We start from the raw sequence: 143,209 nt of genomic DNA, 5'->3' as shown, positions 1-143,209 counted from the left end.
CGGTCCCAATGACGCCTGGTCTTAATTATAAAATATAGCCGTTGTTGTTTTAGAACAATAAATAAACAAATGTCTGTGTGACCATTCGTAATCACATTATGAAGGAGAATATTAGAAATAAAACAATATATTAACTTTGTGCGTATTTAAAATGTTTCAAGAATAACGAGATCATGTTTATGGCGGCTTCGGGAAATTGACATATGTTAAGGATTATTTCACTTCCTCATTCTATCCTACTTTAAATATAAGTACGCTTCATAATCACATTGGCTCTCCTAACACGTTGATAATGCTCAGGTTTTTTGGTGTACATAGTCTTGAGCGTTTTACCGAAGCTGTGCATCCGTTTGTAAATTCCTAAAAATATAAGTGTTCAATTTGTTTATGAATAACAGAGAGGCAGATTTCAGACGATGAACGGTTTGAGGAACAGTTTTATTAATAAGGTATTCTCATTACTAGACACGATCTTCTATAAAGTTAAATAAAACTATAATAAAACATTAATAAATCACCAAACAATTTTTGTTAGTTTATTAATAAATAAAACTCAATTATATTCATATTACTTACAAGAATCGAAATCCAACAACTTTTAATTAGTTGTAGCACTCACTAACTCACCGTGTATTAAACTCAGTCAGTCGACCTTAGCCTAACGATTATTAGACTTTACTTTCCCCTGGAGATTTAATGTTTATAAATAAGAATTAACATTTCTAGTTAATCTGTTTAGTTCTGTCTCATTCTCATTTTTTTTACGAACACCAACAAAAATACCGAGCCTGTTTATTTTTACATAAGATCATATTATTTCGTTCACATAAGAAATTTTCTTATATAAGCCAGTTCTTAACAAAGTCTAGATATTATTTATATACGCAATCATGTTAAAATATTTTTCTGTAATCCTTATCAATGTTTTAAAGACAACTTTGTTGAGAAATTTTCTGTAATATTCGTCTAAAGCGTTAACAACATTGTATTATTTCTTAGTACATAGGCTCCAGAGCCAGTTAGTCAGTACTGTCAACTAAACTCTCCTAATAAAGTACTTGGTCTCTGCGCACATCCATATACAATATCATCGTATAATAAACATTAAATACATCATCGAACATTCAAAATTAAAGCTATCATATATTTAACTATTACTAGCAAATGAATCCAAAAAGTAATTGAGACTTGTCTGAAATAATGTAAAAATATAAGTGTATTAACTTAAAAGTAACTTGAAGTGAACGTCAAACCTGTGTTTTAGCTGTAGGGTTGTCAAAGCCCTACGAGTGGCGGTAATTAAGGAATAAGAAGAAACGTTACATTTCATCCCCTCAAAGCACCCATACTTTAAATTACCTTTTCTGATCTATTGCGTGTCACCCCTTGCGTGTACAAAATGTTTCCATAGAACCTAACCTTGGCATGTCGATGTGCGATACATATATTGTAACTTTTATATTTTTGTATTACTGTATTTCATCATTGATTTTTAATGTTCTATATATAATGGACAATATTATGTCAACGATATATTTTACACCATGGCGGGTGATTCCACACTGATTCGCTAATTCCCGTCATTCAAGGGGTAATGTGAGAAAGTATTTCTACCCCCGACCATTCACACGCCGGTGGACCAAAGATCACAGACTAACAAGGCGCGTGCGATACGCGCGTCAGGGACTAATTGATTACGATGATTACCACGGAATTGTTTTAAGTTAACAAAGCTCTTTGTTCTAGGAGTGCATTTGTTCGGTCTTGCATCTGCCGCCTTTTTGTCCTTTGTTATTTAAATGCATAAATAATTAATTTCGACTAATTGCGAACTGTTTGGAATGTTAAAGGATTTTATATTTACACATTGTTTTATAAAACACAATGAAATTATGTTTATAGTTTTAAAGAAAATAATTTGTTAATTAAATAAAAATATTTTATTAGTATATTATCAAAAGTACAAAAAGATCTAATTTTATTTGTAAGAATTGTTTATTGTTGTCACTTACTAGCTATTAGCTATAGTTATGGACTATGAGGAAACATCATAGTAAGTGATTCTGATTTATCAAAACTTCTTATACATTCTTAAGATTTAATCTCGTTCCGACATAAAATCCACCTCGGACCTATTTTTCTGCCCGTTGTAATGAAATTTAGTTCTTTTCATACATTATTCCCTTAGATCTATAAAACCTATTTACAAGTAGAGCGTAATAAATATTTTATAAAAGTCACAACTGAGGCTGATTTCAAATTTCGTAGAGAACAGCGTTCTGTAGGAAATAGGATTTACATCATACTTGAATCTAGCTAGCCATCTGTGCCCAAATCTTGTTTGATACACACGGACGAAGAGAAATGCGAGTACAATAATGACCCGGGACACACGCGTTCACAACAAAACAAGATAAGATTGGATATCCTTAGTAAATCGAAAGATAAACGTTCATAAATATAACTATTACGTTATTCTGTACGCATTCCTTTATTTGCATATAGGATTTTTGGCGAGTGATCCTCAAGCATAGTAAGGGTGTGTCGCTAGTATATAGAGGTCGTTAAAATTCAATTGTTAGTTTCAGCCGTGGTGGGTCCATCGACCCCCTGTAGATGTAATAACTCCATTGAGACTGCATAATTGCAAATCATTTGTGGGTTTTTGTCCTTGAGGGTGGTGGACGGTGGAGCGTGCCATTCTGATATTGAGACCTCCGAGGAAACTATAAGAACTCTCATAACCGTTATTATTAATGAAAATTATATTTGAAGAAAATAACCGACTCATTCTCATACACATTATAAATGGAAAATAGGCACAATAAGATGTGAATATACAAAAAATATTAAAAATAAAACATGATTTCTGTACGTGACGGAATTTTTGTATTTTTTTTTTAATTTCTTATTTATAAATGACACTGTATAAATTCGGTATAATCAAACTCAATTCCGATATGAATGAATCAATCAAAATATTATAATAAATGATCGGAATAAATTCATATGTAGGATGGATGTAATCAAATAATTTGTTCAATCAGAACGCACCCGGCGTGAAATAAAGACACAAGGTCGGTAATTAAGTATTAATGTTCCTTTATTATACGAGAGCTGAACCTATTTTTAATATAAAATATATTTTGTTTTATTTTTAAATATTTCACACATATTTAATATATTTTTTAGATCTGTGACTCATCTTGCCGCATGACTCAAACCGTTTTGTTTTCCTGTACAAGTTTTATGTTGTCGTTCTCATTTTGTCAGCTTCGGTAAATAGTTTTATCATTTTATTAGATCAAGAGTTTAAAACTCGAATATTTTATTGTGAATCGATTTTATTCGTGTTAAATAGAAAAGCTATTATTTAAAAGCTCTATTAAGTATCTCAAACACGCCACATCAATAATAGTATTTTCTCGCCCTCCCAAATTGAATGCGGGCAACACCGAGGGACTTGTCCATGCGTCAGCTGCTTAGCATCATTATAACGAATTATATAACTACGATTGATTGGTTTATAATATACTGTTTGTTATTAGGTTTGTAAGTAACTATTGACCGTTTTTACAAGTGTTATATCAATATTTAGAGTCAAAACGAAAAAGATATATCACCATCATTTATAAATTATTTATTTTTCAATCTAATCTGTTTTTAGATCTGAGTGAGAGTTAAGGAATAATAGGGTTCTGAATGGTACTGGTCTATGGTACAGTGGATTTATTTATTAACAGTACAAATGAACATATAAGTATTCCAACGCAAACATGAACTAGCAACCCCTTAGTTTATTAGGCAAAGTAAGTAAATCCGACGGACGTTATACAGCAATATATATAGCTATATAGACACAATTAAATATCAACTCTATGCTAATATGAATAATGATTGTATTGGCAACAATAAGCATGCGGTCACATGTTTCAGATTTGGCAAAACATTTTGGGGTAGTCCTTATATCAATTGATATGAAGTGTATGACAATAAAATTGTTTATCACAATTAATATACAAACACACGATTTTATACAATATTACAATGCCGTAAAGACGATAATCGTCTGTTTTAGAGTGCTATTTGATGGTATCTTCATCCGACGGAAGCGTAATTGGTCGCGATGCCGGGAGATAAGGCAGACTGGTCGGTAACTGATTAAATGTATGCATATTTGGACTTCAATTCCAGTCGCGTCATCGAGATTTGTGGTTCAGATTGATATTTAACAAAAACGTTAACTACAACGAACTGAAAAACATCCGCTTCTGATTACTGTGGCTCACAAACATCCAAGTCGATATTTTCCCTCAGTAGTATTTCCATCCAGTTGCAGTAGTATTTTTTATTTGCAAACACTTTTATTTATACTTCAAGACTACATTAAAAGGTATCCTTTCGAATATTTGAGCCTTTCCAGCCTCTACTTGTTTATTATTTTGCTAAAAGTTAAGTTTATAAACAAATCAAACTTTCTAAAAATGCATATGTTATATATGTCTTACAATCATAAGAGGACTCGTTTTTTATATATATCTTAATGTAGTTGAATATTTAATAAATAGTAATAAATTTCTACACGGATTTATTATATTTAAATAATATAAGGTATTCAAATTTGGATACAGGAGAGTATTAAATAATACAAAGAAAAAATCTAATCTGAAACTCCTAAATAGGTTATATCCGGGTGGAGCTCAAATCAGAACGCGCAATATTTCACTGTTACATATACATATTTAAAAAAAATATAAGAATGTATGAAAAAGAAAATTTAATCTAAACCTTCCTTTATGTTGAACAAAAATTTCTTTAACGAGGAACACATTGTAAAATAAAATACAACTGCAACACAGCACATGTCAGTGGAAAAAATGTGTCACACAGAACGTACAACGTACCGAAAGCGTCACGTTGTCGAGTCGAAACGCTTGAATGACGAGGAAGTGGGACGCAATGACACCGTAATCACTGTTTTTCGTTGAACATTAAAGTCTTTTGTGGTACAAACAATTTCGCTTACCGCTAATGGCGTCATGGTGACATAGTGTACGGGATAGCTTGTAATTATGGGAATCAGGGTGATACGCCGCTCAGAGCGGGTTTTTGCTCGTTAGGTACTGGGTGGGGCTTGACAAGTGGAAGAGAAGTCTTACTTCCAGAAAAGAAGTAAACTAACTGTATACAGAAGTGTTTGCTGAACAAAAAATAAGATAAACAATGTATAAATTAAAAAAAATAATAATAAATAACAAGAACAGGAGCGCCGATATTAACTGCTCTATATGATTTTACATTATCAAACAGCTATTACCCGTAGAGTCGCTCATACGTGATTTTAACAATAGTCTCTTCTTAAGTGAGCTCTCCCCCGAGCCCGCTATCAGTGCGGCCCCACCATCATGGTCCATTGCGTTCAGGTCCGCTGCGTCATCGCTCCTCAGATTACCGGTAAACGTACCAAAGGGTTCTGTTTATTTACGGTCTTGCTGACCGATTTGCATCCATTGATATGTTGCGCTTACTTGGTTTTAAGCAAATATTATTTTCATACTATCATGCAATATTAGAATTAGGAGTTCTACGAGTTTTATATATGTCACAATTTGGCAAGGACCCAAAACAATAAGCAATAACTAATAAATTTAAAGGTCCCATTTGTTTACCGACTTTACAACTTGTGATTTTTTTTTAATTACATTTTTTATCATATAGAGAGCAATGCTTTTTATTTTTATTATAAATGGATGCTTTGAGTAATGACAATAGAATTAAGAACTGGAATGCCATCGGATCATCTGTTATTCAACAATGGGGTAATTTAATAACACGTCTTTATGAAACAGCAGACGAACGATTTGTATCACAGCATCAACAGTTCCAAACATACTCTGTATAATTTACTGTATTAATTTATTTATATTACATTTTTCATTCATGTTTTTATAAGAAAAATAGATTGTACAAGTTGTGTTTAGTTAATAATATTCCATTTTACTAACAAAGACGTTAGATTATGTTACTTTTTAAGCCACTTCGTTGATTTCACACAAAAAATTTTAATTTAATTAATATGAAAATAAATATTATCAGTACTATAATATGAATGGTATATTTATTTGTATACGCTCGTCTAAAGCACTCCATTGTTACTGTCTCCTTCCTCAAATCTCTTTAACCGTCATTTACACTTTCTCAGGAAAAACATGCTAAATGAAAAATGAAATTTCACCGCCAGTGCTCAGCACAATGCTCATTGTGAGTCAAGACCTTTATTCAAGATTAAAAATCATTTGTATGTTGATATTAGATGCTTTAAAAATTTACATAATTTTAATTAAATTCCGCGATGTTTTCATAATTTTATTCGTTTCACTGGATTAAGTGTGATCATCGCTGAAATCAAAATAAAAGAAACATGCCGATTTCGTTTCAGAAATATATTTTTTATTATACAAATTGGAACAGAGAGATATTCTGAAGGGTATCATTTCGGCGTCATTAGCTAATTCAAAGTGTATATTAAAAGCAGAGTCATGTCCAAAGTTCCTGGGGAGTGTTCGTCTCTCTGACGGATGCGGAAATGTTGACAGACAAGCAAAATGGCTTTCTTAATACCATCCGTTCTTTTGTTGTAACGTCAGTGTTCGAATGAGCACATCAATGTGATACATAGCGTGTCTATTGAGACGATATGTCCTAAGGTAGAGAACTCTTCCACAACCCCAATAAAATTTATATTATTTCCTTTTATTGTTTCGTAACAACGAATTGTTTAAGAAGCGTTGATCTTAATAGAATGATGTACAACATTTTATTGAAACATATTTGACAAATTAAGAATTAAAGAGTCAAGGCCGACGGAAATGAAAGTTGATATATTTTTCATTTAAAAATACTTTATATGTCAAATTTAAAATAACATTAAATCTTTATCGGAGTCGATTTTTTACGTTAAGCAATACTTGAAAGATGTGTTTGCGAGATATTTCCACTATGCAGGGACTTGTACTGAATCGCAATAACTCTCCCCAAGTACTCAGCATGATTTACATAAGTGAGAGCCGTACAGCTTCAAATGCCACGTCTGTACTTGAATGACTGTCTCCGAGCCATTGACCGTGCTGTTATTGAATCGCAGACGCATAAATACATTAGTGTCTTGAGTGACTTGAGACCCGTACTATTAAACACATACACTCAATGACTGTGGATAGCTCATAGGAATCGCGTGCGTTATTTTTGTTAAAGCAAGCGATTTACATAATGGAGATACCTTAATTGATCGCCTTGTTGTCGACTTTTTAATCAGCAGAGGTATGTTCTGATAGATTAATGGACACATGTCATCATCATTCAATAATTAAACAATAGTAATACGAAACATCGAAAACATTGTATGTGCGTATTAAGTTATTGTGCAAAAATATTGCTAAATGATGCTAACGCGGCCCGTAGATCCCTAAATCTGACACAATGCTGATAAATTTCATTGAATTTATGCGTTATCATAAAATGTGACGAGTCTCGCTCAAGGCTGACTTTTAATTATATCCAATATTATCATTTTATCGCTTTCCATTGAAACGGGAACGCTCCCGAGTTAGACATTTTATTATAACGGAAAAACACCGACGATCTCCATCGAACGCTTCCAATTTCCAATAAATCGATACAACTTTATCATTTAACGCACAAATGATTATTGTTTACGTTTCGCCTGTTCCCAATACTTTATTTGATATCGTAAAATAAAATATTATTTAATTGATATTACATATTTCAGTTAAAAAAAACTTATTCATATTTAATATATCATTATACTTTAAGTGTTCTGTAATATACGTGTACAACAGAACTTGTTTATATTATTCACATTATATGTGTGAACCAATGACCTGTACCTTATGATTTATAAAAAAAAAATAATAAGCCCATTACGACAGAACCCTTTAAGTTATATTAAAATTATCTAAAGCCTTCAACCTTATTTTTCATGAAGACGAACCTCAGTAAGAATAATATAAGTAACTTCAGTTCTGTGGTAAACTGCGCAAAATACGCGTGAACTAAACCATTGTAATTGTTATCAGTATTGACTCGCCGCGGCGCTCTGACTGATAGATATTAACGGAGGGTACCGTTCTTATCTCTTTGTGTCGCCGAACATAAATTCGTGTGCGAACCGCCTTCCAGACTGACCGACTTGCTGAAAGGTCGGAAAAAGTCCATCAGTACGCGACCTTCACATTATTATATACTGTTATCGGTTTTCCCTTAAACCGACATTGTCTTCTATATACCTTCAAAATATTATAAGGTAACTTTATATAACAGTATTTATTGTACATCCTTGTACCGTCAGACGTCGCCACCATACGTTACTAACTCGCAGTGAGGGCGTTTCCGATACATAACAATAAATAAAACCAAAGAATGATACCGTTCACACGTCAAGGATGTTCAAATGTCGGAACTGTGGAGCGGACGAACGATGTAAAATATAAAAGTTAAAGAGACACATAATGAGACCTGAGACTTTCGTGAGTTTTATTCATTTAAATGAAACTAATATAGTTTCGGATATACTACGCGGATTTTATTATTTTAAAACTACATAATCCCGACGTTTCGGTTACTTTGCAGCAACCGTGATCACGGGCAGACGAGATGTGAATGTCTGTCAGTCGATCCTTGTTATTTATCATCTACCGCCATCGATTTCTTAATTTTCTGGCGTACCGCTCTGAATGCCGGCAAAATGCGCTCACGGTGTCACGAGGTCCTGCGGCGTGGTCACGGACATGGGGTTTTATATTTTTAAGGAGGGGGTCCCAGGTGTTGGATAGATTCCAACCAGCTTCTCTATTGAAATTTGGATGTTTTTTAATTTCAATAGCCTCGCGGATTAACCTCGGTATGTACCTGTCTTCACGAGCGAGGATTTGTGGTTTATCAAACCGAATGTAGTGGCCTGGTTTGTCCATTGTGTGTTCACACACTGCTGACTTTGACGATCGCCTATTTTTGATATCTGAGATGTGTTCCTTCACCCTTGTACCGATGCTCCTCTTCGTTTGTCCAATGTACGATAAGCCACAATCACAATCGAGTTTGTATACACCCGCTTGTTGCAAAGGAAATCTTGTTCCTGTTGTTCCTGTTGTTGAACAAGGACCGACTGACAGACAATCACATATCGTCTGCCCGTGATCACGGCTGCTGAAAAGTAATCGAAACGTCGGGATTATGTAGTTATAAAATAATAAAATCCGCGTAGTATATCCGAAATATATTAGTTTCATTTAAATTAAAGAGACACATTTAATATTTCAGAATCGACCTAACATTTTTATAAACAATGATACATTTTTGAAATTAATTATTTTCATTTAGTTAATGGCATATCAATATTTCGTACATCCATGTTACAATTAATTGCAAACCGTTGGTTCAGTGCTATTTCTCTGCTGTTCTTACACGTTACTTATTATTTTACTATAACGCGTGTACAAATCTTTACGGAACAAATGAATGGAGGAGGAAATGTAATGCCATTACTCGGGTTTCATTTAGATCTTTTCAGTCGATTTAAGTATAGCCTTCTGTCGTGTTCAGACTTCAAAACGCTATTTGGTGTGCGCACTTCACACAACACACAACACATTTCAACTCGGTTATTGTGTGTCTGCCACTGAGACGTCCTAATTGATGAAGTAAAAACATTGAGCATATTAAATCTGCTGTATTAAAAATGCAAGAATCAATAAATGAGTTGACTTTGAACATAAACATTTTCAGAACCACTGCCACAAACACAATACGAACAGCCTGTCATAATTAATTGAAAACAAATTAGTTAAGAGCAACAAATATCCCGATCACAGGCAGAAAGTAAACATTGCTGTTTCAGTGAAATAGTTGGTGATTAATTTACAAATGCTAATCTCAGGCGGTCAGCAAAAGTTCCCCGAGTCATTAGGGCGCGGGTCGTTAAACTGCTAATTGCGGTTCCTTCGCCCTTGTATCCAATTAGTGTACCTCATTGGTTACTTTCGATTGTTTGTTTGATGCGAGAAAGTGTCAGAATTATGGATTACTGAAAATTATATTATTAATATAATGTAGAATGAATGACTGGATATAAAACAAAAAGCGGTGATTGTCAAAACTTCGGAAAATTAACACTTTTGACATGTATCTAAAAAATATCAAACATTTTGTTATTAAATGAAATTAAATTCTGATGGAAATAAATCAGTAGCAATTTTAATTAAATTTGTAATTGAATTGATTACGCTGTATGATATTAACTACACATGTAACAATCTTTGGAGCCCGTCCTTAACTTCTGTGGGTCCCCTCGATGTCCTGGACACGAGCAGATCTTCGATAATCTTGATAGTGTAAATAAATTAGGGTTGGCTTTGTCTTGTTTACATGGCCGTTTGTTGTTCAGTATTACTTTGATATAATTTTTAAATTTAACCAAAAATTTCATTAATGCAAGCGACGTGATTATTTTTGAAACGCTTCACAAAAGGCGGGTATGACGGCGAGGCGGTTACATTTTTGCTTTGAGGACAACTTCGTCCTTCAACCTTAGCTATGAGGCTGTTTACATAAAGCCACGGATTTACATGTTAATATTTTTTTTTGAATTTTTTCATAAGTTATAATAAGCATTTCACATATAAATTAAATATTTAATTAAAAACGTTACAAAGCTGACAAATTTTTCATTTGAACTTAACTACAAAATAACAGACAGTGTTCTTGTGTTCATTATTCTTTTACTTTGATACATTTAAATAATATGTGAACCTCAGTTTAAGATCGTAGCAAAAAAGTTTTAAAGGAAACTGAATCTTCCTCGTCTATAATTTTATTGTAATTCTTATTTAGAATAAAACTGTTACATGATAAGATGTAAACGTTCTAATCGTATCAGTGAAACCTCCGGACACATACGTCAAGCTGCAACCGAGACGCTCCGCAACTCCGTCCAAGTCGTTAATTACTCCGACAAATATTTACTTTAGAGAGATTCTCCTTGCCATTAGAATGCGGATATATTAATAAGAATATGCGATTTAATATTTAATTTAAGAAAATCATTTCATAAATATCATAATATATAATACATAATACTTGCATCGATCTATGTTGGATGGACCTTAGTGATCGCAATGTATAAATACGTAGCCATGAAGGGATAACCATTGTTTAATTCGATATCACCTTAAAATTTTAGAATAGTTTTCTGATAGTAGTTAGATTTTTAAATGTTAAGTTATAACCGTTTATATAGAAGAAGAATTTTGCCAAAATATAGAAAACGTATTGTGATTCTGGTTTACAGTACATACTTAAAGTAACTTGCTCAAGCTATTATATAAATACATGTTTTTGGTTGTAAATGTCAAAGATTATTAATTGTTAATCAAATCAAAATTAGCGATATAACAGTTCGCTACATCCTCTCACCCTGACTTCACCCAACTCGGAAGCCTCTTAAAGGTCCATGGGACCAGGAGTTGGAACATTCCTGACGGCGGGTTGGAGATTAAAACACGATAAGATGAATGTGGCGAACTAGTTCCTCGACTCGTCACTCATAAGACAGCTTAAGACTTTGAATTAATATTATATTGTCAAAACATACGCGAAGCGAACGTGCACACGGAAGCGTCTGTGAGAAACGACTTGCATATATAATTTATCAAGTTTAAAATATTACTCTGCCTGTTCTATTACAATACAATTCGTTTAAGGAATGGAAATCTAAAGAGTCCATATTAAATTATTAAGAGGAAATTTTGCTTTTGCTTAAGAAATAGGGAGGACCACGATAGAGGGCATAATGGAGCCGAATAAAACGCTCTTTACATTAATGGATAACCATTTCCATGATGTAAATATTGCAAGATATTACTTACATCTAATACATTAAGGTAATAGTCGGTATGGCAAAAAATCTGTTGTTTTACTAAAACAACTTATAGTTGCTGGACGAAACTCATATGGTCCGAACTCCGATAGATATATTGCTTAAATTTGTGCCCTGTTTCACGCATGTATAGTTTGGATTAGTTTAAAGGGCACATAAGATTGTTATCCATTACAGATTTGCAATGTCCCTCCAGTGCTATCAATCAAAGGTCTTAATTGAGTAATGGCCGATGTGACGCTCGTATCAGATTGATCGAGCCGCTAAATATGATGTATAGCCAGTGCGTATGACGAGCCCTGTCTGCGCCATGTACCCTGCTAGCGACAAAAACACTACTGATATTTATAATATATAATATGGATATTTTAATAAATCCAATTCTAATAATTTTTTTGTGTAAGTTGCAATAACGTTGGTAGTGGTTGTTGTATATCCGAATATATGTAGTCTAATCTTCCTGAAATTTTTAAAATTACCTTGAAGTTTTGATTGGAACCAAATTTTTAATTCCAAACATATAACACGGGTTAAAAATTGATAGAGTTAGAAAAAAGACTGACATCTGGAAGGAATTCAAAGTTAAAACAGACGATGTCGCGAGCACAAGTTGTCAAGCTATAAAAAGTAGTATTCACCATAAAGTAAGACTTTCTTCACATCATAAGATCTCTTTTTTTCCGTTACTGTCCGCGGAACACAATGGATGTCTTACATCATAATGCAAATACCGTCTTTAGCGACCGTTGAACTGAAAGCTTCATTTTTAATAGCGGGGGAGGACATATCATTACATTTCATTCTAATTGTTTCCTGAGGCTCGGTTGTATCAATTTGCAAGCAAGTCGTCCGAGTGAAACGCTTTTTGTGACCAACATAATAAGTGTTTTCCCTTTTGTGAAGGGCCCTTTTGTATGCTATTGCGTTTTTGTGCCCTATTGCATTCTGAAACTTTTGTAATGTATTGTTGTCAATTTAATCTGAATTACAGATAAAATGCAGACGAAACTCTTTTGTAAACCCACGATATATTTCTTTCATATGCTTCAAATACTTAAAAAAGAATCTACATCTGAAATTGAAGCCTAAAGGCATAATTTAGAGGCATGTCTGGTACATTTTATATAAGTATAGTCTATAATTGTCATTATTGATTTTAGTTCGGAAATAATAAACTACGACGAAGGCTCTACCGAACATGAAAAATAACTTTTATTGTAATTCTTGCTTTATTTTTACGTTAAAGTTCTTTAATTTTTAATTTTGAACGATAATCTCTCGTTTATATTAATTATTTGAGCACTTAACCTATTTTATCTCTCGTTTAGAGTCTGAGAGTGCTCGAGTAATGTCCGTCTTTTTTTTCAAAAATAATTAAATTCCTCAAAAGGGATTCGTACCTGTTAAACTTCTCGAGAGTCGATTAGCCGAAAGATCAAAGCTGCGTCTGATCCACACAGACGACTTGTTCAAATATAAACTGGAATTAAGATTACTTTAAGGCTATTATCTCAAATTAGGTTATACGCTTATTTGAAGTTATTTAATAGAACTTAAATAATAAATGTTTGTTTTCGATAGGTATTTGAAAAATATTAGCTTTTGTTTGTTACTTACAAAACTTAAAAGAGTAGCAGATATTATAATATGGATCTTTGGAAATCATTGTATTGTAATTATATGTGTAAATTAGTTTTACTATATTCCAACTAACACAACGATAGATATTTGATTATTATTTTAAACATTCTATTTAATCCATCAAACTTTAATTTCCTAAATAAAAATCAATGAAGATTAATAAAGTCTTTCAAACTCCAGCAGTACACATATTCCTACGTATACATATAAGTATATACAATCACATTTAAAACATCAAAATACAAGTACAAGCTTTCATAATCCGAGGAAAGAAGTCACGTGACTTCTTGAAGTAGAAGTGCGTCAACTGTACAACTTTAATAATTGGCTACCTTTATCTCATACCCTCCATTTACGTATAAATACTAATATCATATTTGTCATATCACTATTCGCTTAAGTGTGTTTAAATTGTCTTTAACGTCATTTATTCCACGATGTGAATATATTTTTCACTATGTAAGAGATATCGGAAATAATAAAATCAGATTAAAAACATACAATGAAAGTACGTCACATAGTATATATGATGGGATACACTTAATTGTCCCGGTTTTACGTATATCTCTCAGACGTCATTTCCGTTGAATTTTTAAATAAAAATTCAATAAAATTATAATATACTTTCAGAGATCTCATTGATTAAAAAAGCAGATATTAAAAAAAAAAACAACTTGTCAATAAGCCATGACACAATAGCAGCAGACGTGACAGTAGTTTAAATGGAGTTGCAAATAATAAAAATGTTTATTTGAGTTTAAGTGTCAATAAACGTGGTTTTGAATAGTATGGCAACAACTTTATACGGCGGACCGCGGGTATAAAAATTCTTTGAATATTTTACCAAACGTTAATGTTCCACTGCAGATAACTTCATTCATTTTTATAGCTATTTTAAAATACAATAAAAGAATCGTAAAAATCATAATATGAGATTATTAATTTAACGAGTTTTACCAATACTATAAACAATCATAACTTTTGTATTTTGGGATCTATAAAATAGAGATATGAAAGCTATAAAATATTAAAACCAAATCGAAAGAAACATCGGTTCTACAATATTCATCTCAAAAGAGAGTTATTGAATTCATATTGAAATGCATATTTTATGAATTCACAATTAATTACATATTAGTAATAAAGGCCATCCCTTTTTCCACAACGACAATGACAACAGTCGCAATGAACAGCCCCACTACGTGTTGTTATCAAATTGAGGCAATTCCGCCACCTTTATAGACGCAGTCTGATCCAATATTTGCTGGTTCATCGTTATAATGACTTAACTTGGACGCATCCTGTATTCGACTAACTTTGGGCGATTTTCTAAAAGCGCCGCGAACATTTAACAACCCGCCGCGTAAACAGACAAGTTTCCTGATTAACACGCTATGAATTTTTTCACAGCCATTCAAATATTAAAAGCAATCAGTTCCAGGTGATGTTTGCGGATGGGATTCATTGTTAAAACTCGCACACCAATCAACCGTCCACGATTCGGCCATCAAAATGTTCCTTTTCACGTGTTTTGTGTAAAAAATGGCAAGTGAGTGAAAAATGAAAATATAACAAACGTGGCCCTCAAACCTCCCCCCTACCCTCGGCGATACACCGCTCACCCCCCGGCTACATTGTCACACTACCTCCGGGACCAGACGAATGACAGGCGACACAGATTATAAAAACGATTTTATTAATATGGAAAATATTATTCGTTCATTACATTCTCAAATAATTTATTTAACTCGTGTAAAGCCATCAAAATTACTATATTCTTTTTATAAAAATATGTTTTAATTAAAATAATTTATGATTGCTTTCAAATTTCATAATAACTCGTATTGATGAACGGTGTAATAGATTAGTCGATATAATCGTTTTACTAAGAGTTTCACGTGACACGTCTGCTGTGTTTTTATTTAGACTTCGTCGTCTTACAAAGGCCGGATATGGAGAAAATTTTTCAAAAGTTCGGTACTTCCTGCTTGATGATTGTATGCATCCAAGTGAGAAACGATTTTTTTCTGTATCCTGACTTGAAGGAAGTCACTACAACACATGTTTCTAGAATAATATTTATGAATATAAATCTCCAAAACATTATTTTTCTCACAGACTCATCAAAATTATTTAACTTTTCGGTCACTAGTAACAAATTTTTTGCAGATGCTAAGAATAGTCTTACATTAAATAGAGCTTTTTATATTTTACAAAACAATCTCTTTATATTAATGATGAGAGTTTTTTCTCATTCAGCATTAAAATATAAAATCAACCAAACAAAGGTGATGCTGCCACCACAATTAACAATAACTTAAGTTCTTAACGATTGAAACTTGAACCGTGGAAGATTTATGTGTTGTTGTTTGACTTCTTGTGCCAAAAATTTATAGTGCTTGTGTTTAACTGTTGGCTGTTAAAAATAAAGTTGTATTTATAATATAACAAATCTATATCAACAAACCGATTTCATTTATATATAATGTACAAATTAGACAGAACGCTTTAATGTGCCACAACCTTATTCTTTATGCTAGTTTTTAAGAATTGTTTTTTTTTCTATGTTTGAAAATTTATTAGTACCTTCAAAGTCGTCGTTAGTGATGCACCCATGTAACGGGATACTGACTTCGTTATCAATCCCGTCTGACAACTTAATGGATTATAATCTTGGGGGACGCGATCACGTCAAGAAAAAACAGTAGTCGCATTAAACACTGCATTTGTCTAAACTAAAATAATGTTATATTTTATGTAACGAGCACCAGGAATACATGAATCGGAAACATCTTATCAAATAAAAAAGCATATTAATCTGCAAGCCACGGTCGTTGGTTTCTGTTCCGCCCACGCTCTTAGTTGCGGCGCACGCTGTAATAAATCCCGGACCATCCCGTGTCCCGGAATGCAAGGCGCTGTGGCGACGGACCGGCGCCATAGCCATAAATAAGAAAATTTATATAAAACACAAATTTTAAGATTAAAAATCTTTCATACTAATACGTAGTTATTTTAACTTACCCGATTTAATTGGTTATAAATTGTCAATTCATAAATGTAGTTATTGTGAATAAAATTCTAGAATATTTTTTTTATAAAAGGAATTGAACCAATCATTGCTCCGTAAGCACATTCAATGAAACAAAACATGTGCTTCAAAGCAAAACAACTCGAAATACACGTGAGTGCTGTTGATATATCAATGTTTATTATTTTTTATTGTTTTTGTGATTTTTATATATGTAGCAATAGTTGTATGAAATTTCTCTTTCGTCTTCACATTTCTTCTTTTCCACGTCAAAAAAAGACAATCAACATACATTATAATACAGTATATATTTTATTTTATAATGAAAATTAAACAATCCACTAAATAAAATTGATAGTTTTTACTCCGTTGATAAGCGATGACGACCAAGCGAAGTTTTACACAAAAAAAAATCCCCGGAAAAACTATGCAATAAAGTTACGAAGCAACTTTAATTATCTCCTAGGAAATAAATAGGAATTTAATCAATTTAGATGTTAACTTCAAGGACTAAAAAACATATTGGTGTGACTTTAAGAAAGCGAGGTGTAAGGGAAAGTATTTTTTTAATTTTGATTATATATTATAAACTATTTCATCTCGGCTGTGAGTACGGAGTGAGTCACGGTTGCTGTAAAGGAACCTTCACCTCGGGATCATGTACTTGTAAAGTAACAAAAAGCGTAGTCTATCAGAAAATGTCAGTTTCATTAAAATTAATAAACGCAAAATCTTATATTTCGTTACACTATTTTTGGTATAAAGAACGCGACTTTCATTTTAATACAATGTTAGGTAAATAAGAAAGATAATGGGAAATCAGTAACTTATGTCAATCATACGATGTAAACCAATATAAATTTTGATTTCAGTTAGATTTTTAGATTCCGGAGCACATAATAAATACTATTACAGATATATTTCAAGGAACGAGTACAATATTCATTTATGTCTAATTAAACCGCACAGTGAAAAAAGCTTGGACGAATGAGAGAAAAAAATAGCATATCCTACATCTGCAGTGACATTCACTTAACGTTTTGCACGTTAGACTGTAATGCAACATGCGACAGATAGACGAAAAAATTTAAGCCAAATCATAAAAGTTTTATAAAAAAAAACCTTTAAATTTTTACACAAATACTAAAAATAAAATATTTAATAGTAAAAATCTAGTGATTCTAGATACAATAAGCGAGTCAAAATCACAAAAGGGTCGTTTAAATCAATCAGCTGCCAACCTTCGTTATCTTTAGACTGTATGTTTGATACTTTTAGGATAGTTTTAATTAAAAACTAGAATGACGCAATAAAACGAAAAGTTGTAAAACCATTCGGCGTTGGAATTTTATTTTCTTTTATGCATCTAGAATTCTTTCAGACTATTAAAATAAAGAAAGGAAGCAGGCCTTCATTATTCCCATTCTTTAATTCGCGACTTTGCTGTTCCGGAATTGGGTCAGAAACGAATTACATCAACTTTTTTATCTTGTATAAAGTTACAAACTTACATTTTAAGATGTTATCCGTTTTTGAACAAAAGAACCGGCCTAATTCTAGTTCGATGACTTTCACGATTTAATTTTTAAGAAGACATATTTTTTGCTTAACAGCGACTGTTTAATTCTTGACTCCCATTCTACCCTTTGGTAGGTAGAAACAAAGTTTTGGGTGGTGAAGGTACTATATCGATGGAGAGTGAATAGGTAAAATAACAAATACCTAAGTGTCTTTTGAACAGTACTCCCAATAAATATGGAATCGTTATTTCTTTCAACATAACGAATTCCAAATTTATATATTACGCCACAAACAACATCATACCGAGGACGTTGTATAGTTTACTCAAGTATGAAAACATCGGAGGGTAAAAGACGATTATTATGTATGAAGCCGTTGACAGGATGAAATTCAGATGAGTACAAATAAATTTTTATGCTTTGATGTTAAACCTTTGAAAACCAACAAAAAAACAGCATATGTTCATAAGTTATAAGACACACAAAGTTTACCGTACATAAAATATTATGCTCTATTATAACGTTGTTATTATTACAGAGCATTCTTAATTGGAATCTAATACGGTGTAGTTTCTCCCTACCCTGCCGCCTTCCTGCCGTCCCTCTACCGTAATTTAAGCACTAATCTTTTATAATGAAGGCCGCATCCAGGGGAATATAAAGACGTTAAGAATTAATTACAATTATAATACTATATAAAATAAAAAAAAAACTCTGACGTCTTATCCAACTATAAAAATAAAATTTCATTATCTTTTTCTTTAATACATAATTCTAGTTATTATTTAATAACACACTTCATACATTTCTCTCTGAGCGCATCTCTGATGTTCACGCGTACGGAGTCTCGGCCAAAACCTAGTATATATTCTCTGTAACATTTAATGTTTACACGCGTATTTGCTTCTGATGTCTTATGAGTAACTCTGTTTATAATTGTTGCATGCCTTTGATAACTTTAAAAGCTGTCAGATTAATTATTAGACTACATATTTTTATCATACCAATAATTTCAGATCTCCCACTATTTGATTATGTAGACTTTAGGAATACTTTCTATTTATTATAGATATTTTTATTTAATTAAATTTTTATTCTAATTTAATAAATTGATTAAAAAGTTATTTTTTTATTTAAATATCAGGACAAACGAGGCAAGTTGGCAATTAAATTTCAACTATTATTACTCTCTCCATTTAATCAAAAACTCATATTAAAGGGTTACCTGAAAAGAATTTCTCACTTTTTATATTCAATAATGAGTTATTAAAATGTTCATTAATATATACATAGTTAACTTTTCATTAACTGCTTAGTCGAAGATAACAATCGTTTATTCATTGAGCATGGATCCAGTACATTTATCGGTTTGGGATCCGCCGCGGATCCTAACGACCGTTTCACTGACTATTCGACGAACTTGCTTCGATATTAGCATAAAACATCAAAACTCACATTAAAGTGTCCAAATTCCCCCGAACTTCCCTAAAATATTCCCCCTTACCCCTGTCTACTCTCTGCCCATTGAAGCGCTCTACTGTGAGTGAAAGTGTGGCTTAAGTTACAAAAGACATACCAAAGTCCAAAAACTACAATCAGATATATTACATACATATATTAAAAGCAATTTGTTTATATGACCCTCGACATATATTGAAATTGTTTGAATTATCAATTTATAAACAAAAAAAGAAATTTATCTCCGACTAGTTTAAAGGTTTAATTCTAGCAGCCTTTAATGTGCTGTAAGGACTGTAATAAATAATTTCATTATCAATTGATATTGATTGTCATTTGAAATGAAATGAACAAAAGCCTGCCTTCCACGTCTCGGAGACGTCTGGAAGATGATAAAGTTTATATTTTATTCAGCTACATTGAAATACTTCAACAATAAAATAATTATCATTCATAGCTGTGGGTTTTATGTCCTGGAATAAATCGGAGGAAAAAAACACGACTAAACTTTTGTACCGTACTCATACTGTGCTTCACGATAAAATATTTCGTGGCAAAACTTATCCCGCGAATAACGAAAAGTGATCTTCAAACTGTTTTATATTATACATCGTGAATATGATTCTTTGCATATTTTAAAGATTTCAAAGTATGACAGAAATGTTTGAAATTCTACAGCATTATATTGGTGCACGAGCATTTTATTAGACTGCTACCAATCAGTGGCATGAAATTAACATCCAAAGAGGGACAACTCTGTACTGAAAATAAAAACGTCTCGGAAGCACACACACACACACGCACACATCTGTTCGTGATGTCTTTGTCCCATTGTATCGTTGCAGTGAATCGTGAAGCTACCGGATCCGTCTCGCTCCGAGTGCACGGAGATAACTATAATAATACCATTCAATGTATGAGCTGTAAAAGTCATGTCATGTGTTTACGACTTGGGGATATGTCATGTATTGTCTGTGGCTCAATACTATCGATAAATATCCTAATACTATTGATTTTTGCATCAGTAATTTTTGTAAGAATTCTTTTTTAAAACGCTTTATGCTCATGAATATAAGATTTGATTGAAAAATGGTATCTCAATAAAAGATAGAATATTCATTGTTCACAAAAGTATGTAAGTATGCACTTCATGTTATCAACATGGATTGTTTGTTGTTTTTTATTGACACCCAAAAAAAATAAGAGTAAATAATAAACATGCTAATATGTTTTTATTAAATATTTAATATGTTAATATTTTCACAACTTTCTACGAATACGATCGTGTCGATAAAAATTTTGAAATCATTAAAAGAACAACCGAACAAAACAGATTTGAATTAAAATTTAAAACTAAAATATTGTAAGAAGGCCGAAGATAAATGCGTTTCATTTTAGTAAAATAACTGTGTGTCAATCAGTGTTAGCGCGGGAATTTAAAGTGCTGAATCGTGTTGGGCCAACCAGCCACGAAATAATACAACATACATCTGGCGAATTTTGTTATTTGGTCTTCACCAGCCTCCTATCCTTGTATGACTAGCGTTAGGGGGATGAATTCGTTCGTCGATAGAGTAGATATATCAATGAATTTAGTAGTTTACTTTTCTTTATTATTTTTAAGAGAAAAGTACATTTTTAATTTCTAGTTTTTGAGATACTCATCTTGAAATGAATGATACAATAGGTCATACATATATTGTCGCTCCCACTACACATTGTTTACAACAAAGGAGAGTCATAAAGTATTTTTATTATCACTTTTTGTCTTAGCCTCTTTGTGTGATTTTACAACTTTTTTCCCTATCATTATATTCAAATAAGCATTTAATTCTTATTAAGATATAAAATTTTCAACGGAACATAGTATTTCAAAACGAAAAAGTTTTTTGGTTAGCTGTAAGCTTTCAATAAAAATCAATATTAAATGAAGGCTTAACCCTAGCTATTCTAAGTTATTTTAAGTAATGCAACGAGGTGCGAACGTCACTTAGGGGTCTCTGGCATCTTAATAATAGCTGTTCAATATTTATAATGAAAAAGGGAAAGCAGTCTCTGGCGATGTTCATAAACAAAATATATGTTATGGTAAAGGTTTGCTCATACGACACGAAACACACCAACAACTCTTTGTGTCGAGGTATCTGTAAGTATTTAAGAAGACTGAACAAAGTTCACAATAAATATATATCGTATATAATGTTAAATAATATTGTATTTATTATAGGGTTTATTTAATTTTCCTTAAGGTTTTGTTAAGAAATATTCAGTTAAAGGCTGAAATACAGCGCCTAACCTAATCTAATCCAATCTCATGTGATGAATCATTAGCGAACTATTACAGCGCATCGGTGAACCTGCGCTTCAGTCAATTATTAATTTAACACTCGAACAGAGGAGGTTTATTCCGTGGAGGATCGCTTCTGGTTTTCCATCGATTCAGTGAACATCCCGAAAAAACTTGCTGAAACCACTTACTTAGATTAGAAGAGAAAATATGGTTTTGCGTAAACGTAAACTTTTTGGCACCCACTAAGTATTCTGTTAAGAGGTTTTTAAATTTATTCACCCTTCGATTCCAAGTTTCTCTCGAGTTTGAAATTTGAACGATTAAATCGACCGAATGGGAGTTAAGGATTGAATTTGCATAGAGATAGAATAAACTCGCTGTCTGAACCGAGCCTTATTAAATCTGAATGTGCATATGGTCCTCATTGTACCACTGTCCAACTTCAAGACCGATTAATATATATAAGATCTGGTAAAGTTCCTTAAGAGTAGAAGCTTTACTAATGAGTTTTATACTGCTGTAACTCTATTAGTCTGTATGGATCATTTGTTCCAAACTACTATCTTTATCAGTGTTTTATAATAAGTATTAAATTGGGGATGATACTTTTTAAATAGGAATTTTAATAAACAAAAATGTTACAATTACTGCCAATGTATAGCATCATTAAATGAAACACACACACGTTAGTCTTAATTCAAACTATATTGGTAGCTAAATTGGATTAAAAATATTGAAAATTAAAAAATTGCTTACTTAATGTTTACCTATTACTCTTTTTATTTTAATGATTGATTCAAAACAATAACCTGAATCTCCTTACAGCTCACGTCTTCCACCCTAACAGGTGAACTTAATACATTGTTTTGACGGGCTCCCAGATGTAGTGACGAACGTTTCTCGGCTCACAGGTCTGATGAGAGCATGCATCAACCAAAGTACTCCGGACGTGTTAAAAGCCCGATTTGTTATCTCCTGTTTGAAGACGTTTTGTCTCTGAAATGATCTTATCAATCTGATTTCTCTTAACAGCATCGAGTGTGGATCGAGGAGGCGATAGGAACTCAAACGGACCGCCCTTACAGTTATCTTTGATTGTGGTTGTGTTGTAAAGATATGTTTCCCAGTATTATTTTTTTTACAAATTAATTAGAAACTAACTTTATAATGAAATGACTCATCGTATAATATTTTATGGAGATATTTTATAAAATAGATCAGCCAGTGTGAGTAAGTTTATTTTGTTTTAATTGTCATCTGCGGGAAAAAGTACGTGAAGACATACAAGCCGTATAAACCACAGCGTCTTTATAAGACGCGTTTAAGAGCTCGCGAAGTAAGCGCTCTCCAATTAGATGCCGCCCTTAGCGAAGGAAAGTGTTTTGAAATACTGAAGCGTACCCCTACACCTTAGCTGTTAGTTTACGAGTGATTTTGAATTGAAACTCAGAGGTAATTATTTCATTTTTAATCTAAACGCGCCATCAAATAAAGACTTTACAATATTATTATCATGGAAGAGCAATGAATCAAGACAAAAATATTAATCGTAACCAAGAGTTCCTCATTTTCCCACTTTTAGGTTAAAACAAATCTAATTATCATATACTTTCACTTACAGAACATAATTAACGTACCAATAGGAATTATTTAAATGTACGCCTCTCTATCCATACACTGTATGCTTTAATAGAGATTCGTATTACGGTCCTTATGTACTATAAGGTATAGACGTCATTCGCTTGCGCTAATTACAATGCGAACCGGCGTACAACATCTTTCATCTAACATTCTTCGTGGGGAAATCCTGTGCAAAAAGGAACTTCTATTGGAGTTCACTAAATTAAGGAAGTTCACGATTAAGTTTTAAAACTTTAAGAGACTTCAATTAGTTCAGTTTCACACAGATCATAACAAGAATTAATGTAACCGTTTAACAAGAGTTAGTGTTGAATGTCACTCAAAGTAACTCGATAATAACAAAAAAGTGAAGATAAAACTTTATTAAAACGATACTGTTCTTTTATTTAAGTAAAAAACAGACTTCTGATTTAAACTCCTCGTGATGGGACGGTTTCATTGTCTTTTTCAATATTCTTTTTTTAGCAATAACGAAATTCATTAACTACGTCATCATTTAATGAGCTGATTATATCTAGTAATATTTTTGTGTATTAAGTCGACAAGGTCAAGAATATTCTAATATTCTTATGTAGGTAATATTTTCAGATACCAATGAATGGAAAGAGTTACAAAGGACCCGGAGTATATTGAGGCTTACTTAAAGTAACGGACGCTGTCATAATGAAATAATTAATGTGTGTGTGCGTGTCTCGAGTGAGCGTACATCCAGAACACACCCTCATGTTTGTTAAGGGATTTCTTTAATACAACGGAAAGGAACCTTCCCAAACATTGTGGTGGAAGCGATGAGATGTCAGCTTCCATTGAATTAAAAATATTAAATAAACTATGAACATTATACTCGCATATTAATCTATTAAAAATTTACGTTAGATTTTCCAATTATATATATATTATAGATATTATTATAAATTGCTTATAAATATTTCTAGTTTTTCATTGACAGAATAACGTGTTTAAACACACAGTACAATATCACACGATAACACTGTATGACTCGCTACAAGCGCACGTTGGAGACCAGTCCCCAATACAGAGTAATGTGGGAAGGTGTTCTATTCATTATTAAACAATGCAATCGCTGGTTCGTACGTATCGTTAATACTTGAAAACCTAGTATTTAGGTCAGGAGGGATGTTTTTACTTACCATCTAATGTTAATCATTTATAAAATTAAATATTACCTTTAATGGAAGTAAAAAAATCATTAATTTAATACTAAATTATATCATTAATGCTTTAAAAGGATATATTCTTGTTTATATTTGTTACTTCTCTTGAAGTATTATAGACGTAATGACATTATCAAATTCGTTTAAGTCATTAAGGTGATGTTAAAGAAAGAGACGAATCGTTTAAAATATTTATTCAAAAAATCTTTAATTACTACTAAAATCATTTTCGTCCGTTTACCAAAACCACAACGTATATTTAGTTCGTACTATACACAACTAGTTATGTTTTCAAAACATTACCTATAAATCAAGCGCTCTACATTTTTATTGACACTTTATAAAAAACGTCACTCTCATACATATATCGATTTTAAAATAATTAATGTGTAAATTTTAGTTTTGCACCTCTAAAAATACTATACGTTATTCTATTCAACAGTCAGACGATCAAAATATTAACAGAAGTGACAATAGTTTTGGTTCTAAACAAATCAAAGTTACTCTCGATTTGTCCTCTAAAGCTAAGTCAGAGTTTTCTTAATATCGTTGTATTAATATTCAATAAATCAGATTCACACTTTGTATACAAAATGTATGTGATTTATGAAAATTATTATGTTTACCATTTTAGACTTACTCTATTCCAAAACTTTATTCGAATCCTGATCTAAATAATTTTCTTAATAAACTATTTGTATGAAAAACATTGTTTTTATTACCATTCTTTAAAAAGTTGTAAAAATAAATGACTAGAGCCCATTTGTTAGTTGCTTAAATAAAAAAAATAAAAAGTTAATTCCACGAGATATTTTTAACACAACGAGCCTTCTTAATATGTCATAATACGAGTACAATAAAAAATATAATTTTAAAATCAACAAACTAAAATTAATGCTCAGCTACATAGGACTGTGGGTTGACAGAAGTGGTCTTAAGTATAAATAAAAATCAGTCTAATTAGGAAAACAGCGCCTTTCGATAACAGTCGCGCAATCTATCCGAGACATCTCTCTAAACACCCGCGATAAACTTATTAACATATTGACATCGTTGTTTCTGCATAACCAAAGATTCAATATATTCTCGGTCGGAGAGCAAGTGTTAGAGAAATAGTAATAGAAGGACGTTAGCTTTAATTTTTCCGCGAGCAACCTCCAGTCGTTACCTTTAGTCGTCTGACAATCCAACAACTTGCAGAGTATCACCCTGTCAGACTTGGTCAGAACGTTTGTTCGGTAGCAATTATTATCCAAGCTGTAACTGTTCCTACGTAAACTGTTTCTGTAAACGAAATCATATCTGGCCTCTTTTTTCGATAACGATGAATAATTGAACGGATTCTCGAGGATATTAACGCTGTAACCGATCTCTACGCCCGAATAGCTGAACCGTTTATTACAATTCAGATTCGAATTAAAATCGTTTGTTTTCAAATTGAAATTTACCGAATTCGACTGCCTTTGTTTTTGATATACCGTGACGTTTAGATCTAAACAATTTATAGCATCCACCTGTTGTAAAACAAAAAGGCAATGCAGAGATCGGACATTCATATTCCATAATTGGGCAAACGGAAGCTCCTGATATTTGTTTCCTGATTGGATCTTCCATCCCACTCCCACATCCCGAACATTGACACACAGATCAGAGCAATTCTCTTGAAAATAAATAGTTTTCGGATCACAGAGAAGAAGCCCGCCCGTACGTCTCTCGCTTTCGAAACATTCGTACAAGGCGTAAGGAGTGTCATGAAACGCGTGGACGTGCAGGTTGTAGTAGCCGTCAGAACGTTTACCAAGAAAAAGAGCTACTTTTAACAATTTGGCATCTAGAGCATTAAAGCTTCTACCGATTAAAACGAAGTCACTGAGAAATTCGCACACGATGTACACTTTTAAAGGATCGACTTGAGCGAATATAGGGCTTCCCGGGGTTTCCTGCCCTAATGTTAGGACCTTCCTCCATTCTCTACAGTTGATTTCTTCGGGCTTCTGAAGTATTGACAGTATCCAGCTAGAGTTCTTCAAGGCTACGCAATGAGGGAATGTGAGTATCATTGCCTTGCAGAAATGGACATTCTTCGGCCCGCATCGAATTATTGGACTAAGTTGTGTTTCACCTGCGAAGGCACAATATCCTTGAAATTTAAGTATACACTTAACCCTTTATGTATATCGAATCTAAACGGGAGAATAATTTTTAAAACAAGTTATCTTTAGATAGTAGACCGTTTGATTTCATTGATAGTTGAAGATTTTATTTTTATTTAAAAAGGTCTGTTGATATTTTAATAAAATTATATAAAGAATAAAGGGAATTATAATCAAAACAGTTCAGATATTATGACTAATTAATTATCTCTTTTCTTTTATTTTTGTGTCTCAAATTAATAAACTTTATCCAAAATATGTTATAGTTGACCTTCTTGTAGAAGCGGTTTGTTCCACTCTTCGTCTGTGACCTCAATAGAGAATAACTCTTCGCCTTTCTCAACCACACCGTCCGGAATATATAATCTGACCCCACATTTATCCAAATTTAGCCAATCGCCGTCACCGTTTACAATTTTGGATGTAGCAGTCTCTAAATATTGACAATTTAAAAATTTCGAATTAACAGACGCGTTATTTTTGAGCGAAGGTGACATTTCTACACTTTCATTTCCATACGACGAACCCGCTGCAATGAAACAATAATTATAAGACGTCAGAAAAACGCAAAGAAATATATTTATTTGCGAAAAGCTATGGATTATTATTAGGACGAGTGAATAACAAATCGCAACACATTTGTCAACAACAGATAATGGATAAATTTAACACCAGAGTTGCAATGTTCGTATAGGTCTACGAGTTATTTGTCATTCTATGTCCCACTATGTGCTATGAACTCACAGCTCAAGAAACAGCTGGAGTCAGAGCGGTCTGACTCCTTGTCCTTGCAAGCGAATGTCTCCACTCCATGGTTTCTTACCTCGTGATCTAATGGCGCGATGTAGCTGCAAAAATAATTATTGCATACATCATGATTCATCCGCTGCGATAATAGAATAGACCTCCAATATACCTACTACATATAATTGTCAATCTCATTTAAATAATTTCAATTGTTTTCGACCTGGGACACAAATAATGCTCAAAAACATATGGAATCATTCCATCATAATATTTTATCACGTCCATACATATCATAAACAATTGATATTTTAATCCAAACGAGTTTGCAATTTACATAATTGTATTATAACAAAGGTTTACTGCAACGAACTGTATTTATAACGAGATGGTTATCTTGCATATCTGATATTTGGTAATTAATATTTCGACGTAACTTCACACAATGCATATAATGACAATATTTTAATAAATCCCTTTAATTTTTTCTCTTTTTGGTCACGAATATTGTATTGACTATTGTCAAATATTTCCTACCTGTTAGCCAATTGCGGGACTTCATACAAGTGTTCGTTTCTATTATTGATGCTGTTCGTCTGTCTGTTTGTTCGTCTTGAATCCATTGTGTGGAACTCCTCGTGTATCGTCAAGTCCGGTTGATTAGTAAGAGTCCTTTTTATAACGTTACCGAAGTAATTCGTACCTAAATTCATTGTCACGTTAATTATGTAATGTCTTCATCATGTTAAAATTAATTCTTATATCTCACCCGGAGGAGGCTTTACGTAGGGAGAGTTTTCAGCAATTTTCATCTTCATATACTTAATGCCGAGTACAACAACAACAACAAATATTAGAAAAGCTATCGATAAGGCAATCAGGAGCGGCCAGTATGATGCACCTGGAAAAAGCACTATCTTATTTATAATAACAAAAAACTTGAAATAAGTTATATGTTAAAGACTATATTGGAGTGCACAAACCATGTGTATGCGCATTAGCAGTCCGTACGCACAGCGGACAGGGCGCCAGTTGTGCGTCGCGGCCACGACAGGGTCCAGAGACACAACGACGACGTCGGGAACGAAGACAGTCTGTGTCGCAGGATGACCACTCCGACCACTGTGACCAGTGACCTGACAGAGATGATCTCATCACATTAACACTACCACTGGAGGACTTAGTACAAGTCTTAGAGTCTTGAGTTTAGGACTCAGTACCAGATATAAAAAATACTATAAGCAATAGTTCATTTCAAAAGTCTGAATATTATTGTAATACGCTTCTTATTTTATTTGCCGCTTAATTTAGTTGTAAAACTTACCTAACACGACATCAGGTGATTCATCTGCCAACTCATCTAAACTATCCATGTAGACATCTATAACAATACATTTTTTAATCAAATAAACCGGCTATAAAATAGAGTTTGAAGGTAATAACAGTCAATAACTATTTTTAGCAATGTTACCTAGTTCACAATGAGTGCATTCAGGTGTTCGTTGCACCGCGGGTCCAGAGCAAGGCTGTCCGCCGTTGAGGGGGCGAGGGTGAGTGCAGGTTCTCTCCCGACGACGACCTCCGCCAGCACATGAACACTCAGACCAAGTCGACCATGATGACCAGCCGCCGTTCACTGAACAGGACAAGGTGTCCCAAAGATTGACACGAGGAAGGACATTTTTGAAAAAAATAAGGAAGAATGTTTGTCGTAGAAACAGTCAGCTCTATATATGTATATTAATGTACGCTGTGACTATCATATAATTATTTGTCTCTTGATTAATAATCCGATTTAGAAAGAGAATAAAAATATCAGGTTGTTTGTATTATTCGGTTTACTACTTTACTGTTGCTTACAATCAAACCAAATGGATTCGTCTAATAAAAAATTAAAAAACCCTATAGTCTATTAAAGTTGTACAAAAAAAGCACTTAAAAGATATCCTAAAGCATAAAATGTAAATAACAATAGAATTCTTACAGTCATGAAACTTAATATTAAAAAACAATCAACGGAAAGGGAACTCGGAATACAGATGAAGCCAACGCTGAGCGAATGAGTGCAACTTAATAATTCAAAACCAAAGTCTGTAGGTAGTAATGCAATATTCACCAAACACTGTGAGCAGAGCCGGCTCGGATAGCCGTTTGCCGGCGAGGTTCTCGGCGACGCACGTGTAGTTCGCCATATCCTGTCGTCAACATATAGAAAAGACGTAGGAATTATCACATTTATAAGTTGTAACGACTAAAACGAGGTCATCCGACAATTAAATCAGAAACGATTCATTAATATTCCATCAGTACAGTACAAGTTAAAAATTAAAACGTACGGAATTTTATTACCACTGTCATAAACATATGTAGATTAATGAAGATAATAAAAAAGAATGAATATCTAACCAGAAGGGAGGCCTGTTTGATCACAAGATCTCCTTCTTTGTTAATGTGCACGTTGTCATCGACGGCGATAGGTGCTCCGTTCTTCAGCCAGTAGACCTGGGCGAAGGGAGCAGCTGGAGGGGCCTCGCAACGGAATGTTACAGCAGAATACTGCTTCACCAGCTGGGACTGGGGAGATGCTGAGAAGTGCTTCTTTATATCTACGAGTTAAAAGAAATTTAACGTACAACACGTGTAAGACGAAATGAACCAATTCCTAAAAGAAGGAAGAAATTTTTAAGTATAATTAAAATGATATTTTTAAGGCTTTTTGAAAATATAATTATTGGATTATTTTTGTCATATATTTAATATGAAACATGTCTTACAAGTGACCGCGCTGTCTATTGGATTATTTAAGTCCTACATATAATATGAAATCTAATATCTTATACGTAACCGCTCTATCACTTTCATCCCAAAGCGAAAAATAAATTAAAAAATTCGGAATTCTTATTAAAGAAGCGTTTAAATAACGCGCAAACTCTAATTTCCTTCACAGTAATTTTTTCATTAAAAAGTTTCTATTTTTAATAAACAGAAAAAATATTATCTATTTTTTATAACAAAATGAAATTCCAAGCACGAAGTTCCGCAATAAATTTCTTAAAGTTCAACAAACTTCATGTCTTCATTGTGAAAAATTTAATCCTTCTTACAAGATTAAATCGCTTGTTCTTTGTTAATTGCATTACATTTGTATAGTGAGAGCCGCTCTATAATTACATTAGCAATGTATTCAGTTTCACCTTACTTACAAGCGAGTTCTATAGTCGCTGGTTGGCTCCTTATCTGTCCGCGGCTCGTCCAGGCGAAACAGGAACATTGGTACTTCTCTGTGCCAAAGTATTCCTCGACCTGTTCCCTCGTTACTTTATACTCGCCCTCTATAATTCTGACTCCGGTTTGGGGATCCACGAATTCAAAATTGAGAGCTTCGGTTTTAATGCCATTGCATTTGAAATAAACCTAATAATAATATAATATAATGAATATTGTCAATACATCTACCAACGTTATCAGCAGTCTTTTTTGGTCATTAATGAACAAAAAAATAGTTCAATTTTTTTAAATTTAATTGAAATAAGTTCTAAGTAGCACTCTGCTCGTTAACGTTTCAGTAATTTTAATATACATATATTGTTATTATAATTTTGATACTCACTTCTAAGGCATTAGCGGCACGACACTTAAGCGTTGCTGGCTTATTTTTAACGACGTAGGTATTTTCTGGTTCCAAAAGAAAAACTGGCAAATTATCTTTAGCTGTGTGCAACGGTATTTTATCATCTATCGGGAGCACCTCCTGATAGTCGCTTTTAACGGTTACTATATCAGGGGAATCTTTGTAATTGATTTCCTTGTGATCATAATCGTAATCTAAATAAGAGTGATCTTCTTCTTCATCATCATCCTCGTCTACGTCATCAGTGTGGGGGAAAACCGGGGGTAGAAAGTAGTCTTTCGCTTCATTTGGACTCGCTAGGAGGTCTAAAGGTCTGTTCGTGTCGCCATTACTATCTACATCGGGTATTACGACACCTGTCCGAGAGTGTGCATCTAAAAATATTGAAATATTACAGCTAATGATATCAATAACTGAAATGCATTAATATTAAAAATTGTCCCATTTTCTGAAAAGATTTATAAAACCTATTTCCAATGTGTAACTTATATGTTATAACTTACTTTTTCCCGCTTCCTGTTCCTTTATACAAAACGCCAAATTTATTTGCAAGATAAAAAACAAAGTACACATATGCACTTCCATTTATGAACCTATTTATATGCCAATATATCAATAAACCAAATCTCGTAAATGCGTCATTTTTTTCCATAACTGTTCTTGTTTTTACATTTTTTTACTATAAATTAAAACAAAAGTTTATTGCTCACAGGTCTCAACGGCATTTGCATTTAAAACTAGAGTAGCGTCCACGGAGAGCCAATCACTTATATTTTTATGACGACTGTAAAGACGTAAAAGTTAACGACAGACGGGCGAGCGCTGGGGTAGGTGCTGTCGTTAGCGCGAGAGAAATCCGACTGAGAATAGGGGTTGAAGGGTGAATGGAAATGTGTGGATTCCGGCAAAGTTTTGCACGCATGCGTGAAACTTGAGGGAAGTTGCTGTGTAATGAATGTTGATGAATCGTTGTTTAAAAGCTTTTGAGGGTCATTAGAGCGATTGATGTCGTACGTGATTTACCGCATTTGTCTTTTTCATTCAATTGCTACAGAAGAACGAATACGTTATCATTTAGATGAGTGCGTAATATCTGGCGTGCTTCTTTAATGGGTTGACATATATCTTGTAGAATAAAAGGCGGTTTCTAAATAAATTCTTTATTTTTATAACTTTTATTATATTGGTGTATATTTTAATGAGACTTTGTTTCTGGGTCGACAAACGTCCCGGAAAATAATTGTTGGTCATTCACCATTATGAAGTACAAAAACGGGTGGTCAGCGTGGAAATCTATCGGCTTGGAAGGAGACAACTTCATTAATACCGTACCTGAAAATACGTTAAGTACAAGAAAAAGATCATTTATGCTGCACTTAGGTCTCTTTCCATCTGTAAATTGCTTTATATTTTAATAATACATGAGTTAATTTTGATTGAAATTATTGAAATTATAAAAACTCTCAACATAATAATAAAATTAATGGAAAATGCAGGAAATCGGAAATCGTTTATATTGTTTCTATTTCACCATTTCTTTCCTTTCTATAAAAGAAATGTAACGACATCGAATAGGTTTCCTTCTATTACAAATGAATCTGTTTACGTTATTTCAACGGGACCTTTTCAATAAAATATGCATGTTTATAAAAGATGTATAACTATAGTGTACATAACAACGGCAGTCTCACCGGAAGCCGCGGCAGCCTCCGTCCCATACTCGTTCACTTCTATGTAACATTTGTGTTTCGCATTTGAAATGAAAATTTTCTCGTCTCGTACTATCGTCAGCAGGCCCGAGAGGTTCGCGTCGAAAATTGTTTTGAGGCCTAACTGAAAAATATTAGTCAATGTACCAAATATATATTAACCGATAACGTTAGCCCGCGACTCTATTCGAGTGAATTATGGGACTATTCGTCAAAACGTAAATACTTTAGGGGGTCAGATTTTTTGCAAAATTTCATTTAACATTAAATTTCTAACGATTTTGCAGGTTTAACAACATTTACTTTTGATTACGGACGAGAACTTCTTTTACCTTACCGTCATATAACCTCCATAGTAAAAGTGAAATTTACTTAATATATACTAATACATTCAAACCAGCAGTTCCGGATATTATAAAAGTTTCAGCTTGAAATAAAACGAACAAACTTTTCAGATTTACACTATATGTGTAGGCTTGATATTGATTATTCCATTATTAATATAAATTATACTTCATTAAACCCGTTCATCACATTTAAGTTAGAATCCAAAACAGGCTCTTATAACAGATAAAGTTTAATGTAAGTTTGGCTACGAATAGAATAACCCAATTATAATTGACATCTGAAAAGAAATACTTTAAAAACAATATTTATGTTGCAATATTCCGATCAATTAATATTTAATTGTCTAACTAAAACCTAACCACAGGAAAACTGAAGGAAAACTGTCGGAGGAATTAAAGAATATAATTAGGAGCTTCGACATTTTCTATGATATTCTTCACTAGCGTAGCATGCTTCATAGGATTGTTTCCTGTGTCATGCTATGCTATATAAAAATAACTGTAATCCAATATACACATAGCGAGGACCAGAATAAATTACTTCATATTGATAGAAATGACTTAACCCTGTTCAAACTGCTCCTCCCGAAAATGTAGGAACTTTGTTATTAATATAAGAAAAAGCTTTGAAATAATAGTAAATTATATTGACATTAATCTTTTAGTTAAATAATAAAAAAATCAGGATTAACAATGACATTAAATAAAGTCAGTGTTATAGTATTATAGGTAGTATAGAGAAAGTAATTTATTTATAATACGAGTATATATAAAGTATACTACCTTCAGGATATAATTTATTAAACATGCAATTATATTTTTGTACATCCAACTGCAACAAATATATTAGATACCTTTTTATATGCTGTCGCGAGGTCAAGCTCAGAGGTGACACTGAACTTAGGCATGGTGATGTGTACTCGCGTGTGGGTCATCTCATCGAAGACGGCCCTCAGCATCCAGGGCGCGAGTCTCAGGGCGTGCAAGAGAGGAGGCAGACCGGTCCGAGACAAAGGCAACACCAGCACCAGAGATGCGCGACCTCCGGAGTACGGGATACTGATTACCTGATCACCGATTCTTGTTGGTTTAGATACTCCTAAATAGGAGTAGATTCGATAAATCAATATAACTATTTTTCGTATGGTATTGCTGGTATTCTCCTGGTCTTAATGCTGCCATGAGATTAATTACTTCAAATCTAAAAAACGTATGAGATAAGACGTAAACTATTTTGTATCCCTATGGGTATGTAACATGTAAGATAATAATCATGACATTTTAAGTACCTAACACAATGTTTTAGTTCCTATCACAGTCCACCTGCTATCACGAGGTGTGTTATGTTCACTGAAGAAGTTTGTAAAAATAATTATGCAACCAATTGTTCTCATATAGAAACTTCAACTCAAAGAAAATTTGAAAATCAAAATCAACAAAAAAGCAACAATTTTAATCTGAATGTGACATAAAAAATTACGTATATATTGTCTAATTTACAAAAATGTTCATAGTCACTAAAACCAATAAATTTTATAACATAATGAGATCTAAGATTTTTGCGAGTTTTATTAATTTAAATGAAACTAGTATTATTCGGATACCGTGATCACGGGCAGACGAGGTGATCACGGTTGCTGCAAAGTAACCGAAACGTCGGGATTATGTAGTTTTCAAATAATAAAATCCGCGTAGTATATCCGAATAATACTAGTTTCATTTAAATAAATTTTATAACACATTTTTCATGAATGCTCCTGTTTTTTTGCTTTCTTTCTATGTAGGTCTAAACGCCTGGAATACACGCATAGAGCCTTACCGACGTCACCTGAGGGTGTGTTACTTGTAGCTGGGAACCAGTTTGGGAGCCCCAATACACTTCATCCTGATTAATTTTACAGTAAAAGTGGGAAAAAAGACTGCCTCATTAACAGACTGACCCAGATATGTAAAGGAAATACTTCTGGAATATCGCATACCAGTCGCTTGATAAATTAAGCTGACATGCGGACTGGGGTCAGTGAATAACTAACTCTGTATATTTAATCATAATATCAGACGGGAGTATTAATCTGTTAAGCTTTCTTAATCCATCTATACCGTCTTTCTGACTTTGGCTATACTTTTTTACTACTACGTTGTTACCTGAGATCCCAGAGCCTCACTGGATGTATAATTAAATTCTCCATTCAGAGACATCATTTGTATGGTTTTCTGGCTGGTCATTGTGTGAAACGTTCCAATTTTAACACTTTCAAACGGAGTTTCCCATCGACCCTATATTTGAAACAAAAAAAAAAAAAAAAAAAAACAAAATATCTCAAATTATCTAAATAAATAAATCGACAAACACATACATTAAAATACACCGCATTGACGAGTACCAACGAAGAGGACGGTGAGATGTCCGTCGGCTCAAACATGTCTTTAATGATGCCATTGGTTTGTGAGGATACCTTTAGTAAAAGAGATTACGTTAACTGACAGAAATCAAAACAGAACTATATTTCAATATATTTCATATTCACTTCCATATAGAGCCATGGCAATTCTTAAGTTATCGATACACTGCTTATAGGCGAAGAGACCATCACAAATAGTGATTAATAAAAATCATGTTACGGGTAATATATTCGAAATTTTATAATAAAATAAGTAACCAGTGCTTTTAATACATCTCAAGAAAAGTTTGGACTCTTTGGACAAGGCTTTTCTTTTACAATTTAAAATAAAACCTTATTACTGTTATTTTTAAGGAAGCAAAGTAAATGTAATGTAATGACGTATCATCTTAATAAATACCCAGGCGTTTATCTCCTCGGCGACGTACGTTGGGAAATTGAAGTCAATCTTGGCGGCACTATTCTCAAATATGTCTCGTGCTAAATCTACAAACTTGCGGTTAAGACGAGCGTTCTGGGACACGTACAGCCTACTAGCGATATCGAGCCTTACACCGGGAAGGTAACGAAGCTGCAGCAGGAGAGGCTTGAACTGTTTACCGATCTGAGAAGTAATTAATTTTATTCATCAAGCAATGATGGAAAAGCATTATCTCATACTCTCTTCATCTGAATCACTAAACTGTCCACCCTTTTTCAATATAGCGTAGAAAATGTGTACGTAATAAAAGGACAAGAGCAAACCATCTCTCTTTTGCGGACACCAATAGCTGAAAGTAACTCCTTCAAGCTGTCCCCCTGAGCTCCCAACGCCAATTTAGCAAGCGGCAAAATTGCTGAGATTGGCGAGCATAATGTATTAGATTCCGGTTTAGACTCAGCGCTCAACTGAAACAATTAGTTATAAAAATAGTCCCATACAGCTGCCAAATGTTAAACATAAACATGAAAACTATATGTTGTCCGAATTAAATAGTAATTAGTTTTTGTGGTACTGACAAAACTACAACCCACCACAAAGAATAACTTCCTGAGATCTCCTTTTAAATCCAAATGAATGGCTGAATCCGTGTCATTAAACGACGGTTCTTGATTGAAGTCATCAGTGTCGTTACCATCAAACTTAAGATATTTATTTTTTCTGTGTCTTTTCCCAATCGTACACGTCCATATCGAGATCAAAAATGCTATTAAAAAACAAAAGTAGAAGCAAATACTATGTGTTAAATGTCCCTAAAGTTGTATGTTTCCTAACACTTTAATACTGAGCTGAACACCAAAACACCATAAATTAACTTACGACTGGACTTATTTACTTAAATCCATTACAAAAAAGTCGTATTTCATCCCATACACTTTAATTCGCTGGGTCAATGAGAAGAGATTTCTGTCAGCATCGTATTTTATACATATACTAGCGACCCGCCCCGACTTCTCACGGTTGGTATGCTGATACTAAATATACTAGGGAAAAACTGTAAACGTTTTATATAAAAACAAAGCGGCCCGCTCCGGTTTCGCAATGGTAAAACAATTTAAATCTTATACTGAAAGGGGCATATAGATCTGTATTAAATCTAGATTTAGTATAGATCTATTATCTAGATATACCTTAAATGTCTATATGACATTTAAGGTATTTCATTGGATAATGATTAATGCTGTATGGGTTAAAATCGCTTCGAAAACTAGCTATTATTTGTCATAAAAAGTAAATGACAAAAAAATGTTATTGTAGGATATCCATAAAAGATAGACATATACCACCGCGGAGTTTTCTGTAGACCTTTAGACCTATAGACCTTAGAATAATGTACTAAGTATTGTACACAATGTATACAGTACAGAAAAGTACAGAACACATTTTGTACAGTACAGAACACATAGTTTACAATAATTATTTTGATAAATCTCGTAGGGTTCAGTCTGCGTTATTCAATGTAAGCGGAAAAAAAGAATTATCAACGACATCAGAGACGAAACCTCTCAGCATTCCATAAATTCACCGTGCGGGTGCCGCGTCCATCGCGTTGCAGGGAGAGGAGCTTCAACAGCGCCTGGGACTTGCGACCCAGGTGTGGGTTTAAGAGGCCCCTATCTAACGCGCGTTAAACGCTCACCTCCACCGTCCAAGCTCCTCTCTCTACCTAACCAAATTATAAACCTCAAAAATAACAGCATTTCTCCACTATTAAATGGATGTTATTATACATATAAACCTAAATATTCAATCACTATATCTATTAAAAAAAACCGCATCAAAATCCGTTACGTAGTTTTAAATTTTTAAGCATACATAGGGACAGAAAAAGTGACTTTATACTTCACACATATATGTACGTGAGCCCGCGTAGAGTTTAGAGTAATAAGTAATACAGATGTCACCATTCATGCTTCTGTGCTAAGGTTCATCTGCATTATAAAACATGTATATACTTGATCTTCTTAGATTCTAAAAACACATATAAAGTCCTCACCCACTAACAACAATAATTTCATGTTTATTATCAAATTACTCTACTTATTGCAACTTATCGTTACATGTGAGAGTATAAGTTTCACTACGTGGAATACCAACAATTTTTAATTATAACAACCGGTAACAATCATCATAAAACAGCCCACAAGTAGCTATTTAATAATTTCACGGATTAAACGGGAAAATATTAATCTTGAATACCATTAAAGGCGACTCCCGCAATCAATTAACCACATCGGCCATGCCACTCAATACTTTAAGAAATGTCTTTCAAAATTAGCTATTTAAATAATGTATTCTCTCTTGTTTTTGGCATGACTGCTACTTCATATTTATATATGAAATGTTATTATTTCACAATAATTTGTCTTAAATAAATTGCCAAAAAATTCATCATTTTGAGTAAAAGAATTAAAACCCTCAAGGTAACTTAAGTTTTTTGGTCAGCAACACTATTAAATAAAAATAAATAGAAAAAAACGGTTAAGATTTGCCAAAATAAATCAGTGTTACGAATTCCAAGATGAAGGTGTATATACATATGCACGAAGAAAATGTTTCCCACAACTGACTGTTGTTGGACCTTAATAAAATTTATATGGAATCAATTTGACCACAAACCTTATGAACTACTAAAAAATATGTAATACATATTTGTTTATCGGAATAGAACCTCCGCCTCTACTTCATGTCAAATTAAAATAACCTTGAGTAATACTAATGAATTTACTTTTAAAATTTTTCTTAAAGTTGCTAATTTTACATCCGGACATAAAAAACGTGGCTAATTAGAATACATACACAGGCGTAAAATATTTAAAAATACGTCAAATATTTAACGTGGTGCTTACTATTTTTTATTCATATTATAATTGAAATATTGTAAGTACAACTTTCGCTGAAATCACAGTAATAATTAGCTGATATGATCTGCTACCAGAATGTATGTGAATTAAGGTTTTGTATTTTGTAATTATCTTCTAAGTAACAAATTTCATAAGCTATATAAATTACTAAATTACAATTTTATTATTTCATTACCTGCCCCTGTTTGAAGAAGTCAAATATTACTTTTCGTTTTTTATTCAAAATATTTTAGTCCGTTTATTGGTTATTATAATAATATTTTAATGTTGAGTTTCTTGTATCGATTTGCAATATGACAATTCATTTACATAAAAGATTTATTATTTTGTCTTTAGTTCTAATTTCTATCGGTTAATAAAATTGTGTTTTATGTTGTGTTCACATCACTATTCAGCTAGACAGAGACAGTAGAGCTTTTGTTGTCATTTGTCAAGTGTCATTTTATACCGGCATATTATTGTAAATTAAATATTGATCGAAACCTGTCGACGACACTTCTTTTACTAAGCGAAGCATATTAAGTCTATTAATATGATACCAAATGAAATTTTTGCTGAAGACATGATGAGCACTGTAATACGATACGGATTATACATTGGCGCTGCTTTTCAGATTATATGTTTGTTAGCCTGTGTGACGCTCACAGATGAACAAAGCGAATCCCATCCCTATGAAAAGGTACTCATTTTATTGAAATACCTAATACATATTCTCATAACAAATCTTATGATAGAACAGGTGAAAAGACAAATCGCTATAATTTCAAGAAGTGTAACCTGATTTAAGTGTGAAGAAGAAGTGTTCGCTTGTTATGGTTTATTGACATTGTATAGAATTATATCAAATTGTTGTTCTAGGCCTACACAGACAGTGACGAGTGTAGTTCAGAGCAGTCCTCTCCTGGTCATAGAGCTGCAACATCTCGGGCTAGACGACATGACAAGAAGAAGCGTCGTTAGGATGTAGATTTTCATCACTGACAAATTTTAACAGTTTCCGTGATTAAGTATTTTTGTTAATGATGACTGGTTTTCTCTCTTATAGCTGTAACAACTCTCAAATTTGAAGGGTTAGACATTAATTTCCAATTTTATTTATTATATTGAAAATATGTGAATTTTCTCAATATACTCTGATTATTGTCACTTAAATTTCTTGAAAAATATGTTTGTATGATTGATGAACCACTTTGAACTCTAATACTTCAGAAAGTTCTGTATACTCTTATACTCACATTATATTTAATTGTAAGTCCAGTGTATTACTGGGTTTATTCTATGAATTTACTATGCATTTAAGAAGTCATATACTCAGACATATTAGTCGGTGTATAGCGTGCTTTGTTTATTATATTTTAATATATTTTAAGTTCAGTAAATAGTGATATTAATCATGATAGAAATACTGTTGATTTGCAACTATTTTTTTACCGGGATATCATTGTATCTCAAGATAACTGTAGTATGTTCTTGTTGTATACAAACTATCGATTCTTAAACAATTTCTCATCTCTCAGTATAATAGCTGTAAAATAATCGTGATTAGTGTTGTATTGATCTCATAAAAATATAACTCAATAAAAGATCTGATATTTAAAAAGCGCTTTATTTGTTATGAGGACTAGATGTTACGCTCGGTATTACTAAATCCTAAATATTATTAAGCTCCATTAAAACAATGTGAAGGCACCGGTTCCTTCATGTAAGTAGCACCATATATAACGTTTGTAACATCACATATTAATAATGATCATGGCACAGTATTAAATACATTTAAGTACATTAAAATCTTATAAAAGGCAAGACATCGTTTAAAGTGTATAGGAAATGTCATCACTAGATTCTTTGGGTTCTTAAATTTAAGTGTTCATATAAAATTTGAAATTTAATTTCATTTGGTAATAAATATCACTGGACACCTGTTTCATATTAAAACATTTGTACTAAGTCGACATTACTTCGAATACATTTAACTATACATTTCAAGTCTCCATACATTAAATAACTAATATTGCTCGGTAACTTTTAACAGATATAATAATTATCTTAATACAATAGAAATATTTGTAAAGGGTATCAAAAAATTATTAATAAATATTATAAATTAGGCAGATAACGAGTGAGGGCCCCCATGGTACTAAATGCGATGCTTCATGAGCTGCTGGTCAGACTGTTCCCTTTCAGTGCATTTAATAGATCGTTACTGTTTAAGAAATCTTTGAAGGCGTCTAGCTTCTTGAAGCAAATCGTCACGCAGCATGAGTTCGTGTGCTCAGAATCTTTATTACAGCATGTCTTGCTAGTTGCTCCACTTGACTCGGCTTCACCACATGCCTTGCTGGATGTTCCTTGTTTGCCTCCAGTGTGACAGCAGCCCGCTGTGTCAACCGAGCCCTGGTCATGGTTGCAGGAACACTTGATGCTGTCGATGAGAGCGAAGTTGTCACAGTTGTGCACGAAAACCCCCAAATCTTCGAGGTTGGAGTTGTTATGTCGCTTGTGATAGTCTAGGAAGGTGTTGTTCTGGGTGTCCGTAGCTTTCCCACACCCCGCCACACACTTCATCTTGTCCTGATCGCACTCGCACACTACACACGAGCACCTGTCCTCGTGGGGCGCTCCGCCCTCGGCCTTCGCCCCGCACGCCCTGCACTCGCCGCTGTCGGCGCCGCACTCACAACTATCACATGAACATATCCCCACATCCGACGTCAGCTTCTTCAACGGGTTCTCCATTTTTCTACCGAACACGTTTTCCGTTTGCACCACGTACATGTCCGACGGCGGTTCGTTGTCGAACAGCAGCGTGTCTTCCAGAGTTAGGTCCGTATTGAAGAGGACGGAACTCGACGGATTTATTTCAACGGCGTGCTGTATCTTGGGCGAGGGGGTGTTCAGAGACCGATCGTCGTTTTTGAGGAAGTCCGCCATTTTATCAATGTTTGTCACTAGCTCGCTATCGTTGAAGACCTTGTCGCTGACGTCCAGGATGTTGGGCGTGTCGAGGAAATCCTGTGAGATGATATTCGCAGTGGGCAGCGCCTCACTGTTCAGGTCCATGTAACTCTGCATGTGCGTGGGCACGAATGTCGCTAGGGTGAATATGTTTTCAGGAGTTTTGTCTTTAATGCTGACGGGAGCTTCTTGTATGGAAGACGCCAGGGCCGTGACGTCTATCCAAGGCGCTTGGACCTCTATTTCGTTGGCCAGAGCCAGTTGGATCGCCTCAGTTTTCACCTCCATCTTACTGGTCGAGGGTAACGCTATGTCCAAGTCCGTCACTTCCGTCCAGTTGTTTTTCCTTGTTTTATCGAAGGACAGCTCTTCCATGGCAGTCAGACTGTAATCCGTCATGTTCTGGTTAACGTCCGTATGTGACGAGTTGTCGAAGAGCAGTTCGTTGATGTCCAAGTTATTGTTAGCGAGCGCGTTCACACTGGTGATGTCTTCCAAGCTGTCGTCGGTGGAGTTGGACTCGGTGGTGATCCTGCCGAACGACTCCAACAGACTGTCCCAGGTCATCTCCTGGTTCGTTTTCGGATTATCTGATGATACTTTCGATGTTTCGGATTTCATCTGTGGAGTGGAGAGTTCGAATCATTATAAGGAACAGCATTTCTTAATATTTATATTCAAGCTAAATTCTGATGCCAAGGGTTTATTAACTACACCAGAGCTAAGATAACCGTACCTGTAAGGCACAGGTGGCGAGCGACGCTTGTGGCAAGATATGTGACGTGATTTGTGGCGTGACTTGAGGTACAGCTGGTGGCGTAAGTGTAACATGTGTGGCGTGTCTCGGGACGTGTGTGCGAGCGTGTGCCTTGAGGTGATGGGACGCCGTGAACGATTTGCCACAACCGGTGGTCACGCACCTAGATGACACAAGATAGATATCACATTCACAAACTAATTTTTCCTCTATACTAGATAAAGGAAGGAAGAGAAGTCATCAAAAAGTAGCGAATTCTGTGGCCATTGCAATTTGCAGGATCAACAGTCAGTTTAAGCGAAAGTTATACATATTCCCGTCAAACAGTATGGGAAAACCCTTCCGTACTTGTAAGGTCTTTCCTGTGTGTGTGTTCGTATGTGTTTCTTTAGATCACTGAGCGTTGTAAAGAACTTGGTGCAGCCGGTGGCTTTACAGTTAAAAGTGTCTCCACTGTGGAGTCTCTGATGTGCCCTCAGTCTGAAATTATAACACATATAAATATAAGTAAATAAATGTTAAACTTTCTATTGTGAAACCTAATAACTAACACGTAAATATATTTAAACAAGCAAATTATAAAACAAACTTTTCGGATTCGCTATGATAACGATTAACGAGTTATTGAAAAATTCTCAGAAAGATTTCACGTCACTACACTCCAGCATCGAAATTTTGTTTTAATAAGGTTTCCGTTAGAAAAAGCGAATCCGATTTGTTGTTTATTTTGAATAACCTTTACTAGAATACATCTAATAAAATCGTTGCACTACACAATAATAAAATCTGATTAAAGTATGTCTAAATTACATAGCTCCCGTCAATTTTGCGTCTGCCAAACATCTACTCACGCTATTGAAGCACAAGGTTAATTTACACTTAAATAAGAATCATTATAATTTAGAAAATCAAGAGCTTTAAGTACTTGTAAATAAAAATAGGACATTGACACAGTTACATAATATGCAAGATGAACTATTAAAAAGGAATGATTTTGTCAAAAAAAAATTATAAAAATTAAAAAGATTAAATATTTTTGCTATTCTTATCATCATCATGAAATAAATATGATTTTAGAATTGAATTTTCCTATTATATAATAGTGGTCTATTCAAATCCATGTTCTTGGTCGATATAAACATTTATACTAATTTATGTATCATGAAGATGTAACAAATTTCAACGGAATTCAGACTGAAATGCTATCTAATTACCAAAGGAAGCATTGACATTACACTAAATGTTAAGAAGTACTTTATATTTACGATATGAATTAATAAAACATCAGCAATGACAGGTGTTTAGTTGTCACGCTGTCCATCACTAGTGACAGGCAATAAATAACGAATGACGTGTGACGCGCGGGAAAAGATTGAACACCATAAAATAATTTGAATCATTTAAAAAGAACAACTGAGAAATTAAATCACAAGAGCTCTCATTTACAATGAGTTTCAAACTACAGGAAAAAACGAGTATCTCAAATATAGCATTTAATGCCGTAACAATAAGGACGATAGTCTAACATCAGAATAGAAACGGTAGGTAGTGAGAATCTAGAAAAGTATTGAAAACAAACTGGCAAGTTTCCAATTGCGTATAAATCACAAAGTTACTTAAACACGCCGCTCTGTTTAGATTATACTGTTTCAAAGTCATTACACTATAATATTATATAATATAAGCATGAATGAAAAAAATGTTCCGTTTTATATTCGAAATAAAGAAATTAAATTTCGATATATTTTAAAAAATCTACATATATTTTTATTACATATATGTTGAAATGTAAATGCAAACAATGTAGACGCTTCTATTTTCAGGTGATACCTATAACACATTCATGCTTATGTAAGTTTTGTAGGTACATTGGATCTACGAAGCAGAATATTCTAGTGTTTTTTGGAATTAAAGCATCTGAAAACATAATTTGTAGGTAATGTCCACTAATATTTCTATAATTTCAATTTGAAAAATAATCTCTTCTCTGTTGTAAATGTTCTGATTAAATAAGGAACTTTTTGATTTATTCTCAAATTTAATTTAAATGTAAGATGCAACATTATTATACTTAAAGGTAATATCAACATGTTCAGTTATTTTCATCAATAAACTGGAAATTTCTAAAATAGATTTTAAATATGATTCACATTAAGCTAGTTTCACAGATATTTTAAATATCTGCTACAGTTGCAAAATAAAAATTATTCAGTTACATCGGCCCAAAGGCCTAAAGGATATTAAGAGACAAAGAAAAAAATGGGGGTGTTGTGTAGAGGCCGGGAGGTGATTTGCAATTTCATTTAGCTAGAATAAGTTTAAATGGTTTCTCAATAGGTTAGAAAATGGTTGTGCTCAAAAATAATTCATCCTTAAAGTAGTCAGTAGGTTACTTTAGTTATATCATATATGTTCCACATATATACTGACCTATATAGAGTATTAAAGGCTTTATTACAATTGCCGATGTTGCATGCAAACGGTTTGGCCTTGGTGTGGGCTCTGACATGAATCTTAAGGCTGTAGGAGGTCAGGAACGCTTTGTTACACGACTGTATCGAACACACAAACCTGTATTCACCTGAAATAGATGTTAAGGAACTTATAATAATCATATCTTTTATATTACTAAAATAATGATAAGGTTTTACATTGAACTTTAATCAGAACATGTTTACTATACTAATACATAAGTGACTTATTGTGGAAGAATAACTTTGCTTCTTTATAATATAAGTGATCACTGTATCTCATGAATATACCTTTGTGTGTCTTCAAGTGTGTCCGTAGATTGCCAATGGTACTATAGGTTCGTTCGCACCCGTCATACTCGCAGTGATACCTACTGCTGTTGTCATCGTTCTTACGTTTACTTTTATCCATAACGGACTTTGCCAACTCAATGTTTGTCTGAGGTACATCTGGCCGCTTTTCATTGTTATCCCTAAAATAAGGATTTTGTTTATTAATTATAATAAATCACTCTATAGTGCAAATTAACAACATATATATTTTTTTGTAATTTTGATAAATATAGAAAAATAACATTTAACACATATTCTACTTTTATTTATGTTAAAGTCGGGAATATATTTAATACAAACTTAAAATATAATATATTTAACATACGAGAGACAAACAAGCCGCGTGTTGTTGCATTAGTGTTTTTCCACAAAACAATTCCCATGATTACAAGCTGATACTTGGCAGTACTACACATCACAACGGCGTATTACACAAACATCAATAGCATCTAACATGTAAGTAACGCGAATGAAAAGCAGTATGGTTGATAACAAGCGTCGGGTTGCTTAAAAAAGAACACAGGTATCATTTACCTTCCAATCATAACTTAGGAATGTACGCGAGTCATTAGGGTTTTGGGATATTCAAACCACATCGTGATGGTAATGTACCAAAATAGACTGCCCAAAAATGAAATAGTGCGCTAAGGACCGGCTATATAACATTTAGTAAGTTAGAAAGAGACGTGTGTTATATTGACAAACAGCTGATTTGTTGTGAAATTTTGTGAGCGGGAACGATACAAGCTGGATTATTATTTATATTATATGATTTATATCGCATCTTTTACACGTAGTGCTCACTTACGATGCTGTTCCAATTAAATGATTCGTTCTTTTGTCCTTGGGAATTATTTCGCTTTGTAACGTATCTAATAAGGCACCGTTTTCGACACTACGTACACGAACAGTTGCAGACTCACTGTCAAACTTCTCACAATCAACAACACTATTATCAATATTAAAATGTTGGTTAACAAAAGATTCTAAGCTATTCCGTGTACCGATATGTGAGAGGCTGCTGTCACCGAGCCATGCGGCCATGTTGTTTCGTTTCGTTTTTGTACTTTTGTTTTTCCATCGTCGCTCTACATATGTCACTACAATCAGTAACGTCAAAAAATCCGGCTTCGACGCAAGGTTGCCGCGAGGAGTTCATAGATGGCGCTATTATTAAAGTTTTCCGTAGAGGCGAAGTAAGCGGCCGGGCCCGCACTTAGATTCCCGGCCGATTTCCCGTTATAATGAACATTGAACACTTGTCTTAGCGGGCAGTGCGCCGACCGCACGCCCTTACATCAACGCGAATGTACAACATTCGTATTTCAACATTTTTTTTGCAAATGAAGTAAACTGTGCCTCATCAGAGCCTAATTTGTTAATGAAACTGTAGTCATTTTTTTAAATATCAAGATGTGTTGGAAAAATATTTCGTTTTATATATATTTGGTAAGTTGACAAAGTTTTTTCCTTATAATTTAATAAAAATTGCAACTCTTATTGCTTGTGAATTTATAATTTTACTATTTCTAAATTATCTATTTCTATATATATTCTATTTCTTAAAATTTTATAGTATAATTTTCTTCAATATTTTTTTAATTTGTACAAGGCTATGGAAATAGTTTAAGAAAATGCAATTAAAAAAATAACAACAAAAATGTACATTGCGTGGAATTTGCATCACAAAGAAAATATAAAAATTTGTTAAAAAATAATTAAATAAAAAATATAAAAATATTAAAGAATTCTCTAAAATTGTATTTGTTTTATCATGTGTAATATATTTTCATGAAAACTTAGTAAATTAGTATTTTTTGAAGCATGCATTTTATACGTGTAATAATAAAATTAACTAAACAAGATCCACATTAACCCGCTACTTCGGCATGGTCCACTGAGTCATTGGCTATGCATTCGGAGCAACCGTTGAGGGAGATAGTTAAAAAAAAACAAAACTGCGGGAGTTATCGTTGATATTGTACTGTTACTCGGCGATCCTCTCTGCTTAAACGAATTACAATGTCATTAGTCAAAGGTGGCTGACCGTGCTTGTATGACCGTGTACTTGCCAATCACGTTTCCTTTGAACTTTTTATTTTAACGACTAGTTATCTCAGTACTCTAGTACCTAGTAGGTCTACCTACAGAATGATGAGTTAACATTTTCCACTACACCTAAAAAAATATGACAAATAATATTGGGTTCTACATTCTTAACCTCTATATAATAGAGATAATTTAGGGTGTTTAGGAAATGTGATATTACAATTACGTATTTGCCAAAACTGTGTTCAAAACCTGGATTTATTTAAAGAGAGTAAGATTTATATGAATATATAACGTACGATTTCAATAATATTAAAGTTTCATGATGGCTGAAAAGCAAAGTTCAACAGGACTGTCTTAATAGCTTCGAACGCGTGTAAAGTTTTTAGAAACTAAACACTCGATTGTATTCTTGGTCCTTCTATATTTCAAGTACATGTTATTTATTAGATTTTCAGTTATAAATAAATGGACTATTGCATCCATTACGGAGCCATACCTAAAAGAGTTACACAAAAGATGCATCGGTCTTGAGATTAAAAATCACTTACGCGCGAACTTTTTTCACACCTCCCAAATTATAACTTAGCAATTGTAATTTATTGACCTCCGTCGAACAAAAAAGTTTATTTTGTAATCAACAAAACTGTACTAAGTAATTATCTTCATTTGCTTATAAATAAAAAATAAGGTTGGATAAATATTTGAACATTTGTAAAGTTAGATGTCAAAGGGTAAGTCAATTAATGTTCCAAATATGAAGAATTCAAATCATATGACGACCATCTGTAGCGACGTATATAAAATGTTGTAAAACGGGGTCATTCAGGTAGATGAGGATCTTGCGATCCGTTATCTCAACATTCAATATTTGTTTTTATAAATTGATGTAACAAGAAGTCGCTACGTGACATCCATACAATGGACAGTCGATGCTTGAGACACCGTTTTATACTTTCGCTGCTTTTTCTTTAAACTAATTTCACTTTCCTATTAATCGGGTGATAACATCCGCTGGGGATTGTCTATAAGCGTTGTGACGGCTCCTCCGCCTCCTGGGATTCGACACGTCCGGTCCTCGTCATACGGATGATATAACTGAATTAAATATTCAATTGCATGTAATAACATTTCAATGGAAACAACGTGGCCTGTTTCTTAATGGAAAATATGTTCCTGTCTATAAATCCTCGGAGGACGTCTATCTGTGCCGTGTCAGGTGTTAAAGTCGTAAAAATGAATGAAATTTACTATACACTTGACACGGATCGGGTTTCCCGACACTGGTTCATTGACATGACACATACACTTGCCCTAGAAATCAGATACTGGCACTTTCTTCGACAGTTCATTTACGATTCACTACACATCACCATCCTCTCTTTTCCGGTATAAAATATATTACAAATAAAGGTATAAAATTAGAAAGAAAGCACAACTTTTTATAGTTTTCTTTTATTTTTGTGCTAAATTGATATTACAACAGTATATAATACGCGTCTCATAAAAATATGTGTGGATGTAAAGGTTGAACGTTGGTAATGTTAATTGCAGTAACTGACATTTATATCACTGTCACTGAAAAAACCTATTTACAAAGAATATTAAATCCCTTAGTAATAATTATGAAGATTAATGATTAATATCAATGATTATTGTTTAATTTATACATTTTTTTTAATTTCAAAGGTGGACTGGTCATAAAACAAAACGATATCACAATTTTGATCGATGACAATTTTGAAAGCACAGGTATTGTTTATGGTCGATACAAGTGTGCCAGCAGGCCGCGGCACACTTCATACATACCGCTTACTAAAATCACGATCGCCCGCTTTTGCGTGACGTTTTTGTCTATGGTTTGAATATTACAATTCGGGATACCAGCTGTTGTGCCGTTAGGAATTTTGAAAGTATCTAAATATGGTTCTAGAGTACTTAGGTTAGGTAAATGAAAGTTTTTTTAAATATTTTACGTTTCATATAAGTTTTATATTTGTATCATAAGTAATATCGATATTTTTAATTCACTTTAAAAGTATGTCAGCCTTATAAACTTTCTTTCTAGGCAGTTATAGCGGTCTGTGTGGAGGGAGACTGCGGTCCTAGACTTAAGTACGCGTGGGGAGATGCTCTCCAGGGCACAGACTGCCCAGGACCTGATGGATCCCCTTACCCAAGGTAAATACATACATTTTAACTCTATATTAAACAAAATGAAATATTTTGTTACAGATAAAAAATATTACACTTTTTGTGTATATAAGTAAGGTTCATTTTTGTAATTAATATAAAACCAACATTTATAGGCTCATTGATATTAAAATATCCTTTATTTTGTGTTTAAGATATATTTTATACTCAATACAAAAGCGCTGAATTTTCTCTCAGCCTCTATTTCGCTGTAATAGTGACAGCTATGCGTCATAACAACTAACGATATCCAATTAATACGAACTTGTTTGTGAAGTCGCATCTCCTTTCTATTATATTATTTATGAAACTAACTGTACCATAGATTTTCAATTACGATCGAGTACGTCTCGCTATAATTAATACAGACCTAATTAACTAACTTTAACGATAGAAGAGATCTTTATTTTACTGATATACGATTTACTGCGGGGTTGTTTGATGCGAGTGGTTAGTGGTAGGCAACCGGTTCGATAAATTAACGGACGAAGCTAGGACATGGTCTGAGTGAGACCGAGCAAGACACGGTTAGTGCCGCCACCGTTCAACAAATACGAGCTTTTTCTTTTTGTATGGCGTTACACGGAAAGTTGAAAGGTTATCAAGCGTTATAACGCTATTAATTTCTTCTTATTGAAGGCTTGATACGTTCGGTTAACGTATTATATGAAAGTAATGTAAGGGATGGTAAGAAAAACACTCGCAGTAACCGGCTGAATATATATACTGATACTACGGAGGCCCAAGAGTCGTGTGATCGGTAAAAAGATTAACCGTTTTTGTAAAACTTCAAGAAACATACGACATTACTAAAGAATACCATCTACAGATGAATCAAGTGGACAGGAGTCGAGTGATGTGCGCTATAAAGACGTAACGATCAGGACTTGTTGCTTTATTTATCATTTATAAAGGTTGGAGCACCGAGGCTGTAAAAACAGCGACGTCCCTAACACGAGCGTCGTTTCTTTGCAACAAATTCAAAGTTTTTGTGCAGTCGATTCGTCTTATGAGGCTGATGTTTTATGAACCGCGAGTCATGATATTGAAGAAGATATAAAGATATTTACAGAGCTTTATTTTGCCTGACAAATTGACATCTCGAATGAAAACCTTGTTGATGATGTCCAATATTTAATGATTTATAAAAATCTGGTGGAAAATCTTGTCCATCTCAAACCCTCAATACTATCGACGTCCATGAAAGCATTAACTCTCTTCTGCACATATTTTTAGAGTAAAAAATTTAACGTCATTTGCATAACAGAGTAGTAACATGATGTACTCAGTATTCCGGACATCAAAATAGTCGGCGCTGAAAGTAACAAGAATGGCATTTCTAAACCTATACCAAAGATATTAAAACTGGCATACGTCTAGTTAAAATAGAAGGATTCAAACATAGCATTATAGTTAGGAGTTTATACTATGTACCTTAAACAATATCTTTGACATATGAATATGGCGAGCTCCTAGCGAAAATGTCTTAGATAACAAAAGCAAATAGGAGTAGTATCATAAAAATCTGAGAACTGGACTTGAAGAAGATTTATCTTTGTTAATAGAAGAATCACTCGTAGCATTTGAAAGTACTAAAGAACAGATAGAAGAAAATTAAATTATACACGAATATCATTCAACAAATAACCACCCATGCTCAGCGAGACGTGTTCTTTGCTATTGCTCAATTATTATGTAGAGCAATAGTTATTTTTAACATTACAATCTCTAATTACAATCTCTAATAAGCACAATTGACAGCTAACGACTCAGCTTGTGAAGTGATGTCCAGTCACTGCTTTCTTTTGTGTAAATTAATCATAGCATAACTTTTAGATAATCACGTTTTTTTTGAAGTTAGTGTTCTAAATGAAAGCAACAAGTTGGGATTGCTGAATTAAGATGATTTTTTCATTCTGTTACAGCACGGTGGTACTTTTGTTCATACGTTATTTATTATCACACATATTTAACAAAGAAAATTTTAACATATATGTATCTTCCATAACGTCATCGTTTCATAAGTCGCGTCCGTCGCGCGTAAGATATTGTGAATGTTAGTCGCGTGAATATTAAATTACACGTAGCATTAAACGGGAGCCATGTTAATTATAGTCGGGGTTTAAAAACTCATTTCACCGAACTGACACCAAGATCCCAGACTAAACATATATTATAGTGATACACACAACCTGCCACAATGACTAGGATATTATTTAATCTACAATTTCGCTTCCCTACTTACAATACATGAAGTCTCGTATTAGGAAAACTATTTAAAACTTAAAGGAACTTTTAAATAGTTCGTAAATAAAACTTAAAATAAACTATTACATGAATGTTATCATTTGTTAAAAATGTTAGAAACTACCTCATAAGGTAAACCCGTTTTGTAAATCGGAAGAAGGAACTAAAATATATAGATTTCATTAATAATCTTATTATAAAAGAAAAAAAAAATTTATATCTAAATAAATATTTGTGTGAACATGTTTGTAATAAAATTTGTGGAACTTTAGCCCGGAGCCAATATAAAAAAGATAAATTTAAACCGATGGTTAATGTTGTCTATGAATAATGAGCTAAATCTCAGTTTAAGCTAAACTTACAGTTTACTAGGCGCCCGCACCAGTCAACTACCGTTAGAGTGTAAACGGGGATCGAAACAAAAACCTGGCTTGAATAATTAAATTCATTAAGTTTTACCTCGTTGGTATTCATTTTATATAAAACATCTCAAAACACAAATCTTTTTAAGGAAAGGAAATGACTTTCATTTACGAGTGTCTCGTCCCGTTATTAACGTAGGTGTATCATTTTTGTTTAACATAATCGTGAGAAAATTACAATAACCGTTACAATACATCCCCGAGGCGAAGCTCGGCTTACAAATAACTTGAGTCTGTTCGCTTATAACTCACAGTGCTATTTGTAAATAACATTATTCACAGATAGCTCGCTGCTGAGCGTGGGATAATTGGTTACCACGCCATCTATTGGTCATTATGAGGAATCATGTCGGATGCAGTCATTTAAAAATTTTCTTCACTCTTAGTTTTTATTAAAAGGTCAAAGTAAATGTTGAAAATACCATGATTATATTTTTCAGTATAAAATTCCTTTAATAATATATTATTTCTAATAAGTGAAGAATTTTAATATTCTGAAATTTCACATTTTAAGTCTGTTTATTCATTCATCATCATCATCATCAGCCTATCGAAGCCCACTGCTGAGCAAAGGTCTCTTCTCACATGGAGAAGGTTAGAGCATTAATCGCCACGCTTGCTCAAGACGGGTTGGCGATTTCAATCTTATAATTAGAAATTATAAGACCAGGTTTCCTCACGATGTTTTCCTTCACCGTTTGTCAATGGTGTCTAAATACTCTTAGAAAGTACATATGATTCGGAAAAGATGACATTGGTACTTGCCAGGTTTCGAACCCGCGCCCTCACGTATGAAAGGCGGGTCTTTTAACCTCCAGGCCACCACGACTTATTGTTTATTCATATTTAGTTAATATTCGTCACGTTCATTTAATTGAATATAATCAATAACTATTAATATATGAAATTATCAACATGTAAATGGTACCTCTTCTCATTTCCTTGTGTATGTACACTGTACAGGTTCCTTCATATATCAGTTTTTAGAAACAAAAAATATCATTAATGCTTTTTAATCCTTTTTAAAAGGCAATCTATACGAGCACATAATTTTAATTAGTATTATCTAAGAATAGTTCTTGTACCCGACTTTGTTCATGCGAAAATGTGATTAACATAAATTAATACGATACCTGAGGGACAGCGCCATCTATCGTCATCATTTCCGCAATAACAGCATTTAATTGCAGTATTTTTTATGGCCTCTGAATTATTCTGATGTGGAGCTACATTATTTCAACGTGTAATCAGCAATTGTATAGTTTTCGACAAAATTACATATATTTTGACCCAGCTGTTTTGCTTTTCCTGTGTATGCTTTTGTATTGATTATTTATTATAGTGTTAATAACCATATCGTTCCAGACAGCTGGTTAATCGCGCGTTGAAGACCTCGGGGTCTCGTCAAGGTCGCACTGCTCGTACTCTGGACCCCTCGCTCATGAGACGAGCTCTGTTGGACGCACATGAAGGATACTCCCAGGGGATCGTGTCGGGGTCCAATAGAACTGGTGAGAGCTCTCTGCTATACTAAAACATCACTAAAAACTGGTCCTGGGATTCCTCATTACATGATGAAAATAATATTTTTCAGATTACTACGCGTTATTTATTCTTTTACAAACTGCATCCTCCTGACGTTTCGGTTATCTTGCAGCAACCGTGATCACGGGCACACGAGAAGTGAATTCATCTCGATAAACAACGCGTAGTAATCCGAAAACATTACTTTGATTTATATTAAGACTCGCGTAAGTCTTAGAGCTCATCATTAGACGATCATTCAACAAAAGCAAATATCATTTAAGACCTGCCCTTTGTAAGTGATGACAGGTATTTCGTGACGGAGCTATATTGTCCACAGTTTAACAGATTTCTAAATTTTAATAAAATAGATTTATATGTCACTTATATATTATACTTATAGGACTTCGTGTTTTAATTTTGTTTATGGAAGTTCTTGTATACTTTGTGTTTAGAACTAAAAGTCGGCTTGGAAATTACGCCAACATTAATCTCCATGTACACAAGTCTCTTACAGGACAGGTACAGTTGTCTGTTCCACCTTCTATTATAAAAAATATGAGGTACGACTATGAAGCCCCGCGTCTTCATCCGCGACACATGTTATCCTGAGGACTGCTTCATCATATATCCTCCAATAAAAATAATATCACGTGAATTTGATTTTTAAAAGCATCCGTATTAATTTCCATTTGTGCCGAGGCTTTCGTTAATTTTTTTTTTGTGAATGAATACTAAAAGATGGTATTTCGGAGGAAAAGACTGCTCTCTACCTCCTAAAAGACCTTCCGTCACAAACCCCATTCGTCTCTAGGAAAAACATCTACAAACTGACACAATTGTTAAACAAACACAGTTAAGTTTCATGAGTTGCCAGGGACTGGGGAGATAACCAATGTTTGACTTACAGTTAAGCGCAGTCTCTAAGTCTAAGTCTATAAATGTGTGAAGCATCTGTGAATTTTATGATTGTACCCTTTCCGAAGTTTCGATTGCTTTAAAACAACTGACCGCGCGTTGTAAATGGAGGATCTAGTTATAAAGGATGAGTTGTATTGAGCCGTGTTCTGTGTGATGGTGGGTCCCAGCTCGCTCGGCGTCTCCGTCGTGCGGGTCGTCGCGCCTGTGCCGTACTCGCTACAACACCACGGCCCCCATGTACGGCGTGTCGCTGACCTCGGGCCAGCCCGTCACCATCGTGCAGAAGTTCCCCGACCTCCTGCAGCAGGTCGTCTTCGAAGTCTGCGAGTGAGTATCGTAAACTGTTGTGGCTTAGGAACAATTCCCTGTTTGGTTAGTGATAGCTTCTTTTGCTGGTTCAAGTAAATAAAGTTTCCTGCCCTCACGTATATATTAAACTGTGCGTATTTTTATTCATAACTTAACAAAAGCGATTATTTTGAAGTAACGACAGGAGTGCATTCGATTTAGTGTTGGTTTAAGCTATATATGTCATATTTTCTAGAGAAGCTACGTTTTTCGTCCTAGCTTCGTCCTAGCTTCTTCATTTTTTTCAGCACACTTCTTTGGTAAATCCTTAATCAGATCTTGCTAAAAAACATATAATTTTTCTTTGACTTCCCTCACACTAGATATTCGTATATGTATATTGCTGCTGGTTAGCAAACCGCCATTCCAGGTCTCCCCACCCTCCTCGGAGGTCCTGTGTATGTTTAACTCGTCCTCTCAGTACGGCCCTGTTCTATCTAGGTCTTCTTCCTGTTCCCTGGTCCGCGGCACGTGTTCTCAGACCTACGTGCCGTATCTGTTTCTGGTCCTCCCGCTGGGCCCCGTGACTCTCACGGGACAGGACTACGTTCTCGTGGAGTCCGGCTGTGTCTGTCGTCCGGACCCACTTTAACGACCCCAGCCTCGGTGTCGCGACCCACGCCAGTGACGTACGGATGTTACACCACGTGTTTAAGGACTTTTTAGAGTTTATTTTATAGGCCTTTATATTAATTAAGGTTATTTTATTTTAGTGTTTTTTATTATAATTCGTTTGTGATCGCATCGGCCTTCGTAAAATCAAAGAAATCGCCGAAAAATCGAATGACATCGATTGTTCGGCCGTTTCGATTTATAAAATATGGACTGAATTTATTAATTTATTGAATAATTTATTTGATGGATACTTGTGTGCTAGCGCGGCCCTCACCGCGCGGAGTACCGCCAGTGTAATAATAAAACCGTTTAATGAACAGCCGTCATTTTATTTTTCCTTATGATCGAATATTCACTTCTTGATAGGCCTCGGTACGCGTTTATAATAATGGAGACAAAATTGTTGTGTTTTAATTTTTTCTCATTTTTTTAAAATCTAATTGAACTTATATTTGTATCTGCTTCAGATTTTGATGTAAACAATTTAGACAGAATTATGTAGCGACGCGACGGAGACTTATTTCTACCCTCGAATTTTTTGTTAACACTAAAATGTTATAGATTATATAGAATTATATAGACTTGCTTGTTTGAACCACAGATGGAATTCGACTATTTCTTGGACACTTGACCGTAACAAGAAACACAGTGATAACTTTGTTCAACATAAATTATTAGGAAACGACGGTCTTTATTAATGTCCTGTAAACAGCGATGTTTGGTGCACATGAGCAATGTTTCGCGACATATACAACAACGCAGACGAAGCCGCGTTTCTCAGCCAGTTTTAAACACAATAACTCAATAAAAACAAAATAATATATTATAAAAATAATTTTATTATTCCATTACATTTCAGAGGGACTTAGAATTCTAAATCCTATCCTAATAGTTCTCATTTCTAAACTAATCTATATATAATTTAATCTAAGATATCTACAGTTGAGAGTATTAAAGGTTAGGTTAGAAGAAAAAACTGGACAAAACAAAACATAGTTTATAGGGACATCGCGTCGAGTCGAAAGGACTGCGACAGCTTTAAGGAACGGTGTGTCGGTCTGTGATGGCCGAGTTATAAGAGTTCAGATACGGAAATGATACAACAGAAGATAAAAGAACATCAACAACTCTTGTTAAAGATGTTATTCGTAACGGTAGTATTGCTGTTGAGGAGATTGCTGTCTAGCTACTTGGGGTTGGTGTTGGAGTTGGGGCTGGTGTTGGAGCTGGGGCTGGTGTTGGAGTTGGGGCTGGTGTTGTTGGTGCGCGATCGGTTGTTGGGCTGATAGGGTCTGGGGTTTAGGGGTCGGGATCTTCACTACGATGTCGGTGGGTTGGCGAGACACCTGGGAACAGCGAAATAATATTAATAAATTTTCTGTTACGTCTGAGCCGGATGGCATTCAGGTGTATAAAGATATTCTAAATAAAGAGCAATTAAAATAACTTGAAGTGAAATTCCTTATAATTAGTTGCAGATTGTAGTTATATTTTTCAATACTAAGTTCAACTCATGTCACTCTCGGAATACATACTAAATGCCTAATTATTATAAATGTGTAGTAAATCCGATTAATATTTCAATCTCGTTAAGTTACTCACTTCAGCCTTGAATCCCTCCTTGGGATCAGCGGTGTAGGTGACTGTTCTGATGAAGCCGTCGCTGTCTACGACGGAGTAGGAGCCCTTGATGACGTCACCGTCTCTCTGTTCCTTCCGGTTCTGGTAGTTGGTGAACTGGTCGTCGTTTACATCGAAACCGAATTGATAAGAAGGATTGTGCTGGAAGAAGATATGAAGAAATGGGGTTTAGGAACACTGAACAAATCAATGCTTATCATACTGAAGCGAAATCTCATTCACCTAAAGAATATTAAGGCTTAAATAGATGGAATTGAAGATGAATATCAATCAAGCGCAGAATTAAAATATCGTTTCTTATTATCATCATAGCTCGTAACTAGATCGTCTGTGTTATCAATGGTTACTATCTAACTAGGCGCATGAATTCGGTTTAAAGCAGACATTGTATTCGTTGCAAAAGCGGTTCAATTACTCCAGCACGCGAAATTTCCCGGTGAAAGTCTGATACCGAACTAGAGGCTGCGCTGTTTTCCGGAACAACATTGTGAAAGTTGATTTAACTTAAATAGTAGCTAAAGCTGATACCAGTTTAATGTGTCCTGAAATTACGATAACAGATCTATTTATGTAATGGTATTTTGACATTTCACATAAGTCTTTGAAATTCTCTAAATTATTTTAATTTTCCTAATTATGTTTTGAGATCTATATATTTTAAACGGTGACAGTACAGGCACGGGATCTCTCAGTAGAGTCGTGTGTAATTAACAAATACTATAAAATACTATAAAAATTGTTGGATGTTAATAAAAGGTCACCAACCCTATAACATTTTTCGGTTTACTCTTGTCATCACGGTTCATTTAGAATATAATGATAGAGATGTTTTATTGTATCATTCAAACCCAATTATCGGAATGCAGCGTACGTAGTATTTTACTACGTATTATAAAACATCAGGTCTTTCATTCAAATATATGTGTATAATAGTTTTCGCCTACGACTTCGTCCATATGGACTACGAAATGTATGAGTTTAAACATAAAGTCGGTTGAAAAAACATGACAACCAGCCGTCAGCGCCATCTATGGCCTGTGTGCGTGACTCCGTACGCAACACTATATTATAACTGAAATACGGTAGGTGTAGAGGATTCTAGAATATTTTAGAGATTGTCTTGTTCTGATGTCTAAACTAGGTACTACTATAAATACTACTATAAAGTTCAATCAAAATCCGTTCAGTAGTTTTTGCGTTAAATAACAAATCCATACCTCCATGCATCCTCACAAACTCTCAGTTATTATATTAGTAGACTACTGCAGTAGACAGATGACGTGCTAAATTATTACCATGAGAATCAAGTCAAACCATATTTAATAGTTATTACCTAGAGTATAGCCTAATCTTAGAACTGTATTTTTTTTGTACCCAGCCCTATTGTATAATTGCTTGTATTATAAGTATAATTTCTTATATAAATCTTTTTATAATAATATAAACGTCTCATCATATAATCAGGCTTTCCTTCATGACAAACGTAACTTACATCAAAGTCTTCGGGTTGCTGTTGCTGTTGCTGTCTGTACTGTTGAGGTTGAGGTTGAGGTTGAGGTTGAGGTTGGGGTTGGGGTTGAGGTTGAGGTTGTGGTTGTGATTGAGGTTGAGGTTGGTATTGCGGTCTTTGTTGATACTGTTCCTCTTGAACGTTGTAAGCCTGATAAAATGCAAATATCATTTTATATATTACTGATGTTAAAATTTATAAAAATACAATCATTTTTACAATTGTAAGGAATCATCTCGTTATACTCAACCAATAAAGATTAAGAGTTAAAAGAGTGAAAGTTCAGATTTATTAGTTCAAAGATTTCCGTGGGAGTGAATGAATGAATCGTACTTCGTCTGAATTAATGTTTTTTCATCATTCACTCTGCACGTTGTCATTCTTTCATGACCTATTTTTATGTGATTCATTTTCATTCAAGCTTTTGAAATTATTTGTCGTTATAAAAATGTAAGCAATCAAAGAGCCTTTTTTCCCCATATTATTAACATATCAATTTATTTCATTGAACTAATTCTGTTTATAATTGATGATACTCACGAGCCTGGCTGGTGCTGGGATTGGTGCGGCCCTGTGCTGCTGACCCTGGCCCTGGACACCGATGTACTGTCTCAGGAGATGCGGAGGTATACCCTCATCCTGCTGGAGGTAGGTACAATTACATTGACTGATAATGAATTATACTTATCTAATTAAGGTTGCTTTATTTAACTTGCAATAATTGTACAAAGATAGTATGCACATCAAGTTTGCACCGTTATACTACATACGTTGAACAGTTTTTATTAAATAATCTTCTCACATAAACTAAGTTACTGAACGAGAAACGGGAAACGGTTCGTATGTAGTGAGGTACGAACTTGTGCTAAGCAAACGGATTAATACGTCTCAAATATTCAAATGTCAGTTGCTCAACTGACGTTTGACATTAGACGTAAACCATTGTGACTCGCTCTGTTATGAAATGATCACAAACAAATATCTTTATATCGTTAACTGAGCATTGTTGTTCAGACAATAAACGACTTGGATCGACCCGAATCCGCATCAGAGTCGGATCGTTTATTAACAGTGAATTTAAAGTGAAGTAACGTCGGCACGTGAACTTACCGGTTACATAAACACCGGTTTTATTATTTAAACGTTGTTATGCAAATGTACTTATTTTGTATGTTAGTTTCGCGCTGTGCATTTTTGAATAATTTTTCAGTTGATGCAACATGTCTACGAAATATATAGGCTTATTATTGAATAAGCGATAGCTTGATTTAAAATTATTATATAACTGAAAAGGTTCACTGAGAATCATACGGTTTTTTTTATAATATAACATGGGGGCGAATTAAATTAATATATAAAAATTTAATCGTTATAGCTGTAAACCCTGTCAATAACTGTTTTAGAAAATAGGATATAACTAATTAAATTTTATGTAGATTACTAGATGAATTAGCGACGTTAATAAGTTCCTATTATACTCGTATACAGTTATCTAAGGTAGATTTAAAAATGTCTATTTGTTAAAGGCTAAAATAAAGGCTCCTATAAGAATATTAAAGCAATGTTGTCGGCTCTTTGCATCTCAATGGAGTTTCTTCATGTATATTGTATAAGAACAGTGCGTTACACTTTTTATTGAATAAAATTCAATATATAAACGTTTATAAAAAGCTTAACCATTTTTAAATTTTATTCACAGAGAATTACAAAAAAATACGAAATATTTAACCTATATACAACATTAAATGTTGAATATAAAATATATATATGTATAAAACTTTTAAATTCACATTTACACTTTATAGTTACCAACATAAAAATATTATACTAACTTGTTGGTGTATTTGGTACTGCGGCGAGGCGAAGGCACAGCCGACTAATGCCAGAACACACAGACGGAACATTTCACACACTAAATGGAACTTTAATTAACTAAAACAGCACACACGCGGTCAAACTTAGGTTTGTACTGAGTGTGGCTCACTCTCACTTTATATACAGACACCCCTTCTAACGTGAGGGCGGGAGTGAATCGACACGTTCAGCCGGTTTTGGTATTTTGGCTGTAAAATTTGGACATCGAAATTAACTACTGTATGTTAAATAAGTTACGTGTTCTAAATTCAAAAATAAAAGTTAGGCCATTTTTTTATAAGTACGATACAATTAAATAGTAATTGTTTTATTTTATTAATTAAAAATTAAAAAAAAATATTCTTTTTTTTTCATTATTTTATAACAGACATGAATAGAATGAAAAGATGTGCCTAAGTAAAAAAATATATGCTGCTCTGTTGATTCTAAAAAGAAAACAGTGAACATTCCACTTTAGAAGATTTTTGAAACGCAGAGAGCGAGAGCTTTTCGGCAATGATGCATACAGAAGATAAAATGTTACCAATTGAGACAGGATTGTGTAATCTGTATTGTTAATGTCAAAGTTTTATAAAGAGGAATATTTTGGATGTTCTCTTTTTATTCAGCTTTCAAAGAAACATCACAAAGAGAAGTCTTCGTTACCAGTTACCCGAAACTGCGTTATTCCCATCCGGTTTGGATTTGAACCGCTGTGCTAACATGCCCTTTGATTATTCAGAATTATTATTATGAAATAGTTTTTAATTGTAATCACGACTGTTAACGTCAATCAAATTAAAATAATACATATATGTGTGTGTGTGTGTGTGTGTGTGTGTGTGTGTGTGTGTGTGTAATTATATCTGTTAATATGATAAAATGCATTTCCATTATAAATGTAAAAGTCTATGAGTGTGCCATTCACCTGAAACCTTGATTTCTGGATGAATCACAAGAAATGGTGTCTGCTGATGATTGCTGTGAAGTGTGGAAGTGGCTTGAACAGTTCTGAAGACACAGAACCTCTTGTTTTTAAAATAAACCTATTTACCTTTTCCGTCTCAAACCAACAACGACGCTTCATGTGTTGCGTAGTTTAAATGAACCTCATTACACTTAGTCCCAGTTGATAATGTCACACTACATACGAAACGTTTACAGTTCTTTTCAATCACAAAGCTTTTTTCAATCGCACATTACAGTATTAATGTTAGCTGTTGATTGAGAAACGAGAAACGCTTCGTGTGTAGTGAACGACGCGAGCTTGGTTTACGCATCTACAATCTACAATGCATTTTTTTTATGAAAAAGTTATTTTATTTTAATCATCATATGATTTTTTATTTAATTTTTCGTCAAAATTATTAATATGAAATATTAAATTATATTCAATAAAATTATTATATTGGCCTGGCTGTTGGCTTGAAAACTGTTGGAACATAATAATATAACGTCATAGTTAAAAAAACAAGTTTTTATAAGCACTCCGTTGTCAGTGAAGTGTCTTTGTTTTGGTTTACGTAAACTTTTCACTACATTAAAAAACTCGGACTAAGTCCCAAATATACGCTAGTTAACAATGCATGCATTAATTTATATTTTATATTATTATTGTATCAATTTAATGTTTCATTATTGTTTTTTTTTTTTTGAAAACGTAGTTTTATAAATAATATTATTCAATATCTGTCGTTCTAATTATTTCTGTTAGAAATCACTTTCATAAGTTACGAGTTTTTCGTTATTATTATTTTGAATAGGTCGCTTACAATCGAACTTTCTAACAATGAAACGTTTGTTGTGCTACTTATTTTATCAAATACAATCAATTTTGATATATTTAAAATGTAAAATTTGGATCGTCAAATCAGATCTATACTTAAGTATACTCTCCCCAAGACACCACAGTCATGGAGCCTTTCAGATGATTTGACGAAGAACCAGACTGTTACTCTCTCATATTGTAAAATACACAAAATTAAATTATATGCTAAATTTAAGACAGTCTTATTGTCAAAAATATTCGTGTCCATTAGAAACTCTTCAATATAGGTAAGATATATATATTTAAAGTAACGTTTTTAATTATTTAAGATAGGTCTAGATATATACGTAATCAGCTCCAAAAAGAATATTAAAGGTAGGAGAGCATTTATATCATAAGAACTCGTTTTACTGTTTTTCAAACAACGATACGATATTTTTTAAGAATGAATAAAATATTTTGTGTGAGTTATTTCTCTGGTAACATCTCGTCTCATTAGTGTAGACGGACATAAATCATTCTTTAATATAAAGCTTAAATAATCGGTTTAAATCTACTATAAATTACTTCGATTATTATAGTGAGTAATGCCAAGAACCTATGTCGTGACTCGGTACATTGCAGTGAGTGTTATGTTATTAGAGCACATTCGCCTCGCCTCAGTTCTGACATTAAAAGATCTCGACCTACATAACGTTCGTCATATTCGATAATTGTCCTTCGACACAAGTCTCGTGCACTTTGGATGAAGGATTTAGTAAATAGAGACCGCCTTAGACTAATAGAGCACGCGGACTCTGATGAACTGCGAGACTAGCCTCAGAAGTATCGTCGGTGAATTAAATCAAGAGATGCGCCCGTCGGTGGATTAACTCACAGTAGAAATTCTGACCTTTAATTTTCCTGATGGATTGTATGTTAACAGATCTCTGTTTGCTTTTTGTACTCTACGTTGATGTTATTCGGCCTTCGCTTCTTAATAACTAAGTTCTTCTCAATTTTATTTTCCCTTTTTCGTCTTTTTCTTTTCATTAAATATCTCAGTATTTCTTTCTTTAACTCTTATGTCCTCAAAATCCTTCTTCTAGCTTCGAAGACAACACAAACATACAACCTGAGACATTTTAGACAAAGTTATATTGAAAATTTGTTGGAATAATTTTTTGACGTAATACAGCGTTATGTTAAAGTTATTTCATGGCCTTATAATCGTTCCAACCAATACAGTACACCGAGCATCAGATAAAATTCTTCTTGATTTTCTATTATATCTATTAGTTTTTCTATTTAGAACATAAACAGTTATCTCAGAATGATACGTATAGTTTTAAAAGATTTTCATCGAAATCTGCTTATTGTGAAAAGGTAAGCTTGTAATGTAAGTATAAACGAGTGTGGTTACTGTTCCGTGTCACAGTTTACAAATGGTTGTAATGAGGATGTGAATGTGTCTCGTAACTTCATCGTGGTAACTCGAGTCCTGTCTGTGTCGGACCCTGGCCTGCTCTATCGGTTTTCATGTAACCATTACATACGTCTGTCTACAATAATGAGGACTTTACTTGCATGCACATTAAGTTACTTCAAATATATGACTGATGGGTTGCTGGGAGCAACTTATCCTGGATAGTCAACGGTCTACACCTACACAATGTAAGGCGTAAAAGCAGCTGAACAATTGCCATCCCTTCAACCTCATACAAGCAGACTCCTAACACACGTGAAGTAACAAGTTCAGTGGTATGGTTTCTTTTGGAGTCGATTAATGTCACAAAAAGGTTACATTTATTTATTGCAAACCTCGATTCCTTATATAATGTAATATGTGTACAATAAATATAAATTTCAAGTTTTATTCTGGTCAAGTAACAGGTAGGTCTTGTAAAGGACGAAGGCATAATTTTTGTAACCTGTACATTTATATTATCTTTAGCCTAAACATTATGTAATAATTGAATAATCTCTGTAAATCAACATAATCCATTTCAACCCACTAGTCCTTTGTGAATACATCTTTATAGCTTTACGGTTAATTGTCAATTTTAATTACCCATAACTGGCACTGAAACCTGACATTATTGAACAAGACACAGACTGTTAGTCGTTAGTAAGTAAAGTAATGGTCACCTGGAAAGTATCTGTGTTTAGTCTGACGATGTTAACTCGTCATTAGGGTATATACAGTAAGATTTCGCTACGGCAAACTAAATACCAACTGTTTCGACGTATTCAATTATACGTCGTAAGATGCCTTCGTATCGAACCGCACGGCTGTAGTTCGTACACACGTTGAAAGTGAGAGGCCGCTTTTAAATTGGATCAAATATTGATGTCTGTATGCAACCTACTTTCTTTCTTTCGTAACATTTAATATTAAACCGGGTTTGTTAAAAGAACTATCAACTATACTATGACCGACAGAAAAAAGGACACAAGGACAATCATTGTATCAATATGTTTAAATCTTGTTCTAAGGCTAGGTTTCCGTCAATCTATATTTCAGATAACGCTAATTCCTAGCCATAAATCTCCCTGAATATATTTGGTAGTATACTTCACTTAAACGATTTTATTAGCGAGCAACTAATATTTAAACATCGAAATAGGATAAACACGGTAATATAACGTTAATGTCAAAGTATAAGGTCCATGTGCCCATAATATGAACTCAACTGACAAAAATGTATTCAACAAAATGACATGGTTTTAAATAAACAGGGAAAGAGGTTTCATTTTACGAAAAGAAAGATTAAAAATAAAACGTATTTTTTTATTAAAATATTTTATGTTACTGTAGAATAAAAACTATAATAAAATCAAAGAATAACACTAGGTACATTGTGATAGAGTAACGATACACGCTGTGCTATGAGGCGTACTGGTTGCCCACGTGATGTCTGACGCCCCACTTGTAATTAGCGTTCTTGTCAGTTTTGACAAACGTGTGTATCGGACCCGTGACTCCGCTGGTGCCTCTGTGGTCGCGGGCGTGGTCGTGGTCGCGGTCATAGTCGTGGTCGTAGTCGTGATCGTCACGCTCACGTTTCAGTCGGACCCACTCAGACTGTTCCGACTGCCACGGCTTGGGTGGAACTGTCGACGATGACACTCACATCAATCACTCACAGAACATACGCTAAATTAACTTAAAAATAAATTTTTCTCACTTTATGCCAGTCCATACTAAATTTCGTCCGCGACTTCATCGAAATCAATATGTACTTTATATATAACAGAAGTAAAGGGGCGTCTAACCTTCATTAAAATGCAGTATAATTTACACCCTGACTGTATGCATTTATAAAGTTTATAGGATTATTAGAACAATATATACATACGTATATGTCTTTGAGGACGCGCGTATCTTATGACAGGATTCCTCTGCACGGGTTGGAACGGTAGAGACCAGCTTGAGACGCTCAAAAATAGACTGGCAAATAAAATCTGTGAAATGCAACACGGAAAGCTAATATTATAGACATTAATGTGGAACTAATACTTTTCGGATTACTACGCGTATTTTATTATTTTAAAACTACAGACGAGATGCCCGTGATCACGGTTGCTGCAAAGTAACGGAAAAGTCGGGAGTATGTAGTCTTTAAAAATAATAAAATACGCGTGGTAATCCGAGTAATATTAGTTTCATGTATATGAAAAGTCACGAAAGAAAGAATCATATACATATATATCTTTTATTTTGTTTACAGCAATGTATCTTATAAAAAATGAAAGTTTATCACATCTATTGTGATGTGTGTCGTGTAAGTTAAAGTATCTCGGGAGCTCTTATGTCGACGGAGCGGTATTCCGAGACATAAGTTTGACTTTCGTTCGCTCGTGCTCTGTATTACAATACGAACTCGTTGCATTTTAATGCAACCGCTGCCTACAACAATATAATACTGTCTATATGACTGGCAATCATGTTTTTTTATGTAATTATTATTTTATTTCCAGGTTTTAGGAGTGGTACACATTTAGGTAGAACTATATATTTTAAAATTTTACTCGTTAAAGGTGATCTCATAATTAATTTGCGCTTAAGTTGTGAATAAAATAACAGCATATTTACTTTTAATGTTAAACCTTGGATCAAGACTTCACTAAAAAAATATTTAAAATGTCGCGGTAAAATATAGTATTGTAATAGCAAACGAATATTGTCTCGTTTAGGACACTTTCATTTTTATTTGTAATGTGAATTGAAATAAAATAACCGGTACATATTTAATAAAATTCAATACACGCTGGTAGGCCGCGGTCGTATTCGTTTCAGTCCTAGTTAGAACCGGATCAGATTTTGCGACACATTGAAAAATATTCACTTATAATTTATCGAGGGATATGTTACTTACACGGAGGTGAATGCTTCCAATGTAATGCGGCACCGCTTTATATAATATGACGAAATAATTTAAAAGAAAATCCTCTTATTGGATGCGAATTCAGACTTACCAGATAACAATCCATCTCTCCTATTCAAATGATCAATGGCGCTAAGATCTCTGAACTGTCTTTTAAGTACAAAGGAAAACGATAACTTTCTAGGCGATTTAACGCTTTGATGCGCGGCGACTCACCGTACACACTTTTATATAACATAAATTAATAATTATCTTCATCAATAAACGATCAATACAGGTAATTTATAAAACATCCAAAAATACACTTCTACTATAACTTATAGATAAATGAAGTAAATCGTTCGACTATCATTTTATAGTTCAGGTGAATGTTAACTAGGCACTTTAAACGTTTCGTCTATAATTTCTCACGCAGAGGTTTTCGCTTGTGGCACTTTTTGCGTAATAATTTTTTTTAATAATATTTAAGATCTACAATATGTACTTATTATTAATATCTTAGTAGATATTAATAATAATTTATTACACACAAATAAAAACTTTTACATTTACAATGTCAATGCGATAAAATCCTAACATTACTAAACACGTTCAAAAATATTGCGAATTACAACATAATATCTTTATAAAGAATTAATTGTTGTAATTATAATGTAAAGGTTTAATAAAAATCGTGTAACATTAATGGCCCGGTATTAATCTGACGTTGAATGTCATTTCGGTGCATGACAGTTACTGAAGGTCAGATGAGATGGTTGATTATTAAAAATATTTTTAAAACAATACATAAACTAAGAAAATACCTAAATTGTGAAATTTTTTTCCTATGAGCAGAAGTAACTAAATTGTATTAAATTTTAGAAATCTTTATCATTGTAAACTTTAAATGAATTCAATAACAGCATGTTAATTATATTCTTATTACTTTGATGTTTTTTCAAAGTCTTAATATTGAAATGTGACCTCTAAATAAATGAAATTTTAAATGCTTTTTACATTTTATTTCTCTCCACTTTAGATATGAGTTGTGTATGATACTTTATGTCTCCACCATCATAAGCGAGCGAAGATAAAAAAATCATTTTTATGTATTACTTACTTTGGTCAAGTGTATTTATGTAATTTTGATAGTTTTGTACATTTTTCTGATTATAAAGTAGAAAACAAGTAAAAGTTTTTTTTAAATTATTTTCATTCCTAATAAAAAAAATGTATGACCGTAAACTAGATGTTCTCTTATTTATCTGTATGTTAAGAAATCAATTATTATTTTTCTGCAAAAGGTGCAATTTACAAATGATCTGTCGAAAGTAAGTTAAGCGACAAAAGAAGATATAAATGACAAATACTATAAGAAACCATATATGTAAGTTATTTTATGTAAACTATTCGGTATTGGCCTGGTAACACTTATTAATATATAATAATAATATTTATTTTGGTGAACTATAGAAGACCATAATGTTAATGCATTATAAATTATTAGAGTTGCCAAATTAATGTATTATATGAATTTAAAATGCAAATAAATTAGCCTTTGTTATAAATGCTACTAGGTCTGTCTGTTAATTTGTATAACAATTATTAGCGTCAAGTCGTGCTGTCAACATTCGTCCTTGACTTCACTTTCATGTCTGTACTCTGTAGCCTGTGCTTCACAATATACGACCCCGTGCATTATGCTCCGTCGACCTCATTGTGAACAGAAAAGCATATATTAAACAAGCTTGAAATTAAGTTGCCTAAAAGTTTCAAAATATTTGCAATTCAAGTACATAACTTTAAAATATATTGAGTTTGAGATTAACGAATTTTTTTCACAATAACCCAGATCAGATATATTATTTATGTCATACATGTTTCGTTTGTGATTGTCAGTATATATATTTACGTAATTGTTTCAAGTGTAGCATAGCGTAAGAATCCTGTTTGAAAAGACGTCTACACCTGGCGCTTAGTGGAATACTTGGCGGAAGTAAGAACGAAGATGTAAGTAGTCTGATTGTAAATATAAAGAGACACATTAAAAAGTGTACGGACTTTTTTTATAATATGGTCTGTATCATCTATGAGATATGATAATAATATAAAATTGTAAGAAAAAAATACTTTTCAGTTCAGTTAGTTTTCCAAACTTACACATTTAGAAAATCATCAGTTTTAACATGATTTAAATTTATTTCGATTGAGTTTTTTTAATCTATTCAATCGTATCATTTTAAATATTTCTTACTTAACTTCGGTGTGTCACAAAAAAATTTAAGGTAATAATTACAAGTTATTACGTAAATCTAATTATTCACCGGAAGTTTTGATTGGTTCAAGTTGTTTTTTCTAGTCGCAGAAAGACAATTCGATTTTTTTAATCATTATATAAACGACTTTCTAATTTATTTCCCGAAACGCATTTTCAAATTGTTATAGAATGTTTGCTAGGTTTGTTGAAATTGTAATTAAAATTAAAATAAATATTATATATGGCAACATTGTTATAGAATATTTGAATAGCTTTTTAATTTTTGTTCTAATTTTAAAATGAAATAGTAAATATTATATATGGCAACATTGTTGTTATGATTTTTTTGTACTTATTTATCGTAAATTAATTTAACGCAATAAAATTATTTCTTATCTATTCTTATCGAAGTGCACCTGTTTTACAGATTGCTGTGGGGCAATTATTTTTACAGTCTAATAAATTTATGAAATCACTTATAAGAGTTTAAGAATGAAATGCTCTGACGATTGAAATATAATTTTTTATCAATAATTTTTAGGAAAGATATAAAATTGAAATAAAAAATATTATCTAAATTGATTGAGGGATTTGTCGGAAAATACATTTTTATTGAAATTGCGTGAAAAACAGGTTGATTTTCTATTTACAATCATATTTGTTGTAGTAAACTTTTTTCATACTTTCCGGTAGGCATTTAAAAAATTATTAAGATCATTACCGTGATATCTTCAACAAGAGAACTTTCATTCTGTACCAATTATTAGCTGTAAATACGTTCGCGTGAATTTGGGTTCAGAAAGTGCAGTAATACAAACATGTATTCCCATTTAATAGTATTATAGTAAAAGACAACGCTGCTATGAATAAAATGCAACATGTGTCACAAATATATTATGTTGCGTTTTACTTTTTATGTCATAGAAATAATAAGAACTGGTCGTTGAACCAACAAAAAAAATACTATTTGAAATTTTTTTACATAGAATCTAAAAAATATTGATATAACATTTTTAAAAACTAATCATAATAATTTAGAAAAAAAACTCCTTATTTTGGGAACATTGGGGGCTCTAAGAAAGATACCTTTGCCTATAAATATCTGTATGCTAATTTTAAGTTGTGGTCGTCACACTACACACAGTGCGATAACATTTTTTCTTTCTTGAATATTCCAACATTACAGTATTAACGTAGGCTATTAAATGAGATATGTGAAACGCTTCGCATTTAGTGTGACAATGAAAACTTGCATCAAAAACGTGACGTCCACAAACTTTTGGAAACAAAGCTTTACATAATATAAGAAATTAAATATTAAATTCGAGCAGAACACAAACAATGACATAGTAAATACATAAGGTACATAAGGAACGTAGCTCAAATACACTTCTCAGTCAGTTAAAATCTATCACTAGTTCATGAAAACAAAACAATAAGTTGTAAGTCAGTATAAATCGAGCGACAGTAGCGGACCGAACCATCAACAACTGAGTCTCCATGATGGCACAACGTCTCTTCTTTACCACGGTACTGGTTTCATTGTGATGATGAAATTATACTTTTTGTTCTTGACTTTTGGGTTTATTTTTGCGGGAAATAGATTTATTTTCTTCTTTCCTCAAATAAACATTGTGTTAAATTAATGAATGTTTTTGATAACTTCCAGAGATGGCTGTTCTGTCTGTCTGTGTTATACATGTCAGTGAAGCTCGTGAGAACTGTGTCAGTGCCTACAAAGGAGCCTTACGGCATCGAGGCGCAGGCTAAGTTTTTCCAGTAAGAGTTTTTCTCATTTAACTTCCAGCTTGTACCCTCCAATAGATCCATGATGCTTATAGAGACGATGCCCGTCATTATGATCGTAGATACAAGAAGTAAATAAAAACGCAATTATTCTCGCCATTAACTTCGACTAGGACTATTTTTATATTTAAAGTAACCCTTCTTTTTGTTTTTACATGTTTAAGTTATTAATAATTGGTCTCTGTCTTTACCGCTGCGTGAATTTTTCTGTGTAATCAGTATCCGATCGAAGCTTATCAGGTCATTTATTAAACGAAGGTCATACCAATCCAAGTGTTAAGAGCGTGGTGCAACCGAGACTTATTAGAAACAGAAATAAGTTGTTCCCAATTAACTTAAACTAGATTTTATTTTTTTGATACTTTATTTAGACAGTAATATATGGAAATAATCCGCAAAATGGTCTTTGACATATTTTATAAAAACATTCGATTTATGAATGGCTCTGTTTTTGTGTGTTTCTACTAAGATCAAGTCAGTAAGACAGTCGTAGTCACTGCTTTTTATAAATGATTGTATCTTATAACGATTATTGCGGTTAAGTAAAGTGAGCTACAAATTTTATTTCCTTATTAGTCTTATTGTCTCATATTATATTTTTATCAATAATATCTTTTTATCTCCAACATGAATATCGCTTTATAGCTCTACCGCTTATAATATAAATGTTGTTTAACTTTGTCGTAAATTTAGTTTATGTATTAAATAGGATCTCATAGCCTGTTTGCTTTATAGGGATTTTTTCTCGGTACAGTTGAGTCCATACAAGATAGAATTCGGTCACGTTTGCGAGGATCCTCACACGTGGGAGCAAAGATACGAGAAAAAAGATTTTAAGAACCACAGGGACATGGGAAAAGTATCACGTTTTAATATATCGCTTTGTCTAACTTTTTTCTCTCTCCTTTTCTGTCGCGCTTGGCTTGGCTTGCAAGGTATAGACACTTGCCAACATCGGAGGACTTCGACCAAGGACACCGTCAGGGCAGCGAGCGACACTTCGTCGAAAGACACGAGAGGTCCAGACCTTCTAAGGGACTGTACGCTGCTAAAGTACGCTTCGCTTTAATTTTATATTTCATTACTAACTGCATTACTCTCTTGCACTATCGTAACTAACTTATTAAGTTCTGTTTTGTATAAATTTCTTAACAAAGGTTAGATACTTTCTAAACACTTTTACTTTTACATTTTTAATAACATTACTGAACTATAAGAATTTTGTTATGAACATTCAAGGGATATACGTAGCAAGTGTTTCTGTAAGTATCCTTACATTTAAAAAAAACTTGAAAAAAATATTATCACAATGTGGTAAGAAGTAAGAATGGAAATAAAACTGAAAGTAACATATTAAACTAAATTAATTTCGTGTATGAATACAGTAAAATCATTATTGTTATTAATTAGTTACGTGATAGTATCGTGGACGTATAACAGCGATAGTGTTGCAGATTGCAAAATATTCAGTCAAACTGTACACTCCACCAGCCAACTGTCTGGTTTTGTATTGATCTAGTTTCTACGTCACGTTTTGTTCCGGTGAAAGTTCTATTTTATCTCTCTAGTTATATTAAATGCACGATTAGAAAAGGAAAGCTGAGTAAAAAGGTGCAATAGTTGTGCCCATTACTTACCTTTAAATATATACTCTTTTTAATTAAAATTTAAATTAAACCTGTCCCATGATTTAGGTACGGTGGGGTGATAAAAATGGTGGTTATGGGGAACATTATTGGGATCTGAACCACGCTGGTTACACTGACAACCATGGCGACGACTATAATGGAGATGATGGTTCCTATCATGAAGAACCAAGCGATGCTTACAACGGTCCTGATGATACAGGAAGCTATGACTCTGAATCATACTCTGATGATGTTCCGCAATATGAAGAAACAGGGAGAATAAAGAGGGCGCATTCAAAGACATCAGAACAAAGCGAAGATGGTGATGTCTACGAAGAACAGCAGAGACCGAAACAGAGGATACGCTCCAAAAACAGAAACCGCAGAGAAAGATACGAAGAAACACATGAAGATGATCAGATAGAAGAAATAGAACCAACGACGAAATCACCAAAAATGAAGAGCGAAAGAATTATAGAAGAAGAAGGTACGACTGAGGTCCAAAAGAGTAACAAAAAACAAAAAGAACATAGGTATGAACGACCTCAGCAGGAAAAGGAGAAGAATCATTTTGTTCTGGTGGTTAATGAGAAAGAGACAGAAGAAGAACAATCTGATAGAACTCGTCAAACAAAACAACAACAAAGTGAACCAAAGCGATTTGTTAAATATGAAGATGGCGCTGGAGTGAGGCAACATACCAACGCTGAAGCCCTAGCATCAGCTTCAGCACCAAGACTGTTCCTAGAAACACAAACAGGACACATCGTGGACAGAATGACTGGACAGGCATACGTTCTACAACCTGTAGCAAATAAATATAATAAGTAATTTAAGTCTCGGGTACAATCTTAACTGTAGTTGTTATTTATTAAACAAATATTGAACAAGACATGTTTTATTATCCCTCGAATATTACTTAAGACTTATTGTGACGTGTGAATCCCAAATGATTCCCACACTAACAGATGACAGGCTTGTCAGATGATGGCGTGTCTTGTTTTGTCTTTCCCCGCTATCTTCGTTCCGTTGCATGCGGGTCGGTGTAATCTAGACTCAGATCTCTGTTATGTGATGGCTCATTGTTCTAACATACGTAACATGCGGTGAGTATGTGTTCAGATTGAGACCGAATGCACGTCTAGATTTTTAAATACTGATGTTATTTTATACATTTAAGAGATTGTCTACGATTAACTTATTTGACTACATAATCAAAATTTGCTGTTTAGATTTAAATTTTTATAATTACCTTAATTAATGACAAAGGTGACACTTGATAGTATGTAACTTATAACTTTAGTTATCTTTATGTTAAGTCGGAGATGCTCGTGAGAAATAACACTAGGCCCGATGCTTGATTATAAAAAATGCTTCAAAGACAAGTAAATGTTTGTATATCTCGATTTTTGTAGTATTTACTTCTATTACTTCTATAGAAACATTCCTCATATTCGCTGCTTTATATTTCCCTTAATGACCTTATTATGAGAATATAAGGACAATCAAATTACTGTATTCACTTTATTACAATTAAAACTATATTTCAACGCCATTTCCTGACCGAGTTTCTAATATATAATCACATAATTTACGTAATAATTCTACCGTAATTAATGCTTTCATGTCGTAAATACATCCTTAGTTCTCACGTTTCATGACATGGTCGTTCAAAATCGACCGTTATCACGACCTGAAGACGCTCCGGCTCCTTGTCCACCCTACGAACATCACAAACCAGTTTGACCAGTTATGGACGTGGGAATATGTCCACTACTTCAATTTACTTCCTATATAGTTTCTAAACATAAATAACAATCCAATTGTTATGAACGTAAGGTTGAAATTGGAATAATACTATACTCACCCGGCGGAGTGCATTGTCTGTTTTGTATGACTGTTGGCGCATAAAATTCACAGGTCTATTGCATTCATTATAAAGTGTAAAAGGGGTGGAGTGTCCCTTTAAATTGTCATTTGTTAAATTTCAAGGTGACTGGCATACACTTGTTACATCGTAGGACCGCTTATTTCCATTACAATAACCGAGGTTGGGTTCGGTATAAATTATGTCCCAATATTGTAATTTTTTGCACGATTTATAGATTTCATATTGCATATTTATATAAAGATACCTTGGATTTTAATTTAGGTTGTTTTTATAAAATTATTTATCAAAGAATATTAAAATTACATGTTGTTTTAGCTGAAATAATTTTCACACAGTTCATCGTTAAGTACAAACTAATCAAAAAGAGTTATATCAGAAGCTGTATTGCTCATTGAACCCGAGTCACTCAAGGTCACTGGTTTCTTTCCCACACGGAATATACCAAACAGGTTTTTGGACGAACCCTTCCGCAATTTAGGGACGATCGGACGTTATTTGTCTTTTTGTCCACAACGTGTTTGACCGGTTTTTCTGACCTGGTTTCAAAGTATGACAAAAAATTTGGTGATGAGGTTTGACAACGCCGATTCAATAATAAGCATTATGGACCCAGAGCTGTCTTAATATTTTCCAGGATTTCAATTCAATATTGTATTATATCAATTAAAGCAGGTGATTTTAAAATTTTACTTATTAATGATAATTATAATAATCAATAATTAAAATAATACACTTTAAATGACGACAGAAAGCTGGAATGACTAACAACAACATTATTTAAAACAGAAAAAAAAAATCTAGTCGTGTTTATATAAAATCACGATGCAAGTGAAAATATTTTTCGAGTCGTAAGCATTCTCTGTAAATTGTTCAATACATTCGATTGAAATCTCCTTTCCAATCTTGATGTAGCCACTGCAAAATGGTAAGTATAACAAGAAAAATGTAATCTACAAGGTTTTTCACCTGCTCACATACTTGTTATATCAGGAGTTCAAATATGTATATGTATAAGTATATATCAATCTGCTTCCGTAATTCCAAGTAGGGAAAATATAAAAAATTCTATCCTTAAGATGATAGTGTCCGTTTAAGAGTGAGCACAATATTTCTTGAAATTATAAATAAAACCAAAAAAAAACTCAAAGCAACGCGTGCTCTGCCAAGCCTTTTCCACTTTACGCCAACCCCAATGTTGTAATATGACAATTTGTGGATTGAAAAGAATTTTATCTAATTTGAAATTTTTGCAAGTCTATTTTTAAATTAGAATGAAAGGTCCTTTACCTTATATCAAATAAAAATGGCAAGAACTACTTCATCGTACAGGATGAAAGCCGTCTGGTTTTGAAAATATATGTGGGTTTGTTTGTGTAACCTTTAAATTGCATATTATCTAACGATTTATTAACAATAAAATAAAACACTTTAAATTTATAGTACGCAAGAATCTTTCGAGATAAAGGGTTCCACAATCACATGATAATTCTTTATATTCAAACATTATTACTAAACACGGCCAGAGTCCTCGTCTAAAGAACTTTCTAAACCAGTTTGGCCAGTCCCGGACGTGGGAATACCTAATAATGTCCACTACGGTTCGCTTCCTGTATTATAAGCACCGAAAATATAACACTACACTCTTATATATAGAGTTGAAACTTACTAATTGTTTTTAGGTTTGCATTGTTAAAAGACATAATAAAAAATTACTGCATAGAATGAACGGCCCGAAGTCAAGGGTTGAATGTCCCTTTGCAGGGGCTGTGTTTTACAATCATATGCGTTTTTATTATACTCGGAAATATACTGTCCACATTTATTTCAAAGTTTTTGGATCAATATGAGAATGGATAAAAATGAAGTTACAAATTTATAATTTACAATATCTTTTTTAATTTTTTATTTTAATCAAGTATTTTTTGTAGTTTATGATTAAAGAAAAGCTAAAACATGAAGATTTTTTTAAATTCCAATATTTATTATCAAAACACGGAATCAAACGTTAATACTTACGTAAGGCGTGTTTGTCTAAATAGGACTGAAATTTATATAAGCAAAGATATTATGTATCGTATTATACTGAAGGTAATGGGTCACTGGTTTCTTTCCCACGCGGAAGATACCAAACAGGTTTTTGGACGAACCCTTCCGCAATTTAGGGACCATCGGACGTTACTTGTCCTTTTGTCCACAACTTGTCTGACCGGTTGCACCCTGAGAACTCTCCAATATTACTTAACGTTTGCTATACTATTATTCTTGTAACCGTTTTTTGTAATTCTTTTATTTTTGCAAACTTTAGTCTCTTATTTACTAAGTTTCTCTGAAGAATTAAATAAAAGAACTCTACTAAGCTATTATAAATAATTATATTATAATTTTAGAATTAAAAAAGGATCATTTTCGTTCAATTAAAAAAATAAAATTTAATGATACCTTCATTCGTTTCAAATTCAACAGCCAAACTTTTCTTAAATTCCCGTTATGAGTCGTGCAGAAGCAGTAACTAATAAAATTTCTTAAAATCCTATTAATTCGTGTTACTTAAGAAAGTAGTATTTTATTCACTTTTATTACATTACAGGTGACCTCATAGCGTCTCGATATTTATTGAACATAAATAATCGTCATTACATATTTTTTTCTGAGCAACGATGTTCATGTTGTGTACTCAGAGTAAACCATAACAAATAGCGTGTAATGCCCCTATTACCTCAGTCCCCACTGAGAGATATTTTTTAGAGATGCTTCATTGTCACAGCGCACGCGCCACTAAGACGTTCAACAAAAACATTAGGGATGCTGGCTAGGGGAGGGGTTAGACCACTCAACATACACATTTATTGAAAGGATTGCCTTTTAACATTTCATATAAAGAATATTTTAAGACTATTGATACATATGACACTATAAAAACAATATAATATAAAATACCGTCGGAGTTCTTATAGAAAATAATAAAATCCTGTGACAGTAGAGTGGCTTCAAGCCTTCTCCAGAAACAATACAAATTATTCACTAAAAATATCATTGAGACAGTATACGCTCTTTTGTTATCTTTCATCGGTGTCTCACTGTAACATAATACTTCATCAATAAGGTACAACTTGTTGTTTCATGCCTGTTGTCAATTAGCATTTATTTGAAAAAAATAACATGTTCCTCGGTGTTATCATATTGGCCTTTATGGTACAGATACATTAAAATCAAAGTAAAGAGGTTTATAGGTAGTGTGTTGACGTTTCAACTACATTACATACAACTATAAACTGGTTTACAGTTGAGTAACAGCTTGATATTGAACTATCAGCTGGATAAATGAAGATTTCTTGCATATTCTCAAATAAAATGGTCTATGTCAATTTGTAGTATGAAAGCAAAATTTATTAATTTTAAATATTCAATTGTATTTAATTATCTTTATGGTTTTGAAGAAATATTTTCAATAAAGACTCGAATTCCTGTTTCTTAATAATTACTTTTCGACTTGTGCACATAGGTGGTAGGCAAAGTGATTTTGATAATAAGTGGGGAGAGAGAGTTGTCCGTTATTGGACCTACCCTTGAAATTCGGGTTTGGAGTGTCCGAGCGGTAGGTTGGCTTGAAGGTGCTTTTAGCAGACTAGTTCTCGATTTATTGTATCATTGAGAGGAGGAGAGAGCTCGAGAATGGACCGTCCTCCGCGCTCTGTTGGTGGAAACTACCTTCACCACGTGAGATTAGACTAAGAAGATGGTGGGAGTGTGTTTTGTGATATGTAGTAGTATTGAAGTCTGGTGAACAGTGATTTGAATAAATATTTTGCTAAGTTTTTTAATATACCTACATTATTAGCGTTTGCATTTATCGTGGGTTAAGTAATCTAATATGCAGATTAAAATTAATATTCATGATTTGATAATTTCCAACTGTCAAGTCCTTTTACAAATTGCTTAACACCAAGTTAAGATTGAAAACGTGGTTATATTTTTCGAATCCAATTATTTTCTGAAGATTTTCAGGGAAGTGCCTTTGTTCTGAAGTAAAGTTTTACTTTTGATGTGGTTTTATAATACATAACAAGATTTTTTTGCTGAGATTTTGAAGAAAAAACTATTAAAAAGTAAATGTAAATTAAACTATACAGTTACTGAAAATTCAAAAGATTATTATTTTACTAGTGATCGTTATATTAATATTTTCTAGTTGTACATTAAAAACCTTTCGCCTTATGATCCTTTCTTCTGTCGCAAAGTTGTGAAGTTTTTTTTTATTTTTATAAATGTGATGATAAAAATGAAATAAATTGTTAAAATAAAGAAAATTTTGAATATATGTAGCTATTGATAATTCTAAGGAAGAATATTTTTGGCCAATGCTTAAGACGTTCCCGTGGAGACAAACTAATAAAGGCACGTTTTTTTTAATTATTTCTTAGGAGTACCTACGTTGTAATTAAAATAAAATTATATTTGTTTTTTTTTTTATTAATATCACGACTTGTTTAATATACATCAAAGTTGATCTTTATTTTTCGTTTTTAGTGCATTGCCTCCCAAACATTATACCATTAACAAATTAATATTTTTTATAATTTCATTAGAAGCGTTATAAAATATATCTAATAAAAAAACGTTATTCGAAAATTTGTAGGTAATTTAAAAGTCTACAATGATTAAAAAGTTTGCATTGAGTTAATATTAAATTAAATGGAAGGCCGTGTGCATGCATAACTTTATCGTCATGCAAAATAATGGGTGACTGGTTTCTTTCCCACGCGGAAGATTCCAAACAGGTTTTTGGACGAACCCTTCCGCTATTTAGGACCATCGGACGTTACTTGTCCTTCTTTTGTCCACAACTTGTTTGACCGGTTTGTGTAATGTGTTTATTTTTTGTCCACAATATATGCAGTTTCAAAAAGGTTTTTCATTCTTACGTGATGTTATCACTTTCCATTAAATACATTAATATTATAATTTTTTAAATTTTGAGTACCCGTTACTTATGGGAACCTTAACTAAATTGATCGTTTAGATTGATTCTTATTAAATTTAACTATTAAAAGTCTAGTAATTATTTTTTTTTAATATACGGATTAAATTATACCACACTTACGAAATATATTTAAATATTTCTTATCCCATGGTAAATTTTAATAACTCATTTTGCTGGTTTTTTGAAAGTTTTTATTCTCTTCATTCTCTTCATTTTGCTTAAAACAATATTTATTAATACACTTTTAAAAGTGCCATAAACTATTTTACAGTCTTTTTTTGAGTGAAAGAAAAGTCATTGAATGTTTAAAAAAAAAACGATTTACCATCCAAAGCAAGATTTTTATCAATATTTATAAGAAACCGATGATAAATCATATCGAAATAAACATATTGTTAATATAATAAAAACACCTTATAAGAAGCAGGGGTCATCGTTAAGGTGGTGGGGCTATCACACCCCTTTGAATGCAACTGAATACAAAGGATACAAGACTATGCAAAGAAGATCTTATGCAAATCATTTCTATGTGATGTCAGTATTGCACAAGTTGTTAGAGCGGTCACATCAAGAAGTTACTTGAATTTCTTATCAGAAACCTTATTATCAGAAGCAGTTGCTGAAGGGAAATCAAAGAAAAGAGTCAAGTTCTGGTGATGGCTGTTTATTGATCTTCACAAAGGTTCACAACGAATAAGGTAATTTGACTGGTGATTCATATTACAGTTTTGATTATTTAATTTAGATTACATTTCAAATTTTACTACTAACGAACTCACACTATCCTGATAACACAACAGTAACTTAAATATAAAATTTAGTTACAACTGAAATTCAGTGCAGAGGTTAATGTTACCAATCCGTAGGAAGATGACGGTAAAAGAATGATTTGAATCGAATTAATCAATCGAGTGAGCCTAGTTTCGTGGTGTTACTTGATTTTTTTTTGTGTTTTTTATATTTTTTTTTTCAATTTTTTTTGGTGGCGATGAATGTGATGTTACAAGTCCTTTATTCCGGTTCGTTCATCCTAAGGCGGGCGAAGTCCTCAAAAACGATGTTGTCTTCCTCCTCGTTGGCATACAGAGAATTTTCGTAGCGGTGACGCTCAATGGATTGCATCTTCTTCATTGCGTTGAAACGTTGGCGTTCTACGCTTCCTGTAAATCAGTATAACAAATTGTAGATCACTAACACAAAAAATATTTATATTTATCCTGAAGTATTTTACTTACCCTCAGCAGGATGCAGCAGTTTGAATGGCACGTCCGTAACAAGCTCGCCTCCCAGAGTTCCGCAGTTCAGCTTCACTCGTACGGAGTAAGATACCACGATACCAATAGCATCAGCTGGGCACTTGCCCTCCGACACCAGGGTAGAGCTTGCGAGGTTGACGTCATCCTCCTTAAGGTGGCCGTCCAGGGCGACGCCTGTTAAATAAAAGTCGAATAAGTTTATTTCGTTTTGGTTTGATGAAAAATTGTAAATGTTTTTCTCGCAAACCTCGAATATCCTTGTTGCTGCGAGCCAGAGGCACCAAGTAGAAGGTCTTAGACAGGCTAGCTCCGGGTGTTACTGGGCAACCCTCGCGGCTTTCCAGAGATGCAACGTGGCGGCTGAATTGAGAGTTGATCATGGTAATCTCAACATGCTGTACAACCATGCAGCGGATGTTGCGAACAGATTTCCTGGAGTTGTTGGAAACGATGATGTTGGCGGCAACCTTCTCTCCATGATAGTAGATTTCCTTGTCGAGGGTCACTTCCAAACTGATCTTGCCGTTGCTGAAAGTGAAGCCCTTGCTGACAAGGGAGCTAGGTAGGCGTCGTCCGCGAGAAGCTGGGGCATGTTGCAGCTACAAAGTAAAAAATATGAAATGAAGCCTCAACAGTTGAATATCAAATTTTTGGGTGTTCCGTAGAATTTTGAGTACCTTCTTGATAGCAAGGGTAACGGAGCTCCTTTTGTGGCCCTTGTCATCCTCGTTGTCAGCTACGTAGGTTCGCACGCAGTAGTCCACACCCATGGGTTTGCCCTGATCCTCATCAGATGGTTGCAGAGTGACCTAAACAAGGAAATGTATCATTTGGTGTGTAATTATAACTTTGGCATTAGAATTATAAATTTTGATATTATTACCGAGCTGGGCGACATTTCAGGGAAGGTAAATGTGAATGGGAAGGCATTTGGTCCGAGCTTTTTCAAGAGCTTTTCTTGGACAGGTGTCAGTTCCATTTTCGCGTTGACCATTGGTACCACTTGGTCCTGGCCGATGACCAGTTCCTTCGAGAATTTGACTCCCATGACCTCATCTTCTTCGCGACCGAATCGGTAGGTCGTGACCAGCTATGTAGAAATAAATAAAATATTTCAAATTAGCACTCGAAAGACACAAGAAACACTTTTCACTAGACACGTTAATGCCTATACCTGGCTGTAAACTTTTCGTCCTTTCAGGTACTCGGTGTCAACCACTACGACTCCATCGACAGGATCGCAGTAGTCAACGTGATCAATGAAGTCCCGCTTGCCCAGGTAAACCGTAACCTTTCCATTGGGTGTGGTTTTCTTGAAAACCTTCACCGCCACCACGAAAGCTAAGGATAGGAAGTCAAGCATGATGCTCGATTTAAATATTACTTTTCGAAAAAGGTGACTTTATAATATGGAGTATTGTATAGGATTGTGTGAGTTGTGAAGCGCTCACCAGAAATGTCTGGGCTTGGGTAGGTCCCTTTATATATGCGAAAATTATGTGGGGTTTCCTACGTAGAGTGGCCTAATGAGATTTAATTTGTTGCCGTAGGTGTTCAAATTGGATTAAAATCGTGTGACGGTAAAAAAATCGATATCGTAGTGACAACTCTATTATGTTGTTTTCAAACTAAGACCCGACCAAGGATACGTCACAATGACATACATTGTTTTGACAGTTCGAAAGGGTTATTTTGGTTTTTTGCTAGTTGTCGTTTGTATTATATATTAAGTTGTTTAAATAAAGTATTTTACTATGAATAAAACCAATTGGAATCTAAATAGAATTTCGTATCTAGTCTTGACAACTTAATAATGTAATAAGAAAACTAAAATTCTGTTAAGAGGTTTTATGTTCGTATCAAAAACTTATGTATTTCGTGACTATAACTTCATTGTTTTCATGGATTTCGTTTTTTCACACTGAATTAATAGAAAACTACTTTCGATTTGTAGAGTAAAGAATTAGTCCGCTATTAAGATATATCTAGGTTTTTTTACTGGGTGTCCTTGGGAGATTAGAAAAAGAGACACACTTAAGTAGTGTAATTTAATTAGTTGATTAGAAGATTAATGTTACAATAAATTTCGATTATTATAAATATATATATTTATTAATAAAGCTTTTATGTATTTCCAGTTATACATTCAGGATGCCAACCTTCCTGACACCTGGCCGGCATGGCTACAGTGTAAGATTTTCTCGAACGAACCCCGATACCCTGGCAGTAGCCACAAGCCAGTATTATGGTTTAGCTGGTGGTGGAACACTGTTCTTTTTGGAACTAACACAAGATGGAAGCAATCTCGTTGAGTTACAGAAGATTGAATGGAGCGATGGCCTCTTTGATGTGGTAATTATAAAAATTCCCTTGAAACATTTATAAATTATCACAAACAGGGTAATCTACTGAGCTCAGTTATGTAATAGTTAAAACAATATCTTATTTCCATCATCTTTATTATAATTCATTGTCTGCTGTAAGTTTTTGCATAAATTTTGTAATAAAATATGACATTTAACAAATACAAGTAACTGGAGACATAAAAAAACATATTAAAACTGTAATTAATAGACTTATTTCAACCACTCATCACCATAAGGGTCACTGGTGGGTGTGTCTGTAATGCAATAAAGGTGTTCTAGAACAAACCGCACTGGGACATCTCAGTCATAATCCCATAATAGATTTTTTCATAATAACAATCCCCCTGAAATCCCACAAGTGTAGTTATGTGTTCATACAATATTACGACAAACAAGCTTATAGTTTGTTCTACAGTTTCAGTCGTCCGCATTTAATTAAGATTTCCTAGTAGAATGTCTTCCTTCACTCGTAGTTTGTAAGGAGTCCAGTTTAGATTTAGCCGTGCTATATCCTCATGATGCTACCCTATACATAATGTTGGTAACACCAGCTACTTCTCGTGTACTTATAATATTTATTTATTATTGTATATAAAAATATATATTTATAGTATAGTATGTACATAATTAATTTCATTTTCAATCATTCTTTAATCTCTATGTTGTTTAGTAAACAGTTATATAATAAATGTACTGATTAAAATTTCCATAAACGCTTTTTGATATTAGTTTCATAGTTCTTTAAGTGCTCACGGGACTTGGTGAAAAGTAAGAAGCCACTTCGGTATGTTATGTATATATAAGGTCATGTTATATATTTACATAGCCACATATAATTAAAATTAATCTTATGATATTTATATAAAATAAAAATCTTATTCTTTATAAATTTTTATTTTTTAATCACTGATAGTGATGTATCTGCCTTAAGTTATTTTCTTAATTTTCAATGTTACTTATTTTTTCCTTCATAAGACAATTAAAACAGAGTTCCTACGCGTATTTTATAACAAGTTACAGTTTATGTGGCTGTGTGTTTCATGACGTGTGTAGCTAACTATATATAATAGGTTAATAAAAAATCATTTTTGATAATAATAGCGTGTGTCAGTGTGTGTGTGCGTGTGTGTGTGGGTCTGTGTGTGTGTATTTGAATCATGAGTATGAGGTTGGTTCTGTTTAGTCGTGGTCGGGGTGCACGGAGGGCTTCGCTTCGTGCGGGGCGGGCGACGGAGCGGTGCTCGTTTGCCGGGCCGGGTGCTCCGCCCCCCTCAGAGTGTTGAGAGGCCACCGAGGGGAGGTGTGCTCCGTGGATTGGCCCGGGAGACAGCTCTTGAGCGCCAGCTGGGACACTACCGTCAAATTGGTATAGTTATACTTTTACTCGGTGCTCAATGACATTTATATTATTCGCAGACATTAGAATTGCTATGTTCATTATAAAAAAAATATATTATTCATGGATATTTTTTGTTTTGTGCGAAAAAATAAATAAACATATAGCGCTTGTAAAATATTTTCTAAGTGTAATAAGTTGTGTCACGTACATGTTTCATATATATATATTGTAGGAATTTTCGATTATCATAAAAGGTTTTTTAAATCAATTCATCTGCGACTAGTATTAATGAGGGTAGTCTCTTCAAGTGGTTCATGGTGTATGTAAAGACGTTGGAAGTCATACTGCTGTCTGTTTGGCCGATCTCGTAGTGGGACCCCGAGTCCGAGGCGTGTATCAGTACGTTCTCGGGTCACTCTCAGCTGGTGTACTCGGCGTCCTTCTCCCCTCACTCCCCGGGGACCTTCGCTTCCGTGTCCGGGGACGGTCACCTCAAGCTGTGGTCGTGTTCGGAGCAACGCCCTATAGCCGTCATCAAAGCACACGATGCTGAGGTGAGTTTTTATTTTGCACCCTACTTGGTAAAAGGGCGGTAGCTTTCTGCTTAAAAAAGATTCTGTGCATAAACAGCTTTTCCAGGAATATAAATTTTGTCCCACGAATATGTTGAAGTCGTGTCGTATCAGAACACAGTGTGACGTCAGCATCATACAGTTATAGTCAGTATATTTAGAGACCCCTCAATTATGTTAAGAAATATAATTTTAATATTCACAATAAGTTTTCGGCTTGACGTCAGTTATACGTAAGTATTTTTTGTAATTAAGAATAATAAATTATTTTTTTGGCTGATCAGACACCTGTTTGTCGTGGAAGTGATAAAAAAATAGTTTTCATGCTGACGTGTACTCATATAGTGTGTTTTTATAAATTATTTTATAGATTTTTTTAATTTTTTTTATTTGTAGAGAAATATTATAATAAATTGTTTATACTACAAGTTATATCAAAATATATGTCTACCACAATGTCCATGAGGGACCAACTAAACTGTACAGTAGTCACATGTTTGGTTGGGATTACGTAAAATAAATCAATTATTACACTCCATATATATTCTAGTAAATTAGTTCTGGATGTTGAACCGTAAAATTACTTTTGAATCTAAAACAATGCATTTTCCAAGTTTCTCGCCAGAACATGGTCTACGTGGACATGACGAAGACAACAAACTCGTTACACTCCGCTACAATGTTTTTCAATACATTTAACGACGCGACCTTCAGCGCGAACAAATATTTCTCTTATCTTCCCTTCTTAACATATTTCACTTGCGACAAACATTCTGTCTTCTTAATATTTCTATTCATCTTCGTCTTCAGCACAGGGATGACTGTAGTTGAATAAATAAATCGCGTTACTTGAAACAGCTCTGTATTATAAGAGCTAATCCTGTGTCCCCGAGTCTCCTGTTTCCACTTCCTGAATGTATCATATAACCGGAAGTCGCCTGCGCCAGGTGCTGTCGTGTGATTGGAGCGGGGCGGAGAGTCGTCTGGTGGCGAGCGCCGGCTCCGACGGGTTGGTGAAGGGCTGGGACCTCCGGAGCCTCGCCGCTCCCGTCTTCACACTCAGAGGTACTTCACAGCCAGTACACTACACACACTATGTGCATACTTTAAACCTTTGTTGCCAGTTTTATCGTCTGAGACATGGCTCATGGACAACAATGTTTTCTTTGGTCCGTCACAGACTGTTATATCCTAAGGCTTGTGTTACACATTATAAGCCATGTCGTATCAGACGGGACGCTAAGTGTTGTTGTTGTTGGTATATCGTTGGTGTGACCTCGTGCAGGTTGTGAACGCGCCGTTCGTCGCGTGCAGTTTTGTCCGCACGCGCCGGCCGTGCTCGCCGCCGTCTCCTACGACTTCACCACCAGGTAAACTAATATCCACACTCACCTCCCTCACTCACTCACTCAATACATCATACCCTAGTATTGTCTCTTGACATTCATTCGGTGAACACTTTTTTGAGTTTCTGAAGTAGTATTAAACGATGTCTATGGTGCATTCTCGCTACAGTGCGTGTTACGGACTATCAGTCTGATGGACATTTATTAATCAAGAAACTATCAAATGTAAAGTACAGTGCACTATTAAAAGATCAATGTTCAGTTTTGAGTGCGACGAATTCTTCATTGATTTTACATATATTACAAGTCAAAAACCCTTATGGACCGATAAAAATATATATATATATGAATACAGAAACACGTCGCTGCACGCGCTGATACATGTCGGACAGATCAGGTCACGAAATTATCTATGTGATATTTTAAAGCAGTTTCTCCTCTCCAACAACAGACCCTTAACCCAAACCAACAGAATCCAGTAGAAAGGATTCCATCACTCATCAAATAGCGTCTTGTCGAGCTTCATTGTATCTGGTCTTTACTCAGGTGTTTTTCCAGAAGTACTTCTGGAAGTACAGAGACGTTAAAGAATAATAAGATTGCAATTAAAGAGAATATAATTTTATCATCTGGAAACCTCATGCGACGAAAAAACTCATCTGCTCCAGACGTGCTTCTGTGAAAGATTTCTTGTCTTTTATGTCCCAAAATTATAAAACGTCATTATTTTAGGATCTGGGACCTAAAGCTGGGTTGGTCTCCGTTGGAGACTATCCGTCACAGGTCGGAGTTCACGTTCGGTCTAGACTGGAGCGCGCTCCGGCCTCGCTCGTTGGCAGACTGCGGCTGGGACTCCCTGGTGCACGTGTTCGTTCCTAGAACACTCATGTGACGGCCCACGCTATAGACGCCGTCGGTTAGATAACATTTATATATTAACTCAACACCTCTCGATACTAATTCTTATATACATATATATTATTTTTTTTGGGTTATGACCCATAATGAGTTGTAAAAGAAAATAATGTTCAATATTTACAGATATATCTATAATTTCCACAAGTACTCACATATTGATTCCAAGCTCTGGTTGAAGGAATAAAAAAAATAATTTTTATCCACCGGTTCCATCTAAATCATTATTCAGCTCCCCGTCCCAGGGTCTGCACATTCCTTGTCAGGGGCTCCTTGACGTTAGCTGTTCGCGGGGACGGGTGTCGTTGGGCACGCGTTTACTTCACATAGTACTTTAATAATGATCAATCGATTTTACTAATTTGTAAGTTTTATATAGTTATAAACAATATTTTTATTTCGTTACGACGTCTTCTGATTTCCTGTAAATGTGTAATATGTTCAGACTGTTCTTTATTAGTTATTTTAATCATTTGTTCTGAGTCCGTCGTTTCGTTATAGTTCTTATGGCTCTGTATATAAAGTTTGAATTTCTTTGTACATATAATACTTCCTATACTCCAGTATGTATTGTAATGATGGTGCGCTGTACATAGTATGTTAACATTATATATCAAAGGGTCGGATTGTTTTAGTTGTAAGCGGAGCTTCATAGCTTTTATATATTATATGTATATAGGTCACTGGACATGTCCCGTGGAGTAATCTTTTTGTGGGTCAGCTGTGTAGTGATGTCATATATAATGTAAATCACACAATACTCTATCGATGTTATTTTATCCAAGTGTACATTTTTGATCAATCAATAATTCCAATATGTAAAAAGCCAGTATAGAGTGGCCTCAACCGCGCAACGTCTCTCCGTTTTTATTGAATAAAATAATATGATATAATTATGGTTTTTATTTCATTGGACATTTTATAAATTGACGCGTCACAAATATTTAAAAAAAGAACAGCTTCATAGAACTACGAATTTGACGATCAAATTTTTCTAAACAGCGCCATCTATTATGAGCGCCGCGAACTAGTCGTGCAGGTTGTTCTTGAGGCGCCTGATCCTGCCCTCTATGCCGCTCAGTATGTAGTAGACGGCTCTCAGATCTCGCTTGTCGTGCGCGGTGAGGTCCGTGTCGCTGACAGTCGGGGTCAGTACACACGAGCTGGTGAGAGTGGTCATCATGTTGCGTATACTCTTCATTTGTGTCACCGGGATTTTCACTTGGCAATTCTCGTCCATCCTCCCGCTCGGCTTCATTGTGCACGCCTCGGTGTAGTATTCGGGCACCGTCAGAGGATAGATCGAGTCGACAACAGATGGCGCTAGGTGCTTTATGACTAAAAACATATTTTTGTTATTTTTTCGCAGTATCATTTAATATTAAAGCACTTGTGTCAGATTGTATGTACTCACAATTATCTCTAACTCGTCCCAGCTTCATAGCTAGTAGATTGCTGTAATAGCGACACGAGGTCCCTAAGCTAGCTCTCACGTAATCTTCGATGCATTCTAAAATATTTCTTGTGATTTTTTACATCCATTTTCTATTAACGATGACACGGAATGCAATTTTATTGAAAATAAGTTAAAATTGTTACCTGGCGCGTCCTTTGGTAAATCTGTAATTTTAATGTGACACTTTGGGCAAATAAGGAACGAGTCTTCCACGGCCTGAATGGAGCGGTTGTCGGTGTGGGCTGGGGACAATAAATAAAACTAGGCCATTTTAAATTAAAGGTTGGTTAAAACATGTGAACGATTAATAAACACTCCGTGAAGGTAGATTATAAAATAATGAAATAACCGAATGTCAAAGGTTTCATATCTCAACCGGCATAACAACAAAAACTTCTTTGACATTATTTCCTCCATTATCAACAACAAGTGCTTCCAAGTGTCCGCATGCAGTAGGTACTAACGTCCTCACCTATCTGCGTGCACCTCATGCAACAACACTGGGTCGGCAGATGGTCGAGGCATGACGTCATCTGAGATCTCATCTTCATGGCCTCTTCATACTTTACTACAACACACAATCAATGAGAATTGTACTTATGACGCGAGTCCTTTCACTTTATAAAATTTATCCCAAAAAAGACAACCTGTTTTATCAAAGCTGGACGAGTTGCTGCTAGTCTTCGAGCTCCTGGAGTCGCAACCCTCCTTCATCATAAGTCTGGTCGCTTCGTACAGTGACTTGTACTCTATTAACATAAACGAACACATCGAGTAAGTTGTGAGTTTTTCATTCATCAGTTTGTCTACCGTTTAAGAATTACAGATAATTGTCTGCAGTGGTTCGAGGACCATAAATTCATGATGACTCACAGTAAACATGTTGCTTGTTCTTAATATACCTGGGGTGCTTTTATTCCTCTACCTTTATTAGTTCTTAATTTTATTCTAATGACCTTTGGGTGTCAGAGCCTCCCCCGCGACCCCATGGCGACGATAGCAGCACACCTGACAGGGTAACATGGCCTCCACAGCTATAGAATGTTGCGAATGTGATCTCTTCGGACGGACTACTGAAAAAGATTTTAATAAATTTCATAACACTGAAAACAAATATAAATCTGATTACAAAGTCTTGTATTTTCGTGATAAAAACTACTGATTAGAACAATATCATAATTAATAAGGAAATTAAAAAGAATAGATATACATACTCCAGAATTGGTGATCGTAAAGGTTACAAGTTGTGACGCTGTGAGGTAATTTAATAATAAATAAGGAACCTATTAAAGTTGATGAACTAATACTGACTTTCTTTTTGTGTTTGAATCTGGACAGCGACGTCCACGCTGGCGTTATGAACAACACACCTCGGACGATCGTACACGAAGAGACACTCTGACGACAAACCAGCTCCTCAGATATTTATATTTACATGTACATATATCTACATACTGTAATAAATATATGAAAGTTAATGTACTCTAAAATTATAAAGCAATCAATTCCAAGCCGTCTCTCTTCACTCAGTTACTGTTGTCCGAGGTACGGTTTCAGTCTTGTTTTTTAATGTTCAGCGTTACTTCCAGTAACGTCTTCCAAAATGGCTGAAGCCAGTGTTTACAGTTTTCAAATTACAATTACAAAATGACAATGGCTCAGTATTATAATTAATTATAATCAGTCATAAAAATAATTCTAAGGATTATAGTATATTTTAAATAGTACAGATGGCGCCACTAGTAACAATATGTAACGATGTAACAATGTTTTCCTCTGTTACGAAAACGTCGAACCAAAACAGTCCCTTAAACAGAACTCGTTACTCCCGGCTGCCACGCGTCACTACTTGAGATATGACACTACACCACATGCACTACAGAGTCGAGAACTTTGCGAAACTTAAATAGAAATTCAAAATTCACAGACTAACGTCAAATTGCATACGAATAAGTTTGTCGAAAGTTTTCAGCTGACGTGCGTACTACAGATACAAGACGGCCGAGCTTTATTGGCGCACTAATATTTTATAGATCTCAGTAAAGTCGTAAATCTTAAACAAGCCGACCAAGCATCGTCAAATAAATTATATTTCGAGGGGTAATACATCACTGCTTTTATAAGTTTTTGCATCTTTTTTAGTCGGACTTCGGGAACATTTTTCAAAATAATACATGATTGTCTCAGAATCATGATTCATTGTCCGAGGTACAGTTTCAGACTAGATTTTCAATGTTCAGCGTTACTTCCAGTAATGTCTTACAAAATGGCTGAAGCCAGTATTTATAGTTTTCAAATACAGTGTGATACTTTAATATTGCCCTTACAGAGTTACAGTTAGGTCAGTGTTATAAATAATTATAATCAGTCATAAAAATAATTCTAAGGATTATATTATATTATATTATATTATATTTAATACGACACGGATGGCGTCACTTGTGGCATTAACTGGAATACGGTATACAATTTTTAAAGCGTAGTAAGTAAACCCTAGCTGCCTTTTGAATATGTTTCGATGAAGAGGTATCTTAGTAAACTGTAGTGTACCTGGGTTACTCTCACCGCCCGCGACACAGAGTGTTTTCTTCGGCAGGACGTGGCGCGACGTCAGCGCGGTCGCCGACCTCCTCGCGCACAGGCAGTCAGTCGCTGAGAGAAACAACACGTTAATATTAAATTGACATATAACGAGATCACAAGATAATCAAAATCCTACCTATTTTTGTTTTCTAGAGTCGATTTTTATAGTAACCACACAATGACTGTCGTAAACGTTGTCCAATTTTAATAATATACTGAATTTTGAACTCGTTTTCGGTGAGCACTTTATTGGCGATGCCGGAACTAGGAACAGCAAAATTATCATCTATACTTACAAATATAAATTAGAGAGTATGTTTTTAATCCCAGATTATAAGGTTTTCACTAAGCGCATAACAAACTGTATATAATACATACATCAAAGCCGCTTGTATAAAAATTTTTGTATGTCTGTCTGTTGGTTGCGGTTAATCACCGGAACGGCTGAAACGATTTAGATAGGGATTTTACATCATCCGTAACGTTATAAGGAGTAATTTAGGCTATTTTTTACCCACTTAAAAAGAGAAATCCTCTATTGGACTGCATGTCTGTTACGCTATAACTCACTGGAGGAGTTGAGGTTCATTTTTAAATATATTAACAAGAGAAAATAGTTTGATTATTTAACAAGTCAGGACTGGTTAAGGGACTCTTCTTGTAACCGAAAGAAACGTCATATGTCAAACGTCATGTTAAATCGTATCTCAAAGGAGTTTAATATGCGAGCAATAAGCCTCAGTGAACAGCTTTCTATGATGGTATTGTGTGTCTCTTATGAATACCAATGGCTACTCTTTACTAGGCTAAAAATATTCCAACGAGACCAGACACAATTTAGAACTAAATTACTGTTAATTTAAAAATGCGTTTTATTACATCTCTCTTCTTGTAACAAAAATACAATCAGATAGAGCTTCTTCCTAGCGAGGAAATTCGTTTTGAGATCTTTATTTGAGATAATTTGACAATACATACATATATGATTATTTTACGAAAAACATATTCTGAAGCATCTCCAATATTACCTGCATCACGGACGTTGGTTTGCGCTTGAAGTACCGACGCCTTAGTTTCCCTGACTACAACTTCATCTGGAATTGAGAGTTGTATATTGTTTTATTTTCCTCGTATTCCTAACTATGATCGTCCAAACTACCTGAAGTAATCTTGTCCATGGTCAATAGTTTGCAAGGTTTCTTTTCAGTCTCCGCTATCGCCTTCCTCCCTGATCCGGTTGTTGTCACGCTCTTATTTGAAATTTCATATGTCTTGGTTGTAACTAAAGAAAAGTTTTGTATTAAAAACGCTTTATTTTAAACGATTGACAGTTACATACATAGTTCTAAATTGATTTTAAATTTTGTTATAAATAAAAATTACAGCGAAAATTTAGTTTTTCCCGAAGGAATATAGGACCTACGTTTTACATAAGATTATTGGAAAGCACACTGCGATAGACGAGAGTCTATTATTTATATGCATAATGGTACAAATTACAAATGAAGCTCGACTGATTACTACTGAATGTTACCGCAGTTGACATCAGAGTTCAAAAGAACTTTGGACAGCTTGTGTATTTGTTTGGAACACGTTCTGTGAGCGGAGTTGGCGATGTCTGATGCTCGTTGCAGCGACTGCCTCACCGCCACCTCGCTGACCTTCACTATTGTTTCTATGTCTAATATTGAATATCTTTCATTATCAATGTGGAATAAAAACATATACTGTATAAGTATTCTTAAAATTGTAACGTAATGCATGCTATCGTTTAAATGACAAAAATTCTCTGAACCAAAATCACAGCGAAGCTTCACGTCGGAAAGTTAATTACGCTGTTCGTTCTCAAGTAATTTAAAACATCTTCCTGGAAAGCCTGGTAATGGCTTTCTAACGTTAAAAGTGGTTTTGTAAATTTGTACGACAAAATTTTATTTACTATCTACAGGATGTAATTATTTGACATCAAAAGTTACCGGATGTGAACATTATTTTTTTTCTACTTTTATTTCAACTTTATCATAAAATACTCATAAATGCCTCAAACTAATTTGATTCACTAAAAAATCGTCCTTCGTTAATAAATATATCGTAGTAAAACTACATATTTCAGAAGTGTATCTGGGTAAATCTATTCAATGTATAATCTACCTGACGCTTGTATCAGAGAAGATTTTCCCGTATGTTTCTCCACTGATTCCTTAATCCATTTGCTATTGTCGAGGCTGTTTGTGATTTTGCTGGATTTTTTGGTGTTCATTTTCGAATTTGTGTTTACACAAGCCGATCTATTACTTTGTTTGCTTGGCTTCTCTTTAAAAAAAAAACAATTGTTTTATTCTAATCGTATTGATTCCTAATTGTAAGTGAAGTGTCACAGGTCTTAGAGTTATTTTAGTTACATGTCTCGGTTTCATATAAATAGTTCAGAGAGATCACAAATAACAAATCGCTTGAGTGATTTTCAAGTGGTGAATGCAGCCGATTCGGCCGTGAAGGCTTTGTCCAATTAGAGACAGACTAGATCAAAGGACGAAAACAAAGCGTCACAATTACAGAAATAGATATAAGTTACTCACGAGAACCTGGGCCGGTTGCTTTATTAGAGGACACTATTTTATTATCCCTTGATGAGATTTTCGTTTCTTTTAATGCTGAAGATTTTCCTAGAAAAATCGATTTAATTATAACATTTCCGGTCTAAACACCAAACTGTATATTTATTACGCTTTACTACACCAAACAGTGTGTTACATATCTCACCTTCATCCGAGGTGGCTTCGTAAGGATGATAGCGTTGCTCTAAGCCCAATTGTGATGTAAACATAGACGCCGAGATCTTCTTGTTAGATAAGGTTTTGGTTTCTAGAATACAGATTGTAATTATTTCAGCACACAATTCATTACGATGAACGATATCCGTTTGGAAGACTTCGAGGTTAAAATTCAATTAGTAGATACATGTATTTATTTAACTGAAATGATTTTAAGGGAAATTTTATTAATGCGTTTTGAGCGGCAATACACAATATCTCGTGTCGGAATAAATGATATATTAGTCTACTTCCCTGTAATCTTTGCTTCCAAGTCATTTCCGACCACTTCAGGATAATAAAGCGAAATAGAAATTTTATAAAATTTATTGTCCTGACTTTCGTTGTTGTTTATTTCATATCTGACTGTGATAGGGGAAGCTAATGAGCCAAACAGTACATTGTACTTTTCAATTTTATGCTTATTTATATAATCTTTCTAACATATAATATGTTGGATAGCTTATATATAAATATATATATAATATATATATATATATATATATATATATATATATATATATATATATATATATATATATTAAATCATTAGTTTAAAAAGATAACATCATTTCTCTTTCTTATCTGAGCGAGATGCAATTAACCACAAATAAAATTATGTGTTCCTAATTGTACGAATGACTTTATATCATTTGATTGTATAAGTAGATCAATTTTAACTTTTTATTGGTTAATGTGGACCTGAATCATTGTTTATTAGATGTATGTTATAGCTAGTACCTGCGCTACATCTACTGGGCTGTGCTTGTGCGCCGTCGTCGGTGGCCTCAGGAAACAGAGCTCGCACGGATATCAGACGACTGCGTCCTATCTGACACCCGCCTCCGCCCAATGACCCTAAACATTCCATTTAATCCACCATGAGACTGTACTTGCATTATATTTTGCACTACTGTGTAGTCTTTGGTAACTTCAACCATAAAATTTAACGTTCTCGACATCTTAAATTTTGATTTCAATACAATTACGTTCGATTGTACACAAACCGTTTTTAATGTAACTACTGTATTGTGTGCTGTCTTCATTCGTCACACAACAGGAACAGCTGCTAACATCCACGTCTTGAACACTCGGTTTCTTCGGCTCCTCATCAGTATTGGTGATCACGGAGTAACATTGAGGCTGGGTCTCTACAAAATTATTATATAAAGCACCTATAGCAACAATAAAAAAGATTTCGTGGAACAAATTAATAAATAAATACTAAGAAAGCGGATACAGAATTTAGAAGATAGCCATAGAATAAATTAATTAGAGAATAATACAAAGTCCTTCGCAAAGAATAAGGCTTAAATTACGATATAAATCTCACTGACTTCTTTTTGAGAATAAGGCTGGAAACAGAACATTTTGTTTTGTTTATGTTAAAATGTGATTTTTGATTATATTAAAATTGTTAAAAAGAATTAATTCTTGCAAAATATAATCTACTATCAATATTAATATAAAAAAAAAGTGTATTTCCCTTATTTTTTGACCCAAATCATAGGTTTCTCTGTTTGATATCAAATAATTTTATAATTATATGTTAAAATACGAAAGTTAAAATATAAAAAAACGATAAACAATGAATGAAATTATCCGTTAGATAATAAAAAATCAACATTATATCTGGCTTATGACATATTCTAAGACCATTACCATTACACAACCGTTCTCTACATGAACCCTGTCAAGTAAACGCTTTCTTGGCAACTCGGACGATATTATCTTAATACAAAGTAACATTTATGTGGAATAAACCAATTTAGATTAACTTAGACGAATTGTATTTCATTTATTTTCAAGGGGATTAGGAGCTTTATGTAGGCGGATACAATTAATTTTATTTTCTTTTTTTTTTTTAATAATCTGTTATTATTATTGTTCAATACCGAATCCATCGTTTATGAGCATAAAATATAATTAAAAGGTTTTAAAGAGCCCTCGTCTTATTAGACACTTAATTTCTTTTAATATAATAGAGGTGGGGAGTTAATAAATTACCTAATTTTACCGCCCGTAGGTTCTGTAAGGAGCTTTAAATTTCCTCATATATATATATATATAAGGTGGCAAAAGAGCAGACGGTCTACTTGAGGGGAGGCAGTCATTGTCGCCCATGGACATCCGCAACATAAGGGATGCTGCGGACGCGTCGCTGACCTTGATTGTTAAGGAAAGAGGAAAGGCCACCGGCTCTCTCACTCGTCGGACGAAAGGCAGCGATATTGTTGTTAAATGTATGTTAATATAAAGACGCGACGATTAAATATGATCACAGACATATTAAACGATAGCAGACCGTTTAACCATACTCAAGAACCTTTCGTCTTACGTAAACTAAATACGAAGACAACGTGTTTACCTGCACCAAAACTATGTGTCAGCTGATGAGAACCACAGTTGATTGAGTTGTGCTTAACGATGTTACTGGCAGATAAACCTGGAAACAGAACAATCGGTACACTTTGTAATAAAACTGTATAATTATTACATTTTAACAGATTTATGATAAAACATAACATTAATGAAAAATAGCTCACCAATATCTGAATACCGTGTGAGAATCATTTGCGACGTCGCTTTTTCGCTTTTCTTAGCTTGGATATTCTCAGTTTCTGTAAAAGAAATTATTTAATAACTTCCGTATAACTATTTCTGTTATAATATAAGACATATTACCTAAAGAAACATCTTTAGCATCACATCTGTGTAGAGACGGCGCGGTCGAGCGATCTTGATTCACAACTCTTGACGTAGCTGTTGTTATATAAATAATAAACGCATGTTAAATTTAAACAGCCTGTAGCTGAGATACAGCTTATTATATTTAATTGAAGTTTGACTTCAATCATACAATGTCATTAATATAATTTACCTGTGTTCACAGCGTATTGTCTCGACGTACGAGATAAAATGGACGGTGCTTGTATGTCGGCCGACGACACCGATGTTATTTTAGTACCTAAGCATTTATTTCCTGTATAGTCTTATATTCAACAAGTACTGTAGTGTGCTAGAGCCTCCTGTAGTTCACTCACCGGTACAGGTTAACACCTTTCCATCAGCCGTTACCAACGTGGCGTCGAGATTCCTTCGTGGCACTGATGTGTCTGTAAGTATTGGTCTCTTATAATTAGTTGTTTTAATTGTAAAAAATAATAATTTGACGATTCAAATTAAGCTCAGTTCATGATTTTTATTAAGAAACAACATCGGTGTAGAAAATCATTGTACCAGTTTGATTATTTTATAAAATAAAACGTTTCCATTTAACTTAAATCTACTTTGTATTTGGACTTTATTATTTTTGGTGATTTTCTGATTAATTGTTTGGAACATAGAATATTAAAAATTTTATAAATATAAATAATTACTCTTTGGTCAAAGGTTTTTAAATATGTAGGTATCTTCGATTTTTGCTATATTATAATTTATTGGATACTTTTCATTCTGTTCTCTGTAACATACATGTATGAAGAATGTCACATAGCTTTAGCCATTATACAGACCACGGGACCTATTGTGAGACGACTAATAAAAGCGGTTTACGACTGGGTTGTCTATCAATCTAGATTGTACCTATCTTAGTGTACACATGTTACGTATATTTATCAATATCTTGGTACAAATCGTTTGTACATATTGTATTAAATCTTATACAACCAAATGTTGTTTCAGTAGAGTTCGTGTTGTTACCCGTGACCACACTAGACTTGGCGTCTCGGTACAACTCTTGGACCAGTATTCCTGTTGAAACTTTCCACATGGATTCAGCCGGGGACACCTGCGTCTCTGAAATGATACATAGCTCTTGTAGTCAACTAAATAATATAGAAGTCTACTTATTCATATTGCACATGGGAATAAGAAAGGCATTCGAGTAATTAAGTAACTTTACAAGCGTCGAATAAAAGATTTCAAAATATATGTAAGTATCAGATATCTTATAAATATCTTAAACAAATAAATCTCTCATTCCATTAAAGGAATACTGATGTCGTCTCTTCATAACTCAGTAACAAACACATAGGAATTAATAATTTAATATTATTAATGCAATATTCTATTGGAAATCGTATTGACTTTTATTCATTAAATTAATTCATGTTAACAAACAAATATTTGCGTATCTTATGTTACGTTAACTGAAACATTCGATTAATTCGTTAATGTGAATAGTGATAGAATCTGTATAATAAAAATTATTTTAATCCAATTAAAATGCTCTCACTGATCACAATCCTATTACAACTCAATTCCAAATGATTTCACAACAATCTCGACGAGACGTTCTTTGATAATATATTTTATAAATAATTTTAAAATATAGTTAAGTACGTACCATTGTGAGTCAACCTTTGCAGTACGGCGGTCGAGGTCATCACGTTTATAGAGTGTTGGGATGTTTTGTCAGGAATTATGGCGTCGGTGGCTGAGAGCATGCACGTATTAGAATAATTAATATATGAGAGAACGCTGTTGATTCGTAGCTTACATGATTGTTGTTATTTGAAAATGTAAGCATTTACGGAACGAGAAGTACTTGTAGGACAAATCTGATCGAGGCGTCCGTTGCCGGTAGACGAAGCTGTGCTTATGTTATTTCAACGATCACAGCATGTGAATCTAATTTTTAAATAGTTTATAAACATAAAGTTTTTTTAATATTGATGAAAATTAGCGTAGAATATTGTCTTCTTAAACATCGATGTGAGTTACATAGGCAGTTTTTAAAACTAGGACTAGTTTCAGTATTACTTATAGTGTTTAAAACATATATATGTATATACAACAGAGTTTGAAATATATTTAAAACTCTTTTTTTTCTCTACGCTCGGGAAAAATTAGTTGTGATTTGATTGTTTATTGATAATGTATTGAACCTGTATCTACTCCGTTACAGGGAAAACCTTGACTGTAAGCTGAACTGCGTCTCTGGTTCATTGGATTGAATACTATGTTTGTATCTGCAAACAATTGCTTATATTAGGTTATATGAAAAGTAAAATACGGAAACAAAATTGAAATATTCCGTCTACCACTCGCTGATATAATAGCTTTCTACTATTGAAAGAAATTTACGAAAGAGAAATATAATTATATAAAGAAAATTCTCCATAGTTCTGAATAGGCAGAGATCCAATGTTAAAAAAATAAAATATCCATGTTTCTCTTTGATAACTTCCTGATGTAAAAGAATTTTAACTTTCTATAATAAATACTCAGAAATCATAATTTATTAATACTATTTTATATAGACTTAAGATTAATGGGAACAGATTTGATTTCAAGTCGTTCTTTACTGAACAAATAAACGACATGGCACCTCGAGACATTCAGTGACTCGTTACACCTTTACATGTTTCGTCCGCGTCTTATTACCTGCGTTATTGCACGTGATGAACACCTGCGTGTATGCGTCTTGAGACGCCGCTTGTTTCAAACGTGAATTCTGTATCAATTGTTGTGATAATTTATCTGAAACTCAAATAATCTCAGTCATGCATCTACCAAAATGATAGTACGAATATCTACGTAGGTATAGGTATAATTAAAACACTGGCGACGATCTGTTTTTAGTGTGACAACTTCCAAGTCCACAGCTTTCAATCAGTTCCAAGTATTAAGTATTGTATTTTATTTGAATATATTAAATACCTTTTTCAAGTGATTGAGAGCACTGCGTGTTAATACTTCTGATTTCTTTAACGGTCCCACCGAGCGCCTCCCGGAACGAAGATTTTGATGGATACCTCCCGAAAACGACCGCGTTGTTAGCTGTTCATTAAATTAATTAAGAAAACAAGTAAAAATTGTGAATTATACTCTTTTTCCTACTGTCTCTGGCTCACGGCCAAAGTGAACTGTTATAAGGAAACGTGACTGCTTTCTGTTTTTGTAACATATCGATCTATATGAATCAATATCATCAGTTACACTCGTCTCGCCGAGATGAAGAGATCGACTGGTTTCAATAAATATTTTAATTGACATTTAATATCTAGTTAAGGTTTCGATGATTAGAAAAATCTTTCACTTACAAGAATATTGTAGGAAGGGGAAAATAGATGAACCAACATTATCGTGTTTATTCGGTGACAGAAACAACTTCGACGACCCTAGTGAAACATGTGTCGGTTAACAATTATCTAAATATTTAAAAGAAAAACCGTGAATTTACTTTCAAGGAGACATCAATTTAATGTATGAAATGATTTCTGCTTGACGACATTTAAATTATAAGATTAAAATTAGTTAAATTTGCTTTCACAGACGGCCTGTTTGATAATTACCCCCAGTAACTGTCATCCTATTTAAATTCGGGGCTTGAGTTCTGAAGGACTCTATTGATGAACAATATGTAAGCCACGAAATTACAAATAAAATGTTTTATCTTTATTTTAAATACAATTAAGATAAGATATATTACCAATAGAGCATATTTAAATTATTGTTATTAATAAAAGATACTGCTTTGTCAGCACTATTTGTTATTATGGAATATAAAAAGGGTTTTTTTATACTTTAAAGAGAAATAACAAGAAACGATAATTCAGTTAAAGGTTTTAAAACAAGTTTTTAGGTACTTTCTATTCAGTACGCTGGTAATGTAATTTAAAATGTCCGGCGTATTCTATGAAAGGATCAGAAGCACGTACAAATTAATTTCTGTTTACGACGTGGAGGAAATAAAAATATATAAGCTAGTATATAACCTAGTCACAGTAACATAAAAAACGTGTATTATTACTCCATACAATTCTCAGTTAAAATGTTCGATAAGACGTGATTACCATTTTTATATGAGGAACACGATTTGAGTTTGATAGAAGCCGTGATCTCTGCAGACTTCTGTTCTCTCGCCACCGCATCCGTCCCTAAAAAGTAAAACCATGTTACATTGAAAGGGAACATCCGCGATTTATGACTTATTTCAGCGTTTTAAGGATGGTTGACTCACGATGCTTTTGGCTTTTTGGCTAAACATGAATTGTTTCCGATTACGACACCATCAATGCTTTTAAGGTTCGATGTTTATAAATATATATAAAATGTTTAATATGAGTAATATATACCAGTCTCGTGATAAACGAATATCGTTGTCTGTACGTTCGCGTTGTCCCATATAATGGATTTCTGTAGATAGTTCATCATCCCCACTGAAAAATGAACTGTATTTATTTATGTTTCAGTGAAAACTTAAAAGGAATCCCTATTAATGTTCTAATAAATCAAATTAAACAGTGTGTTACGTTAAAGCATTTTAGATAAACATTCCCAATAGGTCTTTGCTCAACTGTCCTCTAGACGCACTTGTAAATGAGATCAACGGAAAAGCTTCAATGATGAAAAGGACAATTTTATTTTGTTTCTCACACTTAGTTTTATTTAAGACGTCTTCACTTTGTTCTCGGGGTTTATTTCTTATTTTATTTATTTACTGTGTACTCCTTATTATATTGTTTTATAATGATATAATATTTCACACATAAAATATCAGACGATCTACTGACGCATATCGTATGTCCGGACGAATGTTAAGTATTTAAGCAGGAGTACAACTATATGTAAATGTTACTTAAAGTTGTAGTAATATGTTTAGTTAATCGTTTGGCTGCCGGTGAGTTTTTTTTATAAAAGTTATGTAATATTCTATGTGTAGAAAGAAATATCTAACATCTTCTAAATTTGGAAGGCGATTTGGACCAGTGTGCCCATTTCGCGGCTGTTTTCTTCCAAACTCGGTTCAGTCGATGCCTGCAGATGCCCATTGCCATTCGTTTTCGAAGATATCTAAAAGGTCCTTCTGTGAAATTAGAATATTTTATTATTTTAAACTACATCCTCCCGACGTTTCGGTTACTTTGCAGCAACCGTGATCACGGGCAGATGTCTTACATTTCTCAATGATATATATAAATTAAAACGAATTATTATGTTTCATAGTAACTAACTTTTCTTCGGTGGCTGTCTATACTTATGACATTTATTGCATCTTTCTCTGTAGTTTCTTACAGTCTGATCGTTTGTCTCTTTTCTCGCGATCTCCTTCTTCCAGCAGTAGTGGTGTAAGTAATCATGATTACTGTTCTTTTCTAAAAAAATATTTTAAATCAATCATTTCCCAGAGCGTATGCGTGTATTTTTTGTAGGTATAGTTTGAATTAGTGCTTACCTCAACGACGCAATAGGGTAAAACGTTTTATGCATTAGTTTTAGATTTTTTTTCATTTTGTATATATTGATATTTTCGTCAACCGATAACAATGATTCAAGAAGAATTTAGTTATTTGTACTGTTTAATGTGACGTATTTTACAGCTCACCTGAGTCTCCTGTCTTCCGCTTTTCGTCGAAAGTATCTGATTTCCACAACCTGCTGTTTTTGAACGACTCTTTGAGAGTATCCTGTGATATTTGCAGTTTGGACCAGGTGACACCACTCAGTGTAGAACTATCAGTATAGCGATTGAACATCCATGAGCTCGACAGACCGTGATCTGTTTCAACAATACTGCTCAAATTGTCGCCACCTGTGTGATTCAAATAATTTATTAGTTATTCCTGAGTGAATTTTTGCATCTTGGAAAGAGTAAAAAAAAAGTTTAGATAAACATGTTGACATAGAAAAAAAACATTAACCGTCAGATTCAAAATTTGTAGTTTTCTGAAGAACTTCAGAAGGATACTCCACGTAGGAGGCAGTCCTGCTCTTGGTGATGGGTTCTCTTCTTTTCGGAGTGACAGGAGTTGAATGAAACATTAAAGGCTTATGGAAATCTACAAGAAATAATACATACAATATTAAGTTTAGGAAATTAGTTTTACATTTTACAGTTCATTATATACCTGGGTAGTAATCTTTCTCTTTGAAATCAGTATTTGTTTTAGGTAAAACGAAAACGGGCTCTGAGTCATCAGATGCTTCATTCGTTTTTAGAATAATTGTAGGTTGTGCGCTCAAAGATATGTCTAAAAATATAAGCCGTAACATTAAGAGTTCATAAAAAAATATTTTCAAGAAATCAATGAGCGACAATTACGAGAACTTTCAAAGATCTTCTCCGAAATATTCGTTTTTGATATGCCATTACTTGAGTTTTGTTCTCTGAGGTCGTTCTGGTGATTACTGTTCTTATTGTCGAGCCTGTTATTACTATCTGTATTTGGATTGTAACATAAAGTTGGAACGCTTAGGCGATTATTATCTGCAAAAAAATATTTCATTCTTAAAGCTTTTTACGTGAAAGTAAATATTTGTAAATCAATAAAATGTTTGCATAAAATTCTTTATAACGTTTATTATGACTTTGAAGTTCTAGAAAAAACCAATTTACCAAATTCGTTATCTCTCGTGGGATGGTCTAGTTCTGCACTGAGCCATTCACTAACATTTTCATTCGTTGTTTTAAATACTTTTGTCGGTGAAGTATTTGTCATTAAAGACACGTTAGTCACGTTATTAGAATTCATATTGCTAAATTGTTGATTGTTTCCTGTTAAATGAGAGAAAGCAATGATATTATAAGAATAAACCACATCTACGAGTCTTATTTTACTTATATACCGTAGTTATTGAGGCCATTGCAAGTTGTCGTAGTGCAGTCAGTAGATGTTGAAGTTGTTTCGACAGACTGTTCAAATAAGTTGCTATATTCACCTAAAGATTCTAGGTACCAGCCTATTACGATATGAATTATTATAATTTGATTACAAGGAATAAAATAATTATTTTGTTATATCTACCCCCAAACGTGGTCGTGTCGTCATTGGGATCTTGTTGGTAGATCTGTCCCAAAGTGGGTATGGGTCTCGCTGAGGCCACGGACTTTGGTGGAGAATTAACCTCTTTACAAAGATCTATAATTAATTATTGTTCAAATTCAGAATATGTTTATTATAAATTGTTAAAAAATGATGCTAATTACATTTCTTAATTTCCCTCCTAACATATCTATCACCTGGTTTTATGTTCAGAAGTTGAACTTGTTGTACATTCCTCTGTTGAATGACACTTTCGTTTGGTTCGGCCTTGATTGATGTTGAAGGTTCCTCGGTGGGAAATTCTATGGTGTTTGATTTACTTAGCAGTTTTAAATTTACGTATGATTCTTCACCTGATTCTTCATGGTTACCTGAATGTTCCAGTCTTGTTTCAGAATTCGTTTGATTGCTCGTTCCAGCCGTGTTTTCTGTAAGGAGAAATGTTTATTCATGGTCCCTAGAAAATTTTCATCCAAAGTTATGTTATGTCCATCTAAACTTTACCCGAGATATGGTCTTCTCCGTTGCTGCTTTCATTATTTCTTTTAGAAACATTGCAAACTGTGTTTTTTTGAACTTTAGCCGCCATGCATTTTCTTCTGATGTCGTATGGGTTTTTTCTATTTCTACCTGTTTAAGAAAGACAGGATTATGGCAACGATTTATTAAGCAAACCAAATTATACAATATTTGATATTTTTTTGTTATTAAACTGTCAAAATATCCTAAAATATTAGGAAATTTCTTATATACAATAAGAATTAAATTATATCTTTATATTGAGTATAAAATAAGTGAAGTTTTACCGTAGTTATTTTTATTCCTTATTAATTTGAGATGTCCGAATGCGACGATATAATCTTTAGTCGGTAGATTTGAAGCTAAATCAACAGAGAAGGCCATTGTCTCTATAATCTACATACGTCAAGTTGGAAACAGATATAAAAACATCCAAAGTTTTTCAAAACATCTCAACGATACAAAGAAAGAACAATTAATTGTGTGATTACTCGTTTTTATTACAAATGTTTAGAACAAAAATTTTGAGTTTAAATGTTTAACATTTCCATCTTTGACAGATGACATAATTATGATTTGATTGTTTATTCTTTTAGAAGTCATTGCATTGTTTCGTGACGGCCGTCTATACTGAGTTGCCTTTCTGTACTCAGAGCTCTTTGTTCCGCTTGTATTTCTTCCAACTTTTTCATTAAATCTTCTTGAACGCTATCTACTATTTCTTTTAAATTTTTCGCTGAAATCGGTAAAAAAATATATTATATAATATATTATAACATTATATTAAAAAATAACTAGTAACCTTTTGACGGACCTGTTTTTTGATTAAATTCTTCAGCAATCAAAGATATCTTTCGCAAAGTTCCAACGTGTTTTGCGATTTCACTGGCGACGTCAGTCTCACCTCCAGTATTTACAGCCATATCTTCAGTTACTGGTTTAGCTTTTTTAGAAGCCTGTGGCTTGAATACTTCGCTGCTAACGAAGGGCATCTTAGGGATTTTGAAACCTGACGCTAAAATCTGGGTCTCATTTAGCAATGGTAGGTTGGACGAACTGAGAACAGGTCGTGGGATGTCGATGGTATCATTCGGTATGAGTTCGGGTGCGTATGACTGTAACGTTTCTATTTTCGTTGGAGATTCCTTTCTTGGTGGTGTCTTCTTTGTAAATACCACAGGTAAGGCATTTGTGATGCTGTCAACGATTGTTTCTGTAAAATATGTTTTGTTGTCTACTAGGATGTATTTTTTGAGTTTCGTCAGTTTATTTATTTCTGACACGTCGCTTCTTGTAATATATTGCAGTGGTGATACTTACGGACGATGGTTTTAGAAGATTCTTCTTCAGCTTTCTTTTTGTGTGCTAGTCTTCTTGTTAGTTCAGCCAGGAACATTGAACATGTCGGGCCTAAAATTTTATGTCTTACATATTTTTACTTTTAGATTATTATATAGAGTGTACGAGTGTAAGGTGATGTTACCATCGGACTTTCGTTTTTTAGCAGATTTAGGTTTTGATGCTGGTTTTTTATTTTTTTGTTTATAGCGTACAGGTTTTTCCATTACTGTAAAAATGTTAAAGAAAATAGTTAGGTATAACCGAAAATACGATATAAAAGTATTTTGAGATTGTTTCAAACAAAATAAATGGAAAAGAAAAGAAATTAAAGTTAAATGTCGTCTTAAACTTTAGGTTGTTTCCTTAAAACGTTAGCACATCACAGTTCGATAAACGTAGAATTTGAAATTTATTTTCGTTTGGAGCGATTAAACCTTTTCTTTAACAAAACTACAGGAAATAATGTTTTATTTTATCCTACTGTCGATACCTCAGAAATTTCCTCCGGAAGTCCCGTGTCGACGGGACTTCCAAGTCACTGAAGTCGTTTCGAATTTACCTAAATAGTCCCAAAACACATTAAAAATAATTTCATTATATCTAAGACATTGTCATGTCAAAAAATAATGTCAAAATGTTCATAAAGAAGCGTGTATACGAGTATGTCGGCGAGTATAGTTATAACAAATAATAAAGACCTTTTTGGTAATGTCCTGCGTTTAACATATTGAAGGATATTTATACAGTCGATTGAGTAGTAGCAATTGTGATATTATTTTAACATTTTCAAGTTAAGCAATATAGTAGTTTTGTGAATAACGTTATATAAAATTATCAATTACAATAAAATTAATGTACCTAAAAGAGAATAGTATTCAAGACTCTAAATCTAAGTCTAACTACAGACCAGTTTTGTCCTATTTTCAAAGGAACTCAAGGACCTTCCAAAGTTTGTCAAGTATAAAACAAATTGTCATGGTTGGGGTGTGAGGAAACATTTCATTAAAGTTGACACAAGAAACTTAGTTTGCGCTACTCCATTACAATCGTATCGTGACTTTATTAATAAGGAAAACAAAAATAATATTTAAATTACTTTATTATTATTAATTTTGCGTTTTGTGTCGATTTCGTTGCATGCTTTTTACCTGCAACAGAACACTTTGTGAAAAATTTTCAATGTTTGATTAATCATTAAAAATTGCGTAGTGACTTGGGATTTTATAAAAAAAACATACCTACTTTCCTTTTTATATCATTTTGGAGGGACGACGGGTTTCTGTAACAATATGAATGTATTTAAAATTCCAACGAGCAAAAGTACCCACGGATCAGAACATTTCAAAGCATGAACTTAATCCATTGTGCAAATAGATAGCGGTAGCTGTACTCACATTGATAATGGATGGTTGTTTATTAGCCGAGGATCGTCTCTCGTTGTCATCTGTCTTGTCCTGCCCGTGTTCTGAGTGTGCCTGCGCCAGAGCAGCACTTGCAGCAGGATTCACTTGACTGACCTCAGCTAAGTCAACAACAATCATGAAAGTACGAGGATATGAGTCTTAAGATGTGTTACAAAGTAAGTTATTTTGTTTTCTTGCAGTTTAACAACTCAATATATTATTATATAGACGTCTGTATTATCGGTGTTGTCGTTTCAATAGGTGTATAATTTACAAACTAGTTTCCAAACCTGAGAGTAAGTGGTAACTTTCATTCGCATCATAGAATTCTTCCTTCATCGCAGCATCAGCTGCTGATGGGACCGATTCTGACACACTGCTGGTGGAGGACGTCGCCGTTTTATTTTCATTGACCGGCAGATTTCTTCTCTTTTTCTTTTTCTTTGTTTTAGTATCTGGTGTAACTTGGTCCGCTGCGGGCTCGTCTTTCTTTAATTCGTGAAGTTCTAGTACGAATGGTTGGTTAGTTTCGAATATGCCGGGGTTCGATGACGAAGATGACTCCGAGTCAGTTAGGTCCAGCAGATCGTCTAGGTCTCTGTCTGAAACGTCGCATTTAGTGATTACTGATCATCTTGACAGTCCTTTTATTTTAATATATTGATAAACAAAATTAAAATTCCACACGAGTGACAACTGTTATCCAAATAAATGAACAATAATATAATTATAACAAAAAAATTCGTGTGGTGTATCCAATAAATGAAATCAAATTACAAAAATGGAAACAAAAATAAAATGTACACTAAATAATATTAACAAACAGTATGCCAACTTGTATATAATAGCTATTCATTCCAAACTTACCGAAGTTATCCATCGCGCTGGAGATATTCAAACTTTTCTTATTTGTAGGACGTTGATAGATGAACGCTGTTAATTTATTTCCATATTTATTACTTGATTTATTTTGATTGTTTTATATATTAAATGCTGGATTTTGATAGAGTTATGGTGTTAAATAAAATTTATGACAGTAGTTCGTTTTTTCTACAGCAGCGTCCTTTGTTCTCTTGTTCTTGTGCAAAAGAAGGTTCAATACAGAATAGTTGTCCGTGCTCTCTGGTCGCGTATTACCATAGTTTATATCACTCAATACATTTTATGTTCCATTATAACGATGCTTAATGGAATAGACTGTGGATAATATTCCGCTAAAACATAATTAATCATTTAAATTTTAAGTCAGGTGTGCTAAATTTAGAAGTTTGCAGAATTTATCGTCTTGCAATAAATTTTACTTAAATTGACTATAATTGATATCCATAATGGCAGAATATTTATGGTGTGATTAGGGTATAGGCAACTTTTTACAAGATACTTATAATGAGGGAAAAACATTTTAGCTATTTCTGTTATATTTAATATGTTTGTCACCATTTTCTCTCTCTTCACGCCCCTGTGAGTAGAAACGTACTTTATAAGCATAGTATATAAGTTTTCAACAAGCTCTCCCATCATCCACAAAAAAATAATTAGTTTTCATTCATTCCAAATACCGTCTACAAAACAAAGAAAATTATAAGAGAGTTTTTTAGGTCTATGTCTAAAATTGCTATGTACCTAACAATAAAGAATTTCGCAAATACATAAACAAAATATTATTTAAAATGTATGAGTTTGGAAGTAATATGTCGATATTTATATATCTGTGATCATTCTTATTATGGCATAAAACAAATTAATACACTACTGAGAGTTAATAATTGTAAAGAACCAATTATCATTCAGTGTTTTATATGCGAGAGAGTATGACAGATGGTTCTGGTAGTTGAAGGACAACGATGCTCTTTATTCACAACCCCAGATTTGCATATATTTAAGGTCAATGCTCTCGGCTCACAGCGAACCCCTTATACAATATGTGGTATAGACAGGATGAAAACACTGTGTATATGCCGGAGTTCCCTATTTTTGTTTCAATTACGATGGTTTTGATTTCAATTGAAATTATCTCATAATATACAGAGATACAGGACACAGTCAGCGTCACATGACTGTGTATTAAGTATCTCTCTACTACAGTACGTGTTTGTTTAAAATGAGTGTAATCCCATACAGAGGTCAGTCATAGCAATTTGTATGAAATCTGCAGCCAATAACTGCCGGTCCAACGTAACATTGTACACATCGTTGAATATTGAATTGCCCCTGAAACTATTCGTTTAAACTGCTCGTATCGAAATGGGTGCAGTAAAACGAGATTACAAAGCGTTGTTTTTATTACAAAAGTTTAGTTTTTATATTCTCAGCTTCGCTGAGGTTGATTTTAACTGTTCTTGTTTAAACACTCGGTCCGCTCCGCTTACGATCGCTTCCTACATACCATAGAATTTTACGACTTAAGAGATTTTGATTTTTAAACGTATTTTAAAGTTAAAAAGTAAGATATTGTTTTTAAGTCCCATTATAAATATCAAAATATTAGTTTTATTCAGCGATATAAAATATAATTTCGTCTCTTTGTTCGGAATAAATATTTTGAGTTATTACAGATTCCAATTGGAATTACTGCGAACGATTAAACTTGAAAGCGGCAAAACGATGAAACAAAATGTCGGATTAAATAAATAAAAATATAAATTGCACGGAAGCCATCAAATATAGTTTTATTGTAATAAAATTTTAACTCAGTGCTATATAACCGGATCGCCGATGAGCTCGTTACTGAAACATATTAAATATTCCCACATATTCAGGATTTTATTAAAAAAGTAATATCAGAGGTACATTTATTTAGTCTGAGCTTAAGAAAATAATTTTCAGATGCCGATAACGAAATCTGTAAATGTAATATTATAATTCGGTGGAATATTATAAAATATCGTTAATAGCATTTTCATCCTCAGATTAAGAGGAGATTGCCTGATCCTTTGCTTGATAATTTGGGGATTTTGAGATATAAAAGGCTTCGGGTGGTAAGAAAAAAAGCAATTTGGCGATGTCAGCAGCTATCGAGGCTGAAATGATTTATTGAGCCCCGTGACCTTGTACTGTGTACTGTTTGATGGCTGGAGGTCATTATTCAAAACAATCTCAAAGTACAATTAAATGAAGGGAACCGTGAAGCTTCACTCGTATTGTTCGTATATTAAAATATATATGATACGCTAACGCAATACATGGACCGTGAATCGTGATACTGAAACACATTTTTAAGTTACATCTATAATCTTAATTAATCTTAGCAATAGTTGAGTCATATCTTTAAAGTCACAATTCATTTGGCTTGTTTTTATATACAGTAGTGTTTTCAGTATCTCTATAAGGATGAATTAAATCATGTTTTTTTTTGTCTGTAATCTCCAGACCATCAAACAAATATATAATTTATAACATCATCTCCACAACTGATGTAATCTGACCTCAAATAGTATCTCAGTTTCAGATTCTGTTTCAAAGTTGCATTATTTAAAAACTTCCGAATGAAATATGTTGTTGAAACAATTCAAAAGAAAAATCAATACTTGGAATTGATACTATAAACTTTGTTACACCGCTATTCTTCAATACAAAGTTCTGAACTGACAAATTGAATAATGGAACATAGAAGTTACCTCAATGGGACAACAGTTAAAATTATATGTCATATATAAGTATATTATTTGACAGTCAGTTTAAAAGTTAAGATATAGTGTTTAATAATGTAAATATAAGTTAAGATTTATTTAAAGTCATTGATGTCCTGAAACAAAACAATGGCGAGTGTAATAAATTGACTTAAAAGTTTTATATTTGAGCATAATTCACATAAAAGTGATAACAAAGGAATGTTACATTTTCTCTAATTCCTTGTTTTAAATTTCTCTCTCGAAGGAAAAATTTATTTGATGCTAATGTCTTAAATAAACTAACTTTTTATTATTATGATTAAAATATAAATATATGAAGTGATTACAGATGTTAATGGTCATGTAAATTGTACCAGCTCAATGTGTCCCATATGAAGTAAAAATAAGCTTAACCTGGCCTCAAGATTGCACAGTATTATATAAAAGATATACAGGATGATGGAAATGAAGTTTTTGATTCGTATTTTAATTGAGAAGTTTAAAAAAGATACTCAGTTAGTTTATAAAAACAAACCTATTCAATAAAAACAGCGATATCAATGGATAAACAATTTATGAAATAACTTTTTTCCAACCTCCAAAGTAAAAACTTACCTATTGTACATGGACCCAAACATTACTTGTAGACAAATATTTTTTTTCGTCATATTAATTATTATTACGCGAAACGAATATTGATAGATTTTTTGTTATTACAAGATTTGAAATCGTTTTCATAGAGAATATAAAAAACATATGTTATTAATTTGTATCTAGGTACCTACATACGGTTCACTTTACGACTGTGTTCTAGGTAGGAGTGGTTTTCAAACTTTTCAATAACACAGATCCGTCAATATATGTATGTGTGTAACTTGGATGAATTATTCATAAAACAGCGTTATTTTCGTTCAGACGACTACCTGCCTAGCGCCTACATTACTGAGGTATTAGACTTTATTGAGTTTATCGCGTTCACAGAAGGAGTCAGTTTATTTGAAACAGTACTAAGAATAATATGTAAAGATGTTTATACATTTTTTTATTTATTTGGCGCACCTTTGAAAAAACACTCTTTAATAATTTGATACTATCAATTAATTGAGAAACGAATAAGACTGGTTGTTATTTTGTGTGATAAAAAATTACCATCGGACACAATGTTTTCCTTACGGACTATTCTGGCTGTCTTGACTGCTACTTAATCCATCTCTACCGAACAATAAACGTAAGTACGTCTATCTTTTTACACACATACTAATTGACAAATAATTCATAGCTAAAATTCTTTCACTCGTCTCTGCTTCTGGAATCTTTTTACTACATATTTATATGTAACTATGATTTTTGAATATAAAATTAATCTTGTGACTCTTTCAACTGGTGTGTTTGTGATCATGGTTGCTGTAAAGTCACTGAAACTGATGTAAGGTTAAATCATTCTCGACGTATATCTTAAAATCATAGTTTCAGTTATTGTTAATTGTATATTCTAATTATGTACTTTATATGTAACATAAATATTATGAAATAACTCTTTAGATGTTTTTAACGTGTTTGATACTTAAATATAAATTTAATGTTTTATGATTTAAGTTCTACAATTTAGGTGGAATTATTTTTAACATAATTCAATCGATCTTAAAGACGTACTGGAAGTTATCTCAAGCGATGTCGCTTAGAAACCTAATCTCGCCACAATCACTGTAAACCCTCTCAGAAGTCTCTTTGTCAAACGGTCTGATACATAACACAGCTGGACTCATCTCGACGACGAATTACGAGATAAAAAATACGAACTATCCGTTTATATCTCCTTTGCTCCATTCAATTTTCTATCACATTTATTCTGATGTAGGAATTCTTTTGAACAAAGCGTTAGTTTTGTACAAAATTTACGAATTTATCATTGTATTATATATTTTTATTAAACAATCGGAGGTAGGAAGGATCGTAATAAAACATCGAATCACAATTTCGTACATTTATTAAATAATCTTAAAAATAGTATAAAATAAAAATGTTATGTTATGAATTCATATCCTAATAAATTCAATCAACATTTAAAATGACATATTCGAAATGACCTGAGTTTAACTCGTCATTTGGCGCGTTTGTTTTGCAGACTAACATCTATACGTACACTTAAGAATGTCTTTATTATGTCTTTATATTAAGATCGTAACAAGTGTACAGAGAAGACGAAGAAATCATTGAACATTTTATACTAGACAGAGTCTGTAACCGCCTTTACAAGATCAGAGTGTGGAGGCTAGTGTGCGTTATAGTAACCATTGATAGTTGCTTCAATCGAATACTTAACATCGACGGTTTGAAAATATTTTTTTTTATAAACAGTTGAAAATTTTACAATACGTGCTAATGAAATCTTACTCTTCGTAATGTACACTTCAAGTTTTCTTTGAGCCTCACTAGAAATTAATACAGAAATATTTGAAACACTGTCATTAAACCAGTAAATCTAAGGTCTTAAATACTTATTCATATAATTCAAATAATTTAATTTCGTTTACATATTTTGGTACAAGAGATCTCCCTCGCTCGCAGCGTAAACGGCTGTAATGACTTCTTAATCCCTGTATTATGTTTAATTTACTTTAAGTAAAACATTACGTTGACATGCACATTACAAAACGATTAACTAAGACATTTCTTTGGTGAGTGTTCATTTCGTAGTTTTCATGTTCTGATAACAAACTTCCTTGATCGGGAAGTTGTCTTTTATGTTACGAACACATACAATAAAACAACGACCTTATAAAATTGTATACTCATACGGCTGTATAGCGTTGAATCGTATGAAAGTTAAGTACAAAACATGCCTTTTTTATTCTAAATATAATTATATACATTCATACAACAGATATAAAGTCGTCTTATGAAGACTAAAGTGAATGATTTACAATGTTAGAGTTTTGTCTATTTTTTTTCTCCACCCTTGTGTCCCTTCCTCATAAAAAATAACCAAAAAAGGTGACTTGTTACACGACAAACACGAATGATTCTATCTTACAAACGACTTTGGATTTGCACTAGCATTATTTGCTTTACATATCAAAGTAAAAATATAAAAAAAGATCATCTATCAAGGACGGTATATATTTTAATTTTGGAATTTAAACTTTATATTAATCTGTTTCCAAAACAAACATCAATACCTTTTAATGAGAGCCATGAAAACTGAGTTATCGTATTGTTTTTATTTTTATCTTGAGATTTTTTGGATTCGTATTAAACCGCTTAAAGTTTGTTTATAAATTATATCTCTTCTCGGTGGCCTTATTGTATACAGTATAATTATAAGAAGGTGTCAGCACGTCGTGCTTGTGGCACGTTATTGTTGATGGCCTGTCCCGGCAGGTGGAGACGAACCTTCCGGGAACTGTTACACTGATGAAGCCTCTGCTTCTGCTCCCTCAAGCTGTCATTTTTAACCTAAACACATGACGGCGTTAGGAGATATTTTTAAACTTACCATTCCTAGTATTGTGCCATAAAAACTTGGTGTGACTTCGCCGGCGCATATGACACTATATGTATAAATATATATACGTAATTTTTGGAATTCCAACAAAGTCATTATGATGCCTGTCTGATTAGTTAGGTTTTATTTTCCCTATTTTACGTACGTTTCCAATTTTCTGTGGTATATTATGAGTGACCGTTGTCTGTATATAACACTCGTCTCAAGAGGGAAGTCTGTGGTGACGTTTGAGAGACCGTGCCTAGTGAGAGGTGATGTTCAGACAATGGAGTATATTAGGACTTTTATTTTTGATATAGAAATGTATGTATGTATTAATTTTGCTGCATATTGCCTTCTGCTACGATGAATAAGGTTAACTTTTCCCCTTATATTAGTGACGACGTCGTCTCTATTTTTGTTATTGTATGTAGCATTTGCTTTTTTAATAAAAATTAACATATTTTTCGAATATAAATACAAAGAAGGAATGCGAATGTTTACAGGCCAGCAGTTAATATACATTAACGGCCTGTGATAGCTGCTGGCATTTGACCAACGAAATTAGCGTCTTGGTGATGTTTTGAATGAATGTTTATGATAATGATAAAAAAGGAGGCCCGTTATCATTATCAGTTTATTGTTCATTAGCTAGGGCTTTGTGAATATTTACTCGGATCGTGAGGTCGTGTCTTGTTTTTCGGTGTGAGGAGGTGAGGAGTTCAGTGTGGGCTTTGGACTCGGTCGTTGTTTCACCGGTCTTCATCCAACACCAGAGCCACTTGTAGGGAGGAATGTTCCTGCGAACAAACTTGTAATAAAGTATTTACTCCAAAGAGTTTGGACTCGTGTTTCTCTGGATATTGTTCATTACCATGGAAGTTATATTCCTCTCGAATATAAATATGAGACTTTCATATTTATAATATTAATACAATATCCGATGAAGTAATTGGTTCCAGTTTAGATATTTTCCTTGGTTACTATTTGATTCGTTTGTAATTTAATATGCTACTTTATATTTGATGGATCGAACATTTGTAAGCAATACATGCGAGCTCTTTAAACATAATCATAAAGCTCAACTAAGTCAAAGTAATTTTTCATGTTTTCCCTTTTATTACGTTTATTGAATATTTAGACGAGAGTCAAAAACGTCCCGAAGCGATCAAATCAACGATTGTTATTTTCGACACACGTAGATTAGCTAAAAACAGAAAAGCCAATAGCATAAGAATAGATAATTATAGAAACAATTTTTTTTTGTTAACATTTAATTATCTATTGCATAAGGTTGATCAAAGACGAACTCGCTTGAAGAGAGTAAAATTTATCACTATGACCAACATTATTCTGTCGTCAAGTATGTGATGAATCTTCTCAAAAATGAATATGTATCTATAGATATGCACATAGTTTTTGGCCTAACATCAAGGCAAATAAATCAGTAGGTAATCCAATTAAGTAAAAAATATTTTTCGGTGCTCGTATAATAAAACGATAAGTGCTTCGTGTACGAAATTTATGAATTTTATCTTTTTAGTATAATTTCTTCTACCGCTATTTGATTTGTGGAAGAACTTGTACAACAATCAGATGTATTTATTGTAACAAATAAGGGAGTTAAAGTTTTAAAAGGCCATTCAACTATGTGTAATCGGCACTACGTCACAGAGAAGAGAAAAGACAAAATAAATGTACTGAAAATTTTCCATGATTAAAATGATTGAAGGTAGAAGTTTACAAAGTATCAGAAATAATATGGAATTAAAGGCCACAAGTTTTGTTCAATTTGAAATGAAGTTTAAACTGTAATGGAATAGTTACAAAACGAATGGCTTTCCTCTACGAGGAACAAAACATACTAAGTGTAATATCTGTAATTGCAACAGAAAACGGCGGTATCTTTATTTAAAATCAGCCCGAAGTTTTAATACTCGTATAATGTGCCATTGATAACTTAGGCTTGATAAACCAAGCTGCCTCTTTTAACAAGATGTATTATTGGTAGAGTATATACAAGAGACACTTTGTCGTTATAACATACTTCATATAATTACAAGGCGATGTATTCTCGGGACGTTTTCTAGTTAGTTAATGCTCGCTCATCTTGTTCCTTAGCGTAACATGATTATTATTCCTGCAGCACACTACAACTAATTTCATACTTTTGATAACTATATCCTTTTGTAAGCTGAACAGTTATGACTATCTAATGGAATATTCTCCAAGGTTTCATTTATTCTAAGACCGCGAAATGCCATTTCTTCTGTGAGCGATCATATTATCTTTCTTGTTATCCAACGTCCCCGGGGATTTAGTGAATGGGTGATAGTTTTAAAGGATTCTTTTAAACTGTCTTATATTAAGAATATAACATAGACATATATATGTTTTATTATAATTTAATTTATAAAAAACGATATCCATAAGCCATAATATAATTTTTAATCTTTTTTTATTTTATTTCAGCTACGGTCATTAATATCTTTGTCAAAAATTTTGAAAGTATTGAGATTTTACGATGACAATGGCTCTAAGGCGGATAACAAACTTCAAGCCTCGTATTATGTCGCAGGATATTTTCGTATCGCTGTGGAATAAAATTCGCATAGCTATTTGTCACAGAAAATGTTTCGGGGACGTACAAACACCCCACTAGAATATAAAATACCGAGTGAAAGGATATTTTTCATATAATCATCTCTTTATATAACTTTCGATGTGAGTGCGGAAAATTTTATATGATTTCGACGTTCAAGCAGATAAAGACGAGTTTATCCGCATACAGTTAGTTATAATACGGGAGTTCGCAAAATTGAAGGTAGATTTATGATTGCTTTTAACACTTACCGTAGACTAATAAATATTCTATTGGAGAATATGAAATAAATAACTGGGTTAGCGGCCGAGTTCAGCGGTGCGAGGCTTTGGATGAGAGAGGCGATGGCTATGTTGGCCTGAGTGTCCGGGACGTAGCCGTACACTTGCAGCAGGTCGAATATCATATAAGGAGACCAGCACAGCACGAACACTGGAACAAACAGACAGACACACACACTCACCTATCATCATATACCTCGTTATGACACCCTCGCTAAATTTATATAACAATGTCAATAGATATGTTGCGTCTAAGAATTTTTGTAAAAATACTTTTCCTTAATTTCTCGGATGTGGGCGTTAGTGTAATCAAGAAATGTGTAAAATAGATTTAAGAGTTTGAGTAAGGACACTTTATTAAAATAATATTAATTGTAGAAATTATTGATAGTAATGTGATGTCTGATAAGATTGAAGCAAAATAAATAAAACGTGATAAATTTGTCAATGTACTCTATGTATTTTATTATAGTATCGTGTATAATTCAATGAGAAAAGAACTGAAAAACAGTTGAAGCTATCATGTGTTAGGTTAAAAATCTCAAGTCCGGTCACGATTCAAATTATAAATTTATAAGATGCGAAAGCACTGTGTGTGTAGACGTGATCCAGAGCTTTTATTCTGTTTTCAATTTCCGTTTATAACATTCATACGACATTTTGAAAATATGTATATATATATATTTAAACATTTATATTTTCCCAATTATATAAATATCTTTTAATGAATTGTCCCAATAATTATTGTTAATATCCACTTTCATTAAAAACATGTTTTTTGTTATAAAAATTCCTAAGCAAGAGATTTTATTTAAATTTTCAATGTCATAAATGTAATAAGATGTAGGGCCAGCAATTTTGTCCACTTAGATATAATGGATGGGCTCGTAAAGTGCTTTATAGACGGTTCCATACTTATCCAACATGTTGCTTTTAAAGGCTTTAAAAATAATATTTTTTAAGGTTATTGAACTTTGAAGATAAATCAGAATTAATTTGACTTTGGACAGTTTAATTAGGCGTATTTTTTTTTTTATTTTATCACATTTGGTTCAAAATTTATTTAGTTTTCTTAAAATATTGCTCTCCGAAAGATAAAAATAAATAAAATAGACTTGTTCTAGTTAATATTTTATTCATCATTAACAACGACATTCAGAGCGAGGTGACAGAAATAATGAAAGAAATAGTGAAAGAAATAGTGATAGTAGATCGTTAACCAATTACAATGGCTACAAAAGTGTCAACGAATATACTGGAGGAGGAGGAATTTATAAGATAAATAAAATATAAAACAAGGTCATACAAAAATATAATATACAAATAAAAACGTTTCAATAATTTATAACAGCTGAATGTTTAATGAATCCTATGTTTTATTGTTCACTATGTTCGTTACGTCGCAAGGTTTTGCTTCACACGTTTAATGTTATAACAAGTTCCCGCTAGTTTGATTTAAATGTAATCAAACGGAGACGCGATAGAGACGGATTATACACATTCAGCAAACGACCGCCTGAGCGAAAATACGGTTGTTCCCGAACTGAATTGTTGAAACGTTTCGAGCCCAGATATTAATAATATATACATATAATTATTTATACATAATAAATAATAATAATAATGAGTGTCAAACCCTGACTAGGTTGGTCAGATAAGTTGCTTTGATATTATCATTCATGAGATTGGAAGTTTAAAATAAAAGTATTTTTTTTGTTGAAATTCTTACAAAGTTTCGCTGTAGTTTGATATTTCCTTGAACACAGTTATTCCAGTCACGTTCAAAGTTAGTGGGTTAGAACCCAAAATATAGTTTTACTTAAGTCACTGATATCGTCATATTGTATAATAAAATTTTCGCTAGTTACCAAAATATGAATATAAGATTTACTTTTGCTAAATTGTAAATTGGCCGTAAAACTCATATAAATGGATCATTCATATGTACGATACAATTAACAGGTCAACGACTTGCCCTTGGAGATTTTGAATGAGAAAAGCCGGCAAGAGATATAAATTAAATAGCCGGTAACGAAGAGATTTATTTCTGTTTTTGCTCGTGGGCTCTAAGACGTGGTATGAAGGGAGCGGATATGTATTTTGTTCTTTATATGTTTACGTCTTATTCGATCGATTCAACATTAATAAATAGATTTTATTGGAACTCACCGAATACAATCACGAAGGTCATCTTGACAGTCTTTATTTTCGCTTTTGGTATTATCCCGCGGCTGCTAGCTCGTCGACTGTCAAGGTCGTCACTATCTGTTTTGAGAAGTTGATAAAAATTGAAAGAAATGAATAGAAGCAAATAAAAACTTAGCCACTAGTCAGAAGAGAACAGAACAATTATACAGTATTTAACATACTCATACATTGATAATCAATAATTATGAATAAGAAGCAATCTAACGTCGACAAGAGAAAATTTTACATTTAATGTTTCGTATACAGAAATTTAAACAGTGGTAAAAAATAAATCCATTTAAAGACATTGCTGGAGTTTCCGTTAATATTGCAACTAATACTGAAGAAAGTACATGTTTGTTTTTGTAATGAACACACTTTGAATTGATATGATTTTCTAAGATTCTTTTGTTTGTAGGAAATTTTTATATGACACTAGTGATAATGTTTTTCACAATCCAAATTATATAGTAGAGTGAAATAGACTATTGAAGTCCTAGTTCTTTAAGTACCTTAGCTCTGTGCCACTCCAATAAACAATATTATCTCCAAAACCTTGAGCGAAAATTCATTACACTGCTTCCTATCACGCGTTGATTAATTTTCTAATATTATTTTTATGATCACGTACAACATGGACTAAATTCCTGTTTATAGTAATTCAATGTACTTAAGCCTTACATTGCCTGGCGGCAGTTCTTTTCCCGAGTACCCTGTGACTCTTCTGCCTGATGGTTACGACGATGACACCATAACACGCGGAGATGGTGACTGCGGGCGCCACAAACAGGGACAGGAACACGCTCGTCATCCAGATACGCCACTGAAGCTCATTAATGGACGACCAGCATTGAGGGGTTCCTAGGCGATTACGTTTATTTTGAACTGGTTCTACTTAGGAAAACTCCACAGGTTTGATAATATAAGTAGAGGCTTCTTAAAATGGGTAAGATTTATTAAGATAATGGTACGATTCTGTTTTATTTTATTTTAAAACAAGAATAATTTATGTGGGAGGGTTTATAATTTTTTTAAGTACAAATAATTTTAAATGGACTTTGAAATAAAATCAGTCTAAAGATACAGATCGTCCTGGAAAAACAAATGAATATAACGTATAATAATTATTGTATTTTCTGTACGTCATATAACATGTTTAAAATACTGCATTTTTCTATTTGTTCAATTTGCGATCTCAGATCTTATGCATACAGTAACTAGGCACACTGTGCCTTGTATATTTGTAAACCGCTCATCAATTATAATTTCCGGTCTATCGACCTACATGTGGCGAACGTTACATTTGATAGTCTTGGATTTATAGGCAGTAAATATCATTTTATTGGACATGGCGAGTTCGTTACAATCAGTCTAACAGTTCTATTTACTGATATTATTATATATAGGACTACTATCATTACTTCTACAGACCTGATTGTTTTTATGTACTCGTATTACAATAAAAAGTATGATTATTGAGATACATTTCCTTGCACAGATTTATGTTATAAATCATTCATTAGGCAGATTTTTGTTGTTGCTGATTCTTTTTCCACTTGTATTATCGCGTTAAGTTGATATCTCACTATCTGATTAAGGCTGTTATTTATATTTAAAAAATTATAATCTCATCATACCTTCTATGTCAGCTTCGTCAAATAAAAACAACATCGGAGCGCAAAACAGGAAACTAAGAAACCATGCGCCGACTACAAGCGCCCGCGCTCTCCGCCCTGTGATGGAAAAAATACATAGAACAGAATTCAAAACAAAGTAAACTTTATGTAAGAACAATAAAATATTCAGAAGTTTAATATAAATAGAGTTTTTTTATTTACTTGGCAATGTCTTTATTTAACACTTCATCGACTACTTTTCAATAACCGTGATCAAGTGAAAATGAGTTAGAAGTTTCTGATGAAATGAAAAATAATAAAATCGTAAATCAGAAAACATAGTTGTGTTAAGATACGTAGTATATTTCTTTGATTAATGAATGAGGAACAGCCGTGCGGTACTCACAGCTTCCGGTGAAGTTCATTGGATGTGTGATAGCATCGCATCTGTCCACGCTGAGAGCGACCAGCACGTAGGTAGAGGAATACGTTACGACACCCTACACGGAGACAACGTTTAAAACCTATGAAAAACTCTAAACGCTTTGAAGAGTAATATAAATTTATCTAATATTCATTAACTCGTTTATTTTAAAATTACATTATTATTTTTTTCAAAAAACCTTTACAATACAGACTACCTTTATTTTAATTATACGTAACGAAAGTTTTATTAATTTATTGAATGTTCCAATAAAGCCGCTACTAAAGAGATAACCCAAAGATTGAGGGGAAACTTTTTAATTAGAATGATGTAACTCTTAGACTTTTACTCTAAAACTATGTTAATTATAATTTCTTAAAAGTAAAACATAATATCGTTTAATATTTGGATTAAATTTGCTAAATTAATTGTGCTTACCTTACTTTCTCGTTAATGAAAAAAAAAATATTGACAAGGGATATTATTTATAAAAGCATACATTAAAAAAAATATGAATAAAATCTTTTCATATAAGTTACCCTTATAAATGTTCGAACTATCATAAAAAGATGATGTAAAAGGTCATGACACTGAACATTTTAATTATAAACTATGATGAATTTCTTTTTAACATTATACTATGAGCTGAGTTAATTAAGTTGAACAAAATTTAAGTTATGGACTCTAAAATTAACGTGAGATATTGAAGTTATTTCGGTCCGGACGCTCCTCCGCTGTAATACACTCTGGAGTGATTAAACTTCTCCATAAAATGCTAAATATCTTACACTAACAAAAACAGTGTCTGTTAAAACGCCGGCACCATTAATATATTTTGTTGGCACGGAATCTGCCGCCGACGTTAAGACACAGTTTAGGAACCTTTTTATTTTCCCGCAATTTATAGTGTCACGATTTATTGTCTACATGCTATACTGATTTCAGTGTCATCATTTTGAATAGTTCCGATTTTTTGTAAACATACATGCGCTAATTTTATATTCACTTAAAAGATTATTTAACATATAGAAAGATTCGGGATCAGTGTGTGGCTGGAGATATGAAGTTTCAATTTAAAGAATATTAAAAGTAGATTTTAAATACGAAGCTGCTACTTACCAATTTTATCTTTAATTGTAATGTTTACTTTTCTTTAACTTATTTTAATTGTATATTAGTTATAACATTTTGACTTATAAATAGTTATTATTTTATTAAACAGTTTTTAAATCGTCTCACCTGTAAATACTTCATCAGCTTGCAGACCACAGATCCAGCTAACCATGAAATTGTTATGCGCTGAATTAAATCTGGTAGAACACTTATCAGTCCCACCCATAAATCTGCGAAATAAGTATACCATAAATTCATATTATAGGTATAACTCCGGAGAAAATTAACAGACGTGAAATGGCTTAATAAAGTTTGTTTAAATGTTGTATTGTTAAATATAGCACGGAACAGTAGGCGGTCCATGCTAACCTGCTACAGCCAGCTGCATGATGAAGAAGTTCATTCTACTTTTACGAGATTTCGTCAAACACAGCGCCAACACCACCGTGGCGTTTCCTGCCACGATCGCTACCAACAACACCCACAGCACAGCCACTTGAGCACTCTGTGTATAAACGTTCCTTTAAATGATTCATTATATAAATTTAATTACATTTATTCTCATATAAACTTACAAATCCACATCTACCTAAGGTACATTGAAGTTCAAAAATAGTTATGAGGACAAGGATAGAATATAGGTATGATTTCACCGACATAAATGAGATTGAATTCATCAAAGAAACAGTACGAAAATTAATATTAAATTTACACAATACATTTAAAACGAAATAAAGCTTATCTATCGGATATATTTCAATATAATATTAAATTGAAAACTGCCGCAAACAGTGATTAAAACGTCTGACCTCTCGACAGATCCGAAGACAGACGTCAAACACAGTCGACTGAAGTATTTGATAACCGATAACAAACCTGTATGACATTGTTAATGACGATCCCTTAAAACGGGGTCGGCTCTGCGGCGAGTAAATAACGATTTTAATAAGCAAGTGTCGCTAATGGGTTTTTGCTGTAAATTAATATCGCTTTTTGCATAACAATAAGAGTTCACTCTGACAAGAAATGTGTGGCAGTTTATAAAAGAATTAATAATGCTCTGGACATAACAGTAAGGTCGAAGAAAGTACATGAAGAACACAAGTGTTTAATCTCTTGGACATAGTTTGGTATGATTTAAAGTTATCACTTATAGTATTGTTATATATTCTGAATAATAGAAGTCCACTATGAATAGCACGCCCTTGCTGTTGAGAAATCGTTTTGAGTGGTTTCTGTAATTCTTCGTAAAATATTTTGGTTCACAAGTTATGAACAAATCTGTTTGCTGTGTTTACATTTTAATTCGTTTCCTTATTTTTTTTCTTCTTTCAAAGTATTTTTAGAAGAGCGAATATTATGTAGGTCTCATTTTCTAACCTTGTAACCTAAGTTATACAAGTGGGAGTGTATTTTATGGCCCCTAGATACCCTGATCCTTATATATAAAAGACGAGAGAATTCATATAAAATATGGCTGCATATAATGTAATCTTTACAAAATTAATGACAAATTATATTTCAATCGATTTCTATTAAATGTATTTAAAATTTTGAAAATACGAACATTTTTAACTCTCTAATAATAATAATTATATGTATTGATATAATAAGTAAAATAATATATTTTTTCTAAATATTGTTGTGCATTTTTTCACGTTATACTATAAATTGTATATTATAAAGTCTTCCGAGTAATTATTTAATTATTAGGAGTTTATTTTTATAAACAATTTAAAAGGTCCCACAGAATGTTTTCATTTCTACGATGCTTGGTTTCTTCAATTAAGAATAACCTGTCTCTCTCTATCTTTATATATATATGAAGGTTATAATATTAATTTCGACTGTCCAATTTAATATCTCTTGATATGGGCCATTACATAATTTGATGGTACAATTAAGTCAAGATTAGAATGGTGAAAGATGTCTAGACGCATACTTTAAGGGAGGGCTTGATCTTGGCACTAATGGTGTAAGGGTTTCTGTTCATAAAAGACAAGTAAAAAATATATGTTGATAAATAAAAATCATTATTATGTTAACATATTAAAGATAATGAAAAAAAATACATGAATAATACATAAGCTATATGTATTAAGTTAACATGTGTCACGTTATTGATTACTTCATTTAATAAGTAACGTATCAGATTGCGAATATTAAATGTTTTAAAAATATATTTCTTATATAGAAGCTCTTAAAAGACTATGTGAAGAACCGTCGATATTTCAGACAAGTCTCTCCTCTTATTTCTAAGATTTTGTATTAAAACTATATTTTCATCTGTAAACGTTCGTTAATGGCTTCGGGCGGAAATTAATTGACAGTCAGAACATTCTTAATGCCTCAGAGTTTTCTTACGGAGATCCTTAAAATTTATTCGTTTGATTAAATTCTAAATGTAGTTATTAAAATATCGGTAAAATATATACTGATTGTAGTTTACCTGATAAAAATAAAACTTATCGATGGCTGTGACATTTCTTGTCTCATTGTAATATCCCGTGTCGTTCAGAGCCGCTCCCAGGCCGCAGTCTCCACAGCCGTCTTCCATGGCCACAGTTTCACATCTTTTTACCTGATAATATCGTTTACTAATTTAAATGTGATTTGCCAGAGAGCTTAATATTTTCGTTTCAATTCATGATTATGTTCATACCTATATATATATATATATATAGGTATATATATATATAGGTATGAACATAATATATGTATATATATATATATCAAATTATATATGCTACTGTTAAAATAAGAGATTGATTTTTGGATACCTTCATAAATGACTTCAATTTTCTAGTCGATGAATCTATAAGATTTTCTTTCAAAATAAATAAATTTTCAGACACATCACATGTTTGCTTAATTTAAGAGACAGTAGTTTCTCGGCACGTTGCTGACTCGCGTCTGGATAGACGTAAATCACGACACTAACATTCAAGATTTATTAAAGTTATGCGAGAGTTCTCTGTATGCTTCTTTTTAGTACGGTTTTATACAATTAATATATAATCAATTGAACTTCTGTTTCACTCTTACTTTATAAAAGAAGTATGAATTTAGATATTCTTAATATAGCCTCATTAATTTAATAAAACTTTCAAAATCTACTAACCATTTGATTAGCTATTTTATATTCAATATTCTAAGTAAAATTATACCCCGTGACGGAGTTCTTGAACCTTTGAGAATTTATTATAATAAAACGTTTAGAGGATTAAAATTATAAAATGGATTTCGTCTTTAATTTGAAGGAGGGTTTCTTGGCCCTAACTTCCATCTTTTGCAATTTCAGTTATAGGGTAATACTTCATGATATATAACGTTTAAACAGACAAACTGAATTGTTCGGAGATACTTCCATCTGTTAAGTCTAGAACATATAACAAACTTTAAGCACTCTCAAAATAATAGTGTTGAGCGATATCACTCTTAGCGTCTGTTTTTTATAAGGGAGAATAGTTTGAAAGGAACTAAATTAAGATCTAATACAATCATCAATTCAGGTTACGATATTGAACGAAGCTTTCTCCTCTTTGAATGAATTGTTTTAAATGAATCGTCGTTTGAATGGATCTGCGAATGAATTTGTTTTCTTTATATTATATTACATGACAAATATTTTCTGTATTAAATAAAACAATGTAGGCACGATTAGTATATTAAGAAATTAAAATTTTCTGTTTTTTTTTTTTCTGATTAACATCGTTTTTTTATTATAAAATAAGATTAATATATATTTTTATATTCGTACAATTTTAATTATTACTTATTCTACAAAACACTAGTAGACTGTAAACGAAAAGATAATCAGCAGCCTTCCTGTTACAGACGTTTTTTATATTTGATTCTCATATTTAATTTTCACTTATTGTGTTGTTATGTTCTTTCACGGCATAATATCTTTTTATTTCATACAAAATTTGATAATGCTACACAAGGATAAAGATTGTAGAGATAGCATCTCGTAAGATGAAGACAGTTTTAAAATACGTTTGATTTCTTTAATTGTTTTGTTTACATCATTCGAAGTTTCTAAAGACTTTCTAATGTTGATGAGATAAATGCTATGAAAGCAATAATAAAATGAGTTGGTTGTCAATCAGATCATCTTAATGAACCGAAACATCTAGCCGCTATAGCGATCATCTTTGATTTAATTTTACCTAATAATATGCTTTGATATTCCTCTTTCAAGAAAAACGCTGTAACAAGCATATTAATCAAGTTAGATTAATGAGCAACGTGAAACAGTGGAAACATACGACATTATAATTAAAATGGCTGTCTTAGCTTAGATATGTATAAATTATGATGTAATAAAAGTCATACAGTTTTTTTTACGAAATTTAAAAATTTTAATCAAAACTCATAGCTCCCATAGAAACATACAAAAGGACTATTAAAATAAAAAACAATTTTGTGGAGAGCATGTTTTTTTTAATCCAAAGGTGCTTTGTAGACAAAAGTTACAAAGTATGGGTAAATGTCGTACCTTTGAGACCCAAATCTTTACAAGAGACCTTTATACGTAAAACTTGTAAGATCCCACAATACGGCACTAAAGAAAATCCTCAACAGGGACGTCATGCTACATTATAACCATGTGTGGAAAGAAAGATAGTGTCTCAACAGAGTGTTGTCTGTAAATGCATTCAGGTGATATGAATAAAAATCAGTTCATTCAATTCATTTCATTCATTCAGTCCAAATCATAAAAACTACTCATGTCAGTATGAACCCTCGCACCCGATAAGACACACAGAAGAATCTCAAACCTCATCGGATTGCTGATAGTAATATTAGGATTGTCTATGATTCAAGTTATTTTTCATTGCATGAAATAGACATGATTTTCATGGTATTTTTTTAGAAACTGGATACGAATCAATGAAAACGCCGAAACTATGATTATTAAGGTGAAGGACCCAAACTCACAGGGACGGAAAGTTCGCGTTTCAAATTATGAAGTATTTGTGTCACTATATACTATATTCTTTTTTTTTATATTGATAAAATTTTCTGTCAAAGTTATTTCCTTGCTAATTTTGAATGAAAAAAATTTTTTTTTAATACAAACCGTATATAATCTATGCCAGGTTTAATGTTGGATATTAATTATACGATTTACTTTTTATTGTCAATGTTAATTTGTGTTTGTTATTAACACTAAAGCCTTAAAAAATCTAGGATGAGAGGACCTTTATGAAAAGGAACTACTTCCCAAATACAGCTCTTTCATAAATTTAAAGATGTATTTGTTATATTTAAGAACAATATCATATCTGCAAGTGTATGAAAGAAAAAAAAAATTAATATATTTAATAAATTAACAATCACGTTGACATTAGCAATACGAGAATTTTGTGTTCGCTGGCTGGTTGGAGATAAGAAAGGTATGCGTTTTAAGCAGACGACGCTTTTGTCAAAAGTTCGAAATCAAGTATCGTCAACGAATGGGTAACCTGTACTAAGCCTTGCCACCTTATAGTTATCTTTGACATAGGTCTATTAAAACAAAGTAGGAGAACATGATTCTTGAACGGCTATTGTTTTAAGTTAGAGTAATAATTGAATTAATTTAATGAAGCCACTGAAAATTATTGGAGAGCGAAATGAATTTTACGAACACACTTGAATGTTGAATCATAATAATGTAATTACATCAATAATTATTATGAGCTATAAATAACTGTTTTTAATCATCATCGGGGTATAAAACATGTTTTAATTAAGACTCCTCAGCAGTCTTCGTAGCGGTGCTACAATTATGCTCTCATCCAGAATAGCGTAATAATATACTTACTAATGTGCACTTGAGTCTGATATCATTATTTATATTTCTTTGAAACATAAACTAATATGATTTCTTTAATAAGATACAAAATTTTATATTCTATAAGACCTAATAAATATTCAAACAGAGAGTTATTTCATTCGTTGATATTATTTGGATATCTTTAGTGTATTTATGAATCCCTATTAGTTAAAGTCCTCATTTTTATGTATTGATAATAATAGGTTAAAAATCCGTCAATAATGTTATAAAATAAATACTACACTTATTCCTCATGTGTTAATGGTTTTTTGAAACTAATACAATACTCAAGATATAATTTTTCCATCTTGTTGACTTTCCATTTGAATAAATGTTGACACACAACCCGCAAGCATTCAGATTATATAAACGAAATAGGATATTTACAAATATGTCCCCAGTAAATACGTTAATGGACTTATTATTTAGTGGAAAATTTTGAAATGTGAATTACTGTTCAAATAGAAAATATAGGATGAAAATTGATGGCTACTAGACGGATACAAAGCTTCAATATCATTGAAATTATATTTTCCATTCGAGTCAGGGGACGACAGCATAAACGGCAAAGAAATGTAACGCCATACTTCGGAGATCCTAGACCCGAGTCGTGTTCGCGTCGATCAATCCATGTTCGAAATTAAGTATAAGCATTCAACGTAAAAAAACTTTAATTTTAAAACATATTTACAGGAATATTATAAATATTTGTGTTATTAATTCAATAATTTACTTATACTAAAAGGTACTATTTAACAGGCGTCTATTTAAATGGTTACAGCATTGCATTTTATGCCTTAAACACTCCACTTAGCATCCTTTTACCCTTATCAATATCCGTATGAAAGCGGATGGCGTAATCAATCAATTTGACAGCTATTGAATCGATTCACAAAGCGATCTTATCAAATTTCTGTAATCCGGAGCTGAAGTGTTTTGAGTAACAGGTGGTGTTTTTATTATCTATGATTTATCGAAGCCTCTAGGATGTTGAAACAACTTGAAATATCCATAGCAATATGACGATCGGATTTGGCCCGCGGGTTTGTTGAAATTGTTGTTCGTGAGCAGTTTCGCTATATATGTAGATCTTCACACAAACAATCTACATATAATGTGCGCGTCTATTATTTAATATGTTATGAAGCGTCAATAATATTATAACGACAACAAATAAGATAGAAACCGCGCATGTAACGTCATTAGCGCACTTTTTCTTTAGCGTTTGATTGATTGTTATTGGTATATGTGTATATGTGGGCATATATCGGATATTTACTTAGTAGATTGTGAACAATATAAATTAATTATGCAAATGTAAAAGCGAGGCTTGGCAATTAATTTGCGACACGAGAAAACCTTGAACTTGAGTCAGGATTTATGTTGACGACGCCAATATTGTTAGTTAATGAGCACGTGTATTGAACTTAATGTGCCATCCACTCTGGCAATGGCCATTTCACTCTTTATGTGTAATTTCAGTATTGAATGGAAATTTAATAAACCAAATTGCTGTACTATTACACATTGCTCACTCAACTTTTATACTGTTATTTTATACAACATTAACTCACGCTCTAATCTCGGACACTTGAGCTACGAAATTTTTTCCGAAATACCATCAGGCTCTGCTCATCGCCTCGCGTCTTGAGGCGAGATTCGTCGGAACGTTGTAAATCCTATCTCATCTGAATCCTAATTCAATTTGCGGACCTCATTTTGTTAAAGCTGTCGTTTGTTCAGATCATGTTCAAACACATTAAATCCAGAAACATTATGATGAATTGCAGTCCTCTATATTTTGTATAAATTTGAATGTCAGATCTCCAACCTCCAACCTCCAACATCCCATCGAATTTCGTACATATCTATATATTTTTTAATTTCTTATCTAATAAATTTAAGATCATAAATTATTTATAATCTTGGTTTACTTCATACGAAATAAAAAAACTAGTAACTAGTGATTTTATTAATTTCGCTTCTAATATGTCTTTCTGTTTATCTCGGTAAAGGAAAATCGTGATTTAACCTTATAATACGCGGCGGCTGATATTTAAAGCTTTCCGTTCTATTGAAAAACTTGTGTTTCAACTAACATAATAAGTCTAAAATAATGAGATCTAAGATTTTCGCGAGTATTCATTTAAGTCTAAAATAACTTATTTTTAATTATTTAAATGGAACAATATTTCTTTCTCAATGTTGCAAATTTTGTTTTAAATAAGCATCGAATCTAATAAAGAAATGGTTTGTAAAGTTTAAGATCCTTTTTATTTATTGATAGTTGTTGACCGAATTTCTTTACTTTCAGTAACTTGATTTTGTTTCAACAATCGTCACTGTATTTGTATATGTAGTTTTAGTTATGAAATAATAAAGTAATATTAGATTTTTCTATAAAACTTTCGATAAAGGAAGGTCGGACAGATGGCATGTTTTCGTTATAGGATTCATTTCTTTATAGAATCTTGACCCAAAGGGAATTATGAAGGAAAAACACAGAGAAAAATATATTATACAAAAATAGAAGTGATGACTGCGAATGGACCCTAATGAGAAGTTGACCTTGTCTTAGTTATATTTAAGTTCTTTGAAATGTTTTGAAGCCTCTCGTGTCTTAATAAAACTAGATTATTTCAATGAGTAGAATTGGGGAAAAGATGAGAGAACTTTGACAACTTTGACTTTGTTCTGGCTGATTATATAATTGGATAACATGCTTTAAAAAATAACACACATTACATCGCCTGCTCATTGTAGTTCAGTTCTGATTACTAATTGAGTACTATTTTTTTTAAAGTCTTGTATATATTTATTGAAGAGATAGAACGATTAATATTCCCGTATATATTATATTCCCGTTAATTTGGTCGCGAGACAAACTAAGTTTTATACTTGTAAATTGGTTCCAAACAACGTCCATAGACTTTCTTGCAGATATAATCTCGATTTTCAGAAAACATCATACTATTTATCTATGTGTGCTTATAGGTTTATGTCTTCTGATATTAATATAAACACATGAATTTTGTCTCAAATATCACTCTATATAAACATATATAGTAGGTATGTGTGTGTGTGTTAAAATAAAAACTTGTAACTACAATACAATACGAGTATCACATCATTTTAAATCGAGGGTGGTTCGAAAAGGACGACTATATTTTTGAATACTTTTATAATTTGAATTTTCTGATTTTTTTTTTCAACATAACTATAAAAGCAATAAGAGCTAGTTGTATGAAAAAGAAACATTTGAAAAATGAGTAAATTTTCCAAAAAAATATTTTATAGTAGTGTAATATAAGAAAAATATATTTATATGTATTTAACCCTGCACTAAAGCTAAATAAGCGTGATCCGCGTATAGTGTCCGGGCCACTAACGCTTTGTTAGCGCCGTCTCTAGTTAGCATGCAGGACATAAATCCCGTTCCATCGCCACCGTCGCTATGCATCTTTATTTATATCAGGTTTTAAGAATAATTGCATCTCGTGCTAACTTCTATTGTTCTAAAGTTTCGTGGCTCATATCCAACTGTTACGTACCGAAGGTTCAACAACATGTGACGTTTGTTGATGTCATATTTTGATACGGTTACGTTATCATAATAATGTATATATTCATGAGATCGCGAGATCTAACTCTCTTGTTTACTGTTTGTTAACAAGAGACTAGTTAAATACTTAAGAAACTCTGAAAAGATGTTAATATTACTTCATGAAGCTACAAGTTAATTATTATTAAGGGAAACCTTATAAACGTAGGGATTTACATATTTTTCATCAGAGCTTGAGATTAATATCTGATTTTGACATTCCTATGAGTTCATGTATCATTTTATTCAAATGTAATTCCTGATCCGAATTTGGTTAAAATCAAGGAGGGAATAAATAAATTACTTAATAAAAATGTTACAGATGTCATCGTATCTGTTCCATACGATATATCCATAAAAGATGTGATTTATTTTGATAAAATTTATTTAGTATATATGTAAGTGAGGCCAAATATTTACCAACTGTGGAAGCTAGCCTGTAATATAATGTAATGTCAAAAAGATTTTTCAGTGTTGACTGAACTATCCGTGTAATTAATCATTGACAGCTGCTGGACCCTTTTTATGAAAGGTCCAATACAAACAGACGGGATTGTTTGTTGAGAAATCACACGCATTCTTGGCGTGACCTCAATAAGCAAGATAAGATTTGACGGACAATTCTACTATATTTTTCTTCTCTCTAAAAATAATTCCATGTAACCGGATAAGTTCCATTTATTTCCCTGGGACTCTTTGTCCGTTACTCATTTTCCAACATTATCTATAATCTGACTAACATAAAAGATTTCTGTTAACTCGTCTTAAACTTAGTTTCCAATGTCTCTGAGAGAATTACAGATAGAATATATTATAAATAACATATTATGTAAATTATGAAGATGTGCCCGCTTCAAATAGGAAAGCATTACGTTGTATTTAACCAAATTTTGCAAATAAATATATACATTTGTTTAAATATACCAAAATCTTCATACAAAATATACTTAACGTACCTACTAAAATGTGTTAAATACATAATGAATTTCGCGAGTATTTATTCAAATGAAACTAATATTTTCGGATAACTTCGCGTATTTTATTATTTTTAAAGACCACATACTCCCGACGTTTCAATCACATCTGATCACGGTTGCTGCTAAGTAACCGAAACGTCGGGAGTATGTGGTCTTTAAAAATAATAAAATACGCGAAGTTATCCGAAAATATTAGTTTCATTTAATTGTATTAAACACATCCGGAAACAGAATTATAAACTCACCAACAGCAGTTATTAAATGTTATGTTTTCAAACAACGAAGGAAAAGAACCGGACAAATGAAATGAAGATCAACGTTTAAAATCTCCTAATAAAAGTATTGAAAGTCTCGAATAACATTTAAAACTTTCTCTAGTATTTCCAATTTAACACTTAATTGGTTCAATGTTTAAAGTTTAGTGTGGAATTGATTTCTTATTTCGCTTAACGGCTTTGCTTGTTTTGTTTACGAGTAGATTACTTAACAAATTAAAGTTTGTAACTTATAACTGGCGAATATCAGTTAATTCGGGAGCTTAGAGGCTTTAGTAATATTTTATGTAAGATTTTGACTCACAAGTTATGCTAACAGTAGTGTAATAATTACTTCATAAAAAATCAATAATTCTACAAATATATTAGTTTATATATGATTAACGTGTAGGAAACTAAGATTGTCAAGAACTACCGAGGTTACTGAATCTTTTGTTAATCATTTTTCTTTCAAAAAGTACTTTTTTTCATAATATTTTTTTTATCATATAAGTACATTTTATTTATCTAGACGCAATTAATAACTTTATCCGTATGCGATTATAGATACATTACTATAAAATATATTATAGAGTTATCTTTAAAGAAACCTAAAATTATTGACAAGTCGCGAATAACTTTATAATAACCTTATAGTGATAAAATACTTGTGTGAGACGTTTTATAATAAAGACCTCCGCGTAATGCGAGATGGTGATCATGTGTGTGAGTTTTATTTTTCAAATAACTTATATAAAACTATGTGGCATAACAAACTTTGTGAAAATATACCAAAAGTGGACAAATCGAGTTACGAGTTCAGTGCCATCCCCAGTACAGCATCCGCCGTATTTCCTTGCTAGTGTAATCCCTTGCGAATGTATGCTATATAAAGTCTTGCTTTAAAGCTGTTTTATGATATTCTCCAATATTATTATCTAATTTTTTTAAGTCATATGAGAAAAGTGTATTTACAGCGTATATCCGTTACTTTCTCTATTCTCTTCTACCTTTGAATCAAAACAATTCACTTTAATGAACGATAAATAAGTAATATACTAAATACGTTTATAATTAAAGACTTTAATTTGAAATTGCAGCCGCAGTAGAAAACTAGATACAGCTGATGGACGTTATAGTATGTAATGAAAAACAGTTAAATAAAAACAAATAATGAAAAGCTTGTATGATGGGTTGTTAATGTTATAGCTTTTTTGGAGGCTTGTTCAATGAAAATTCTTTAAAACTCACCTTAAAAATAGCACACACACAAACATATATATGCTCGTTAGGTATGGTATTAATCTCTGAACATATATTTTAAAAATACATTACGTTTCAACGGGACTTCGGTTACGGTTAAGACTATTTCGTGCTCTTATAATTACTACATTCTTTGTCGGGTCCTGCTTCATCACATCTCAAAATGGGTTTGTGGTTAAGTATAGATTGAAAATGAACAATACCGACCCCCGTGTGTGTAACTTCTGGGAAGCAGAGAGCGGAGGAGAGAAAGGCTTCTTTTTGATGTTGGAGTTAAGACTTGAAAATTGTATAAATAAATAATTGCTATCTCTAAGTGGGATTTCGTTAAACGAGAAAATTCGTTTCACGGCTTTAAAATAATTATATACATATTTTTATGATCCTAGTATTCGTTTAAATCGACAATTACAGACTAGTTTTATATCACCTTATAATATTTGATGACTTTTTCAAGTGGTATGTTTATGTCGGGGAAGTTGTTCAAACTATTCTTAAGTTCGTGTTAAAGTTCTCAACGTTATTTATGGCGTCATATAAACTTTAGTTACAACAACTACTGCTATGAGATAAATGATTTAGTTCACGTCATAACTGTTTTTTAAGTGAAGATTAAAGCTATGAAATTATAAATTTCGATTTTAAAGAAATGAGATTTGGATTGATTTAAAAAAAAAAGCGCTAATAGTGTTTATTGTTACAGATGTTTTTCTAAACACATGATTATTATTGAGGGACCTAAGTTTAAAAGGCGACTATCTACAGCTAAATCTATTGGAGTGATTGTATTGAATTCCGTATTGTCTCGGGCAACAAAAATAAAAACATTTAGCTTCTTGGTTTCAATGGTCGATTGTTGTTCTTGGAATTTGTTGAGTATGGATTAAGTAATACATAGCTTCTAGAAAAGTACAAATAATTTTTTTTATTCAGTACATTTTTATCTGAACACTGTTCAAATGGAATGGCTGTAATATGTCACTGGCTTATATTTTGTGTTAAGTTAAAGCTTGATAGGTCATTGACTTTTACCACAGGAACCTATCTCTTGATTGTCTTAGTAAATGATGCGAGGGCTATTCCACCAAATTAAGCTATTAATCTTATGTTGGAAAAAGTATCGGTAAGTCTGATTACTATCAGTTAAATAAATATGAAAACAGTCCATGGTTTTCCTTTCTGCTCCGATAGTAAATAACATAGCTCAATAACATTTAATTTCACATAAAACTAGCTTTTTTTATTTAACTACTTTACTAAAAATGGAAATTTTAATTAATCACAAGCTCAGACAATTTGTTATAAAGCTTAGGAGGATAAGATGGTAAATAAATTACTTCACACTGTCATAAATGTATATGTCAAAGTCTTTGATATAATCTGTGATGCATACTATTCTAACCAAAATTAAGTTTACGAAATAAACATAAGAATAGAGAATGCAATAGACGGATACATTCATTGTCGTTTAGCTTTCTGATATTCGCATATTATTTCTTAAACAAAAATGCCAATGCCTTATTATAATATCTGAAAAGAAAAAAATTATGAAATACAAATTTTTACTGATATACTACGGTGGTATATGTACTAATATGTAAGTGTCTCTATATAGAAAATAAAGTTACGGAATCTTTGGCAGAAAGTTTTATAATATCAGGGAATTGTTAAGTCAATCGTGCGTAGTTTATTACGTTGTTTAGTTTGAGTTAAAAATTATATGTTCAAATTCATCCTCATCGCTGTCCTTACTTTTAACTTACTATATATTAAAGGTTGACTATCATTTTATCGCGTTATTTGAGTGAAATAAAATTGTTATAATTTTCAGGTTTATTGTATGGGTTTTTATGTTTAACAAATAGTGATCTGAATTAATAAAAATACTTGTATTACGTGTCGATTCCTTCGGTTTGTATGATTTAACTGAATTTGTTTAGTAACAGAGTGCTAAGGTTTTTTCATAGATTATAGATTAAGGAGTCCTGTCGGTTTTGTACGACGACTTATTAATGATTTATTTCTAAGACACGAAGTTATTAAGCAGCTAGTTTGTTGATAACAGCGTTGTTATTTTCAAATATATTCGTTCACTCATAAGTAAAAACACAACTGAACAACACAAAGTGAATCTAACCATAGTAATGAGTTCACCTAAAACATCTCAACAACTGTACACTGTTATTAATGTTAAAAATTAGGAAAGAATAATATCATAAAAATATTTTTTTTTTGGGGCAATTCACAAATATGAAGAGTTGTAAAAGGCTTGTGAGCTCTTGACTTGGTTGTGGGCCCAATACCCCTGTTAAGTACTCATATAATGACGTACTTACGGCCCGGTGAGCCTTTACTCTAAATCACAGCTTTCAAGCCAAATTAAGGAAACAAATAGTCTCTGCCCGCTGACTTTGACATATATTAATGATCTAGTATATCTTAGGCTACGTTTCTTGTTTTGGTTATTTGATTGTTCAATGCATAACGAAACGTCAGGAATTGAAAAAATATTTCGACCCGTTTCAGAGCAGCGTTATGTCATTATTGAGAAAATTTGATAAAAAAAAAAATCACCTTTAAATTTTGTTAATGGATATCGATCAAGAGAAGATCAAGTTAGCTGTGAACAGAGGAATATTAACACTGGACTATATTTTGTTTACACCTTTCTAACATACTATATACCTTAATATATGGACTTCTAAATATAAAATAGATCAATTATAGATTAATATGTAAATATTCAGAAAAATACTAAATTTAAACATAGAAAACGTAGCACTCGAGTCGATTGGATCAAGTCGAATAAACCGAAACTAATAAATTGATTTGGGTGACTTTGACCATGTTAAGTTTCTTCGCAATACCCAGGGTCTGATTGAAAAGATCTGGGCTATTGGTAATATTTACTTGTAACCCTTTCAAGAATCTTATGTTATTGCGTTCCAAGGCGATCTTAAAACTTATTTGTTAGTCTTACTCGCTCTAACAACTAAGAAGTTTAAGCCCGACGTCGCTATCAGTTTTTAATTAGTTTTCAATTGATAACATAGAATAATAGTTAGGATCGATATCATTACTATAGTTCACAGATATTAGTTTAACAGATATTTATAGTTGGATTAGTTGGAAAAGAAAAAATGAAGGACTATTTACTTTATTTAATAATATATAATACATTTGTCCGCAGTCCACAGGGCGTGATTAAATAAACTTACAGTAAAATTATAATAATTTACTTTATAATTAACGTCTTCAAACTTATAAGGTAGTGCGATAATGAAAAATTCAACTGAAATCAAAATTATCTTCAACGTAATAATAATAGTCATTAACACGACTAGTATTGATTAATTTTTGTACTACTGCTTTCGTACTTAAATCCAATTGCAATTAATTGTTATAAATTTTACAGTTCATTATTCTAGAAGTAAATGTCTTCATTTATATCACAAGCGATCTCAACTGGTCTAAGAATAGGGACGAGTAACATTTATTCATCATAAAAATCGGATAAAATCATTTCGAAACGGCTGTTATGTTTTCGGTCGGCTAGGAATGTACTTCGCTAGAGGAAATTGAAGAAAACAAAATTTTTTACTGATGCCCTCGAAATTCTCCTCAATACTTGAGTGATGGAGTTATGACTCATTTACATAAACTAACCAGAAACCAGGAATTCTTGAACAGTTCTTTGATGGAATTTTATTTCTTTTTAGACTTGCAAAGTTTCTACATAAACTTGTTCCATTTTGGATCACGAGTTCTAAATGTATGACGGAATAAATTTCTTACATATTCAGTCATTATATTCAAGTGTGTTCAATGGAACAGACGGAATCGTTTCAAATTACAACAATACAAACAATATCATTATTGTTATCTAAATACGTATTCATTTATGAGGGAAAAATAAAATACTCTAAGGTTTCCTTACAAATTATTAATATCAGATACATGTAAGCATCCGACGCTAGTTCTTCATATTTCATTGTCATCTGATTTAAATTGGCATCATTGGAAATTTGTCTTTATACAATGTAGAACGACCAATATATATGTTAATAATATTAAAAATGGTCCTGTCTACGATTTAAGAAGTGATTATTTATATACAGTCAGCATTTCCGCCATATACGGCATCACAAGCTATCGGAATTAAGAAAGAGTTGAATGATGTCTCTAATATAATAAAAATAAGTGTGTTAATAAATCAGCGTAGATCGATATCAGAGGTTGCAGTTTAGCGAACACTCGCTAAGATTACATGCTTTTATTGAGTGCAACGGTCGTTGTAGCGTCCCCTCGACATGCTAAATAAATGTCACTCTTAATGGATGCTCGCTATTCACATTTTTTTTTATTATTTTCTCTAAAGAACACAGCAGCCATTACGAATGGTAAACTGCCCATAAAATTTTAAACAATCTAACTTCTTAAGAGGATGTGATATATTTTATTTTTACAACACATATTATCTGTGTGGTGTTTTGTTCATGCTAAAAAAATATATTAATAATATATTATTTACGTCAAAAAAATACTTACCTCGAAAAATAATTCGTTTATGAATCATACCAACAAAATATAACACAATTGTACACTGTCTTAATGGATGTTAAACACGGTAACTCACAAATCTACTTGATTTAAATAAACAATATTTTTTTCGAAGTTTACGAGAAACAGTTTCGGAAAACTTATGATGTTACAGAATATGGGCGGCGAGGGCGTCCGACGCGTGTGGAAGTCGAATTTGAAATAACTTGATCACGAAAACTGAAAGACATTCCGGCCGCGGTACGCACGAGCTTTTTTTTACCACACCCGATTATAACCCATGCAGCTCCAACATAGAGTATATATTTGTTCGTATAAATAATATGTAAGCGTCCAGGCGTGCGTTAAAAAGTGTACGAAGTTCCAGCCGCTTGGATGAAAGGATATGAACCAAATGACACGAAGCATCAATGGCATATTGATGTGTGTGAGAGAGGGTTTGCATGTGTGTGTTATAATCATTATTTTATATACCATAAGAAAAATGTCAGAAATTTGATTAATTGTATTTTAATTATTTAGATTCATTGCCGTTTTTTCCTTTATTCTCTTATAACAGTGTTAAAGACGAATACAACTTTAGCATAGCAATAGTCACACTTTAGCAGAGCGATCAATGTGAGTTTTTTAGATCAAACGGCATATTTTTAACATAAAAATAAACATTACCATTTGGTCGTATCCACGATTGATAGAAATCTTTTTTCAATATTCTCTTATTTCAATTTCAATATACTATTCTTGTCTATTAAAAGGGTAAATTAAAAGCACAAAATATTTAGTGAAAATTAAAAGCAATGGTTTAAATTCTAATCCAGTATTGTTACTATTATAATAATACGATGACATCCCCGTAAGTTAAATATGTCATGACCGTTATCGGAGTTTATTTTAGAACTCAGTTTATTTTATAAAGCTTTATATTTAATGTCGGTACATAACTTCGCCATTATAATAATATTTAACTTATCCGTCTCCTGTTATAGATATTAACTATCAGAATTATTTTATTATTGTATTCTTGAGGATAATTACTTGCTATCATCGTAAGATCTTTCATATATAATAATGATATACAAACAGACCAGTTTTATATAGTTGAAATAAATTAAACAATAATATTAAAAGGAACCAGGAAAAGTCAAAACTTTATGCTGCCATTAAATGAGATTGTCAGTCAATGAGACAGCATCAACTATAAAACAAGCTGTAACCGTTAAATTGCTTGAACTGTCTATCGACTCCCTTCTTTAGAGACGATCTATAACTGCAATCCTTCAGACGATAAACAAACCTGTGGTGGAATCATGACTTTCTTTACGACCGTATTGTTTGTAACAAAACAATTCCCAAATACAAGATATTAACGTAATTGCATCGAAAATAACTTTAGTTTTTTATTAATTTCTATAAACATTTTATAAATAAAATTAAGTTTTTCAGACATTAGGCGTTTTATATTATTTTATATCTCCATAATCTCGACGTTCCGGATCCTTTACACCGACCGTGACCACGGGCGGCCGCGATGAGAGTTAGTTTCATTTTAATGTCTAAAAAACTTAACTAAAAAAACTGTCATTTAAATATGTACACACGAAAATCTGAGTTGTCAATATTACTTTATATTACAATATAGTATTAAAATTACGATCGTAAATGATTCTCATCAGGTTAGAAGTAGCAGCCGTAGTTCTTGACTATATCTTTTAAACAAAGAGCTCACATTAGGTTAAACTGTTTATCAATCTTCATAAAACTAATTGTTTTACTGAAGTTTAAATGTCTGATACACTAGTGCGAGTTAAAATGCCCTTTTGATCACGATGATTTTGTTTTGAATAACATTTTTAGCAAAAAATAAAAACACCTAATAAATATATTTATAGAATTACACTCATAAAAATATATAGAGGGTATCAAATAACTATAATTTAATTAGAAATGTATATAACGTCTTCAGTTACAGTGTAATTTCAGGACAAATAGTTTAAGTGAAACAAGACTAAGATATTTTAATTAGACACTGAGTCTGACGTTTCATGGAATTTATACAGCAATTTAATTTCTTAATGTTATTTGTCTTGCATATTAGCACCGACTACTGCACCATCGAGTCTAACTCCATTCGCTTCGAAATATTTAAAACAATATTGCTTTTATTTTTTGAAAATGCAAACGTTTTCATTGTTTAAATTGTGATATTAAAATAAAAATTATTTTTCCTATACACTATGACATAATACAATAGCAAGTATTACAATTTAATATACAAAGATGACTTGGAGCTACAATTCATTTCATTTCCTTAGTTAAAATAAAAACAAGAGGAATATCGTATTTGGCGCTGAACGCGTAACATTTTTGAATCACGTTTTACAACACCGCACTTTGGCGGCGACACAATGAGAAAACTTTGAGAGTGGAGAGATAGGTCACCGAACCACTGGCAGAATTTTATCTCTTATTTCATTTAGAGATTTAATTTGAACTTCATTTGCATTTATCAACTTCAATGGGAACTGTTTTTAAAGCATATTCTTTATAACCTGTTAATGTTCATCTCCCGTTTGTTTTTTAACTTTGATATTAGCTTCTGTATTTTCACGTGATACTATGAGTTTACCGTAGATCAGAAATTAAAATGCATCGGACGTTTTAAGGATTTAACAAACTATGATATTCGGACATAGTTCTTGCATTTATGATATTATTTGACATTTTAGCTGAAGTTTCAGTTACTTTACAATGAATTTAGCTTATAGAAAAGATTGTATCTTATATTGTATCTTTTCTACAAGATACATTCAGGAATAAAACTAAAGCTTTGTAGTGTACAGATATTATTAAATAATAGTATCTTAAAGTGAACATCGAAGCAACAATACAAGACTGTCACTTTTTCTATTAAATGAAATAGGAAGTTTTATACAAACGTATATTTCGTAAACAATTTCAGCAAAAGAAAAAAACACAAAAAGGGAATCCGAGTTATCACCATAAAGGCAGAGCTGTGTTATGGTGCTATCATACGACCACTATCCCGGCCTTTTATAGCTATGTACCAAGCTTTATCTACGTATAATGTTCGCCCTTGTCCTTGACTGACCTTTGTAATGTCTGCACATAACATGTCCTGGCGGCGAGTTACAAAGGAAATTGAGGCTTGAGATGAGTTGCGTCAAAGCTATCATTGCCTTATTAGATGACTGTAATGTGTGTGACAGGTGAGAACAGATCACGCCCTATTACATCTCCGTCAATATAAATGGAGCGCTTTTAAGGTCTCTTAAGGAGCTCACTTCATTATTACAACTCAATACAGTTTTCACATGAGTATAAGATGACTATAATTTTTTCTAATGTATTGATATTAATATCTAATTTATTGGATTTATTAAAAATGTTTTATAGTGTTCGCTTTTGCCAAACAACTAAGAGTAAATACTGTATTCGAACTTATATAAAATCGTTTTAAAGTAAATTTTCCCAAACAAAATCCCACGGATCTAAATCCGACGTCAGAGGGAAATGATCCCTTACGCATCCATATAAAAATGGCTAACGCAAATGAAACTCCGCTTTACTGTCATTTTATTCTTCCCAGTGAACGTGTTCAGCATTTATCTACGAATAATAGTTTGTTTATAGACTGAACTAATTTATTCGCGAAAGTTCAATAATGAGTAACTAACGACGTGCGAGACCCGACCTTCGAAATGTACGAACCAAACTTTGCTAATGCATAACAAACAATGTTTTGTATAATTATCGTAAACTAATCTTTATATAACATATGAAATGAAAACTTTCAAAATATAATCGACTTTAAATCACACTTATCGTACTTTTAATCGACCCTACTATATTCAGGTAATTAGATGCACAGATTGTGTTTGGAACATTACCACAGAGTGCTGGCTGCGGTCACATCACGCAACACTACAGGTATAAAAATCCATTTTAAAATAATAATGCAACCTCGATATATAATTTGAATAATTTTCATGGTGTTAACTTGGCGTTGCGCTGTTTATTATATTTTAATTTAAAATCTCTTTTTCTTCATTGATACTTAAAAATATATAGTAAATTTTATAATGTTCAATAGTTTCATTGCCAGAGAACTACAAATAAATAACTTAATCCGATTGTTTATTGTTTAAGTAAAGTGAT

At 33.0% G+C, this 143,209-nt stretch overlaps 14 protein-coding genes across 31 annotated transcripts; 4 read left to right on the top strand and 10 right to left on the bottom strand.

Moving 5' to 3' along the window:
- Nucleotides 1-24,888: 24,888 nt before the first annotated feature.
- LOC116765648 (netrin receptor UNC5B-like) lies at nucleotides 24,889-31,822 on the bottom strand. Its single transcript, XM_061521877.1, has 13 exons — nucleotides 31,741-31,822; nucleotides 31,217-31,611; nucleotides 30,810-31,020; nucleotides 30,013-30,212; nucleotides 29,723-29,801; nucleotides 29,078-29,242; nucleotides 28,931-28,987; nucleotides 28,590-28,742; nucleotides 28,376-28,507; nucleotides 28,144-28,309; nucleotides 27,607-27,710; nucleotides 27,134-27,391; nucleotides 24,889-26,831 (listed from the first exon to the last, which is right to left on the bottom strand). Exons 1-13 carry the CDS (start codon nucleotides 31,820-31,822, stop codon nucleotides 25,666-25,668), a joined length of 3,168 nt encoding a protein of 1,055 aa, XP_061377861.1. The 3' UTR covers nucleotides 24,889-25,665.
- Nucleotides 31,823-32,381: 559 nt separating this feature from the next.
- Nucleotides 32,382-38,292, bottom strand: LOC133319068 (antichymotrypsin-2-like). The gene is made up of 9 exons (XM_061522077.1): nucleotides 38,173-38,292; nucleotides 36,710-36,882; nucleotides 36,440-36,583; nucleotides 36,096-36,299; nucleotides 35,651-35,749; nucleotides 35,439-35,570; nucleotides 34,148-34,360; nucleotides 32,929-33,070; nucleotides 32,382-32,569 (listed from the first exon to the last, which is right to left on the bottom strand). Exons 1-9 carry the CDS (start codon nucleotides 38,192-38,194, stop codon nucleotides 32,433-32,435), a joined length of 1,266 nt encoding a protein of 421 aa, XP_061378061.1. The 5' UTR covers nucleotides 38,195-38,292; the 3' UTR covers nucleotides 32,382-32,432.
- Nucleotides 38,293-39,470: 1,178 nt separating this feature from the next.
- LOC116765532 (protein anon-73B1) lies at nucleotides 39,471-41,111 on the top strand. Its single transcript, XM_032655015.2, has 2 exons — nucleotides 39,471-39,719; nucleotides 39,899-41,111. The coding sequence occupies exons 1-2, from the start codon at nucleotides 39,573-39,575 to the stop codon at nucleotides 39,998-40,000; spliced, it is 249 nt and encodes an 82-aa protein (XP_032510906.1). The 5' UTR covers nucleotides 39,471-39,572; the 3' UTR covers nucleotides 40,001-41,111.
- LOC116765530 (uncharacterized) lies at nucleotides 40,631-46,646 on the bottom strand. Of its 4 annotated transcripts, none has more exons than XM_032655009.2 (6): nucleotides 46,365-46,646; nucleotides 45,515-45,696; nucleotides 45,183-45,333; nucleotides 43,101-43,232; nucleotides 42,732-42,915; nucleotides 40,631-42,616 (listed from the first exon to the last, which is right to left on the bottom strand). In XM_032655009.2, the coding sequence occupies exons 1-6, from the start codon at nucleotides 46,598-46,600 to the stop codon at nucleotides 41,192-41,194; spliced, it is 2,310 nt and encodes a 769-aa protein (XP_032510900.2). In that variant the 5' UTR covers nucleotides 46,601-46,646; the 3' UTR covers nucleotides 40,631-41,191. The 4 variants fall into 4 exon arrangements, with proteins under 4 accessions (XP_032510900.2, XP_032510903.2, XP_032510901.2 ...); XM_032655012.2 differs by having other exon boundaries at nucleotides 46,561-46,581; XM_032655010.2 differs by lacking the exon at nucleotides 46,365-46,646 and adding an exon at nucleotides 46,091-46,243.
- Nucleotides 46,647-46,731: 85 nt separating this feature from the next.
- LOC116765531 (uncharacterized) lies at nucleotides 46,732-56,192 on the top strand. Its single transcript, XM_032655014.2, has 5 exons — nucleotides 46,732-47,005; nucleotides 49,674-49,786; nucleotides 53,833-53,978; nucleotides 55,080-55,239; nucleotides 55,702-56,192. Exons 1-5 carry the CDS (start codon nucleotides 46,970-46,972, stop codon nucleotides 55,850-55,852), a joined length of 606 nt encoding a protein of 201 aa, XP_032510905.2. The 5' UTR covers nucleotides 46,732-46,969; the 3' UTR covers nucleotides 55,853-56,192.
- A 504-nt stretch (nucleotides 56,193-56,696) lies between these two features.
- LOC116766061 (activating signal cointegrator 1 complex subunit 2 homolog) lies at nucleotides 56,697-61,003 on the bottom strand. 2 transcript variants are annotated; one of them, XM_032655714.2, is made up of 5 exons: nucleotides 60,859-61,003; nucleotides 59,567-59,668; nucleotides 59,009-59,176; nucleotides 57,478-57,657; nucleotides 56,697-57,221 (listed from the first exon to the last, which is right to left on the bottom strand). In XM_032655714.2, exons 1-5 carry the CDS (start codon nucleotides 60,928-60,930, stop codon nucleotides 57,018-57,020), a joined length of 726 nt encoding a protein of 241 aa, XP_032511605.2. In that variant the 5' UTR covers nucleotides 60,931-61,003; the 3' UTR covers nucleotides 56,697-57,017. The 2 variants fall into 2 exon arrangements, with proteins under 2 accessions (XP_032511605.2, XP_061377946.1); XM_061521962.1 differs by having other exon boundaries at nucleotides 59,567-59,665; nucleotides 60,859-61,001.
- Nucleotides 61,004-65,452: 4,449 nt separating this feature from the next.
- LOC116765850 (uncharacterized) lies at nucleotides 65,453-66,717 on the bottom strand. Its single transcript, XM_061521876.1, has 3 exons — nucleotides 66,713-66,717; nucleotides 65,987-66,114; nucleotides 65,453-65,741 (listed from the first exon to the last, which is right to left on the bottom strand). The coding sequence occupies exons 1-3, from the start codon at nucleotides 66,715-66,717 to the stop codon at nucleotides 65,515-65,517; spliced, it is 360 nt and encodes a 119-aa protein (XP_061377860.1). The 3' UTR covers nucleotides 65,453-65,514.
- Nucleotides 66,718-70,735: 4,018 nt separating this feature from the next.
- On the top strand, nucleotides 70,736-73,575 carry LOC116765708 (uncharacterized). Of its 2 annotated transcripts, none has more exons than XM_032655290.2 (4): nucleotides 70,736-70,781; nucleotides 70,921-71,030; nucleotides 71,993-72,110; nucleotides 72,752-73,575. In XM_032655290.2, exons 1-4 carry the CDS (start codon nucleotides 70,752-70,754, stop codon nucleotides 73,514-73,516), a joined length of 1,023 nt encoding a protein of 340 aa, XP_032511181.2. In that variant the 5' UTR covers nucleotides 70,736-70,751; the 3' UTR covers nucleotides 73,517-73,575. The 2 variants fall into 2 exon arrangements, with proteins under 2 accessions (XP_032511181.2, XP_032511180.2); XM_032655289.2 differs by lacking the exon at nucleotides 71,993-72,110 and adding an exon at nucleotides 71,793-71,916.
- A 6,630-nt stretch (nucleotides 73,576-80,205) lies between these two features.
- On the bottom strand, nucleotides 80,206-82,282 carry LOC116765455 (arrestin homolog). Its single transcript, XM_032654902.2, has 6 exons — nucleotides 81,988-82,282; nucleotides 81,697-81,903; nucleotides 81,491-81,622; nucleotides 81,061-81,412; nucleotides 80,793-80,987; nucleotides 80,206-80,717 (listed from the first exon to the last, which is right to left on the bottom strand). Exons 1-6 carry the CDS (start codon nucleotides 82,174-82,176, stop codon nucleotides 80,569-80,571), a joined length of 1,224 nt encoding a protein of 407 aa, XP_032510793.1. The 5' UTR covers nucleotides 82,177-82,282; the 3' UTR covers nucleotides 80,206-80,568.
- A 203-nt stretch (nucleotides 82,283-82,485) lies between these two features.
- On the top strand, nucleotides 82,486-88,244 carry LOC116765456 (peroxisomal targeting signal 2 receptor). Of its 2 annotated transcripts, XM_061521959.1 has the most exons (8): nucleotides 82,486-82,665; nucleotides 82,952-83,165; nucleotides 84,363-84,545; nucleotides 84,890-85,072; nucleotides 86,038-86,155; nucleotides 86,376-86,460; nucleotides 87,169-87,352; nucleotides 87,478-88,244. In XM_061521959.1, exons 2-7 carry the CDS (start codon nucleotides 82,965-82,967, stop codon nucleotides 87,326-87,328), a joined length of 930 nt encoding a protein of 309 aa, XP_061377943.1. In that variant the 5' UTR covers nucleotides 82,486-82,665; nucleotides 82,952-82,964; the 3' UTR covers nucleotides 87,329-87,352; nucleotides 87,478-88,244. The 2 variants fall into 2 exon arrangements, with proteins under 2 accessions (XP_061377943.1, XP_061377942.1); XM_061521958.1 differs by having other exon boundaries at nucleotides 87,169-88,244.
- LOC116765454 (uncharacterized) lies at nucleotides 88,239-104,876 on the bottom strand. Of its 10 annotated transcripts, none has more exons than XM_032654893.2 (41): nucleotides 104,780-104,876; nucleotides 104,478-104,603; nucleotides 104,171-104,401; nucleotides 103,956-104,069; nucleotides 103,777-103,890; nucleotides 103,547-103,705; nucleotides 103,253-103,417; nucleotides 103,059-103,181; nucleotides 102,852-102,989; nucleotides 102,536-102,742; nucleotides 102,165-102,305; nucleotides 101,888-102,016; nucleotides 101,286-101,369; nucleotides 101,004-101,087; nucleotides 100,251-100,328; nucleotides 99,868-99,987; nucleotides 99,592-99,687; nucleotides 99,093-99,176; nucleotides 98,552-98,641; nucleotides 97,906-98,001; nucleotides 97,248-97,319; nucleotides 97,085-97,171; nucleotides 96,889-96,966; nucleotides 96,750-96,824; nucleotides 96,572-96,649; nucleotides 95,211-95,354; nucleotides 94,945-95,061; nucleotides 94,154-94,255; nucleotides 93,970-94,056; nucleotides 93,542-93,703; nucleotides 92,925-93,071; nucleotides 92,547-92,672; nucleotides 92,419-92,484; nucleotides 91,358-91,459; nucleotides 90,119-90,205; nucleotides 89,764-89,880; nucleotides 89,455-89,556; nucleotides 89,280-89,375; nucleotides 88,951-89,049; nucleotides 88,766-88,861; nucleotides 88,239-88,689 (listed from the first exon to the last, which is right to left on the bottom strand). In XM_032654893.2, the coding sequence occupies exons 1-41, from the start codon at nucleotides 104,874-104,876 to the stop codon at nucleotides 88,379-88,381; spliced, it is 4,827 nt and encodes a 1,608-aa protein (XP_032510784.2). In that variant the 3' UTR covers nucleotides 88,239-88,378. The 10 variants fall into 10 exon arrangements, 9 of the variants coding, with proteins under 9 accessions (XP_032510784.2, XP_032510786.2, XP_032510785.2 ...); XM_032654895.2 differs by having other exon boundaries at nucleotides 89,764-89,877; XM_032654894.2 differs by having other exon boundaries at nucleotides 92,550-92,672.
- A 95-nt stretch (nucleotides 104,877-104,971) lies between these two features.
- On the bottom strand, nucleotides 104,972-106,452 carry LOC116765457 (uncharacterized). 2 transcript variants are annotated; one of them, XM_032654906.2, is made up of 5 exons: nucleotides 106,324-106,452; nucleotides 105,976-106,059; nucleotides 105,813-105,902; nucleotides 105,307-105,705; nucleotides 104,972-105,228 (listed from the first exon to the last, which is right to left on the bottom strand). In XM_032654906.2, exons 2-5 carry the CDS (start codon nucleotides 106,055-106,057, stop codon nucleotides 105,092-105,094), a joined length of 708 nt encoding a protein of 235 aa, XP_032510797.1. In that variant the 5' UTR covers nucleotides 106,058-106,059; nucleotides 106,324-106,452; the 3' UTR covers nucleotides 104,972-105,091. The 2 variants fall into 2 exon arrangements, with proteins under 2 accessions (XP_032510797.1, XP_032510798.1); XM_032654907.2 differs by lacking the exon at nucleotides 105,976-106,059.
- A 462-nt stretch (nucleotides 106,453-106,914) lies between these two features.
- On the bottom strand, nucleotides 106,915-108,317 carry LOC116765713 (uncharacterized). Of its 2 annotated transcripts, none has more exons than XM_061522021.1 (5): nucleotides 108,104-108,317; nucleotides 107,527-107,838; nucleotides 107,228-107,355; nucleotides 107,072-107,112; nucleotides 106,915-106,981 (listed from the first exon to the last, which is right to left on the bottom strand). In XM_061522021.1, the coding sequence occupies exons 1-4, from the start codon at nucleotides 108,114-108,116 to the stop codon at nucleotides 107,089-107,091; spliced, it is 477 nt and encodes a 158-aa protein (XP_061378005.1). In that variant the 5' UTR covers nucleotides 108,117-108,317; the 3' UTR covers nucleotides 106,915-106,981; nucleotides 107,072-107,088. The 2 variants fall into 2 exon arrangements, with proteins under 2 accessions (XP_061378005.1, XP_061378006.1); XM_061522022.1 differs by having other exon boundaries at nucleotides 107,076-107,112.
- Nucleotides 108,318-112,816: 4,499 nt separating this feature from the next.
- LOC116765895 (cardioacceleratory peptide receptor-like) lies at nucleotides 112,817-139,348 on the bottom strand. Its single transcript, XM_061522076.1, has 11 exons — nucleotides 139,022-139,348; nucleotides 125,004-125,135; nucleotides 122,924-123,059; nucleotides 122,681-122,784; nucleotides 121,424-121,517; nucleotides 121,039-121,134; nucleotides 120,083-120,262; nucleotides 119,384-119,479; nucleotides 117,185-117,365; nucleotides 115,005-115,131; nucleotides 112,817-114,303 (listed from the first exon to the last, which is right to left on the bottom strand). The coding sequence occupies exons 2-11, from the start codon at nucleotides 125,109-125,111 to the stop codon at nucleotides 114,166-114,168; spliced, it is 1,260 nt and encodes a 419-aa protein (XP_061378060.1). The 5' UTR covers nucleotides 125,112-125,135; nucleotides 139,022-139,348; the 3' UTR covers nucleotides 112,817-114,165.
- Nucleotides 139,349-143,209: the final 3,861 nt, after the last annotated feature.

The sequence above is a fragment of the Danaus plexippus genome, chromosome 11 (assembly GCF_018135715.1).
Source record: "Danaus plexippus chromosome 11, MEX_DaPlex, whole genome shotgun sequence".
In the NCBI taxonomy this organism is placed as follows: Eukaryota; Metazoa; Arthropoda; class Insecta; order Lepidoptera; family Nymphalidae; genus Danaus; species Danaus plexippus.
This window is presented reverse-complemented; position numbering and strand designations above follow the sequence as displayed.

Excerpts from the sequence above, each read along its gene's own strand:
- LOC116765648 (XM_061521877.1), bottom strand. The coding sequence starts at position 31,822 with ATGGAAGTGCATATGTGTACTTTGTTTTTTATCTTGCAAATAAATTTG. Across the intron at positions 30,213-30,809 it reads AGCGACTATAGAACTCGCTT|ATATAAAGAAGCACTTCTCA; the intron begins GTAAGTAAGGTG and ends TTTAACTCGTAG. Across the intron at positions 27,392-27,606 it reads CTCCAGCTGTTTCTTGAGCT|CGGGTTCGTCGTATGGAAAT; the intron begins GTGAGTTCATAG and ends GTTTCATTGCAG.
- LOC133319068 (XM_061522077.1), bottom strand. The coding sequence starts at position 38,194 with ATGAAATTATTGTTGTTAGTGG. Across the intron at positions 36,584-36,709 it reads TCAGGAAGTTATTCTTTGTG|TTGAGCGCTGAGTCTAAACC; the intron begins GTGGGTTGTAGT and ends TAATTGTTTCAG. Across the intron at positions 34,361-35,438 it reads GTGAGGCTCTGGGATCTCAG|GTAATCAGTATCCCGTACTC; the intron begins GTAACAACGTAG and ends ATCGGTGATCAG.
- LOC116765532 (XM_032655015.2), top strand. The coding sequence starts at position 39,573 with ATGATACCAAATGAAATTTTTGCTGAAGACATGATGAGCACTGTAATA. Across the intron at positions 39,720-39,898 it reads AATCCCATCCCTATGAAAAG|GCCTACACAGACAGTGACGA; the intron begins GTACTCATTTTA and ends TTGTTGTTCTAG.
- LOC116765530 (XM_032655009.2), bottom strand. The coding sequence starts at position 46,600 with ATGGCCGCATGGCTCGGTGACAGCAGCCTCTCACATATCGGTACACGG. Across the intron at positions 45,697-46,364 it reads CATTTAATTGGAACAGCATC|GGATAACAATGAAAAGCGGC; the intron begins GTAAGTGAGCAC and ends TCCTTATTTTAG. Across the intron at positions 43,233-45,182 it reads GCCTTTAATACTCTATATAG|ACTGAGGGCACATCAGAGAC; the intron begins GTCAGTATATAT and ends TTATAATTTCAG.
- LOC116765531 (XM_032655014.2), top strand. The coding sequence starts at position 46,970 with ATGTGTTGGAAAAATATTTCGTTTTATATATATTTG. Across the intron at positions 49,787-53,832 it reads GATGGATCCCCTTACCCAAG|ACAGCTGGTTAATCGCGCGT; the intron begins GTAAATACATAC and ends ATATCGTTCCAG. Across the intron at positions 55,240-55,701 it reads GTCGTCTTCGAAGTCTGCGA|GTCTTCTTCCTGTTCCCTGG; the intron begins GTGAGTATCGTA and ends TGTTCTATCTAG.
- LOC116766061 (XM_032655714.2), bottom strand. The coding sequence starts at position 60,930 with ATGTTCCGTCTGTGTGTTCTGGCATTAGTCGGCTGTGCCTTCGCCTCG. Across the intron at positions 59,177-59,566 it reads TCCCAGCACCAGCCAGGCTC|GCTTACAACGTTCAAGAGGA; the intron begins GTGAGTATCATC and ends GCATTTTATCAG. Across the intron at positions 57,222-57,477 it reads AGGAGGGATTCAAGGCTGAA|GTGTCTCGCCAACCCACCGA; the intron begins GTGAGTAACTTA and ends CGCTGTTCCCAG.
- LOC116765850 (XM_061521876.1), bottom strand. Across the intron at positions 65,742-65,986 it reads GCGTCCTCAAAGACATATAC|TTCCACCCAAGCCGTGGCAG; the intron begins GTATGTATATAT and ends CATCGTCGACAG.
- LOC116765708 (XM_032655289.2), top strand. The coding sequence starts at position 70,752 with ATGATGGCACAACGTCTCTTCTTTACCACG. Across the intron at positions 71,031-71,792 it reads GCGCAGGCTAAGTTTTTCCA|GGATTTTTTCTCGGTACAGT; the intron begins GTAAGAGTTTTT and ends TTTGCTTTATAG. Across the intron at positions 71,917-72,751 it reads ACCACAGGGACATGGGAAAA|GTACGGTGGGGTGATAAAAA; the intron begins GTATCACGTTTT and ends CCCATGATTTAG.
- LOC116765455 (XM_032654902.2), bottom strand. The coding sequence starts at position 82,176 with ATGCTTGACTTCCTATCCTTAGCTTTCGTGGTGGCGGTGAAGGTTTTC. Across the intron at positions 81,623-81,696 it reads CTGAAATGTCGCCCAGCTCG|GTCACTCTGCAACCATCTGA; the intron begins GTAATAATATCA and ends TTCCTTGTTTAG. Across the intron at positions 81,413-81,490 it reads TTACCCTTGCTATCAAGAAG|CTGCAACATGCCCCAGCTTC; the intron begins GTACTCAAAATT and ends TTTACTTTGTAG.
- LOC116765456 (XM_061521959.1), top strand. The coding sequence starts at position 82,965 with ATGCCAACCTTCCTGACACCTGGCCGGCATGGCTACAGTGTAAGATTT. Across the intron at positions 84,546-84,889 it reads GGGACACTACCGTCAAATTG|TGGGACCCCGAGTCCGAGGC; the intron begins GTATAGTTATAC and ends CCGATCTCGTAG. Across the intron at positions 85,073-86,037 it reads TCAAAGCACACGATGCTGAG|GTGCTGTCGTGTGATTGGAG; the intron begins GTGAGTTTTTAT and ends CGCCTGCGCCAG.
- LOC116765454 (XM_032654893.2), bottom strand. The coding sequence starts at position 104,876 with ATGGCCTTCTCTGTTGATTTAGCTTCAAATCTACCGACTAAAGATTAT. Across the intron at positions 94,057-94,153 it reads CGAAGCCACCTCGGATGAAG|GAAAATCTTCAGCATTAAAA; the intron begins GTGAGATATGTA and ends CGATTTTTCTAG. Across the intron at positions 89,376-89,454 it reads GTCCAGCTTTGATAAAACAG|TAAAGTATGAAGAGGCCATG; the intron begins GTTGTCTTTTTT and ends TGTGTGTTGTAG.
- LOC116765457 (XM_032654906.2), bottom strand. The coding sequence starts at position 106,057 with ATGGAAAAACCTGTACGCTATAAACAAAAAAATAAAAAACCAGCATCA. Across the intron at positions 105,903-105,975 it reads TAAAAAACGAAAGTCCGATG|GCCCGACATGTTCAATGTTC; the intron begins GTAACATCACCT and ends ATAAAATTTTAG. Across the intron at positions 105,229-105,306 it reads AGAATTTAATCAAAAAACAG|CGAAAAATTTAAAAGAAATA; the intron begins GTCCGTCAAAAG and ends TACCGATTTCAG.
- LOC116765713 (XM_061522021.1), bottom strand. Across the intron at positions 107,356-107,526 it reads AAGTTACCACTTACTCTCAG|CTGAGGTCAGTCAAGTGAAT; the intron begins GTTTGGAAACTA and ends TTGTTGACTTAG. Across the intron at positions 107,113-107,227 it reads AACAACCATCCATTATCAAT|AAACCCGTCGTCCCTCCAAA; the intron begins GTGAGTACAGCT and ends ATATTGTTACAG.
- LOC116765895 (XM_061522076.1), bottom strand. The coding sequence starts at position 125,111 with ATGGAAGACGGCTGTGGAGACTGCGGCCTGGGAGCGGCTCTGAACGAC. Across the intron at positions 120,263-121,038 it reads TGACGAAGCTGACATAGAAG|GAACCCCTCAATGCTGGTCG; the intron begins GTATGATGAGAT and ends GTAATCGCCTAG. Across the intron at positions 119,480-120,082 it reads AAGAACTGCCGCCAGGCAAT|ATAGTGACGACCTTGACAGT; the intron begins GTAAGGCTTAAG and ends TTCTCAAAACAG.